General features: G+C 37.0%; 16 protein-coding genes, 1 long non-coding RNA gene and 1 pseudogene across 31 annotated transcripts in view; 7 read left to right on the forward strand and 11 right to left on the reverse strand.

Moving 5' to 3' along the window:
- On the forward strand, nucleotides 2668-7946 carry LOC18768536 (probable inactive tRNA-specific adenosine deaminase-like protein 3). 3 transcript variants are annotated; one of them, XM_020569844.1, is made up of 8 exons: nucleotides 2668-3039; nucleotides 3240-3313; nucleotides 3625-3746; nucleotides 4313-4395; nucleotides 4955-5054; nucleotides 5836-6294; nucleotides 6591-6700; nucleotides 7389-7946. In XM_020569844.1, exons 1-8 carry the CDS (start codon nucleotides 2996-2998, stop codon nucleotides 7561-7563), a joined length of 1167 nt encoding a protein of 388 aa, XP_020425433.1. In that variant the 5' UTR covers nucleotides 2668-2995; the 3' UTR covers nucleotides 7564-7946. The 3 variants fall into 3 exon arrangements, with proteins under 3 accessions (XP_020425433.1, XP_020425434.1, XP_007201050.1); XM_007200988.2 differs by having other exon boundaries at nucleotides 2669-3044; XM_020569845.1 differs by lacking the exon at nucleotides 5836-6294 and having other exon boundaries at nucleotides 2668-3044.
- Nucleotides 8891-11322, reverse strand: LOC18767538 (phytolongin Phyl1.1). 2 transcript variants are annotated; one of them, XM_007200500.2, is made up of 2 exons: nucleotides 10956-11322; nucleotides 8891-10404 (listed from the first exon to the last, which is right to left on the reverse strand). In XM_007200500.2, the coding sequence occupies exon 2, from the start codon at nucleotides 10198-10200 to the stop codon at nucleotides 9364-9366; it is 837 nt and encodes a 278-aa protein (XP_007200562.1). In that variant the 5' UTR covers nucleotides 10201-10404; nucleotides 10956-11322; the 3' UTR covers nucleotides 8891-9363. The 2 variants fall into 2 exon arrangements, with proteins under 2 accessions (XP_007200562.1, XP_020425435.1); XM_020569846.1 differs by lacking the exon at nucleotides 10956-11322 and adding an exon at nucleotides 10534-10949.
- LOC18768571 (RING-H2 finger protein ATL7) lies at nucleotides 13856-17646 on the reverse strand. The gene is made up of 4 exons (XM_007201171.2): nucleotides 16814-17646; nucleotides 16628-16710; nucleotides 15014-15435; nucleotides 13856-14469 (listed from the first exon to the last, which is right to left on the reverse strand). The coding sequence occupies exons 1-4, from the start codon at nucleotides 17051-17053 to the stop codon at nucleotides 14465-14467; spliced, it is 750 nt and encodes a 249-aa protein (XP_007201233.1). The 5' UTR covers nucleotides 17054-17646; the 3' UTR covers nucleotides 13856-14464.
- Nucleotides 25436-32784, reverse strand: LOC18767744 (annotated as a pseudogene). The gene is made up of 2 exons (XR_002273067.1): nucleotides 32490-32784; nucleotides 25436-25949 (listed from the first exon to the last, which is right to left on the reverse strand). The product of XR_002273067.1 is annotated as an alkaline ceramidase 3 (transcript).
- Nucleotides 39766-48668, forward strand: LOC18768202 (DNA topoisomerase 1 beta). Of its 2 annotated transcripts, XM_020570102.1 has the most exons (17): nucleotides 39766-39783; nucleotides 39936-40014; nucleotides 42562-43456; nucleotides 43540-43734; nucleotides 44432-44512; nucleotides 44687-44746; nucleotides 44910-45004; nucleotides 45152-45308; nucleotides 45425-45550; nucleotides 45839-45919; nucleotides 46020-46110; nucleotides 46203-46336; nucleotides 47120-47188; nucleotides 47283-47372; nucleotides 47715-47818; nucleotides 47893-48061; nucleotides 48267-48668. In XM_020570102.1, exons 3-17 carry the CDS (start codon nucleotides 42605-42607, stop codon nucleotides 48333-48335), a joined length of 2373 nt encoding a protein of 790 aa, XP_020425691.1. In that variant the 5' UTR covers nucleotides 39766-39783; nucleotides 39936-40014; nucleotides 42562-42604; the 3' UTR covers nucleotides 48336-48668. The 2 variants fall into 2 exon arrangements, with proteins under 2 accessions (XP_020425691.1, XP_007201211.1); XM_007201149.2 differs by lacking the exon at nucleotides 39766-39783 and having other exon boundaries at nucleotides 39856-40014.
- On the reverse strand, nucleotides 49474-50544 carry LOC18767723 (F-box/kelch-repeat protein At3g23880). Its single transcript, XM_020570147.1, has one exon. It carries the CDS (start codon nucleotides 50542-50544, stop codon nucleotides 49474-49476), a length of 1071 nt encoding a protein of 356 aa, XP_020425736.1.
- Nucleotides 51582-54328, reverse strand: LOC18767595. Of its 4 annotated transcripts, none has more exons than XM_020570868.1 (6): nucleotides 53832-54326; nucleotides 53488-53558; nucleotides 53060-53165; nucleotides 52671-52803; nucleotides 52425-52571; nucleotides 51582-51813 (listed from the first exon to the last, which is right to left on the reverse strand). In XM_020570868.1, the coding sequence occupies exons 1-6, from the start codon at nucleotides 53900-53902 to the stop codon at nucleotides 51790-51792; spliced, it is 552 nt and encodes a 183-aa protein (XP_020426457.1). In that variant the 5' UTR covers nucleotides 53903-54326; the 3' UTR covers nucleotides 51582-51789. The 4 variants fall into 4 exon arrangements, with proteins under 4 accessions (XP_020426457.1, XP_020426458.1, XP_020426459.1 ...); XM_020570869.1 differs by lacking the exon at nucleotides 51582-51813 and adding an exon at nucleotides 51863-52227 and having other exon boundaries at nucleotides 53832-54327; XM_020570870.1 differs by lacking the exon at nucleotides 51582-51813 and adding an exon at nucleotides 51863-52158 and having other exon boundaries at nucleotides 53832-54319.
- On the reverse strand, nucleotides 54953-59914 carry LOC18767399 (glycerophosphodiester phosphodiesterase GDPD4). The gene is made up of 9 exons (XM_007201210.2): nucleotides 59700-59914; nucleotides 59008-59094; nucleotides 58534-58631; nucleotides 57911-57971; nucleotides 57671-57751; nucleotides 57445-57537; nucleotides 57106-57195; nucleotides 55558-55685; nucleotides 54953-55465 (listed from the first exon to the last, which is right to left on the reverse strand). Exons 1-9 carry the CDS (start codon nucleotides 59892-59894, stop codon nucleotides 55297-55299), a joined length of 1002 nt encoding a protein of 333 aa, XP_007201272.2. The 5' UTR covers nucleotides 59895-59914; the 3' UTR covers nucleotides 54953-55296.
- Nucleotides 60898-65958, forward strand: LOC18767274. 2 transcript variants are annotated; one of them, XM_007201821.2, is made up of 12 exons: nucleotides 60898-61013; nucleotides 61095-61181; nucleotides 62514-62647; nucleotides 62757-62815; nucleotides 62899-62953; nucleotides 63040-63090; nucleotides 63444-63471; nucleotides 64052-64092; nucleotides 64174-64278; nucleotides 64929-64976; nucleotides 65174-65293; nucleotides 65594-65958. In XM_007201821.2, the coding sequence occupies exons 1-12, from the start codon at nucleotides 60965-60967 to the stop codon at nucleotides 65660-65662; spliced, it is 846 nt and encodes a 281-aa protein (XP_007201883.2). In that variant the 5' UTR covers nucleotides 60898-60964; the 3' UTR covers nucleotides 65663-65958. The 2 variants fall into 2 exon arrangements, with proteins under 2 accessions (XP_007201883.2, XP_020425237.1); XM_020569648.1 differs by lacking the exons at nucleotides 60898-61013; nucleotides 61095-61181 and adding an exon at nucleotides 61196-61824.
- LOC18768098 (probable sucrose-phosphate synthase 4) lies at nucleotides 66242-72150 on the reverse strand. Its single transcript, XM_020570456.1, is given in 15 exon segments — nucleotides 66242-66687; nucleotides 66775-66902; nucleotides 67018-67860; nucleotides 68165-68227; nucleotides 68385-68438; nucleotides 68590-68766; nucleotides 68897-68932; nucleotides 68934-69029; nucleotides 69267-69395; nucleotides 69539-70019; nucleotides 70135-70334; nucleotides 70444-70507; nucleotides 70603-70832; nucleotides 71073-71162; nucleotides 71594-72150. Coding segments are annotated over 15 exon segments (3072 nt in total). The 5' UTR covers nucleotides 71801-72150; the 3' UTR covers nucleotides 66242-66413.
- Nucleotides 77353-78251, forward strand: LOC109950675. The gene is made up of 3 exons (XR_002272958.1): nucleotides 77353-77459; nucleotides 77720-77869; nucleotides 78061-78251. It is a non-coding gene; the product is annotated as an uncharacterized LOC109950675 (long non-coding RNA).
- LOC18768140 (plant intracellular Ras-group-related LRR protein 1) lies at nucleotides 78489-80925 on the reverse strand. Its single transcript, XM_007201100.2, has 3 exons — nucleotides 79843-80925; nucleotides 79592-79758; nucleotides 78489-79448 (listed from the first exon to the last, which is right to left on the reverse strand). Exons 1-3 carry the CDS (start codon nucleotides 80635-80637, stop codon nucleotides 78815-78817), a joined length of 1596 nt encoding a protein of 531 aa, XP_007201162.1. The 5' UTR covers nucleotides 80638-80925; the 3' UTR covers nucleotides 78489-78814.
- LOC18768203 (probable carboxylesterase 18) lies at nucleotides 82504-84112 on the forward strand. The gene is made up of 2 exons (XM_007200703.2): nucleotides 82504-83829; nucleotides 84001-84112. Exons 1-2 carry the CDS (start codon nucleotides 82842-82844, stop codon nucleotides 84012-84014), a joined length of 1002 nt encoding a protein of 333 aa, XP_007200765.2. The 5' UTR covers nucleotides 82504-82841; the 3' UTR covers nucleotides 84015-84112.
- On the reverse strand, nucleotides 85034-91997 carry LOC18767889 (eukaryotic translation initiation factor 2D). Of its 2 annotated transcripts, none has more exons than XM_020570529.1 (9): nucleotides 91748-91997; nucleotides 90866-90977; nucleotides 89290-89480; nucleotides 89072-89166; nucleotides 88556-88984; nucleotides 88308-88416; nucleotides 86690-87335; nucleotides 86083-86217; nucleotides 85034-85346 (listed from the first exon to the last, which is right to left on the reverse strand). In XM_020570529.1, the coding sequence occupies exons 1-8, from the start codon at nucleotides 91880-91882 to the stop codon at nucleotides 86096-86098; spliced, it is 1839 nt and encodes a 612-aa protein (XP_020426118.1). In that variant the 5' UTR covers nucleotides 91883-91997; the 3' UTR covers nucleotides 85034-85346; nucleotides 86083-86095. The 2 variants fall into 2 exon arrangements, with proteins under 2 accessions (XP_020426118.1, XP_007200620.1); XM_007200558.2 differs by having other exon boundaries at nucleotides 85034-85357; nucleotides 91748-91978.
- On the forward strand, nucleotides 103238-116264 carry LOC18768624 (nucleolar protein 10). Of its 2 annotated transcripts, none has more exons than XM_020570816.1 (17): nucleotides 103238-103469; nucleotides 103569-103748; nucleotides 104666-104764; nucleotides 104915-105006; nucleotides 105683-105783; nucleotides 107036-107126; nucleotides 107208-107266; nucleotides 107434-107554; nucleotides 108552-108620; nucleotides 110159-110211; nucleotides 110344-110452; nucleotides 110564-110734; nucleotides 110835-110993; nucleotides 111501-111596; nucleotides 112494-112676; nucleotides 114204-114418; nucleotides 115197-116264. In XM_020570816.1, the coding sequence occupies exons 2-17, from the start codon at nucleotides 103616-103618 to the stop codon at nucleotides 115591-115593; spliced, it is 2148 nt and encodes a 715-aa protein (XP_020426405.1). In that variant the 5' UTR covers nucleotides 103238-103469; nucleotides 103569-103615; the 3' UTR covers nucleotides 115594-116264. The 2 variants fall into 2 exon arrangements, with proteins under 2 accessions (XP_020426405.1, XP_007199102.1); XM_007199040.2 differs by having other exon boundaries at nucleotides 103238-103457.
- Nucleotides 119220-131155, forward strand: LOC18768866 (dynamin-2A). The gene is given in 22 exon segments (XM_020569877.1): nucleotides 119220-119695; nucleotides 120476-120526; nucleotides 120611-120731; nucleotides 121029-121118; nucleotides 121220-121281; nucleotides 121429-121546; nucleotides 121758-122094; nucleotides 122854-123001; nucleotides 123742-123843; nucleotides 123933-124052; nucleotides 125023-125106; nucleotides 125238-125365; nucleotides 125676-125760; nucleotides 125923-126067; nucleotides 126966-127042; nucleotides 128165-128221; nucleotides 128886-129030; nucleotides 129129-129289; nucleotides 129535-129648; nucleotides 129738-129805; nucleotides 129929-130107; nucleotides 130446-131155. Coding segments are annotated over 22 exon segments (2781 nt in total). The 5' UTR covers nucleotides 119220-119551; the 3' UTR covers nucleotides 130691-131155.
- Nucleotides 131527-133738, reverse strand: LOC18766218 (probable glycosyltransferase At5g03795). The gene is made up of 4 exons (XM_007200311.2): nucleotides 133286-133738; nucleotides 132924-133165; nucleotides 132472-132823; nucleotides 131527-132303 (listed from the first exon to the last, which is right to left on the reverse strand). Exons 1-4 carry the CDS (start codon nucleotides 133595-133597, stop codon nucleotides 131632-131634), a joined length of 1578 nt encoding a protein of 525 aa, XP_007200373.2. The 5' UTR covers nucleotides 133598-133738; the 3' UTR covers nucleotides 131527-131631.
- Nucleotides 135532-139853, reverse strand: part of LOC18766604 (uncharacterized protein slp1) — a 6208-nt gene continuing 1886 nt past the window's right edge. For 3 of the 4 annotated variants that reach the window (XM_020569996.1, XM_007199706.2, XM_007199705.2), the window contains exons 2-5: nucleotides 139844-139853; nucleotides 136497-137800; nucleotides 136272-136357; nucleotides 135532-135802 (exon numbers count right to left, since the gene is read on the reverse strand). The exon at nucleotides 139844-139853 is cut by the window's right edge and continues 197 nt beyond it. In XM_020569996.1, the coding sequence (XP_020425585.1) occupies nucleotides 135556-135802; nucleotides 136272-136357; nucleotides 136497-137800; nucleotides 139844-139853 (1647 nt within the window). In that variant the 3' untranslated portion in view covers nucleotides 135532-135555. Of the gene's footprint in view, nucleotides 135803-136271; nucleotides 136358-136496; nucleotides 137818-139843 lie in introns of all 4 variants that reach the window. The other variant, XM_020569997.1, reaches the window with a different exon arrangement.

Consider the following 139853-nt stretch of genomic DNA (forward strand, 5'->3'; position numbering starts at 1 on the left):
CAAGTGCTCGATCAAGTCAACTTGACGTCTTTCGTGAACATATGAAGATTGCATTTCTTGATAACGATCAATCATGGGGTTGTTGAATCGACCATCCTGAAGTAATGGTTCGGGCTCCATTGGTAGTCCATTTGGTCCCATCGGCCTTTCATATATTCTTGTCAACGCCGTGTTCATAGGATCGGGTTCAAACACCTCTGGAGCATCGTAGTCATACTCATCCTCCACAATCATGTTGTGGAGGATGATGCAAGTCATCATAATACTCCTCAGCACCTCCTCGTCTAGCATCCGAGCAGCACCCCTGATAATTGCCCAACGAGCTTGCAAGATACCGAAACACCTTTCCACGTGTTTCCTGTAACCTTCTTGAAATGAAGCAAAGCTTCTTTCCTTCTCGGATTGGGGATTCGGAATTGTTTTCACGAATGTCGTCCACCTAGGATAAATTCCATCGGCAAGGTAGTACGCACCAGAGTATACGGTATTGTTGATTTGGTATGTGACCTGAGGGCAATGACCTCGCAATACCTCGTCGAACACCGGGGATTGACCAAGGACATTGAGGTCATTCTGAGATCCGGCAACCCCGAAAAAGGCATGCCAAACCCAAGTGTCGAATGAAGCTACGGCCTCCAAAATGATACTTTTTTGGCCCTTCCGATTCCCATAGTCTCCTTGCCACGCAGTAGGACAATTCTTCCACTGCCAATGCATGCAATCGATGCTTCCGATCATTCCTGGGAAACCTCGAGCCTCGCCTTTTTGTAGAAGCCTTTGCAGGTCCCTCGGAGTGGGTTTGCGAAGGTACTCCCTCGTGTACAAATTTTCCACTGCATCACAGAATCTCACCAAGCACTCTAGGATAGTAGATTTTCCCATCCTTGCAATTTCATCCACCTGCTCTGCAGATGCCCCATAAGCAAGCATCCGCAAAGCAGCTGTAAGTTTTTGCTCCGGGATAAGACCCAAAACTCCAACAGCATCATGCTTTTGAATGAAGTATGTGTCGTAATTACAAATATCATGCATGATTTTTTGGAACAAATGTGGCTGCATTCTATATCTCTCTCGAAACTTATGAGCAGGATATAACGAATTTGGGATAAAGTAATCCTCCAAGAGATTCTTACCCCGAGACTCTCTGCGTCTGTCCACATTCGGGGCACGACGACGATGGTGTTGGCTTGATTGATTCATCATACACACCGCGGCTACTTCAAGCATTTCCTCCTCTTCTTCATCGGCGTCCCGATCTTCTTCCTCACGTCTACGCTGGATTTCTTTCCATTCTTTCTGTTGCCTCTCCAACACCCTCCTGAAGTTTGACATTGAGAGTATAATGGGAAATTGTAAAATCTGAGAAATGAAGGAATATATCAGAGATGGTGTGAGAGGAGTGGTGTTGATGGTGTAGTTATATAGAGGGATTCAGAAGATAGAGATGACACGTGGCACAATTTTAGAGGGTGAAAATCTTATCTGAAATCTGAGATCACTATTTGTAAAAAAATATCTGAAAATCTTATCAGACATGGGACACGTGGCACAATTTTATAGGGTAAAAATCTTATCTGAAATATGAGATTATAATTTTTTAAAAATATCTGAAAATCTTATCTGACATGGGACACGTGGCACAATTTTAGAGGGTGAAAATTTTATCGAAAATCTGAGATTATAATTTTTATTAATGAATATCCGAAAATTTTATCTGGAATAAGACACGTGGCAACCGAGATTCACATCCGAAAATCTTATCCGAAAATTTAATTACAAAAGATTATCAAAATTAATGATTTAAAGTATAAAAAAATAGGAAATAAAGTACAATGAATAGTAATTGCCCTAGACTTGCCCTAGACTTTGCCCTTGTGGGTGGAACCACAAATGGCAAGGCTGACACTATTCACGTGAATAGTGTCAGCCCTTGCTTGCCCTAGCTTGCCCTTGCCTTAGACTTTGCCCTAAGGGGTGGAGTTGCTCTTAGTGTCTAATTATATGATGTTACTGCTTATAATTTGGGCGAAGATTACTTATTTTGGGCCAAAATTCGTATACCTACCTGATTAGACTGTCACTTTGGGGATTTTCCTTTTGATAGTTTATGGGTTGTAGTAGCACCAAGCCAATTCTTGTTATACAAACAAATGTAGGTGTTTGGTGCGTGCAGTCTTAAAAAGTGAATCATTAACGTCTTTCTTTTTATGAATTTTATGATTGAAAAATATGATCAAAATGAGTACCAAGTCTATAGAGTTGTAATTCCACATTTTCACCTCCGTCGGGCGGATTTTGCTCATGTGGAAAAGATATTTGGGATGCATCTTAATTTACCATCTCTATTCTATTGGCAAGCCAGCAGCCCGAGTAATTATAAAATACTAGAAGTGGATATTTATTTATACTATTCTTTAAACGGGAAAAAAAATAAATTATGTCATTAACCCATATTAGCATATCCAGCAGCTGATAAAGAAAAATGGCCAAAAACTTGCATGTAAATAAGATAACTTTTTAAACAAATAATGTGTTTATGAAAAATATACAAGTGAAATCTTTTAAATGAATTTACATCTTCCACGGATTTTTATTATTTTTTTTTTTTTGGGAATAAAAGAGCGATAGTATTTTATATATTCAGCCTTATGACGTGGGCAGTTGAATTTGTATTGACATGTCATTTCAATGATAAAAATGAAGTCTTCCTAATAAATAAATAAAAAAGGAAAATAAAAGAAAGCCTCGAGTGAGTATTTGCTGCTTTGTTCCCTCTCCCGCCTTGGACTTGAACGTTGCTAAAAACCCTGGGAATATCATCGCCGACAGACAGACAGGCAGACAGCATCCGAAACTGAAAACCCCTTCTTACTTCTTATTTGTAGCCCTTAGCCCACCCACAAGAACACGATAACCAGCTAGAATATGGACACGTGGCAGATCCTCCACATCCCAGACAACCCCCCAATCGCTCCCGACCAACAACCCACAGTGGATGCAATTGCGTCACTCATCGACCCAAAATTTGCTAACACTCTTGTAAGGTGCTGCTTGCCTTCTTCTTCTTCTACTTTTGCTACCATTACTCTGTTTTTGTTTTTGTTTTTCTTTATATTTTCTATTAACATGATGATATTGGTTTGTTTTGTTTTACTGGGTATGTCGTAATTGTGTTTCTGCCTTGCAATTCTTTCTCTTTTTGACGAAATTGATCCGAAAAAGTAATTAAATTTGTGTAGGCGTTTGAATCAAATATCACCATTGGAAAATCTCCGCCACGTGAAGCGGGTGAAGAAGAAATTTGTTGAAGGAGGTCTGTTTCTGTCTGCCCTACCTAACTTTATTTGGTGTTGTTAAACCCTAAACCCTACCTAACTTTAATTTGTTGAAGATTGTATATTACCAACTAGCTCTTGGTCTGGTGGTACTTCTTCCAAATGTTGGAAGAGGTCCGAGTTCGAATTCTCTCATCCCCAATTGATCAAAAAAACAAAAAAAGGAAGAAGATTGGTGATTACAAATAAATGATACTTTTATGCCAAGACGATATTTACCTGACACGGTTGGACCACGTTGCTCTTACTATCTTATCTTTACGGTGTTGACTATCAGTTTACCTTACAGGAAAAACTCAACTATCTGTGATCCTATGTCTAGCTTCTGAAAATGGTAATCAGTTGGAGAGCATGCAGAATGATGTACAGGAGCTAATGAATTCCTACAAGTTGAGTCCTTTTATCACAAAAGTGGGTCTTTCTTTTTCCATTTTAATCGTGTTTAATTAGTGCTTCTTATATATATATAAGATACATTTGAAAGACTACTGTCGTGCTATTGTAATATTTGATGTCTTAGTTGCATAAGGGGATTATTTTAATTATGTCAGTATGTAAAAAAAATCCTAATGTTTCTCTTGTTATAAGGTATTAAAATATTGCACTATCAATAATCTTGCATTACACTGATTATTCTCTATAATCTTACTATTGAGTGGAATCATTTTAATTGCATTCTATTGAATTTCGAGATTGTTCTTGGCCTTTGTTTTACTTAATACTTCACTTTCACGCAATTGCACTTAGACCTTGCCTTGTAAATACAATGATGCCCTTTATTAAAAAGTTTTATGATCCCCTCCACATGAACTTACTATCCCATTTTGAATATTGCAATTTGATTTGCATGAGTTTTGTTATTATTTTCTGGAAACCTACTCTTCTTCTGGTAGTCTCCAAACATGCTCTTGTGTTTGTTTACTTTGGCTTTAGACAAGACTGTCATGTTTTATACATGTCAATCAACTCAATTTTAGGTCTGCAAGTATGCTGCATTATCAAAAGAAGAGTGGGAAGAACAATGCAAGCTATGGCCAACATCTTATCATCCACCAACCTAGTAAGCTCTTGTTTTGTTTATCCAAGTGTTTTTCCTTTTTAACAATAATTTACTTCTTAGTAATGTATTTCTTTGTGGACTAGTGAGCTCTATCATTGATGTTCAGGAGTATTTAGTTTTTCCTTTCTAAGTTTAGGGAGATGAGGAGGTGAAAAATATCTCAGTAAGGATGAACAATAGTCCTAGAATTTGTTCCTGAACATATATGATGGAACAAGGTGATGTGATAGCTTGCCAAAGTGCTATTTACAGTAATATAATTCATGTTGCCTAACATTAATTATATTAATAATATATGACGAAAATGGAACCTGACAATGAGTTATGCTAATGCTGGCAGGAAAAATAAGAAAAAGTATTTGCATTTACAAGTGTAAGGTGTCATATTGGATGGTTGTAAATATTCTTTTCTATTTGCACCTTTGCAGTGTGGGTTTTGTTTCTTCTTCTTTTTTTCCCTGTAGCTGCTGGTTCTGCAATGCTCCAACACATGTCAAATAATTATTTGTTTCATATTATCTTAACTTCTGTTTGTTTGTCCTTCACCTTTTAAATGCAGTAATATTGATGGCATTACTGGATTCAGTGAAGAGGACTCACAATCAGTGTTCAGATTCATGAAGTACGCTATTCAGTTGGCAAAGTCTAGCGATAATTTGGTAACTATTTTATTTTCTTTGTGTTGCCTCTCTCTCTCTCTCTCTCTCTCTCTCTCTCTCTCTCTCTCTCTCTATGAATATCTATCTCATATCAGCATTGTGACTTTCAGAAGTACTTGTCAACCTTTGCTCATAGGCTTTCAAATATTCAAAATGATGCTAATATTTTGAAAGTATTATTAAGAATCCTAAATGAATTGGGAGGGTCAGGGTGGTGCTATGTATGTTTATCTCTTCCAGCCTTATTATTTATTTATTTTTCAGCCAGCACCCTGTTGTATCCTTGTTAGTGCTGCTCAACACACGTGGATCAGCATCAGTTTGAGTATAAAAATTGTCAACAAATGAGGAAATATTGACTTTTCCTCTAAGAAAGATGATAAATGATTGTAAAGGAGTTGGTCATAATCTTCATTCTTGAAATTTGTTCAGAGGCACGGGGCTAAGTTTTTTTATGGAAACTTCTTTCTGGTAGAGATTGGGTTGCAGACAGCAACTTCTTAAAGTTGATGCAAGGCTTAGAATTCTCGATGTAGGATTTATGTTTTCAACACGTCTCCTCACGTGTGGTTCTCCTGAGCCAAACACATGGGTCAATTATGTTGGGTGATTTAGTGCACGTGTGGCAAAACTGGGTCTAACACATGGATGGATTGCCTGCTACGCTATCATGTTAAAGTTATGGCATCCAACCCAGCCAAAGAGTTTATTCTGTGTAATGCAAGGCTTAAATTCTCAATGTAGGATTGACCCTTAATTGAAACCTTTACTCTATCTGCAGGTAGTCAATGCTGCAGTTATAGTGGATCCTTCAGTTAAACAGGTAATCACTACTGCATGTGATCAAACTTGCTCTTCGTATAGTCCCACAAACAAGATCACCCTTGAAACCAGTTGCTGTGAAAAGCTAGAAGCTTTTATTTCCCATAGTGATTCGGATGGAGTATTGAACCATCAAACTGTGCATTCAAATAGTTTTCCAGACAAATCAAAACAATTATGTACCGGCGTATCTTGTTTATATCCTTGGCAATGGGCTGATCAACAATCAGACATGAGTTCGTGTTATTGGCACCCTTTACGTCATGCTGCCATTGTTGCTATTGAATCTTCTGCTGCCAGAGACAGATATCTTTTCCCCAGTTTGGGAAAAATCCAAGATAAGTCTTTTGAAATGGACAACATGCAGTCTTCTTCTGCAGGCTCTCCAGCAAAAAGACAAAAGACTAATTCTACAAATGTGAGTTGTTTCTTTGTGCTTCAAATTGAGCCATTTTGGGGAGAGCACTAAATGAGGATAAGGGAGGGATTGTCTAGTGTCCACTCATTTCCCGTCATTTAGGAGTTCTTTTTTTCTCAGTAGGGGACCTATTGCTTTGAATATGAAACTTGTGAAATGTGAAGTACATCATTGTCACACAATCATTAAAATTGTATAACTGTAATTTCACAATAACATTGTCTTTGAACAATCGAAGTTCTTGGGTTGGGTGACTTGTATCAAATTAATATTTAAGAATCTTATTATCTATTCAGGTTCACAGTGACGACAATCTGACTAATGGTGAAGGTTCCAGTTCTTTATCAGCCAGGCCTTATCTGTGTACAGGTTTTGACATGTACCTTGTTTGGGAGCCGTGCATAATGTAAGTTCATGAATAGTGTACTCACTAGATTTCTACTGTGTCCCTGAATTTGTTAGTTTTCCTGATAGTAACATTTCTTTGAATTTTTTATGCTTGTGTGGTGTATGGTCCAAATGATAATTATGGTTCCCTACTGAAATCCTTGTCTGTAACTTCTTATTATTATTTGTTTCTTTAACTCTTACACTGCCTTTACATGCTTGCTGATAGGAACTTGAACCTAGTTGACATCTTAAATTTTGTTAATCATACTTCTTTCATAATCTCGTAGGTATTCCAATTCAAAGGTCTGGAAATGTAGGCATGATTTGACATCGTATCCTTAGGTTATTTCATCTTTTCCATATCTAGGCTTGATCATTTCGGTTCTGTCATCCTGAGCTCCATTGGTAAAATCTATCTTTTGTTGTCTGTCAAATAAATGCACATTTATATACAATTCGCATTATAAATCTGTGTTGCATCCTCTGTACACACTAGATAATGTGTGGAAAGGATTGTTTTAGAGAAATCTTGCATTGGCTGATACACACTGTATGCAATTGAAATGTCCACTATGAAACTCTCTCTCTCTCTCTCTCTCTCTCTCTCTCTCTCTCTCTGTGGAAACTGGAAACCTGAGTTTGTGTTTTTTGTTTTAAACTAGTTTTATTATGTTCAATATTCTGATATTATATTCTTATTAAAGGTGTGCAATGGCACTTGTCCATCAGAGAATTAGGCGTATATTCTTTGCTTTCCCAAACCCGGATGCAGGGGCATTGGGTAGTGTTCACAGACTACAAGGGGAAACAAGCTTAAATCATCACTATGCTGTATTCAGAGTGTTAGTGCCTCAACAAATCCTTAGTAGGGAGGGATGAAACTTCAATTACCAAATGAGTACAAATGAAATGAGAATATTGGTTTGATTGTGTTCTGCATCAGCTCATTTGTGGACTAGACTAAGACATTGTTTTACCAGGAAGCCAACTCAACTCAACTCAACTAGATTACTGACTGACTGACTGGTTAGCCATTACCCATTTAGCCAAGAACGCAAGCAATCCAAGGCTTCAATGCTTCAAGCTCAAGAAGATTTCATTTGCCTATCCACCTCTACCTTTGTGACTCTATTTATCATGCAATGTTTTATCAATTAAGAGGATCATAAGTGCTGCAAACTACATGGGCACATTTATAATTTTGTTCACCATTCAATCTCCAAAGTAGCTATGGTTTGAAAGTAATATCCAAGTTGTTGAAAGAGTTGAAGTGAAAAACAGTGTGATGCCCAACTGTTATTTTGAAAAAGCATGTAGGATCCACAAAGTCCTTTTCAAGAACTGGTTGATTGCAATCTAAGAGCATCTTGCAAAATGTTAAATTCAAATTTGATGGCCTATGTGGCATTTTGACACTTTGGAAAAAATTTAACTCCACTCGAAATGTTGAATATCATATTATTTTATTATGTTTTTAGAAGTAAAAGAGGCCTATATAATGCATAAAATTTGAAAAGTGACTCAATGATAGTGGGTCTATAACTAAAATAATAAAAAATATATATTTGATATCAAGCTTTTTGATATGTTATTTTTGACATCTCTTCTAGTTTTTAAATTCATGTAGGATTTAACTACTCGATTAGAGCAATTTTAACTTTCAATTTTTGTCATTTCATGCCTCTCTAAGCAATTTACCTGTTTGAAACAATTGTGTAACACCAACACCTTATTGAGCTTTTTTTTTTTTTTTTTTCTTTTAAGGTGAATTGGCTTTCGTTAACAGTACTTTTATTAAAGTCGGAGTATATAAACCTTTTCTGTTATCAATTTTTGGGGATTCAAATGTCTCCCAAAATTGAAAAAGCAAATATAATTAGACCAAGAGTTACTTGGGACATTATCACACCTTTATAATAGCAATTGAACTACAATTGCAACTAATCCCTTCAGAATGTTTTAATTACCTCGCAACACAATATCATGCATGTTACACGATATCTTTTTTTGTGAGAAGAAAATAATTTGGGAAAAATACAAAAACAACCAGTGACAAACCCCTCCATTTGAAAAATAAAAAACATCCTAGCAATTCCCTAAATTGTAAAAAGAATTTTATATAGCTGGCTGGTTCCACCCCCAACCAGCCAGCCACCAAAGATGCTGAGAATGATGAACAAATATAAACAAAGCAAGAGAGAGGTTACGCATACAACAATACCTAATAGGATGCTTCAATGCATGATACATTATCCCAAAAAACCAAGAATAATACTGAAATGATTGAAGAAGACATCCAAAAATCCCAGCAACTACAAATATTATGTAATTGCAAAAGGTCATCGAAACACTCGAACTGAGAAGTTGATAATTTTATAAATCTGAATATACAAAGCATTGGAACTGTAAAACTATACACCAAATTCCTCAACCATCTGTATTTTGAGCACATACCTTCAAACAGATGTAAAAACAGCATTGAGAAGGTTAATACTTTGCTTCCATATACTTCTTTCAATCTCTCCCTCTTCCCTCTCCCTCTCCACCACCTTTTCTTCTCTATCTCTCTCCGGAGACCTGTTTCTTGATGACTTATGATTTTCTGCATCTCTAGTCATGATTTCAAGCTCCACTTTAGAAACTGATCAAGTTTGGAATCATATTTATATTACAAGATATTCAACGGATGCACGCAATACCATTACATATCAATAACCATATCACAAACAGTATTACACAAACAGCCGCATCAATGGCAAGGACGATTCGCACTTGGCGACACCACTTCTTTCGAATGCCTTGAGAGCCTGACCTAATCCTCATTGAGCCCAAATCTTTTTGTAATGCAATTGAAGAACCTGCTCCAGCATGGCTATTAGAATCTGAATTTGCTGAGTCAATATTGACACCTCTATCCGTAGATTTCCTATGTTCCTCCAACTCAATGTCTCTCATAGCAATAACATGATCTTTCGCCTTCTTCTTATCTTGCTTGTTAGGCTTCCCCAATAGAGGGGCTTTTGTAGAAGTGGCAACTTCAGTTTGTCCGTTTGCACCATTTGGTGATGGAGAAAGACCAGCATGAAGTGACAGGGAAGTTTCAGCTGTCCAATTACTACCACTCTGAGAAACATTCTCCAAGGAGGTGATCAAGCGGTGGATAACGGGGACTAACTGTTCTTGTATGCCAACAGAGCTCATACTCGACAAACTTCCCCTGGAACCCTTCCTGTCTACCTTCTTGAATTCGTCTCTCAAATGCTCCAGAAATTGAAGAACACCAGGGCTTCCCAGACTCTCATCAACAATTGTGAAATAAATATACCCATCTTCAATTAGGAACCCATAAGTCCTTTTGCCCACTGTCTCAAAATACCACCTATGAAAAGGAGGAGTCTTTTCCAAGCACAAAGTAGCCAAGTTCTCAATTTCACCATCTCCACCACTGTATACATAAAGGATCCGATTACCCCTTGATACACAACAGTAGTAAACGGTATTTTGAATGGAACCCATATTATATTCAATTGTAGTCTACAACCAATTCTACTGGTGAACCTCAGTGCCAAGCATCGTCAGTACCAAACGAAATGTAATTATGTAAACAACTCAGATACAAAATCAAAAGCGTCCAAGAAATACAAGAGCAGTTCTTCAGCTAAGTACTCAAAGTCAAGAATGTAAGTCCACCATGCATTGGTTTTGGCTTTTCAGGACCACCTACAAGAGCAAGAAAAGAAACTACTCTCAGGACCCTAATCTGTAATCAGAACAAAGAGAAATAGACAATCAATGAAAATACAACAAGATTCCTAACAAACCCACCCACAAAAATTCATCAGTCATTACCTTCAGGCTTCAGCACAAGTTAGAAGTCAGGAAATTGAAAGTTTCTAATTAAATAACGACATCGCAAAACCCAAAAAATACATGCTATGAGACCCACGAAATCAAACGTTCAGTGTAATCAATGAAAGAAAGGGACCACAAGTTATACCAAATACTAGAGAGAAAATCAAAATTTTAGATTGACCTAACTACACAGCTTCAGAAAAACACAAAGATCTAGGGGCAATATATTGAAAATTGAAGGTCAACGACTGGTCTAGTTCTGTTTGGTATCGATAAATAGTAAGAAGGGAAGAAAAATTCAAGTCCCCTCCAACAACTGGTCTGACTTTGGAAGGACTTGTAAGAGAAAAATGCTCTCTCTTTGAACAATTTTCTCATCAACCAAACAGATCGAAAAAAGGTTTATGCCACAGATTTACCTGAAGAAACTCTCCAATAGAAGCCTTGGGCAGGAGCCAAATTATACATGTGAGGACTGGCTCACTGAGGAGAGAGAGGAGGTGTTAAAATGGCAAAGCCTCCAAACAAAGCGATTGTTTGCTTCACATGCGATGCGAGTAGTACATCTCTATGCTACGTATTCTAGTTGACATTTTGACTTTTCTTTGTTCTAGTTTGGGTCTTCTATTTCAACATACGGACAAAATGGAGGAGCTACTAAACACAAACAAAAGATGAAGATGCGGAGCGATCGATCGGCAAATATTAGTAGGGCCGGCCATGGGTTGGTTGGGTTGGGTCGGTTTTGGTATAATTCGTAATTCAACTTGATATATAGTTGTTTATAATTTTTTGAATTCAAGATCGGCTTATTATTAGGCTAACTCAATTCAAACTTTTTGTGATTAGATTGGACAGTTCGGTCTAATAAACTCAACATAAACTCATTTTTAAGTTTTGGCTCCAAACAATAACTCAACATGTACAAAGCGGTTTATGAATTTTTGAACCCAAGACTCACTCATTATTAGACCAACTCAACCCTCTAATGATCTGATTAGACAGTTCGATTTGGTTTACCCGTCATTGTGTCGTCCCTTAAATATTTGTGTTACTTAAGGCCATCTCCAACCCAATGTGCTAAAACTCAACCATTGTTGCATTATAACTAAACATTTCCTTGAATAAAGTATTGGATTAATTGGATGTTTGTTGTTCCAAAACAAAAATAATAATGTGGGCCCTTGTATTGTTAAAGATTTGAAGTGGTTCTCACGTTGGAAATTCTACGGTTTGGTTTCATTTTTTGTCTGAATTTGGGTTTTTTTTTTTTTTTTCAATGGTCTGAATTAGGTAGATAATAAGAATTCCCAGAGATTAGTAGAAAACCCTAACCGCCATTAACTTATCATTGTGAACCTTCTAATTTTCTCACGCTTTCTTGAACCTCTTCGAGCAGCCATGACGACGTCATTTACAAACAAGCCAGGAGCACGAAGATCTCTAACATTGGATTGCCCCCAAATTCAACCCCACGGGCCGATCTCCCCCTACATTGCGCTACACCAGATCATTCTCCAATCGTGTAGATTTCACGTTCGAAATTCTAGAGTTTGGTTTAATTTTTGGTCTGAAAATTAGGGATTGTTGTTGTTGAAAAGAATGAATTAGGGGTTTGGTTTAGAGAAAATGATAAAAAGCTCCCATGAGATAGGAATGGAGGATGTCCATTTCCATGTTTAAGAACGCCGAGAAATGAAGATTAGGAAATTCAATTTCTTTCATTCCCCGTGTTTGGGAAACAAGAAGCTCCTACTAGCTAATAAATAGTTAATGAAATGAACAATTTTACTTTTTCAATAGTTAATAAATAGAAGAATTGTCATCGATGGTTATAATACATGTGTTTATTCACAGAGTATGATGGTCAAAGCAAATTATCACCAAAATTCCTATTTAAAAATTTGTCAATTAATGTGTTAGCTGACGAAGTAACAGTGTAACTTCAAACTAAACCTAAATACTATTTCACTACATATCTCCATTTATACAATTCACACTTTATTACACTATACTAAAGATATGTTACTAGTCACATTTCTTTTTAAAAAGCTGATTTTTAAGCTAAAGACAAAAAAAGGTTTATTCAAAGAAAAAAGTAGTAAAATGGTGTTTGTTGTAAAAGTGTGGATGTTGTTCAATTGGACCTAGAAGAAGACTCTTGTTAGGCCATCCCCAAGGGGGAGCCTTAATTGGCAAAAAAAACTTTTTTATCCCGAGTTAATAACACAATGATAGGTGAAAAGGTTATTCCAAATATCATTGTGTTATAGGTTAAAAATAGCAAAAAGTGCTACACCCATTGCATTAGAGTGTTCATAGGGCTCCACCTCCTTGGAGCTTTAGAGCCCAAGCAGGCCCCACTGTTTTCTAGCATCCCTAATTGTAAGGTTAATCGTTTTATTAGTCCCTGAATTTAGACCTGATTTGCATTTGAGTACCTAAATTTCTAAAATAGTTCTTGTGGTCCTTTAACTTCACTTTCGTTAAGACAAAAATGGTCCTATCGTCAATTTTCTTAACTTTTTCTATTAAATGCAAGGGCAAAATGTTATTTTTATATTAAAACCAAATAAATAAATAAATAATCATATCTTTAAAATAACAATAAAAGAAAATCAAATAAAAAACAACAAAAATAAATAAATAAGTTTTTGGGGAGTAGAAATCGGGATAGAGGGGGAGAGAGAGAGTATAATTTTGATTTTTTAATTTTTTAATTTTTTATTCATATTTTAATCAATTTTGATACAAAAATACCATTTTGCCTTTGCATTTAACAGAAAATTTAACAATATTAATGGCAGGACGATTTGTCCTAACTAAAGTGAAGTTGAATGACCATGTGAACCATTTTGAAAATTGAGGTACTCAAATGCAAAACGGGTCTAAGTTTAAGGACTAATAAAACGATTAACCCCTAATTGTATTTTATGTTCCAACGGCCCCTTTTTTTTTCCCTTATGTTCGCTGTTTCCTTCATCTTTTTTTCCCCTTTTTTTTTTTTCAAAATTTGTTTTTCGAATCTTGTCCAAATTTCAATTTTTTTTTAATAGAGAAATGTTTATTAAAATTATTTAATATTTTATTTTATTTTATGATTTATTCCCTTATTTATTTTTCTAATTTTCTTAATTAAAATATACTTCATTGATTTAATTGATGTGACATTTGATATGGACATGTCACATTATGTGGTATATAAATATGGAGTAAAAATGTGATAAGTGTGCATTACTCTTCAAAAAAATAACATAACATAAACATATATTAAAATAAAATAATTTAACAACCATAAAATTATTGCTAACAACAACTGTAATGCACCAGAAAGATGATTATCATAAGAAAAGGCCTTGCAAGATAGTAGTTGCATGACTCATACAACACTCTCATGGCTCATGCCAAGTAAATAGTAACCCTTCATTACAATCAAATCTTAATTCTCAAACTCCACTAATCACTAATCACCACATAAAAGTGGATATTGTTCAAATATTCATTGGGAAAATGAGAATTGGATGCCTATCAGATTCAGGCAAGTGATAAACTCACCTACAAGCAACCAAACGTTCTCATCAAGGCAAGACCGACACCAGATCAATAGGAAAACCCTTCATCAAAGCTTTTCTTTTCCCATCTGAAAACACCAATGTACTTGTTTGTAAATTATACAGGAACTCCATCGATTGTTCTTAGCAACTCCTTGCTGATGAGCAAGCCTTCATCTTCTTGGATGTTAAAATCAAAATTTCTCGAATGTTTCAGTTTAGCTGCTTCTTGCCTTTCTATAGAAGAATTCGACCAAATACTCTCTCGAAATATGGCAGTTTAGAAGCTTTTACACTAACCGCTGTGTCTCACTTGGATACTATACTTGTATGCAGAATTCTTGATGGTACTGTCAGCTTTGATGCCTCAATTCAACTCAAGCTGTGTGGATAGACAGACAGAGAACCAAAGAGATGTCATTAGCTGAAAATTTATCATATTTAATCAAATTAGTATACAGACATTTAGAGATCTGTGAGGTCAGCTGTTCAAGGAGACTATTTGGATGATCCTGAAAAGTCGTTTAGGAGTTTAATGGCTAAACCCAGATTCTTTTTATCTGGTGCTCTTCCTAAAGCTGGTGGTGGAAGCGACCTCATTGAATAAAGTCAAATTTGGAGATACAACAGATTAATTACTCTAGTACTTTCTGTACTACTTGAAAGTGCAAATGATAGGCATTTGTTAAACAAATTCACAAATGAGAATTAAGACAAGAAGTTGTGTCTCATAAATAAAACATAGGAAAAGGCACAATCCATCACAATAATGATATCCAGTGGAAATGTGATAATCAAATTCTGATAATTGCATTTATATAATAGCAAAAGAAAAACTTCTTTAACCAATTCTTTTGAAAACGGGGGCAAAAATGTGAGGGAAAAAAAGAATCAGCTAAGCTAATGATAAAAAAATAACAAATTACCAGAAGATCCACGAGTATGCTCATGCAACTCAGTTGCATTTCCTACATCCCTCAATTCTCGCTTACAATCAACCCATTGAGAACTTCTTGGATCTTCTTCGGAACTGTGTAGGGCAGTTCTAGGTTCCTTATTCCTCAACCCGGACTCTGTAGCTTCTGTTTCTTCACACGCTTGAGGCATCTGTGGAAGGGGTGTTACAAAATTATTCTCTGCAACAGAATATTCATGACTCGACTCCACCGGTACATCAGGCGATTCATTTTGAGATTTATGAGACGAAAGGAGGGATAGGCGGCAGAGTGGACAGGTGCTGTGGGTGGAAAGCCAGCTATCAATGCAATCAATATGAAATGTATGGGCACAGGCTGGTATTTGTTGAAGCCTATCCTCTGCTTGATAGTCGCCCAGGCATACTGAGCATCTGCAGAAAAACAAAACATGCCTCTTTGGTTGAGAGAATGCTAAAAGTTCTAAGGATTTATTTTCATCTAAAAAGAACAGACCATCATGGAAATAATTTTGAAATTATATAGTAAACTAATAGCTGTACTTTGTGCTAAATAAAAATTTATGGACATTAAGACGTGTTAGTTTTAATTTAATATGATTTTGAGAAATTCAACCATATTTGTTTGAAACAGTAAGGCCATGTCTGAAACAATTACTGATTTCGATATTCACCAAAACAATCACTCAGATTTTATGGCATGAATTGATTCTTTTGACAATTTTTTTAGTAATAGCTCCAATAATTTATTTATCCAACTTTTTGTATCTCATCCTGTCATCAATAGTCATGTTTGTTTGAATATTCTTTCCTAGCATTTGCAGAAAGTAACCAATTTCTTTGAAAACAATTTTTATACTTTAATGCTAAGCAATTATGAAATCCCTAGGCACTCATTGTACCACAAGTCTAATTTATGAACAAGGAAGGAAACAGACAAATATTCATGATATTTATCTGTTGATATAAGTTGACTTGCTGATAACCTAAAGCCTCAGGTGTGCCAATGAAGTTTTACCACCAACCCGGGTGACATCTTTGTTACTTGATTACTAGATTCGAACCATTTGTCCCAACAGAACTCAAATGGTTTGAGGTCTCTCTGTTATTTTAAAATAAAATAATAAAAAAAATGATAACAACAAATGTGATTTTAGAGGTGTTAAATTACATTGGGCATGACTTTACAGCTCTTTCTGCAAACTATTAAAACTTAAATTTAGTTCAAAAGTATCAAACTTGTATTAGGTTGGATGGTCATCTTGTCTTACTCCTGGTCTCTCTGTGTGGAACAAAACGAGATTATCTAGAAGAAAAGTGATATACATCTTCTGGCCACAACATACAAAGGATTGGTGATCCCACTAAATAGAAAGAAACCCAATCCTTAGTATACATGGAAGTATTTTTTTTTTTTTCTTTTTGTGGCCAATAAATAGAAAGAAACCCAGATTGATCACTGACATAGAACGTTTGAAACAAAAACAAAGCTAATACACTTAAGCAGTCATTGCATTCCAATTACACAAAACAAAAGCATCATGATTAACTTAAAAATATCAAACACAGAGCAAAATTGATAGAAAAGAAGGAAAGCCCCACTCACTGTGTATCTCTGACGGAGAAGCTCTCCTTATATACAATAATGGGTAGCATCTCTCTCAGTTCTTTTTTCAAGCCCAATTCAACCTGCAGGTAAACCATTTTAACATAAAAAATTGATATGAGCCCAAAATGCAAACAGATAAACAAACAGTGAAACAGATGCACAGGGAAAATAAATAATTCTCACAGTGGCAATGTCATTGTTAATCTGTGGAGAGGTTGTCATTCTAAGAGATGACCAATTGACCCGTCGAGGGCGAAGATAGAACAAGTAGAAGACGAAGAGGAGGATGAAAGTGAAGAAGATTGGTACACAGAACACGAAGAACTGGTAAAGCTTGAATTGACCTGAAGGACTTTCTTTTGACTTACTAGAAGAGTCTGAAGAGTTTAAGCAACATCTCGGATATACATGATTATAAGACATCACCTCAAATCCCCTACTACAGGCTACAAAAATGAAATTAATTAGATAAATTTGAGAGTCTTGTCTTGAAAGTAAGATCTCAATGAACGGAATCCAGTGAGAAATGAAATGAGAGAGGGGAAGTGTGGTTTGAAGATGCACTTCTTCAACGGCTCAAATCTAAAGGAGATTCCATATTATTGACAAATGATTGAGAAAAATGTAAAAGTTTTGAAGAAGACCCAGATGAGAGAATTTGAGACAGATTTGTTTGATGAAAAGCAGTAGCATATACCACTAAGATGAAAAGATTCCATGTGTATTTAGGACTAGAAGCAAGCACAGAGAGAGAGAGAGAGAGAGAAACAAAGAAGATTATAGTGGGAAGAAGTGGTATATAAATTATAATTATAATAAAGTGAAATAAAAAAGAAGAGTTGGGTGCGGGAATGAGGATCATGAAATGAGACGATGAGATTCTGAGTAGATCACAGATGCCATGCCAACTTGCCCCAGAACTGCACGTGTGTTATCACCATACCCCAAGCCAAGGCCAGTGCTCCTGCCCTGTCAAACAACTTCACTCACACTTACAAATGCTCATCTCATCAATTTTAGCCGTTGGATTCTGTTGTAAAGAAGAAATATGTGGAACCCACATTTATGGGGCCCACAAAGAAAATTAAGCAAAGTATTTGGAGGTTTATCAGCTGCACACTCACGGATGTGTATTGTAGAATCACGGGTGCCATTTAACATGTCTATAAATAGAGAAAGAAGAAGAGAGAAAGAAAATAGGAAAAGAAGAAGAGAGAAAGAGATAGGAAACGGAAAGAAGAAAAGGAAAAGAGGAAAGAGAGAGAAGAGGAAAGAAGAGGGTAAGTAAGCAGAGAAAATTCAGTGAGTCACACATATTGTAAACACTATTGTAGTCATATTATTATATAGTGAAAAGTTACTGTTGCTGCTCTCCGAGGACGTAGGCGTAGCCGAACCTCGTTAAATACTGTGTCTCATCTACTTTACGTGCAGCTCAAAATTCGCACATATCCCAGGTTATTTTATAACACGTTATCAGCACGATAGTCTCTCCTTTTATTTCTGAAAATTTTCCAACTCAACACTATATAATATACTATATTTATCTGCTTCTCTATTACTAACCATTAACAAAAATGGACCCTTGGTAATACTAAACATATTATCAGTGGGAGACCGTTACTAATACTAACTTTTTTTTTTTATTCGGTGGTGGTTTTAACCTCACATTTAATTTTATTTATGGTATGGTGTAGGCTTATTACCCATACGGCAATATTTATTTAAAGGGTGGTGCGGGTTTATCGTCCACGCCTTTACTTTTATTTAAATGCATGGAGCAGAATTAGTGCACATACAAGCACATTTACTTTACCGCACATTTAAGGTATGGTGCGGGTTTATCGTCCATACCAGCAAATTCATAACACTTTACTTTTATCATCAATTAATATACCTGAATAATGAGGACCTGAAATTCCTATTAATAAGTGGCTTAATATTCCAGATCTCGAGCCTAAAGTTTTGGATGGCAAATTTGGCAAAACTAGAGTTTGCTGCCTTGGACCTTTCCGGGGACAACTATTTATCATGGGTCCTGGATGCCAAAATTCATCTACGAGCCAATGGCCTCGGACAAACAATTGTAGATGAGAATGATGCTTCGCCTGAAGAGAATGCGAAGGCCATGATCTTTCTTCGCCGCCACATTCATGAAGCGCTGAAGAGCGAATATGTGGTGGTTGATGAACCGTTGGTTCTGTGGAAAGCTCTAGGTGAAATATACGATCACCAGAAGACGGTGACTCTCCCAAGAGCTAGATACGAATGGACCCACTTGAGATTTCAAGATTTCAAGTCAGTGTCCGAGTATAACTCTGCTATGCACAGAATTACCTCATTAATGAGGCTATGTGGGGAAAATATATCTGATGAGGATATGCTCGAAAAAACTCTGAGCACTTTTCATGCTTCAAATGTCCTCCTTCAGCAGCAATACAGACATAGCGGTTTCAAGAAGTACTCGGAACTTGTATCTTGCCTCTTGTTAGCTGAGCAGAATAATGAGCTCTTATTAAAGAATCACCAATCTCGCCCAACGGGCTCAGCACCACTTCCTGAAATAAATGCTGCATCTCAGGAAGTGAATGCCACTTCATCTCGTGGCAGTATCTACAAACGTGAGCGAGGGGGCAAGCGTGGCCACTGGCAAGGAAGTAGAAAAAAATCGTGGTACTCGTTCAGAGGGTTTAGGTCCAAGGAGCGGTCCATCCACGAATGGCAAAAATGCATCCCGTAATAAGGGAAAGGCACAGATGAGCCATGTGCCTAGAAATGTTGAAAGCCCTTGTCACAGATGTGGTGCAAAGGGACATTGGGTGCGCGCATGTCGTACGCCCAGGCATTTGGCGGATCTCTATCAAGCTTCACTTAAGAACAGGAAAGTGGAGATAAATTACATTGATCATGCTCCGCCAGCCACAGATGGCTCATCAGAAATATCACGTCAGCTAAACAAGACGCATCTAGATGTTTCTGATTTTGTTACTGAAAGAGGGAATGAAGGTTATGTGTCCGAATTAGATTCAATTCCTTAATATACTATTTGTATTAGCTGAAGTGTTGTTTAAATTTCAATCCAATAAAAGTGGTAATGTTTTCTTCTTTATTAATCCAGCTTATTTTACTTATTTGGTGGCATGGATGTAAATTATGGATGCCCTCAAAACAAAGGCTATGGCAGAGATATTTGTCTCGCAGACAGCGCAACTACTCATACGATCCTTCAAGATCGGAAGTATTTCTCAAAATTAATGCTTACAAAAGCAAAGGTAACAACCATATCAGGTCCTGCAGATCTGATTGAAGGTTCAGGAATAGCCCAAATTATGTTACCGAATGGAACAATACTGTCCATTCCAGATGCTTTGTATTCATCTAACTCCAGAAGGAATCTGTTGAGTTTCAAAGATATACGTTTGAATGGCTACCATGTTGAAACAAAGAAAGAGGAAAACATGGAATATCTTTGTATTACCTCCAGTGATACTCAAAAGCGTATACTGGAAAAGCTTTGTGAGCTCTCATCAGGGTTGTATTACACAACCATATGGACAATTGAGGCACATATGTCATGGACCAAGAGTCCACTGACTCAAATGCTTTTAAGCTTTGGCATGACAGGTTGGGTCATCCTGGATCCACCATGATGCGCAGGATCATCACCAACTCTAAATGACATCCCTTGTTGACTAAACACATTATGTTATCAAGCGACATCTTTTGCCAAGCTTGTTCACAAGGGAAGTTGGTGATCAGACCATCACAACCAAAGGTTGATGTTGAGTCTCCATCATTTTTGCAGAGAATTCAAGGGGACATTTGTGGACCCATTCATCCCCCATGTGGACCATTTCGGTACTTTATGGTCTTGGTAGACGCATCTACCCGATGGTCACATGTTTGTCTTTTATCTACTCGGAATATGGCATTTGCTAGGCTTTTGGCTCATATAATTAAATTACGAGCCCAATTCCCAGATTATCCCATTAAGTCAATCAGACTCGATAATGCTGGTGAATTTACATCTCAGACTTTTGATGACTATTGCATGTCACTAGGCATTGATATTGAACATCCTGTTCCCCATGTGCATACTCAAAATGGCTTGGCAGAAGCTTTAATTAAACGCCTTCAATTGATAGCACGCACTTTGCTAATGAAAACAAAGTTGCCAGTTTCTGCTTGGGGATATGCCATTTTACATGCAGCATCGCTTGTGCGATTGAGGCCCGTCACCAACAATCAATGTTCTCCAATACAACTCGTATTGGGAAATCAACCAAACATTTCACATTTAAGAATTTTTGGGTGTGCGGTATATGTGCCCATTGCACCACCGCAACGTACTAAGATGGGCCCTCAACGCAGATTGGGAATTTATGTTGGTTTTGATTCACCATCTATCATCAGATACTTGGCACCCCTGACGGGTGATATTTTTACCGCACGATTTGCGGATTGTGATTTTGATGAAACAATCTTCCCACCATTAGGGGGAGAAAAATATGTGTCTAAAGAACAAGGCAAACTCATTCCTGAAAAATGACATGAATTATCCTGGAATGTATCCACATTGTCTCATCTCGATCCTCATACTGCTCAATGCGAAAACGAAGTGAGAAGGATCGTTCACCTCCAAAGTATTGCCAATCAGATGCCAGATGCATTTAATGATGCAGCAAAGGTGACGAAATCTCATATCCCAGCTGCAAATACACCCGCACGGATTGATGTCCATAATGGACAAAGCAATGTCCCAGCAAATGGTTCATCTGCTGCACGCCTAAAACGTGGCAGACCACTAGGCTCAAAGGATTCAATTCCTCGAAAGAGGAAGTTGATAGACAAAATGAATCCAAATGAAATAAATAGAGAGCCCACAATTCATAATTCAAATGCCCCCAAAGAGGGACAGGTACTTCTTGACAAGGAAAACGTCATTGGTGAGACAAGTGCCCCTGGAGTGGCAACCGTACCTGAAAGTCAAGAAATCTCCATAAATTATACGTCCACTGATGAATTGTGGAGTAGAAATGAGATGATCATCGATGATATATTTGCATTCTCAGTGGCTGCTGAGATCATAAAATATGATGATATTGAGCCGTGCTCTATTAATGAATGTACACAGAGGCAAGATTGGCCCAAGTGGAAAGATGCAATCCAGGCAGAATTAAATTCTTTGGAAAAAAGGAGTGTTTTTGGACATATTAGTCCAACTCCACCCAATGTGAACCCTGTAGGTTACAAGTGGGTATTTACAAGAAAGCGCAATGAGAAAAATGAGATCTCAAGGTATAAAGCGCGACTCGTTGCGCAAGGTTTTTCACAAAGGCCTGGAATTGATTATGTGGAAACGTACTCTCCAGTAATGGACACAATTACATTCCGTTACCTAATAAGTTTGGCGGTTTCAGAAAAACTTGAAATGAGACTCATGGATGTCATTACCGCATATTTGTATGGAGAATTGGATACAGATATATACATGAAAGTTCCAGAAGGATTCAGGTTGCCTGAAGCAGCCAGAAACAAACCACGGGACATGTTCTCAGTTAAATTGAGAAAATCATTATATGGGCTAAAACAATCTGGACGAATGTGGTACAATCGTCTCAGTAAGTATTTACTGAAGGAAGGATACACAAATGATCCTATTTGCCCATGTGTGTTTATTAAGAAATCAGAGTCTGGATTTGCGATAGTGGCAGTATATGTCGATGACATGAATCTAATTGGAACTTCTGAAGAGCTTTAAAAGACTGTTGATTATCTCAAACGTGAGTTTGAGATGAAGGACCTTGGAAAGACAAAATATTGTCTTGGCTTGCAGATTGAGCACAGTGCTAATGGAATTTTGGTGCATCAATCAACTTATACTGAGAAAGTATTGGAACGGTTTGGCATAGATAAAGCCCATCCACTTAGCACTCCAATGGTCGTTCGATCGCTTGACACTAAGAAAGACCCATATCGTCCAAAAGAGAATGATGAAATGGTCCTTGGTCCAGAAGTACCATATCTTAGTGCAATAGGTGCCTTATTGTACCTAGCACAATGTACCAGACCAGACATATCATTCTCAATAAATCTGTTAGCAAGGTACAGTTCTGCTCCAACAAGGCGACACTGGACCGGCATCAAACATGTTCTACGATACCTTCGTGGGACAACAGACATGGGGTTATTCTATTCCAGTGAATCGACCAATGCCCAGAGTATTATTGGTTATGCTGATGCAAGATATCTCTCTGATCCACATCAAGGACGATCACAGACTGGGTATGTATTTACATGTGGAGGAACTGCGATCTCATGGCGCTCAACAAAACAAACATTAGTGGCCACATCTTCTAATCACTCAGAAATACTTGCCCTCCATGAAGCCAGTCGTGAATGCGTTTGGTTAAGGTCGGTAATCCATCACATTCGAAGCACATGTGCCCTACCCTCAACAACAGACACTCCAACAATTCTGAATGAGGACAATGCAGCTTGTATTGCTCAGATCACAGGAGGATATATTAAGGGTGACAGGACCAAGCACATATCACCAAAGTTTTTCTATACACATGAGCTCCAGAAGAGTCAAGAAATCAAAGTCAGACAAATCCGTTCAAGTGATAACCTGGCAGATCTCTTCACTAAATCATTGCCGAAATGTACATTCCAAAAGTTAGTGCATGGCATCGGATTACGACAACTCTGCAAGCAATCAAGTTGGAGCATGCAAAATCAGGGGGAGCATTCAAAAGTCCTCTAACATAGGACATATGCACGTTGTACTCTTTTTCCTTCGCTTAGGTTTTTTCCCACTGGGTTTTTCCAAGCAAGGTTTTAATGAGGCAACCAATCTAGGGACATGTGGTCTCCAAGGGGGAGTGTTGTAAAGAAGAAACATGTGGAGCCCACATTTATGGGGCCCACAAAGAAAATGAAGCAAAGTATTTGGAGGTTTATCAGCTGCACACTCACTGATGTGTATTGTAGAATCACGGGTGCCATTTAACATGTCTATAAATAGAGAAAGAAGAAGAGAGAAAGAAAATAGGAAAAGAAGAAGAGAGAAAGAGATAGGAAACGGAAAGAAGAAAAGGAAAAGAGGAAAGAGAGAGAAGAGGAAAGAAGAGGGTAAGTAAGCAGAGAGAAAATTCAGTGAGTCACATATATTGTAAACACTATTGTAGTCATATTATTATATAGTGAAAAGTTACTGTTGCTGCTCTCCGAGGACGTAGGCGTAGCCGAACCTCGTTAAATACTGTGTCTCATCTACTTTACGTGCAGCTCAAAATTCGCACATATCCCAGGTTATTTTATAACAGATTCATTAATTAAATAGCCTTTTTTTTGTTTAATGCGGACAATAGTGATTAAATAAAGGAGAATGGTAGAAACCTTTTTTTTTTTGGATTTTTTCCCTTCTCCTTATGACATGTGTCAATTTCCTTACACTTAAAACAATGTCAAAAAAAAATTACTATTGCTTTTAATTTTAAAAAAAAAAACAATGTCAAAAAAAAAAAAATACTATAGCTTTTAATTTTTTTTAAAAAAACAATGTCATTAATATATCATACAAACTACTTTTTATTTTCCAAATTTACCTTTATTAAATATATTGATTTTTTTTTGTTTTAATTTACAACAAGCTAATCTTTTTATAATTTTTTTTACCACCTTGTTAAAAAATTAAATAAATAATAAAAAGTCAGCATTATTATTATTATTATTATTATTTGTGGTTTTCTCTAGAGAAATGAAACTCCTATTTTCTCTTTGTTTCTATTGGTCATTGACAATGGTTATGTAAACATCACATGTGCAGCTTCTGCCTTAGACAAGTTGGACTATTTTAGTGCAAAAAAACCATCCTTTGAGCATGGCTAGAGTAGTATCAAACATCTAGATTTGAATATAAAGTTTTCTATTGCCAACAAAGTCTAGTCCAATGAAAAAGTGCCTTTTTTTGCAGATCGATAATTTCATGTTTAAACATCATGATATCTTAATAATGTATGTGTAGAAATCCCTCCCGCCTTATGGATTGTGTTTTTAAAAAAAATTATGTTTAATTCTTTTTTCAAAAAAAATGAAAGAAGACACATTGACAGACATAGTTAAATAATTTTGAGCACATAATGGAAAACCTCAATCAATCTTTTTCCTATCCTTTTCTGGAATAGCCTAGAAAACCCAATGAAAATATATCATTATATATCATGATAACATCCTAAGGTTTTTGAAGTTTCGATAATATAGGTAGAGCATTTGCCAGAAGTTCAAGTCAATTACACTGTAGAAATAATAAACTCAAGCAACTTTTTTCCCTCTGATTAAACAACCAATAAAAAAACATAGACAAAAGACAAAAGGAAGAATGAGAACCAGACACTACGTGATCGTGATTTCATCTCCTAACATCTCCATTACATTTCATCATGAACCAAAAAACCAGGAATAAAATCAATCGTCATTATTGTAATCAATCACAACCCAAGCCCTAACTTATAAAAAAAGTTAGGGGTGAATAAACATCCACCTTTCAGAACTTATACCTACCTGCAAACAGAATCCACAGTGGAAAATACTATATTATACATTGTGTTGTGACCAAAGCACATGTTCTTTCACATTCTCATGCTTGACAAAAACACTGGTTTAGACATATCCAACATGCCAATATAAAATCATTTACATCTAGTAACCATAAAGTGGACGAAAGAATTGTGACTACTATTGCTTACATGCCAAAACCATACACCTCAACACAACATGAGTGCGAGGCACCAGCTTCTTCATTCACTGAGTCTTTGGTTTTTAAATCTTCACATAAGGGAAGAACCCCATAAAGTTGACTACTGCTGGATTCCATCCCAATTGCTCAGCACAACAGAACATTAAAAATGTGTTTGCAAAATAAGAATTAAACCCCATAAAGACGTACCACAAAGCATGACCTTGTGGGTTAAAGTACCATCCACAGACTTCCCTGCACAAGACGTGATCCAAAAGCTAACAAAGAATCCCTAGGGATATGGTGCCCAGATACAACTTTGCAAGCCACTTGACATTTACATATTTTGTGTGGATGTAGTACTTGTACATTCGAGGAATGCAGAGAAGACAGAGTATCACATAGTGTACCTTAAAGCCAATTCTAAATCGTACATGAGAATGGAATACAGCAAATACAGCACCATATAGAAACAAGAAGGTGGGCATTGTGCTACGATAATGCCAATCCGGTGAGTAAAGGATGTAGATATATAAAAGCATTTCCCATACCATTGGTGTTTCATCACCTTGCTACTGCCTGGAAACATATAGAAATATCTCAATTATTTCAGATCGAGTAGTAGATAAACTAATCAAAACAATTCAAGTCATATACACAAACACAACCTAATTTTGACCGACCAGTGCAACATGGCTGATGGGGCCTACAGCTCACTAATATTAGGTGTTTAATTGTAGGGGTTTATCAACAAACAGATAGAACTATGAGCTAACATAATTATATTCATATTGACATAGACAACCACAGATTAATAAGAATTAACATAAGTTTTTCAGACCTTATGAAATCTTTTGGTAGTGTGGAATCAAACATCATCGTTTGCTTCAAATATCTTTTTCATACTCTAACATTACATTATGAAAGTGGTTTATGCATATATTTGCCCCTCCCATATAACAATTCCTCTTAATAAAATAGAAAAGGAGAAAAGGAAAAAAAAAGCTAGTAAGGAAGAAAGAAAGAAGTGGTTGTGCTAGTAAGAGAAAACAATGTCTATAGGCAAAAAGACAAAAAATTTGCAGAACAATATCAAATATTATTATCAAGAACTTTATCGCAATTCACCAGTGTCTCATCAAAGGTTTGCTGATTTTCTATACAAGGCCAAATTATCAGTTCGAAGCTTCTGAATTTTTTATTTTTTTTTCACAACAATCACAAATAGAATTTTACGGGGTAGTTTTTCATTGTATTACTTCCTTGAAATATATACACATATAATCCTTACTCTACAAGGAAACACTAATCAATAAAGGACACAACAATAAATCCTTCCTAATAAAGGACTCCTAATATTCACAATATATTTACATACTTATTTAAATAACTCACGTTTATACTCCCCCTCAAGTTGGTGCATATATATCACACATGCCCAACTTGTCAAGTGAGTTACCAAACTTTCGACTACATACTGCATGAGTAAGAACATCTGCAAGTTGTCCCTCTGACTCCACAAACGGTATTGATACAATCTTCTTCTCAAGCTTCTCTTTGATAAAATGACGATCAACCTCTACATGCTTCGTTCTATCATGCTGTACCGGGTTATCAGCTATGTCTCTTGCTGACTTGTTATCACAAAACAACCGCATGGTATCCTTTGGTTTAAACCCAAGTCCCCAAAGAAGTTTTCGGAGCCAAAGGATTTCACAGATTCCTTGAGCCATACCTCTATATTCGGCCTCAGCTGAAGACCGTGACACCACCTTCTGTTTTTTACTTTGCCATGTCACCAAATTCCCTCCAACGAAGGTAAAATATCCAGAAGTAGACCGTCTATCAGTTACATCACCTGCCCAATCCGCATCAGTAAACCCTTCAATCCTCAAATGCCCATTTTTTCTATACAAGACTCCTTTTCCAGGTGCCGACTTCAAGTATGCCAAGATACGCAGAACAGCAGCCATATGATCCACACTCGGTGAATGCATGAACTGACTCACAACACTCACAGCATATGCAATATCAGGACGAGTATGAGCCAAATAAATCAGTCTCCCTACAAGTCTCTGATATCTGCCCTTATCAACTAGTTTCTGCTCCGGATCCAAACACAAATGATGCTTCTCAACAATAGGCGTCTCTACCGGCTTACATCCCAACATACCAGTTTCTTTTAATAAATCCAGTACATACTTACGTTGAGACAAGAAGATACCTTTTGACGAGCGAGCAACTTCAACTCCCAAGAAATACTTCAAATCCCCTAAGTCCTTCATCTCGAATTCGACCGCGAGATTTCCTTGCAACTTGGACATCTCATCAACATCGTTTCCTGTTATAATCATGTCATCTACATAGATAATCAAGGCTGTTACTTTATTCTGTCTACGCTTCACAAACAAAGTGTGATCAGAATGACTCTGACAATATCCATTCTTTCTCATGACTTGAGTAAATCTACCAAACCATGCACGGGGCGATTGCTTAAGTCCATAGAGTGACTTACGCAACCGACATACTCCGGTGTTCCCACCATTGCTATATCCAGGAGGAAAATCCATATACACTTCTTCCTCCAAATTCCCATGGAGAAATGCATTCTTCACATCAAACTGTTTTAATGGCCAATCCATGTTTGCAGCTAAAGAGATAAGAACACGTACTGTATTCATCTTGGCAACCGGGGAGAAAGTCTCCTGGTAATCTACCCCATATGTTTGGGTATATCCTTTAGCCACCAACCTTGCTTTGTATCTGTCTATGTTCCATCAACTTTATATTTAACTGTAAACACCCACCGACATCCCACTGTCTTCTTCCCTATGGGTAGCTTCATCACCTCCCAAGTATTATTTTTCTGCAATGCCAACATTTCCTCATCCATTGCTTTTGCCCACTTTGGATCTTTTAGAGCTTCCTCCACTCGAGTTGGTACATGGATAGACTCCATATTACTTACCATAGTCTGACGCTCTGGTGCAAGCTTATTGCATGATACATAGTTGGCTATCAGATACTTCACCTTTCCTTCAGGAGAAAACCTATCAGGAGGCACACCTCGATTTTGTCTTGGCGGCAATTTATAAGTACCTACACTTGGATTAGTTACACAATCATTTACGATACTTACCTCAGGCATATTCAGAGAAGATGTATTGGGCGGCACTTCGGAACTAGAGAGAGAAGGTGTACTAGGCTCCTCAATAAGGGGTATACTGGGCTCCGCACAAGGTTATTCAACAGCAAGGTTCTTCTCGATAGTAGCTTGCCGTGACTCTCCTAGTAGGGGCTCAGTACCAGGTTCTACACGCTGTTCAATAGTCACATCTCCCCCTAGATCCAACCAACTCAGATTACCATCAGTGTTCTCCCCCTGGTGATCTGAAGTGGAAGGTACAAAAGTGTAGAAATATTCTGTTTCAGAGAAAGTCACATCCATGGTTACATACATATGTCGGGTCTCAGGATGGTAACACTTATACCCTTTTTGGTGAGACGAGAAACCCACAAAGACACACCGTAGTGCACACGGATCCAATTTACTACGATGTATTTTCTGAATATGAACATAAGCCACACAACCAAACACTCGAGGAGTGAGAGTATTACTGGACACCACTGGAGTATGTTGAGTGAGGACCTGAATAGGTGTTTGAAATCCAACCACCCGAGAGGGCATACGATTAATGACATACACGGCATAAGTAACAGCTTCAGGCCAAAAACGTGGAAGAACCGAGGCCCCAAGGAGTAAGGCACGAGCTGTCTCCAAAATGTGACGATTTTTACGCTTTGCAACCCCATTTTGCTGTGGGGTATGCGGACATGTGGTTTCATGGAGAATCCCTTGACCACGGAGAAACTCCGACAACTCAAAATTAATGTATTCTCCTCCATTATCAGAATGTAGAACTTTAATAACGGAAGAATATTGCGTTTGAACCATCTGAGCAAATGACCGAAATATGGCACCAACATCACTTTTATTTTTCAACACATAAAGCCATGTCATACGAGTGCAATCATCAACAAATGTAACAAACCACCGAAGTCCAGAAGAAGTAACAACTGGAGAAGGCCCCCAAACATCGGAATGCACAAGATCAAATGGAAAATGTCTTTTATTCATACTAGGAGGAAACGAAGCACGATGGCTTTTAGCAAGAATACATACTTCACACTGTAAGTCTGATTCATTTATTCCACTAAATAAATGAGGCAACATACGCCTTAAATAGGTAAAGGATGCATGGCCTAATCGACGATGCAATAACCATACTACTTGTAAATTACTACCACGGAGCACTCGGACTGCATGAGCTCTGCCAGGAACGACATCATCCACGTAGTACAACCCCTCTCTCTTAGTGCCACGCCCAATTATCTCCTTGGTCTGAATATCCTGAAGTAGACAAAAGGACGGATACATTAGAACAACACAATCCAATTGTTCAGTAATCTGTGGTATGGAAAGTAAATGATGTGATAAAGATGGAACAAGCAAACATCGGTGTAAAGGGAGAGAGGCTGTGAGATACACGGTACCAGCACCAACAACAGGTGCACGGGTACCATTAGCAGTTGCAATATATTCCCTGTGAGATGTTGTCATATATTGGAACACATTCTTATCGTATGTCATATGATCTGTTGCACCAGAGTCCAGAATCCAACCTGCATGATGCTTAGTGTCGGAGGCCAAAAAAACATGCCCTACAGTACCTATAGTGGAGGATGAATCACCATGGGTAGAACGAGTCAACAAAGTTTGACTCGGGTTATTGGAGATAGTCTCATCCTCCTTAGCTTTTGGTGGGGCAGTAGCCAGGGATGCACGGCCTCCATTATTTTCCCCACTCCCACGCTCCTTTGCACGTAGCTTCTTCTTCAATTCTGGGAACCACTCAGGTACCCCATGCTTGGCAAAACACGTATCCTCAATATGACGGGTTTGTCCACAGAAAGTACACTTCAAATCATCTTTATTTTCTCGGGTAAATGGACGAGAATTTAAAGACTGACTAGAAGGATTACTAGGACGAAAGGCAGCGGCGGGCCGAGAGACCATGGCCATGGATGGCAGCCCTCCTTGGTTGTTGCCCCCACTCATCATGGTGGCATGTCTTTGTGCTTCACGCCGAACAACAGAAAACATTTCCTCAACAGATGGTAAGGGTTGAGTACGTAGAATATCACTACGTACTTTATCAAAGATATCATCCAAACCCGCCAAAAAAGTATACACACGATCAATTTGAATCTCATCTCGAAGGGTCTTGAGATCCACTGCACACGTCATCTTGATTGGTCTCCTTTGATCTAACTCCTGCCAAACGGACTTGAGATCAGCGTAATACACACCAACAAGTCGGCCCTCTTGACGGAGTCTGAAGGATTTAACCTTTAATTCATAAATTTGAGAAATATCCGAACCATCATAATAGGTCCGAGCCACCTCTTCCCAAACTTCTTTAGCAGTACGTAGGTGAATAAAAAATCCCATGATAGCAGGTTCCATGGAATTGATCAACCACCCTTTTACGATTGCATTCCCTGTCTCCCATGTCTCATACCCAGCACTATTCTCAGCAGGTTCCTTGGTACTCCCTGTCACAAAGCCTTTCCTACCGCGTCCAGCGATGTGCATCTCCAAAACTTTGGACCAAAGAGGATAATTTGATCCATTCAACTTCACTGTGTTTGGTACAGCAGACGCATCATTCTGAATAACAACAGGATTCAATACTGGAGTATTGGTTGGTGTACGAGAGCTGCCCTCCAATTTCAAAACAGCACTATCTTCCAAAGAGGCACTATCTTCCAAAGAGGCCATCCTATCTTACAGTGCACAGCTCTTGATGTAGCAATCCACACGGTTCTGGAGGTAGTAATCCACACAGCACAGCCAAATCACACACGGCAATATCACACACACCCACACAGCCTAACATTCTGCAAGGGAATATTGCAGAAAAGAAAGAGTTGGCCGTCAACAGCAGCGGAAAAATATTCTAGGGTTACGGCAACCTAAGCTCTGATGCCAAATAGAATTTTACGGGGTAATTTTTCATTGTATTACTTCCTTGAAATATATACACATATAATCCTTACTCTACAAGGAAACACTAATCAATAAAGGACACAACAATAAATCCTTCCTAATAAAGGACTCCTAATATTCACAATATATTTACATACTTATTTAAATAACTCACGTTTACATCACATACACAACTACCATGCCCCTCTGATCCTCTCAAGCCTTTATTCTAGACCATCTCATATTGTCATTCACTCAAATACACCCGACACATCTTAAGAACTCAAAATTACATCATATTTCATTTACTACTACAGCTGCTTAATTGCAACTGGAAAAGATAGCACATAAGCACTGTGTTGACTGGCACATAAGTGGACCGCTCATAAGTGACCCCTGCCATCAGTGATCCACAATATACCTACACCTATGCAAGCTTTAAAGGAACTAGTGTAGACATCTTCATACCATATCAAAACAATGCCAGAAATGCATCACTGCAAACAACAAGCAGCCCAAATTAATATCAAGGCACAACCTTTGCAACCTCAACCACCACATTACCACCCTTTCCTAACCACATTGTTGCCATACCTCAGCTATACCTACACTGCCTTGGCCCATCAAGAGATCAAACCACGATCCAATTACTAATCAAGCTCAGATAGTATATCCCACTAGATAAATGACAACACTACTTGGCAAGCCAAACTGGAATATCCCCTTTTTCATATTACTTTACTTCTTTTCAATTCAGACAGTAAAAGAACTGTAAGTGTTCCTTTTGTAAAGGAATTTGAGGTCGAGGAATAACACAAGGACCCAATCATTTTTTTTATGAAGAGAACTAAAATAACTATCATAAGCATGTCACATGTGCACACGCATTACAATACAAAACAAGATAAAAGGTTGTGATTCATCTATTTCCCAGTGAATCCATCAATAAAAGGTCTGCCAGCATTGAGATCAGAGAGAGGACGTTGAGTAAGAACACTGAAGCAGCTGTTGTTTATGGAAAAATAGAAATAAAAAGAATAAAAAAGAAGCAGTAGAAAAGGAATACTTACAGACGTTGCAAAGTGGCATGGTAAAGCATGCTCCTAATAGCAAGTATCATATTGGAGATGTGAAGAACGCTAAATCTCTTCTCAAAACGTTGCCTCAAAGCATTGATAAGGCTAATGAGTGCCAACAAGATGCCTGAGATATTCGATATAGTGTTGAAGAACTCGGCAATGAAAGAAGAGTAGACATAATTTTGCTCACACCAATCTTTGGATGTGACAGGACCCCAAAAGCTGGATAAGTCATCTGCCATAATTCGATAAGTATTGACTCAACGTTCACCAGGATGATCTTGTGGAGTTCATAAAACCTGTGATCATGCTATTTTTAAAAGGTAATTGAACAGAAAAAACAAAAAACTTGGAAAAAGTCAACGAACAAGTGTATGCTTTACTAGTTTTAAAATAACTGTTGAGGCCCAAAAAAATCACAGGAAGCCCAAAGACATCCAAAGCCCAATATAACATATAATGTTGGTCATGCGTTAGTTCAAGCTGTATTTTGAAAATTAATTTATTAAATAAATATATAAATAGTGTACATGCCATGCCAAATCAATAATACATTTTTCCTATGCCAATCACCTAACAAGCTCACATGAACCCAAGTCATGTGGTTTACGGGGCTTGCACGAGGGATTGTGGTGTGGACGGTTACGGAGGTCCACAAGGCCCACGGAAACTCTTGGATAATGGAGACTTTGGGCTAGCTACTTGGGAGCACCAAAGTCCAAGCCCATTACTTGGAGTTCTCCAATATGGGTGAGCAAATGAGATAATTTTCAAGCACTTTCTTTTACCCATAGGAAATAGTCATTTTCCAAATGCCTATTTTTACCCGTTGGAAACAAGCCTTTTTCAACACTCTCTATTACCCGTTGGAAACAAGCAGTTTCCAGCGCTTCCTTTTACCCATAGGAAATAATTAGTTTATGGTAACTAGCTTTACCTACTGAAAAATAGCATGCCCCAATGCTGCATTTTAAGCATTGGAAATAAGCTGGTTCCAGCACCTCCATTTACCTATTGGAAATAAAGGAAAACTCTTACCGTTTATAAATTAGGAGGCCTTGCTCAGCCAAAACCAACCCCTCTTGGTTGCTGCAAGCTTCTCAACAATCATGAGAACTCATATTTCCTTAGCTACTGCAAGCATTCCAGCAGCCTTCACAGTCATTCCTCAGCCATCACAAACATGTCTTCTGCTTCTACTTTCTCACCCTTGAAATCCATCATCTTCTCCATAAAGCCTCATCAAGCATAACTCCAAGCTTATCCTTCCTTCCAAGCTATAAACACCATAGCCTTCAAACCTCAATCTTTTTCTCCCATCCTCATCCTCTTAAAACTCTTAAATCCTCATAGCTATAGCCACAAACAACCGATTATCAACACCCAAACTCAAGCATATCCAAGTCAAGCACATGCATTCTCATTTGCTAAACTTGTGGGTCTTTAGCTCTTACACTCCAAGCTCTCATGCCAAGCCTAGTAGTATCTTGATTCACCAAGCAAACTCTCATGCCAAGCATGTGCAACATCAATGTACCATATTCAATTCTTCGTCAAGTTGCTGGAAACATCCGCACAAAGCACGCAGTCGCTAGAAGAAGAACAAAGTACTCCCCTGGGACTTGCTTCTCCCTCGGGATACTTTGGGCCTAGTTTTCGCTAACTCAGAAAAGGGGCAACGAAGCCCGAATGAGCATTCGGACGAAAAATACCCCAACAATAACCAACAGTAAACTCAGGAAAAAAGCATAATTATCTACATTTAATTTTAGTAAGAGTTACATCTTCTCTCGTCAAATATTCTGAGAAAAAAAAATTGCAACTGGAAGTTGAAATTAGGCAATGGTGTCTCTAATATTACAATACGATGGCGTTTTATCAAGGGGAGAAGAAGAGAAAGAAGGAATGAAGGAATGGATGGATACTTGGGAGGAATTAGGTAGTGAGAGTGAGAGTAACTTGTATATGCCGCCACACATTCAACATCCACGTAATAAGAAGAATAATAATAAAATCAATACTTCCTCTTCTTTATGCTGCTCCTCACTATAGTGGTGCCGCCAGAGAGAGAGGCAACTACAACTGCAACTGCAACACTCGGATGTAAAATTAGGGATTGGAATTGGTTGAGGAATTTTGAAAGCGGCTTGACTTGGCTTGGCTTGGTTTGGCTTGGTTGTGACGTTGTATTTGTATTGTAAATTGGAGGGATGGGAATGGGATGGGATCTGCTTTGCTTTTAGAACGCGTTGAGTTCGCGTGGATCGTAGGCTCACATGGCAAATGCTAACCGCCAAAAGGAAAAAGGAGCACACGGAAATCCTTTTTCCTGTTTCACACAATAACAACTCAACTCAATTGATTTGTGGATGGATAGCATAACTCGTTTTAATGTTGTAGTCTTGCTAACATGAGTTTAGTTAAGTTGGCTATAACAGATGTGTTCTCCACTCTACACTTGAGTTTGAATACCTCTCTCTTTAATAAACTATACACGTAGGGGGTGTATTCAATTTAGATTTTAAAGATTTTAAAAAAGTTTAAAAGTTTAGGTGTATTCAATCATGATTTTATAGAAGTCTATTCAATCACAATTTTATAGAAGTCTATTCAGTTCTAAGTGTATTCAATTCAGACTTTTTAAACTCCATTAGTTACATTTTCATCCATTAACTCCAAAAATAGTTGCAGAGAACCCCTAATTATATATCGTGCGGCAGCGGCTCCAAGATTTTAGAGGCCTTGTGCCAAAACAACAAGAGGGCCTCCTAAAATAAAGTTTTCAACGAAAAATTATAAAAAAGAATCAAACTATATAATCAAAGTCTTGTGATCATCAAATTACTAATTATCAATAACCAATAGAAAAAATGATAATATACAAAATATAGGAAAAACAAATTTTGAGAATTTGAGAGAGAGAGAGAGTTGAGTGGTTAAAGGCTAAAGCTTGAAAAAAAAAAAAAAAAAAGATGTAGGCAACTGGAAAAAAAAATTGCATACAAAGTTGTATGTTAGAGATCTCTTATATGGATCCAAATCCTCTGCTATGATTTTCTTTGTAATGATTTGCTTAACTTTTGTTCTCTATACGTCACCTCGTTAAAATTTAATTTAAGGGATTTAAAAGTTGACACCCAACTAATGGGATAGTTAACGTCCAAAGTCTTCTTTTTTTCCTCTCCTTCTTACTTCACGTTATGGTCTCTTTTCTTTTTTGCCTTCTTCCTTATGTTATGGCTTTTTTTTGCTTCATGTCTCTGCCCTACTGTAGGGGTCTTTTTGTTCTAGCAGCCTAACGAATGGGCTTGGGCTACTGTAAGAGGAAGACAAACAAAATTCCCCCGGTGCCTGAGTTCAATAACCAGGCTCCCAAAAGAGTTTTGAAAAGTTTGCTAAAATTTTAGAAAACACTTTTAGGTTCTTTTCACCAATAATCAAATGAACGTAACAAATTGATAAGTGACTTGGCTTGAGGAGCTTGTGGCATGGGAGCTAAGCTTTCATAAGTTTAGCAATTCGAAAGAGAGAAAAGCATGAACTTCTTATAGAGAGAAAATGTTCAAAAAAAAAATGGAGGAAAGGCAAATTAGAAAGGTTTCTATCTTAGGAGGGGAGAGAACAATGGAAGCAAAAGATGGGGTGTCTTGAGTAAATTTCCAGTTTATTGAAAAAACTTGGTCACTCTCTGGATCATGATTTTTGCTGGGTAGAGGAAACTCCCTTTTATAGGCACTTAGAACCATAATTATATCGATCATCCATTCCCACTTTTCCTTTGCTTCTTTCCATTCACCATTTTTGGTGAAATTTCTTTAACCAGAGCGCATGGGTCACAGGCTCTTTGGGGTTCCAAGGTTTTTGTATGGTTGGACCTCCCCGTGGGGGTGAGGCGCCACCTGTTTTCTTCCTTGGTTTTCAAAACAAAGCTCACAGAGGAAAAGAGAATGGGTAGAGTCGTTTGTCCAATGGGTACTCCTCTTACACATATGGATTCCCTTTGGTTCCTGCCATGGCTTCTCGTTGACTATTTTGGAGTTTTGACAAGGGTGACATACAATGCTAGATTTTTACAAGGCGCTAGGCTGGGCTTTGTTTACAGTATTGAGTTATTGGTATTCTATTTCCAGCGTCCAATGGGTTTTCGTCAAGCTACTGGAAATAGTCTATTTGTTTTATTTTGGGCATTTTACTGATGTGGGTTTGTCTAAGTGTTGCAGCAGACTACTAGATGTTCTCCTAAGGCATTGGATCACTTTCTTCCCTCTCTCATGCTAACCCATGTGTTTGGGCCCGAGGAATGGTCTTAAGTTTTAATGCTCCCAAGTGGCCTAAAACTTTCATTCCTTAAACCCTCAATGGGCCCTGTGAGTGCGTGTTCCCGTCCATGCCACAACCTTCTCAGCAAGCCCGGGGTAATTACGTGGCTTGGGCTCACTTAAGCCGGTAGCACGACTTGGCATTAGAATAGCAGTTATTCACATGGCATTGCGTGTTTTTCTAGCATGCTTGTGCTTGAGTTTTATCGTGTCGCAATAAACTATGATCGGGCCAAGTAGCATGGGATAGGTTGGTAAGTGTGAATTTATAGATTCGGTGCATTTTGGTCTTTTTTGCGTGGCGGGCGTGCATGTTTGCTAGGCGTGACGTGTGGTCCATGACTTGCACGGGTGCGTCCTACAAATTCTCTTATGCCTCAATTGGGCTCCTTTTGGGATCAATTATTTGTGCTGGGCCAAGAATAAATCGGGCCCAACCCTTGGATTTTCCCCAAACTTGTATAATCATAATCCCTTCTCTTTTCCCTATCAAAAGAAAAAACAACAACTTATCTTCCCATATCCACTATCTGATAAGTGTGATTCCAGAGAAAATATTCCTCTGAATTTCAACCTTTGTTAAAGAATAATATCCTTTCCAAGGCTAGATGGTATGGAAGTACCTCTTGGTGGTCTATGTTTGTGTTTACTTGTTGGTATTGGTGGGAACGATTTCTTCCCACGAGAATATTTGATTGATTGATTTCTCTTTCTTCTTCATCGCCTCTTTCTCCCTGCAAAATAGATCGAATAAGAGGACCACACTCATGGGGTGTTGGGCAAAAGCCCTCTGATGCCTAAGTTAGTTCAATTGATTCGTAGAGAAAACAATAGCTAATTAAGGCACGGAAATATGTGTAAGGTGTAAACCGAGTGGGCGGAGCCGTGTGTGAGAGATAGAGAATTATGGTGGCTAGGGTTTGTGAGAGGGAATTTATGCAAAGTTTCAGATAGGATTTTAGACCCCTCAATCTTTGTGCGTAGCCATCTATTTATAAGAGCCTCGGAGGCTAGAATTTCAAAGGAATAATCCCCAAATGAAAGGAAATATTTGACCTAGGATTTTGCTATAATTTGGCTCCCACAATATTTATGAAAATGGAGAAATCAATCTATTTTTAATGTTGAGGAGGTTGCAACCTTTTTAATCCAAGGCAAATTATCTTATTTGCTTTGTCTAAATGGAGTAGGGCTTCTTGTGGTGGTAATATAGCTGGAGAGAAAGTGCAAATTCTCTTGGCGTGGGATTTTCCTGGTACTAGAGGATTTAAACTGAATGTGGATGGATCTTGTAAATCTGCATCTGGGAATATTGGTGCTAGGTGTTCTTTGTGACTGCTTTGGGGATTGGATTAAGGAACTTGCTGTGAATTTGGGGAAGGGCCAAATTCTTGAAGTTGGTTATGGGTCTATTTTTTGGTCTTAAAATGGCTTTCAATAAAGGTGTTAATAGGCTCATCGTTAAAATGGACTTAGCTCTTGGTATTCAACTTATCCAGCAAACTATCGCCTATTATTTCCATTCTCTTGCTGGTTTGCTGCAATACTGCTGTACTCTTTTAAGACAGTTTGAGAACTATCATATTCAACATATCCCCAAGGAGAAGAATTACCTTGCTGTCTATTTTGCAAGATGGAGTTTCAATTCGAATTTGGGCATTTGATTTTTTGAAAATGCCCCATTGCGGCTAGTAATGTGTTGGTTGATGACTTGCTAGGGCCTCTCGTGGCTCGTCAGATCCCCTTGGATAAAGATTAGTTGTTCTATGGGGTTTATCCCCCATATCATCGACACCAAAAAAACAAGATTATAAGGAATAAGGCAAAAAAGCAAAGAGGACATAACGTGAAGTAGGAAGGAGAAAAAAAAAAAAAAAAATTCGAAGGTTAACCATCCCGTTTGGGTGTTAAGGTTTTTTTTTAATTTAAATTTTTTTAAATTATTATTTTTTAAAATTTATAATATTTTTTATTTATTTAATAAATTAGGAGTAAATTGGGCTTTTGTTTTTAGGATGATGTCAACTTTTAAATCTCTTAGATTAAATTTAAATGAAGTGGCGTATGGATAACAAAAGTTAAGCAAATCATGACAGAGAAAATGAAAGCAGAGGATCCAGATCCAAAGTGTAATTCTATATCTATATATATATATATATATATATATATAAAGCAAAAGGAGAAGAATTGTAAAACATTCAAAATACCAAAAAATGTCATTGGTTACTGCAAACATTAAGAATTGAAATTATTAATTAAATGAGAATAATATGGTAAATTCACACTTTTTCATATTAAAAAAATTAATATTAAAAGAAAAATCGGATAATGAATTTTATTTTTATGGAACATAACTGCCTATTATCTTTTTTAATTCTAAAATAAATTTAAATTTTTTTATTAAAAAGCCCATCGCAGGTGCAGAAGTGCGTGTCGAGAGACTATTTATATTTAAGGGAGATTCACTATTATACTTAATATAGGGGCCCAAATTATAAAAATATCACATGGACTTTAGAAACACACCCAAAGTCCATTTACAATATAACAAAGAGGCTTTTAACTTCTTTTCAATTACAAAACTGTCATCGATTTTTTTAAAACAAACTCAACCCCAAAAGCTTATAAAAAACCTAAAATTCTCAATAGGGTATCAAAGTAATTTAATTATCAAAATTAAATAAAATAAAGCCAGCTATTATTTTTTGGATTTTTTTGGGAGTTTGTTTATAGAAATTAAATTGTGTAGGGTTTATTATATTTTTTATACTAAGAATGGGTATATGACTAAATATCCCTATATTTAATGCATGTGACAGTTTTTAATTCGATGTTTGTAGAGATTACAATAGGTCGGGAAGCACAAGATTACACCCAAATAAGCCCTATGGGCGAGTTAGGTTTGGTTTTTTTTTTTTTTTTTTTTTTCCTTCCTTTCTTTTTCCTGGTCTGAATGCGCGAGTTAGGTTAGGTTTTCATTCCTCTCTCTCTTACTCTCAGGTTCTCTCTTCTCCGGCGAAACCCAACCACCCACCCCCCCCCTCCTCTCTCTCTCTCTCTCTCTCTCTCTCTCTCTCTTTGCTCTCTCTTCTTATCTCGAATTTTCTATGTTTCTCAGTCTCAGTTAATGATCGCCGACAAAATCTATTCCTCTCCTGCGATTTCTTCTGTGGGTTTCTCTCTCATATCAGTTAAAGGTGAGAGCATCATCTTCCTTTGAATTTAGGGTTTATTCTAAATTAAACTTATGTTTTTTTTCTTTTAAATTAGGCTTGTCGATTTGGTGGTTGAGGTTGATGTGATGATATATTTTTTCTGTTAAGGGTTTAGGGTTGTCGAATTAGGGCTGCTACCAATTAGGTTATGTTGTGCTGTGATGATTATTTGAAATTGACAAAGAAATTATGAAATGTTGGTTTCATTAAACTAATTAGGGCTGCTACCAATTAGGTTCTTCTGTTAAATTATACTGTTGTGATTATTTGGTTGTCCTTGGTGGTTCTGTTTTGCTAAATTAATTTTTATTTTATGAAATTAGGTTATGTGAAACTACTAGGTTCTGTTTCTGCTGCTGCTATTCTGTTGTTATGCTGCTGTATTAATTATGTTTATGTTTCTTTTTGTGAAATAGGTTATGTTGCATGCTAGGTCTGTTTTTATTGGTTAGTTTCTGTTTTTATTAAAGGAGAGATGGACCAATTTGAACACTTGCCTAGTAGTAATGAAGGATGTTCTTCTTCCGCATCCACATCATCACCATCACCTATTATACCAATTCCCCAACCTCAAGTCCAAACACCAACTTAGTCCCAACCTCAAGCCCAAACACCGCCTCAACTGGGTGGTCTTCCACAATTACTTCCTTCTGGGACTAGATAATCATCCATAGAAAATTGGAATCAACAAACGGAAAGAAATTGAAAAATTCTATTTGTCAAATATTGTCCGTTGTTTTTCAAGAATAGACATTTTCAAATTTCAATACTAAGATGAAATCTTTTAATTCAGGCTTCAAAATCCCCAAAACTAGAGGCCCCAACATAGATTACTGGAAATTAGTGGAAAAAAACAGCAAACAAGATAAACAGCCCTAATATTTGGATTAGGGTTTCAGAAACGCTTCAAAAAGGATAGAAAGCACAAAATTACTGACATAAAAAAGTAATTAATTTTTCAAAACCCTAATTTTTGGATCAGGGATTTTGGATCTAACTTCTAAATTAGATGTAAGCCCACAGATGATTGGCTCCACCGCTCCATAGACTGAGAGAATAAAATTCGAGAGAGAATAACGACGTTGGTACAATAGCCAAGTGGCGGAGAGAAGGAGGTCGAGTGTTAGAGATAGAGAGAGTGAGTGAGAGACTAACAGTCGATATAGAGTGATGGCGGTGGTGTGAGGCGTAGAACTAAGAGAGTGATGGCGGTGGTGCGAGACTGTCAGTCTCTCATTCACTCTCTCTGTCTCTGATGCTCAATCTCTTTCTCTTTGCTGCTCGGCTGTTGTACCAACGTCGTCATTCGCTCTCGACTTTTATTCTCTTAGTATCTGGTGCAGTGGAGCCAATCATCGGTCAAAATTTGATAAATACAATTCCTTTTCGTTTGTTGATTCCAATTTTGTTCCAAACGCTGGAATGGAAATTTAAAATCGCGGATTATGGAGGTTGGAATCTTCTGGAGTGTTCTTGGTCAAATCATTTTCTGCCCACTTGATTGCTAATCCTTCCTCACCTATCTTCCCTCCTTCTTGTGTAATTGGGAAGGCTAAAGTACCCCACAAGGTAAAACTGTTATTTGATTCAAAGAAAAAATCCTCGTTTATATTTCTCTCCTAGCTGGTGTATTTTGTGTAAATGTGCTAATGAAACATTGGATCGCTTATTTATGTCTTGCCCAATTGTCTCCTTTTTGTGGGCAAGACGTCAGGAGACTGGGATGATCTAGGGCAATTATAATTCTTGCTATGACTTTCTGGGGTCAGGGATGAATTTCTTTGGAGGAAGGAGGGGTGTAATTCTGGGCTATTGTTCCTGTGATGGCGCTGTTCTGTGTGGTGTGGGGAGAGAGGAATAGAAGAATTTTTGAGAATTTGGAGGGGGATGAGATCGAATCAGGTTTTGGACATCGCTATGGGCATCTACATCCTCTGAATTAAGGACACAAGCTTGAGTTTCATTCTATTAGATTGGAATGCTGCAATTGTGTAGCTTGTGGTTAGCTTAGCCTTTTGTTGTTTAGCTTCCTGCAGCCTCCTATAGGTTAGCTTTCTGTAGTTTTTTTTTGTGTTGTAGGCCTTTAGGCCCTGTGGCACCCTTAGCCACAATTCTTTTGCGTTCTTGTCTTTGGCAATAAATTATCATTTCTTTTCAAAAGATGGAAATTTAAAATCGTTCCATTCCAGGATAGTTAGGAAAGGGGATACAATTCCTATTCCTACTCTAGCATTCCGTCCAAACAAATGGGGCCAAGATGTTTAAGATTTTAAAAATGTAAGAGGAAGTGTGAAACAAATTAAAGAAGCACAGAATCGAAAATTAGCGTCATGCCTCAGATTTTTGATTATATGTGCAAGAGTTTATTTCCTAGTGTTATCATATAGTTGGATATTTTAATTATCCCAACAAGAATATTCCTTTTCTTGTCTCTAGATAATGATTTAGCCTCAGATTTTCGGGTTTGAATGTAATTGTTGCGGTATTGTATCCATCTTGAAAATAAGTTTATGTTTTGCATAAATTTAGGTGGTATACGGACAAGCTCAAGCAGAATACAGATTGTCGGATAATGGCTGTTCGGATTTCTACTAAACCGAATCTATGTGATGATGAGGACGAGAAACCTTTAGTTTTTAAACGATCCAACGCAAAATCTAAACAAAATCAGTTAGATGGCCAGTTAAAACAGTTACCAGTACAGAATAAGTCTACCACAATTAAGGAGGAAAGTAATTCTATTGAACATCCTGCCGAAGAAAATAGTGATTCTGAAGATGCAAAACCGATAAAAGCCCGACTGGGGAAACCTTGTGAAGATTCGGATGATGATAAACCTTTATCATCAAGGATTACACCAAAGAAGGTGGGAACTTCAGGCAGTCAGCCTTGTGATTCTAAAGAAAGGAAGCCTGTGGCTTCCAAAGTTCAGAAGAATTGTTCCAGCACAACAGATAAAGGCAAAACTTCTTATGTGATCTCTACTAAGAGGCCTCTTGATAAGGCCAATATTTCTGAGAAGTCCTCAGCTAAAAGGCCAAAAGTTTCAGATTCTTCTACATCTATAAAGAATATGCAGGTATCAGCCAAAAAAGAACCAAAGGGAGAAGATGATGACGACTTCATTCCAATTTCCCAGAGGATTAAGAAAGCTACATCAGATAATAAATCACCTGTGACAAAGCAAAAGTTAACAAAAGTTCGCCCATCCTCGATCAAGAAAAAGATCAAGAAGGGCCAAAAAGCTTCTCAATTTTCAAAGTATTCTAAGTCTACAACAGTTCCACCAAGCTCTAATGATGGGCAGAAAAAATGGACTAGTTTAGTGCACAATGGTGTCATTTTCCCACCTCCATACAAGCCTCATGGGGTTAAGATGCTTTATAGTGGGAAGCCAGTCACCTTGAGTCCTGAACAAGAGGAGGTCTCTCTCTCACTGATTTATATTTCCTGCTTTGTATATTCCACTATCTTAATGAATTAGTTTCTGAAAGTTTTGAAGTGCAGGTTGCAACAATGTATGCAGTGATGAAAGATACAGATTATGTGCAGAAACAAACATTCAGAAACAATTTCTGGAATGATTGGCATAAGTTGCTTGGGAAGAACCACATAATTCAGAAATTGGATGCTTGTGATTTTACCCCAATATATGACTGGTATCAGAATGAAAAGGAAAAAAAGAAACAGATGAGTACGGAAGTAAGTCGGTGGCTCTAATGTATACCCATTATCTAATGAATAAAGCTAACATTTTGAGTTAAATTACAAACCAAAATATTGTTTTGTATTCGTTAAGTTGTTTTACTTCTTTGATTCATTTTTCTGCATTTCTTCCCCTTTTTTTTTTGGTAATAAGAAACAATGACAGACTTCACAACTCTATTCAGCTCAGTTTTATTATTCAAAAATATATTTCTGTCGTGATAGGGACTATAAATGAGAACTATGTTCGAGACTCTGCATTTAGAATGGAGTTACAACTTTCAGTCTCTTCCTGAAGAGTTCCCAATAAGGATGCTGTAATGGCATTTTAAGAGGTCTTTCGGAGTAGGGATTGTCAGTTCTACGTAATGACTTATCAAAATATTGTCTCTTTATTGTGATATAGATTACCAAAGCATCTTTCAATAAACATTTAACCAGTTAAATATACGTAGAACTGACAATCCCTACTCCAAAAGAGACAATATTTTGATAAGTCATGATGAGATATGTTCTAAGTATCACCTGACCGTCCTGTGTAATACATCAATTGTCGTCCACAGTTTCCTATGTAATGGAAGTGGTTCATATATTTAGGTCAAAATTGATACATCATTTCATGTTACCTGCTCTGCAGAAGATTTTCCTTATGCCTCCTTGTTGCAAAATTTATAAGGCGTTTCTGTTTATGCAGGAGAAGAAGGCCTTGAAGGAAGATAAACTCAAAGAAGAGGAGAAGTATATGTGGGCCGTCGTCGATGGTGTAAAAGAGAAGGTTATCTCTAGCTTTGATTGATTTTACTCTGTAACCTAGGTTGCAATCTGGTTAATCCACTCTGCAATACATTTACAAAATATATGGTGCTTTTGTGGTGGGTGTGAATCTGGTAGTGCTATATCATCACATGAAAAGTTTGCTGAGTGATTTGTGACTGCAATGTTAATACAGGTTGGAAACTTCAGAGTTGAACCACCTGGATTATTCAGAGGTCGTGGAGAGCATCCAAAGGTTTTTATTTTATTTTATTTCATGTTATTTTTTATGATGCAGATTTCTGTGTTGTCCATGATGAGATAGGTTGATATGTGGTGGCTGAGTGTTGAATTGTTTACAATGATTTTGAATTCTCTTTGCATATGTTGCTGTTCTTTCTTGCTATATATGGTATCAGTCGGGGAAGCTGAAAAGGCGGATTCGTCCAAGTGATGTTACAATTAACATAGGAAAAGATGCCCCAATTCCAGAATGTCCCATCCCTGGTGAAAGGTTTTATTCTTCATGATCTAAGTGAAAGAAAAAGAACTCATTTACTGTCAAAGATTCAAAGGATGATGCTTTTCCTATTAGATTTTATCTGTGTGTTATTTTCATTCACCAATTTTGAGTTTAAATTGATACATGTGTCCCATACAGCTGGAAAGAAGTAAGGCATGACAATACGGTTACATGGTTAGCTTTCTGGAACGATCCAATTAATCAAAGGGAGTTCAAATATGTGTTTCTGGCACCTAGTAGTTCCTTGAAGGGGCAAAGCGACAAGGAAAAATATGAGAAAGCAAGGATGCTGAAGGTGTTTAGATGGAGATATGCCCATAAGCTTTTTATGATAGTAGTTTATTATACTTTTGGATAACATAGAAGATGCTTGTCAACATATTGATGAAACCCTGTTATTTTTGAGTGCAGGACTACATAGGAAACATCAGGGCTGCATACACTAGGGATTTTACTAGTAAAGATGGTACTAAGCGGCAGATAGCAGTTGCTACATATCTCATTGATAAACTTGCTCTCAGGGCTGGAAATGAGAAGGTGTAGTGTGTGGACTTACTTCAGCTGTGCATAGAAGCAATTGGCCTTTTTTTTTAGTTTTGGTTTTTTTGTATGTCTTTGGTTTTTAACAAGGTTATGTAGGCTAACAAGTGATGTAAACATTAGCCAGACCATGGAAATATACTCTCCAGGTTCAACAGAGTGGTTTAATACAGCAATAGGATCTCTGTAGCTAGAGCAAGCATGACAATCAAAGTTAAACTATTTGTCGACAAAGAAGTGGACAAAATTGTTTGTGCTTGAATTTTAATGGTCATTCTACTGCAGGACGATGATGAAGCTGATACTGTTGGTTGCTGCACTTTAAAAGTAGAGAATGTAAAAGCAATTGCCCCTAACTCGTTGGAGGTAATCCTTGCTTTTGTAGAAATTTAAAATCATTGCTGGTAGTTTGCCAGTATATTATTACCAGGAAATGACCAGTCAACTCTGTTTTTTATAATTTCAGTTTAACTTCCTTGGTAAAGATTCAATCAGATATGAAAATACTGTTGAAGTTGAGATTCCTGTTTACAAGGCAATTATACAGTTCCAGACTGGTGAGTAGGTGGCTTTCTAAATTTCATATTTCCTTTTTTTGGTAATAGAAGCTCATAAAATATGTTTGACTTTCTTTTCCTATTTGCTTCAGGGAAACGTGGCTGTGATGATCTCTTTGACAGGTTGGATACCAGTAAATTGAATGCTCATCTAAAGGAACTGATGCCTGGCCTTACAGCAAAAGTGTTCCGTACCTACAATGCTTCCATTACATTGGATAACATAGTAAGTTAATGTGGGCCTTCACTGACTTTGAACCTTGTATTGCTCTTATATGTTTTATATGAGAGTTATGATTTTTGTGTTTCAGAAGAAAATTCTAATCGCAAGGAGCTTTCGTAAAGATTAGAGAACTACTATGTTTTACATATACAAACCTGTACTGCAGTGGTGCAGTTATACATTGCTGACTTACAGTTGATGGAAACTTTAAAAAAATTTACTTCATGTGTATTTTATAAGTTGTCAAAGTAAATTGAGGTTGATCTACATGTTTGCACTATTTTATACACCAAATTTTCATGAATAGGAGAATACACCAATGAGTAGAAGTTGAGGCAACCTCCCTAGATCATTTAGTTGTGTGATTTATATAGATTTTTTTAAAAAGTTTGAGGTGGCTTTGTCAATGGTACATTATCAAAAAATGTAATTTTTTTTTTTTACATATTTCCATAAGGCATATAAAAAACAAGGTATTGCATGATTGTTGACTAGAAACTGTTTATCCATCTGATGACTGTTGTGATTGTAAAATATTCAGTACAGTCAAGATACGATGTACATTCATCATATTCCCCAATCCTAGTTACTTAGATATTGGGTCTCATCTGTATGTTTCACAGCATTAACAATGATAATAGTCTTATCTTGTTCTTGACTTTTAACACCTTTTCATGTTTTATTACTTGTGTGGGTCGCTTTCTCGTTATCCTGCCCATCTCCCTGTTTCAGTTTCCTGTTATGATAATTCTTCGCTTTTTCCTTTTTTCCATGGCCTGATGACAGTTGAACAAGGAAACGAAAGAGGGAGATCTTTCAGAGAAAGTTGTTGTTTATCAGCATGCAAACAAAGAGGTATATCAGTCAATCCCTTGAGAATTTGTACTGAGCTAATAGTACTGTTCCTTTTGACTCAGTGGCATCTACAATTTTTGGCATTTCATTGCAGGTTGCCATAATTTGTAATCATCAGCGTACTATCTCAAAGACTCATAGTGCACAAATGTCTAGGTTACTTGAGAAGATTGGTAACCTTCAGGTAACGACTTTATCTGGGGCTTCACCGAAATGTTATGGTCATGCTTGAAAACTGAATGGTGTAACTTTCTGCCTCGGGAAAAATTTTGGGTGTTAGACCAACTGCTCTTTCTTTCTCACTTTTCTAAGAAGGAAAGAGGAAAATTTAAAAACAGAAACCTCTTTGTCTGACTGGGTTTATAAACTCATGAATCTTAACATGCATGTCTATTTCTTGCTTGGGAACTAAAAGAGGAAAATTTAAAAACAGAAACCTCTTTGTCTGACTGGGTTTATAAACTTACGATTCTTAAAATGCATGTCTCTGTCTTGCTCGGGAACTAAGTCTCTTATTGGATTGTAGAGCATCCTGAAAGAGCTGAAAACAGATTTGGACAGGGCTAAAAAAGGAAGGCCTCCACTGAAAGATGCTGATGGGAAACAAAAAAGAAATTTGACCCCAGAAGCGTAAGTTTACTTGTTTGTTTATTTGAACCAATGTCTGGATATGGCCTTTTATATTAATTTTTGGATTGACACAGATTAGAGAGGAAGATAGCTCAAACGACTGTAAAGATTGAAAAAATGGAACTAGATATGAGAACCAAAGAGGATCTGAAAACAGTGGCATTGGGAACGTCCAAAATTAACTATCTTGACCCTAGGATCACTGTTGCATGGTGCAAGCGACATGAAGTTCCAATTGAGAAGGTAGGCTCTTTTGATTTTGTTTTCGAAATAAATAATATTAGCAATACTTAGGCTTCCATTTCTGATCCTTTGAACAAAGTGGAGGTGGATTTGTGGGTGGGGTGCATATATCTCCAATCATGGTGATATGTACTTTTCATATGGTTTAGATTGGCTAATTGTTTGTATGCCCTGCTACATGCTTGACCATTTGCTATTGACACAGATATTCAACAAGTCTCTCCTGGCAAAGTTTGCTTGGTCAATGGATGTGGATCCTGACTTCAGATTCTGATATTTGGAGATGTGTTGCTCACATGGACACCATCCCCTCCATTTCAAATTGAAAGAAAGAAAAACAAGCCAACCTCACTTTTGATCCTTTATAGAACATCACATTTTTCCCGTGTTTTTTTCTTTCGGCGGAAAATTCTTCTTGTATGTTGATTAATTTAGTAATTGGCTGAGTTGCCTTCCCCCTTGACATTTCATTTGTCGTCTCCTCTTTCCGGGATCGCAGGAATAGTTTATTTTACACTTTGAGAACCTCCATATTGATTCTGAAGATGTTTCATTTGTCGTCCCCTCTTTCCGGGATCGCAGGAATAGTTTATTTTACACTTCTCCATACTGATTCTGAAGATGTTTGAGATGCATAGATATTGGGGATCGCAGGAATAGTTTATTTTACACGTGCGTTTTATTAAGTAACCTCAGTTTTTTAAAATGCTGAACGTGAAAACTCTTCTTCCACGTGGAGCCGCTTGGAGACTACACAACGGCGCCTCGCCACGCCTTGCAACTCCTCGTCCACGTTGGCTTGAAGCCAATACAGAGCAACATTGACAATAGCAGGCGAATGACTAGCAACTTTTTATAAACTGACTTCCAAAACAGTTCCAAGATTTTTAAATTCACAAAATTCTGAAATAATGGGCTCAAAACCAATCGTGAAGGGGACCAAATCACAAGGAAAATACCCATTAAGTGGGTACAAATCAAATTCACCCATGATCGGTTTCCAAACTTGACGGACTTGTGCCATTTCAAAATTCATAAATTTGATGGACTTGTGCCATCACAAAAGTCCAAATTCACGTATTCACCAAAGCCAAATTAATTACCAAATCAAAAACCAAGTTGTACACAACCACCCAAAGCATTTCTTTGATTGAACTACATTGGTTTCGATACCGTCAAGGTTACATAGGCAATCTAAAAGTATTTTTAGATGCAACTACAGACCCAAAAAAAATCTCTAATTTATCTTAACCAAATTCGCCCCTAAAAACTTTTTCATATCCAAATTATCCCCAAAGACACCAACTCCAGTCAAATTTTCATTACTGACAATCATGCATGACTCCAATGAACTATGATTTGACTTATTCCCTCAAAAGAATACATAGGAAATTTGCCAAATTATGGTTTCTTCATAACAAGACAACGCGCTCTGTTAAAGCATCCATGACCTCATAAATCCAGTGTCCTTCAATTCGAAGTCTCTTAACTTGCTTGGTCTTAGGGTTCACAGACCGATATTCACCGTTGTCATTCATCACTCTGAGAACAACTTCACCACTTTTTCTACAACCAATCAGTCTAGAAACTCCTAGATCCAGATCCAGGTATATTGCAAATAGTTTAGCCCATGATTTGGGCACACCATACTCTTCCATCACCCACATGTGAATGTGAAGAAGGCAACCCCAACCAACACTTCCTTTCTGCTCCCGAGAGGTTTCATAATATGCAAGGGACTCTCTGTACCTTGAAACCATGAAATGTCCTTGAGCAAGATGGTCAATTGTTTGTGCTGAAGCTTCTGGTGGTATTGCTATCCTGCCGAATACTTCATTGGACATATCAAATGACAGAAGTGAAATGTTCCCGGTGTGCGCTCTGGCTTGAGTCCAATGCAGAGCCCCATTGACAAAAGCAGGCGGATTACTAACAAAAAAGTGCCGGGGCCGGAGCATAATGTCACTTTCCTCAGGATCAGCAGCAGTATTGAGAGTCTTCCAAGAGCCCTTGGCTAACGACCAGATCTCATATTGACATGAGATAAATTTGTTTCCTCGAAAAGAAGACGCTCTTCGTAAGACCTTATAGTCATTGGCACTCCTGTCGTAGCCAAAGCCACAGCTTGCTTCTAGATAATCATATTCATCACAAAAGGTAACACCAGACTTAGGCAAAACCACAAACTTTCTGATGCTAGGGTTCCAAACTAATGCGGTAGAGTCAATGTCTTCCACAGCAAGGCACACGAGACCCTTACAAGTTCCGACAAACTGGGATGCCAACCCTCGGTTGTAAAAGTCGTACGGATTGTCAAGATTGGTATACTCTCTAAGCGTAGATGATGAACGGCCATCGTCGTTGTCATCATCCTTGTACAATAAGTACATCCCATATTGAGGGTTGTAAAGGAGGAGTTGAACGTCTTCGTTTTGAATGAGATGATGGGTGATGAAGTAGAGCTTTTGATCATACAATTCCATGACTTACACACTGCCGTGAACCGAAGTAGAGATCTGACAGGTAACTTTAGCAAGATTTCGTATATGATATCTTCAGGAACCTTGTCCCCTACCATTGCTTCCATCAATCCAGTTCTCTTCTCTAAGTCAAACAAAGTAGAGCAAATATTCAGTTAAGCTCATATATTTATTATTCTCCAATTTGGAACTATCAATCTTAAATACAATAGAAAATATCTTTAAATTACAATAGGAAATATATTTCAATTACAATAGGAATAAATAAATTTGGTAAGTAACTAAAAATCCTAACCAACTAAAGACTCGCTAAGAAATTATTTCAATAAAGGTTACCTAAAACTTTTGCTCCAAAAAGGCCATTGAAGAATTATGCAAAAGACACGAGGGCTGTGAGTTTGGTTGGTATTTGGCTGAGCAATATTTTGATGCAAGCAAAGATGATGTTTTCGACAAAAAAAAAAAAAAAACAAAGATGATGTTGCCCCAAAACGTAAAATCAAATCCAAACAGAAATAAATAAATAATTATGGGTTAGACCGATTTTCTATGGAAAGTCATTTGTTGCCTCTGATCATGGACAATTTAGTTTCTCCTATATACATGATTGTTGGTGCAGAAAGCCAGGTCTTACATTCAATATGATTAAAGTTATTATAGTCATATGTAATTTACACCCATGGCCTTATTTTAACCGGCTCAATCCGTTGCTTGGGGTGTATTTACTGAGTTCTGTTGCCAACTAAATTTTGTAGATGACTTCTTTCGACTTGAAAAACTTTTCCATTTTTTAAACTATCACTAATTGCAAAGAAACATTATTTGAGCCCATTTTTCCCAGGATTTCGTTTTCTTGACAAGTTTATCTGAACTTTCTTTATCTGATGTTCATCAGGCAAAGGTGGCTTTAAATGGGTGAAAGAAAATGAGAAAAGAGCACTTCATGATGTTCTGAAAGAACCTAACTTTGTTATTCGAGGGATCCCAGGTCTGTCTTTTGTGCGAGCAAATATTTTCGTCTCCAATTATAACACGTCAAGTGAAAAAAGAAGATTATCTCTTAAATTAATTAATTGAACCAATTTTACCACAGAACATCGTAAGCGAGTCGACAAAATGGCTTGCTTTTAAGTTCATTAGTAAGAACTACGATATGTTCATCTCCTAAGAGCAAGCCTATTCTACAAAATCTAAGCTGTTTTCTTCCCAACACAAAAAAGATGCTCTTCCAACTAATCCATTGTCATTTCAGCCTCCTCCTTGCAAGCAACACTGTAAGATAGCCAAAAATTCTGGTATTTACTTAAATGATCCCAACAAATAACTTGTCAAAGGCACCCAAAAAAAATTAAAAAAAAAGATGTGAGTAGAAAACAGGCAGTATCCTAATCCTTTGGAAGTAACAGTTCCTTGATCATCTAAACTTTTATTTGAAAAAAAAACAGACGATTTATTTATATTGCAAATCGCTCAATCCTGAAACAAATTGAAATTGTTGCTTGTGTTCACACCGAAAATACACATATTTCAATAACCCATTCGATGAATGAGGTGTCTTGCACAGCAATACATCCGATGATGCAGTTCAATAGAGAGACATGACATGCATCAGTTTTCCTGTCATATATATATAATATATATTAATCGATCATCATCAGACTTTCACGGACTTCTTCTGTCCAGAAGCTACCTTGGTTAAAATATGAATACAACATCATAAAGCATCATACTTATACACACAGAGGGCACAGTGAGAAAAGTGTCAGTGATATTCTATGTACAGGTGTTATTATTAATGTCAGAAACATGTGAAACAAAGTACCCTGTTTATGGCACAAGAAGTTACTGCACGGTTATTACAATGTTAATCAGGCATCTCTTACCTTAAGCCTGACTTCTGTGGGTGAAAGTGCTTTCTTTGGGCTTGAAGGAACAGTGCTGAACTTGGGAACCAACACCTTAAAACATGGTAGAAAGAGTATGTACAGTGCGGCAAAAATTAAAGGAGCAGCAACGAGCCATCCTAACAACTGCAAAAATTGATACAAGTTAGACATGAAGGGTTCATAAACATAAATAGCAAGACAGAGAGAGAGTTATGATTACAAGATGTTAAGTTGGCAACCTACCGCATGCGCAATACTTAACAAGACCTCACGTGAAGCTTGGCCAGTTAAAACTTTCTTGAAAGCATCAGAAGTTAAAGGAAAATGAGCTCCACCAGAAATAATTTCACCAAAGCGCAAGAAAGGTACAATTAAACTTGACAGCAAACAAAAAAGCAATCAGAAATACAATCATCTATGTAGCATTAAATGTAAAATGAATGATACAAGAGAAACTGAAAGCTGTAAGAGAAGTTCTTTTATGCACAATAACATGTTGTTTCTATTCTCTATGGCCTATATCAACAGACTACAGAAGAAACAATGTACCAAGTACGAGATCAATGGGCGCATGTACTGGCAGAACATCAATGTATTCATACTACAAGACCCTTAGATAAACGCAAAAGTACCTCAGTTCTATTGGTGTAGCAAGGACATTAGTCAGCATCACAGTTGGAGCATGGCAATGCGACCCCAGCGATGCAATAGCCATCCCACACAGAATCACAGTTGTCCCTTAATGAAACATTAGCTAATATGAGGTCGTGTATTTATTAACATTTCGAGAATCCAACAGAAACTCAACTACTGATAAATCTCCACAACTAACAAATCCATTATAACTACGAAGGGGGAATATTAACAACATCCTCCACATTATTATATCCAGCCTACATTTTCCTTAATGAACCTTCCGCATGTTTAAATCTCAGATTTTAATTCCTTTCTGTTCTTTGTGCTGCATGATAAAACTATGAAAATACTCTGAACAATGACTAGACTGTATTGAAACTAAATTCAGACGCAAGAGCCATAGATCGCTGAAGATACAACATACCACATATTGGGAATACCCCCAAGGTAATGCCAAGAGCTGCAGAGAAGGCCAACAGCTTAGGTTCTGCACCCCTTCATATCATAATGAAATAAAATTTTAGTGTTTTGTAATAAGATTAACGAATAATGACAAAGAAGAAAAATACGCAATTTCGTTTTGAACGTTCTCGGCAAAATAATAAGAAACTTCCTTATTGCATTAAATTTTTTCCAATCAAATCATTAACATAAGAATCAAAATGCACAATTTCCATTGGAAGATTGGTAGGCAATAATTATTTAGAGAAATAAAAGAAATACTTGAGCAAAAAAAAGAGAGCAAAAACTGAATCTGAAAGAGAGTACCTGCGGAGGATTTCGAGGAGAGGATCAACGATCTTCTTTTTGAACCAAATGGACAACCCGTTACAAGCCATCGGAGAAATTTCGACTGATTCTTATTGTACTCTTTCCGTGAAATTAGAATGCTGGGAATTGATTTGGGGGTTTTGTCAAGAAAGGAAAGCCTTGGATATGAACTTGGAATGCAGAGAAATGGAAAAACAAAAAGAAATGAATGGCGATGTCTGAGTCTGACTGTCCTCTTTTGCTTTCCCACGTTTTGATTTATTTAATTAAAATTGAAAATTTGGATCTGAATTTCTGAAACCAGAGAGATTTTTTGTGGTTGGGTTTTCGTTGTGTTGGGAATTCAGATAGACGGAAGCTCCTCTCTCACCAAATAACAGAAAGAAAAAGTGAAGTTTGTGTTTTTGAGGAGATCTCGCAGGGGAAGTAACAAGTTTCTATCCGGTGCGGTATACGCGTAAGGTGCTTACGACTCTGCAGCGTATGGCGTTGAGCAACGTCACGAAATGATGAGCTTGTCTGCGTGGACTCTTGACAAATCGGTGTTTTTGTGAGTGGAGGTGTACGAAATGCAGAGGATATTTTCCCTCAGCTGATGACAAGTACCTCCTTGTCAACCGCAAAGCAACGTGGAGGTTGGATGTAGGATTCTATAATTCATTATTTAAAAACACACAGACGTTGTATAGTTTAGTTATATAATGTCATTTCAATGGCAATTTTAAACTTATACTAATTTACTCATTTGTTTGATTTTATTTTTATATAAACGGTAAGATATTTCTAACAATACATAGATTGCAACAGAGTTATACGACCAGAATGGGGATAGCAACAATATACAGATAGCTCGAATGAAGGGTACATGGGTTTGAGGAGGGTGGTGCGGTGTTATTTTTGGGGTGGACAACAGCATTCTATTGTGAGAAGAAGAACTTGCATGTCACGAGAATAACATTGTTTTGCTATCCTATCCAAGCACATTCCATCATATAGAATCCTTATCATTCGTAGCGGAATGTTATTCTTGGATATTCAAATTTTTCTCTATGGTGAGACGTGTTGTTGAGGGTGTTGTGTCGGCAGAGCATTGTGGGTGTTCACTTCAACTAGTGCAATAGTCAATTAAAGGATCATAACTCAAAGTCAAAAGTAACAAAATCCTAGTTTCAGTCAAAATGGGCAACCACAATTTAAATCAATGCCTTATCCTTATCGGCCATACTAATCTTTTACCAAAACGATCGTAAAGTACTCATTCTATCATATGCTTCTTTTTCAGCATCAAATCTATCTCAGGACCTTTGAGAGCAGGAACCAACTACTTAAAAATCGCTGTGTACATTGATATCTTCAGATTTCTTTCCTTATTTTTTGTTAGTGACCTGATATCTTCAGATTTTCAAAAATGTGGAATACCGATTTCCAGAAAAGTACAAGTCTACTTGGAAATAAATGGATATCATTCTGATAACGAGAAACCGTGCTCCAGACACTGTGTTCTGATATCTTGCATTAGACCTTGAAGCATAGTTGGGTTGCTTGTAACAATGGCATCAACACGCTCATACAACATTTCTTGCATGGAATCCATATCATCAACAGTCCACGCATATACTCTCTTCTTTCTCCTGTTAAAACCCAGACATAATAAAGCATGAAATCTCATAACATGCATACACTCTAGGTACCACAATGCTTATTCCTCAAGTCAAAGTCATACCCATGTAGAATTCTCACAAGCGTCTCATCAATCAATGGGTGGTATACACCAACAACGCCAGCACCTTTCATCCTCAGTAAGTTGGTTCTGGCCCTGGTAGACGGATCAATCATAACAATGTACCCGACCTGCATCATCATAAGGCAAACGCTAACTCAAATTTTGTTCACTGACAGTTTATATCATAGTGCGAGACTACAAACAATTTCATTGATTCAGCCCTGCAGGTGCAGGGACATGCAACAACAAACTGAAACAAAAGATCCTGCAAACTCAAAACTAGTAATGTGTTTAAAGGCTAAAGTATTTGCACTGGACCAAGCGGTTTTGGGCCGACGATAGTGCTGTACATCAGGTTTGTCTTTGAAGATCAAAAAACAGGAGGCAAGTTGTTCTGCCACTCATACAGAAAAGGTGTAGCTTGTTTGAATTTTGGTCTTTTATACCAAGAATTTCATATACAATAACAAAAACAGGTCAATAAGAAAGACGGGGGTTAAAAATGACAACCTACAAGCTAACTAATACAGTGATTAAATCAATTTACATAAGAAAAAGGTCATCATACTGCTTAAAAAATAAAAATTGAACTGACCTGGTTTGTTAAAAAAAGGGGGTTATGCAAATGGTTCATGGTAATGATAGGTCCAGATGTTTAGAGACCCAATAGACAGTCATTAAATTCAATCTACTATATGAGACAAAGGTCATTGTATTCCTTAAAAAACAAAAATAGAACTGACTGGTTAGTAAGAAAAGGGCTTATGCAGATGGTTCCAGAGAAATTGCTAGGTCCAGAAGTTTAGAGACCCAATCAAACATAATGACCCAGAAGGAAGAAGAAAACTTCAGAAAAAAGAAAAATAATATTAATAATCACTTCCTCCTGTCAGCTTCATCTTCTCAAAATCTTGCCACAAGTGTTTACATTTGTCAACAGAAGTCGTGACTAGTGGAGGGTATCTTCATAATTGCTAGATATGTAAATATATCTGATTCACAAAATAAACATGATATGTATTATGGTTACTTCAGTTTGGATTATTCAACTAAAAAATAAACCTATATATACACACACACACACAAACATATTTACTTTCTTTGTTGAAGGTGCTCCAATCAGGGGTATGTCTACGACTCTACACTCACAAGGCCACATGGACCAAATGGCGAACCTGTGGCTCACAAGTTTGGAAGTAATGCACAAAAATAAAAATAAAACAGAAATAAACCTTCAGGCACTTTAAAAAGAAAAAGAAAAGAACAATTAAAGAATTCTATATCTTTTAAGGAAAATAAACATTTTTAAAAGAAAACTAATTTTACATGTAGACTCCTGCTACTCAAGAGATACGATGCTTGCAGGTAAAAGGAACCTACAGCTTGATCAAAATTATGCATGTACGGAAACCACCCTCTTGAGATAAAAGTCCCTCAACTAATCAAATTCAGCAATGAACACAAACCAAATCATACCTTAAATTCAAACATGTCTCTGAGAAATCATGCAAGAGACCAGAAAAAGGGAAATTGTATGTTGCTAGTTACCGTGACATCTGATGATAGTTTGATTACATCCCTTGCTAAATTGTCGCTTTTAGCCCATACTAGGCAATTCTTACACTGCATCCTCTTAACCTGGAAAAAAGTTTCATTGAGAAGCTTGAGGCAACTTGGAATGCCATGTCAATTGAAATTACATGTGTGTGTATAACAATAACAATAAGGTAGCAATAATAAATAATAAAGATAAAATTTCCTATGACTTCCGTGAACATGTAGATGTTGACTATGTTTTGGACCTTTTTAAGAGTAAATTGTGATTTTAATGATTTAAAGATATAGAATAAACAAGGGTGGGAAAACGAAGCAAAAAAGAAAACTTACAACAGAAAGAACATCGCTTGCAAGCCCTTTTTCATATGATGGAGGCCCAACCTTTATATCTAGAATCACCCGCCGGACTGAACTTAAAATTACCTGCAACAATATTCAGAATCATAGTCAAAGAGCAATTGGGGACGGAGGCAGCTGCTAGGGCACACCAAAAGGATCATTTGCAAAGATTCAAAACTATCATTGAGAGAGCATTAAAGGAGTTCATGAAAGATACCTCCAAAGCCTCTTCAATTGTAAGAACATTTTCATCTGGGAACTTCCTTGCAGATTGATGCACAGAACCAAGATACTTTATCTACAACCACAAACTAAATATATATTCTCAATCAACATTATCACAAATACCTAACAATATAATTTAAAAATACAGACAATATAATGTTCTAAAGAAAGGCAGGATAGAAAGATTGTATATCATATTTTACAAGAAAGCCAGATAGCAAAGAAAATTCACCTCTTTCATACTTAAGTACCCAACCTTAGAAGCATTGTTTCCAGTTAACCGCTGCAAATCCCTGCCTGTGTAATTTGAGAATCAAATCTACAAATACAATTCTAACGAATGATACTCCAACAGAACCTAAAATAATGTGATCAAACTTTTAGTTGACAAAGTATTTTGATGTCATGTCAGAGATCCAAAATACCTAAATCCTCAGAATTCGAGTTGGCTGTGAACATTCAAACACAAACTTCATTTCTTTGGTTTGCTTAGTTACAACTACACTTTAAACATCTGGATGATCAATGACGAGCATTTGATTACTAAGGTGCAAAAACTGTGTGCATTTTAACCTTGAAACTTCATGACTAAGGTGCATAAACTTCTCAATTTCATTTTTTCTTATGTTCATGAAATCACATGGATTAATAATCTGTGTGGTTTGGACTCTAGGACGGTCATCTAGTGTGTTATTACATAATAAAATGATAACAGAAAGTTCATCGTAGATTTCTTGTTGTTCATAAAAGAAAAGTTATTTGAAAGTAATTGTTAATAATAAGGTAGTCGAATAGTGTAAGATGACAATCACTAGATAAGGGGTAAAATTATGAACATTATGTGAACCAACGTACCTGTCATGGAGCGCAAGCAGAACTCCATCCAGAGAACGAGAAACGTCAATCTCAATGCAGTCTACTTGAGAATGAAGAGCAAAATGATATGCAGCCATCTGTTTAGTTGTGAACAAATAATAACACCATGTGAGAGAGAGATGGTGAGAAGGGGCAGGGAACTCAACAGTCAGAACTTTAAGAGAATAAATTTCTCGCAGTACAAAAAGTTTGATCTATTTTACTCAAAGTTCAATTTTATAAAGAACAACAGAAAATTTGGTTGCTGCTTATTCATGGGCCTCACCTATGCAACGGTTCGAGGAGGTAAACATGTAATCAGTTGTTGATCCTTTACAGGGTAACTTGGGGAGGGTGAACCCAAGCTATGCCCCAAGTCAGGCCAAAACTTTTAGTCACTAAATTTTTGTTGGACAATACTGAATACTAAATTACCCAACCAATTAAATTAATTAAATAAGATTGCGAGCCTACCGTGTTAGGGAAGGCCTTACTTGAGTCACCCCCATGCGCACACACAAGAGGAGGCTCATTTAGCCAGCCACACTTTCTTAACTGCGTCTGTAGAAAAATTGAAACTTACAAAGTAAATATTTGAGTCTACAATGACAAATATTATAAGTTCTACACATTATCTAAGTAAAATGCCGCATTTTTCTCAATGAATATAAGAGAATTTTTGTTTCCATTTATGAGCATGCACCATTACTACATTACACAACTTGATATGCCCAGCCATGAAAGAATGCATCAATCAGTTTGTTCCCGTCACAATCTACTTAACCAGAATCGAACACCCAAAAATTAATCCAAGAAATGCAAAAAAAGAGAAGATTTATTAAATCAAAAGACAAATATAAATTTAAGAACTCCTTGTCTTTTCTAAGACGTTGAGTAACCCAAATGAAACATACTGTCACTTTGCCCAAATCAATTAAACCAAAGCCATTATTTCAACAAATTGCGACCCACATAAATTGTTTTCAGCCAATTAGCCCCTATCAAATCCAACATTCTCATCTTTAAGAAAACAATAAACTCATAGATACATACAGTATACATATGCGCTTGAGCATAAACACAAACATCTATGAATGAAAATGTCAAAATTAGCTTATGGGTCTTTTTCATATTAGTACAAGAAAACGTATAGAAGAAGAGCTTACCTGGTGAAAGCGTTTGAGCTTGAAGAAGAAGAAAATGGGAGGGACAAAAGCGATGAAGACGAGACTTATGAGAATCGCACGAAATACTCTCTTTGACGAAAATCTGAAGAGAAAGGCTCCGAACCCAAACCGCTGCTGCCTCTGATGGAGGGACAGTCGCCTTCCCAATCTCGTTGAGATCGCCATTTGGATCATACAAAATGACCACTCAAGTGAAAGAGAGAGAGAAGTCACATATAGTTTATTTTAATGACCGATATGTACTTATTTTTTTAACCATTTGTAACATGTGTTGAAATTATTTTCTATTGCCTAAATTAAAAATAAGGATAAAATAGTTATTTTGTTTTAGGAAGGTGGAAAACTAATTTGGCATATGCGAGTTAAACTAGTTGATTAAGATGGTAAATTTAATTTGGGAGAGACGAGTTAGGCAGTTAGGCAAATTGATTAAGAAAATAAATCCGCTTCTCCCTCGCATAAAGGTTCGAGAAAGGGAGAGATTATAGAGTAGTACGGTACTACCACATCAGCATATGATACTCCCATTCCAAATTTGTCATGTGTCCCATAAAAGAAAATTAAAAATACTTGTACAGCTGGACTTTGACCTCCAATTTTACCCTTTAAAATAACATTAGAAATAAAATAAAATAAAAGAATACTCCTCCACCGTCTCTTTCCCTTGCCTCTGCCAATTGAAGTCTTCTTCTATCCATCTTCCTTTTAAGCAGGAGGAGAGGTTTGAGATGTGAGTTTGTTTCCTTCATTGTAGAAAAGCAGAGGAAGCTTCAAAGGAAAAGGGAGGAATAAACGGAGATTTGGGGTGGAGGAGGACTCCCGAAGGATTTTTTATTTTTTATTTTCTTCTTTTCTAATTTTATTCCAAAGGGTAAAATTGGAAGTCAAACACCAGTTGTATAAATAGTTGTAATTTTCTTTTAAATATGACACATGGCAAATTTTGAATAAAAGTATCATATGCTGACATGGTAGTACCGTATTATCTTATAATTTCTCCGAGAGAGGGGAGCTCTGAAACAAAAAGTAATTTTTCTAAGCTCTAAATTTTCTGTCTTTCGGCCCAATAAAAATCAGCCCACATCAACTCAGGGACTAGCACTATTTGTTTGGGCTGGGTTAGTAAGGGGCTATATCACGCGATCAGAGCCCCCATCTTCCACTTGTTAACTTTCCCTCCAAAAATCCCCAATCGTCACATACTCTCGCTCGCTCTCTGTAAGAAAGTAAAGAAGAAGAAGAAAATGGACGAATACTTACAGTACATGAAGACATTGCGTTCTCAGATGAACGGTGCGTTTCGATCTCTGTTAAGATTACCTTACACAAATATGATTTGATTGCTTTTTTTTCTTTTTGATATGAAAATTATAGATGTGGAGGATCAAGCTGCGAAGGTATCAGTGGAAGAGCAAATGCAACTGACCACCATTCAGACCTTGGAGAGCGATCTCAATTCTGGTTCTTCTTCTTCTTCCTGTTCGCATTTATAATTTCTGCTTATTTTTACTCAATTTTTCCGAATGAAAAATTTAATTCGGATTATTTCACTTGTAATTTCGTTTTTTTAATTATTTCTTAAAATTTATGAATAATCTGTGAAGAGTAATTCAGCAAAACTTTATTTGTTAATATCTCTTCTAGTTTCTATTTGTTTTAAACTTCCACCCTCAACTTCTTACACATACATCTATACAGTTTTTTTTTATAAAAAAAATAAATAAATAATTCGTGAGTATTTTTGTTTAGTTGATCATCGATGAATTTTTAAGAATCTATTTTATAAGGCATTTTCTATTTTTTTTTTTTTTGGGGTGTGTCTGTGCTCTGTACACTTGCCATGTATATAAATCTTTTAATTCTTTTTAAAACTAAATGGGTAAAAATTAAGATTCCTTTTCCCTTTAAATTTGGTTAATATCCGTATTTTTCTTTGCCCTACCTAATTAATTTCTAAAAGTCCAAAATAGATTTAGCAAATGTTCTAAATTGCTTGTATTTCGGAAAGGGAAAAACTACACATACTTCAGTAGAGCGGTGCATATATAATAGTTTGGTTTCACATCGAAGATCAATTCAAGTTGGAAGATATTTCCTGCTTCTGGTACCAATATGAAGGCCACTATTCAACTTTGTCTGCTAGCATGACTTGCTATATCATCTAACCTTTTTATTTGTGTATTATTATTTCTCAAATGCTGGAACATGGACTTTGCATCCCAGCTTCCTACTACAATAGCCTCATCTAATATGTGAACAAAATGCCTGTAATTTTTAAAGGACATCCTTGATACTGTTGAATCGGGTCTATCTTGATTCCATGCTAAAACTGGCTACACTTGATTCTTAGTCACATGAGTAGTGAGAAGTTGTTGGTTGGACAGTGAGATTTAAGCATGAGATGCATTCAATTGAATTGGATCTATGTTCAACTTTTTGAGTATCGTAATTATGCAAGGGTTTCTGTTTTTTATAAGTCCTGTATCGCACAGGATTTTGGAATCAATTATGGATCATATGTGGTTCCATAACAGGCTGTATCTAAGCTGTATTCCTTTCTGGGTTTATCATTCAATTTTATTTTTCCTTACAGTAATGCGGATGTTACAGTCATTTAAGTTTTCTTTTTATTTCAGTTAGTTGTGTATTTTGTAATCCAGCATTCGTCATTTATTGCATTTCGAATAATTTAAATGTATTGAGTTTGAGAAGTGAAATCAGAATATAATTTTACATTTATTTTCCAGTTAGTTGTTTTAACACTTTTGAACTGTTTACTCATTATTGTTGCAGCAATATCTGAAACAAAACGATTCATGGAAGACATTGAGCATATGAAGAACGCGAAGGGTCAAATATGCTCACTGATTTTGGAAAAACAGAGAAAGATAGCTTCTTTGGAGTCTGATTCATCCACCCTTATAAAGGTAGCCTCTTTGTGCGTGTGTGGCTTGCCATATTCATATTGAAAATTAATGTAATAATCAATCAAATTGAAAGTTGTAATGCTCAAGAAATATTTTGATACCTATGTAGACTTTGGAGCTTATCGAACAAGAGAGAACCAACTTATCTTCCAATCTTATAGAAAAAAGGTAATTCAACATGCAAGTTAAATTGATTGAATGCAGCTGATATCATATATCAACTTATCAACTTTCCATGTTCGTCATAACAGCACTTACTACATGAAGGTTAGAGAGGATATCAATGCCAAATTGCAGCAACACCAGGTTTGGTTTTGGAGTCACATTTATGTGTATTTGTGTTGTGTTCTATTCTCATTGCATTTAGAGTTCCCCTTTTCAATTTTGATCAGGATTGGGTCTATTCTCATCACACTCATATGGAACTGGGAGAGCATGGAATGGTACACCCTCATGTTTTCCTTCGTCTTTCTTTATTTACATATGTAATATTAGCTCCTTTGGTGTGGTTGGATGTCTTTCTAGTTTTCTCTAGTAGTTAGGTGTACAATTGCCTCACTTCTTTGACTTGATGTCTTGATTGAAGAAAGGGTAATGTTCCTATTATGGAAGTTGTTTTTCATCCTATCTTTGAGTGTAATTTATGAATATATTTTCCCATACTTTGACATATTATGAAGCTCTTGTAACTGCTGCTGAGTCGTTTTTATCTTTCTTGCTGTTGCTTTTGTTTTAAAGTTTAAAATTGTGCAGCTAGAAGTTAATTGTGTTGCAGGACTGATTAGAATTTATGCAGGTTAAGGAGAGATCTGATGAGCAAAGAGGTGAGTTTCAAGTTATGGCTTTTATACTCTTACATTACCCCCTTCTTCTATCATCAAGAATCTGTAGTGTATAATATAATTGAATGGTGACGCAAGCAAATGAAATGTGATCTGTTAAAGTTATTTATGCTGTCTAAGGTTAAGTCCTTCTGAATGAAAGCTAGTAATCCATAACCTGTTGCACTTTAACTGTTGATTCTTCTGAAGTCGCTGTTTACTTGCCTTTGCACCCTACCTTTTAAATGAAAATATGTAATAATCATTCAGTTTAAGAAAGAAGCATGGCCTTCCTGGCAAAGACGCTTTGGTATTTATAATTTTATCCTTTTTTTTTTTCTTTTCAAGGTAGCATATAAATTGAGGTATTTATCATGGGTTGTGAACCAGCTGAACCAAATTAGGTATTGTAAGAGGCTATGAGCAACTTGCCTCAATTATACATTAGTGATAGGGAAATATCTTTTGCTCCATGTTATGCTAGCACCGTGCCTTGTAATTAAAGATGAAGTCTCTTGAGGATAGTAGTTTTACTCAGGAATATAATTTTTTCAACTTCTTCATAAACTGTACTTCTTTGCAGGGAAGGCTTGCTTTGATAACCACCTCAGCATGGGCAATCAGGTATGAAACTACTTTCATTGATCCTTGAGATGCATGGAGCTATATGCAGTGGGAATCTCATGACTTATTTTTAAATAACAGGGCAATGATGCAAGGAAGAACCTAATGGCCACGTTGGACTCTGCTAAAGCCAAGCTTGATGAGATTTTAAAGATGAAATCTGAACTTGCTATAGAAAACCGCAAGGTTGCCTCTAAACTGGGATGCTGTTCCACTAAAATTAAGATGTATTGATTCATTCTTTTAGATGGGGTTCGCATAAAGGATATCCTGCCAGAGAGTCTGACATGCTACGTTCTTAGATTGTCAATTAGGGCAATATTTAGACATGATTCCCCCTAATCAACAGTCTTGATTTGCAGTTTGGCCACATACATGTTGGATTGTCCAACAAGAGAATTTCTTTCTTTTTCTCTGTGTGTCTGTTTGTCTGTCTTCCTTCTATATATGTATGTATTTATAATGTAAATAAATGGACACCTACTGTTATGAGATTCAATTTGAGTTGAAGTGAATCATATGAAGTTTACTCTACTTCTCACATCATTAAATTAAAGTTGCAACTATTTGACATCTCTCAGAGATTTCTGCTTTACAACTCAAGGTGTGATTGTTTATTCATTGTGAAGTTTTATTTATTTATTTTTTCTCTCGACTTTATTCTCCTGAAGGAGTATTTTACCAAGCTTTGTTGTTCTTGTTCTCTACTTTTCCTTGTGAAAAATAAAAAATGATGTCTGTCTAGCAAAGAAGAAAAATAATAGACAAGAAACGTAAGGAAGCTAATATTTTCTAAAGCACCCTCATTCTTATGCTGCTTTCTTGTGCCAATTCAGATGAAACAGGCTGTTGAGCAAGCAAATTGCAGGGAAAATGATTTTAAGGTCAGTTGTTTTCTCAATACAAATAGGTGCAGTCTTTGTGCATGAATGCATGCCTGTGAGCATAATGTAATCAGATGTGGAACACATTTCAGATATTTATAGGATGTTGAAATTTGTTGCTAAGATATACTCTGTGAGGTTGGCACAATGGCATCACACTAATTGTTGATTTCTTTTCTCACAATGGGTGATTCCAGCCAGAGCTAAGGGCAATGGATGTAAACACCCTTGAAGAGGAATACGATGCCCTTCTATCAGATAAAGCTGGAGTAACTGAATACCTGAAGTCTCTGCAGGACCAAATTGAGAAACTGAAGGTGACTGTTTATCAGGTTTCTCCTTGGTGTTTAAAGATTACAGAAAGTAATAACCATGTGATCATTTGATGATATGGCCAATCAAAGTGGCCAAAGCTGGGTCTGTGGAAGGAAGGTTTATTACTGAAATAGACATGAAAGGGAATTATCTGGCATATGGTGCATAGTTTCCGTGGAAATTTCATGGTTTGGATATTTATGATTATTGAAGTCTAGGGTCAGTGCATATGTTTTGGAAAAGAAGACGATTTTTTATAATAAATTGTATTCTTTTGTTCGTTGAACCTGTGCTGTTAACAGGAAATATCTCATGTGGTTAAATGTGCTTGTGGAGAGGAATACAAAGTGGTAGTGGACTTTTGTGTATAAAAACTTGAAACTAGGGCATGAATTTGGGCAAGATGGAAGGCTGAGAAATGGAATCATCAGTTGGCTGGACTACTTGGTTTGCTGTTCAGGTAAGTGTCCAAACAAAAGTCAAAAACAATTTCTGATACCTTTGTTGCAACAAGGACGTAATGATATTACTTTAGTTGTTGGTACAGTGCAAGTTGAAAGTAGTTTGTCTTTAGTGAATAGACGTTATTTCCGTTGCAAACATTATATTGTACATGAAAATATGTTTGTATCTCAAGTGAGTGGTGAATTTCATTAGTTGTGCTAAATCAATCATTCAAATTTTTGATAAATTGGTTTTCTTAGAGAAAATGATGAAACATGGCTTTGACATTCACCTCTCTAACATGGCTTTTGATAGAAATATATCTGCCATTATTCACCACATGTATATAGGTGAGTTTTGTGTTTCATAATTATTAAAATGAAATACGATTGGCCTAACAAATGCTTAAACAAAGCACTTTAGGGTGTGTTTGAATGTCTAGTAGACAGGATTTCATAGATGGGAGCCCTTTTTGTAGTAGTTAGTGATGAAATTAAAAGATGCACGGAAAAATGAAAATTTCAGTTATTTTATACGTATATACTTGCAGAAACTGAAATTACTTACAAGAAGTTGAGATGTATATTCTCTTATGTGTGGTACTCAGACTTGTGCTTGAGTTGTCGAAATATGTTCCCTATATAGAGAAGTAAAGGAGAAATTATGGAAAAACTAAAATCACTTGATACCCATTGCTTCAATTGCTGCTGAGATATCATGGGCTTGATAGCTCTCCACAAGGACGATGTTAGGGCTATCTTGTGGGACTACATCTTCTCTTTTGAAACTATCTTCACCATGAAAAAGCTTCTCACTGCCATACTCAACCGAGCTTCTTAGAACTAGGGTCTTATGGAGGCCAGCCAGCAGGTCTTCATAATCTGTATCTCCTTTTTCCCCAACAAACACAACCACTTTGGATAGATCAATTCCCCACCGGACGGAAAGATATCTACATAGCACAACAGAACAGTAATTTAATCATAACTAAGCATTTTGTTGATGTCTTGCATAATATAGTAAGTAAATGAAACCCAACCTTAGTGCTTGTATTCTTGATGCAACTAGTGGTACAACATTTAATCTTGATGCTACACGAGTGTAGACAAGGTTGCACCGGAAGCCCCTCATCCGCAGCCTTTGGCGCACGTCATCGACCCTTCGAGTCTGAAATTGATACACCAGATCATTATAAAAAATTTATGAAACTACAAATGTATGTCTTAAGGCACCACTTTCCATTGAGGTTAGTAATTTTTCTACAGCATAGTAAGTTTCTCACCTTGGCTCCTGGTTTCACATTATAAGAGTAGCACCTAGAGCTACTTGATCCTGCATACTCCATGATGTCATCGTCAGCCCCAACTTCTAACGTGGCTAGCCTTGGCACCATGGACCTCACATTCTCTCCAGGCCATCTATACTCAATATGGATTTCATAATCTGCATCAGCTGCCAAATCCCTCCATGGGTAATACATTTCACTCCCACTTTTGCAGACCAACGCATCAAAATCTTCTATGTTTACTTGGCAGCCTTTAAATGATTTGATGGTCTCTTGTAAACTTGAACCAGTTAACAACACCAAACCTACTTGACCCTGGCCATGGCCTACGCTTGCTGCTTTCTTTACACACATCAGAGTTTCCTGAAATATCTGGGCATCATCTCCATTCTGGTCATAACAATCAATGGCTATTACAAATAGCCTCTGCCTTCTACCAGGACCATAATTAACACCAGTATTGCTGTTGGATGAAGCCATTCTAGTTATGGCTTCAATGAGTTCCCTCTGTCTCGTTGCTGCATCAAGCTCTCCATTATGCTTGAAGTCTCCCTCTACAGAGAATCTCAAAGAAAGATCTTCCACATCTTTTAGAGAGTCACTCAATGGTTCTTCAGGAATTGGCATGATCTGAAGGCGGGTGGTGGGGTGGCGGTGTCGGGAATGTTCAACATGGGAGAGGTAGTTTCGGCAGTGTTCTGTCCACGAAAAGCGGTGGATGTTCTTTAGGCCATTCTTTCTGCATTCGAGCCAGAGGTTTTTGTCTCCAACAAGCTTTAGAAGTGCATCTTCTATTGCTTTCTGGTCGTGTGGGTCAACTAGGAGGCCGTTGTTTAGTGCCTGATAGTACAGAGTCAGCTACCCATTAGTTCTTTAGACATAAAGTGATACTAATTGTACCACATTGTCATAGAGATTGGACTCATCACATCTCTAATAGAAGTGAGACCCACACATACAATTGTGCTCCACCTCTATTATGGAAATAATGTGGTAGAAATAGTATTCTTAGACATACATCCGCACCTGCACGTTTTAGTCACATGGAATCTTGAAGGTTTTTCTTAAACTTCCAAATACATTATTAGTAGGTTATATTATAGCAGACTCCTGTGGGTTTGGATATAGGACATGTACTAGTTACCTTTAGAATATCCACAGGTCCTCCATTTTTCGTGGCGACCACTGGTAAGCCATAAGCAGCTGCCTGAAAACATAATCACATGAATATAAACATGTAAATCGTTTTGAGAGAAAAATGTGGGGGAGGGGGGGGTGTTTGGGTTAGTAATTACAGGTTCACAAGATTATCCCTACTAGAGCCTAGAGGCTAGAGGTGAAGCATAATAGCAGCATAGGCTAACCTCTATAATTGTAAGACCGAAGGGTTCCACGAGAGCTGGGTTGATGAAAACACCCTTCAATAGAATTCCCCATAAAGTGTTACTGTTAGTAATTTAGGTGTTGAAAAGAAAAGACTAGCAGGTAACGTGTGCATATTAGAAAAACAAACAATCCCAGGTCCATCTATTAAGAAATAGTTGTGGCCCTGTATCACATAGTATGCACCTTTGTTTTGGCAGCTAGACGATATATGTCAGGCACATCCGATTGCTTGTGATGCTTGGGATAGGCCACTTGCCCATACAAATCATACTTGTCAATGAGCTTGAGCACGGTTGTTAGAACAACTGAACTGCTATTTGACATTTCTTCAATGTCATCTCTGTTACCAAGTATTAGTGTCTGCATAAACAATAGGTGTTACCAAGTATTAGTTTCTGCTTTAAACAATAGGTGATGCTCGGTACTCAGCAATATTATTTACTGTATTGAAGCCGATTTTAGTTATGGGAAATTAAAGTGTGAACTTTACCAAGTTGGCTAGCTCCCGTAGAGCTTGGCATTGCCCCAAATGCCTTGAGCAATGTAGTGACATTTTTCTTGGGGTCAGGACGAGACAGTGCAAGTATGGTGGGCTTGTGAGGGTTGGTGAAAAATCGCATGACCTGCATTGCAACAAACAAAATAAATGGCAGACATTTCTAATTAGGTATGTGAAGTGAAACTAAATCCTTTTTGTTACCAATAGGTAATAACGTGCATATTATAAGTCTAAGCCTAGTTTGTTTATAGGAAAAGCTATGTAGGAGATTGTAGACTGTTTCGTTTGTTTTCTTTTGTATAACTAAATGAATGGGGTGGGAACATATGAAAGGAAAAAAATAGGTGGAAGAATATGCAACCTCGGACCATATTAGAGGCAGATGCCTTTTGTTTTGACCTCTGTCAGAGCCAATCAATGATTTCAGATCTCCATCTCCTTCCGTATCTTGGGCTATAACATAGCTGAAGTCCATGCCTGGAGGTATAACCTAATGCCACCATCACGTAGTGATTAGTATGTACAAGAATTTGGAAAGAAAAGAATGAAGTTTGAGACATGGCAGTGTTTAGTCATGAAAAAGCCAAGCCACAATCAGTGATAATGAGGAGAGCGACTGTGCAGTATGCATACCACCATTCTTGGCATGTATCGTCCAAGGCAGCTAACTCCACGACGCCTCCTAACCCTGAGCTTCCTCTCCAACTTGAGATCGAAGCCGTCATAGAGTCCCCATTGCTCCTCAATCTCTTGCCTTGTGCTGGTGACCACCATTTCAGCAGAATCCAATCCCAGCTCCTCAGCCTCGATCCTCTTCATGATTTTGTAGGTTGCATTGATGTCTCCCTTTGATAACCTCCCTTGTTTGAGCAATTGTTCAAACTTGTTTCGGCCTAATGAATGCCCAGTTAGCACCATTGGCACGTTCAAGGCCCCAGACAAGTGGGCAGCCACCTCCCCACCATCAGCATAGTGGCCATGGATCACATAAGGCCATTTCGGTCTCCCTCCGTTGACTTCTTCACCAAGAGCTCTTGCCATGTTCACAATGTGGCCGAGAGCCCCGTCAACGAATTCAGGTATGTGAGGCCAAAGTGACTCTTTAGGTATGTACCTGCAGGCAGTATGCCTCAATCAAATTCAAGTGTGTATTCTTCATGTTCACCATAATCAGTAGACACTAGGGTCATAGCATTAGGGTTGAAGACAAGAGAAGAGTGAGTTATTACTTGTCACGGGGCCCACAGGGGATTCGGACGATATAAGCTCCACAGCTGCCGCTGCCATCAGGTGGACAAATGAGCATCTCATTGGGTTCACCGTAGCTAGAGTCTACCTCCGGTGAAGTAATTTGTCTAGTTAGCAGATCAACTCGGTAGACTCCTTTTGTATTGGCCAGAGCACGAGCAAGTTCCACCACATATTTCACCTAAATTAATAGCTACCATATGTAAGTCCATAAACCAACATACTTTTTTTTTATGATCTTAATTATCATTTAGTCTAACTCTTAATCAGTATATTATTGTTATTATCACCTGACCACCTGTATCAGAATCTCTTCCGAGTTCCATGTTTTCTCCACGAATCAACCCATGAATGCTACAGCAAGGTAAGAACAAGAAACATGAAACAGTATGAAAAATTATGCAATGCTTTTACTTAAACTTGCTGTATTTAATGAATGAATGAAATACCTGATTAGGACAATGTAAAGATGCCTAGACTTATCAATATCATCGGACCATATGCGGATGTCGGATATAGTTCTTAAAATATCCTTGACAAGTGGTTCCCCTTTTTCCTTTTCCCCTTCTTTTTCCTTCTCCCCTTCGGACAGCTCCGAAAGGTCATCCTCTGCGTCGTGACGCCCTTGTTCTCGCTCCAGACGTCGTTTTGCAAGTCTTCGTGCATCATCCCATGCAATCTGCAGCAGTCACGCACACAAACACACCCACCAAATTAAACAACTTTCACTTCTATGTGTCTCCAATTAATTTCAACTTATATTTCCTAATTAATTTTATGCACATTATATATATAGTTTAAATGGAATGAGATTCCTTTTCTTTCTTTCTACTTTCATGTTGAATGGAAATTGTTTCATATATCCCTATTAATATTACATATGCACTTTGTCTTTGTGAGAGATGAGATTTCTCATCACCTGTTTCTTTTTACGAGCGAGATGCCAAATGCGCCAGCACGTATTCTCAAGCCTATTGCTGCGTTCACGGGTATTCCTTGTAGCTATTACCTGCACCAACACCACCACCACCACATATATATGAATTCATATTTTTTTAAAGCATTTGTTATCACGAGTTCTGCACTAGGAGAAAATCAGTATTGTGTTTGTGTAAGTAAACATAGACCTCTCAAACCTCAAAACATATTCTCATCACTCATCCTATTCCTATGTTGTGAATCAGATTCTGTTTCATTGAGTTCCACAAGTGCTTTATATTATCTCATTCCAATTAACTAATTAAATATATTTATATAACATCCATCAAGTGCTTTATGGAAATGCATTATCATTGTTTTTCAAAACAGATTTGTTTTCGAAAATATTGGTTAGATATTAATTCAATGTCTTGCTAGCACGGGAGAGGTATGATATGAGGTTAGGAAAAGCTGCAAAAACTTGAGAGAGAGAGAGAGAGAGAGAGAGAGAGAGAGAGAGACCTTAACCCATGTCCTGTGGAGGTCAGACTCATCAAAGCTATTGATAACTTCTTCCACAAAGTACTTAGTGGGGCTAAACATCTTTTCCTCCTTTACTTGCTCTTCAAACTTCGCAATTTTCACCCTCCCGTCATTCATCTTCCTTGTGTTACTTCCTGCATCCAAAATTGCTTCCAAATAACCGTTTAACCAGTCGTTTCCCGCCATCTCTCTCTCTCTACTCTGCTTTCCTGCCCTGTTTCACCCTCCTTGTTGTTTCAAAGACACAGGCAAGGCTGAACGCTACTGCTTCAAGCTTTGGAATGTGAAATAAGAGATGTTTCAATGGCTTATATATACAAATATCAGTTCATGTAACTAAAAGCATTGAGAAATAATGAGAATATAGTTCAAAAGTTCAATTCCTGGAATCTTGTAATTAGGGAATAAAATAAAATAGAATACTGCAAGTATTAGATTGCAAAGTATATCTCATGTATATATATGGTTTGATGCTGACTAAAAAAAATTTATGCTCTACAGTCTAGAGAGAGAGAGAGAGAGAGAGAGAGAGAGAGAGAGAGAGATGGTTTCAAAGAAACTTGAACTTTGAAACCATCATGGGTGAAGAAGCAAAGCTCCTTATAAAGGCTTCGCCTTTTAAATTGGCACTAATTTTAATATTCATATATCTACAAATTTGTCAATATGGATTGGGTGGTTTTGGTTCTCTCATTTTCGTGTAGAGGTTGATCACACAAATGATATATTTATTCTCTCCTCAACACTGGAAAATGTTATTTTGAATTTACAATGAGAATCCATTTCCAATTATACAATCATATATAGACTCCAACCGATCTGAATTTAAGATGGGGCATATGAAATTGAAAGAGGAAAACCGAAAGAAAAAAGGAGAAACAAATGCGAACATCAATATCCCACAATGAAAATTGATAGTCCATGTATGCATGTGTTATAACTAGTATCTACCTTGACACTTGTCAAAAATGTCCACACGTTAGTACAAAATAACATTGGGAATAAACTATTCTCATATTCAAAATGTCTGGATGTTAAGTCGATCGACTAGGTTAAATTTTGTGATATTTTGTCTTTGGATGTATATATCGACAGCCCAATTTTGTGTGTGTGTCCTTATTTTATTTTTTAAAATTTATGACTGATTTCGATAGAATTACTTCATTGTTTATCTTTAACTCTAAATCTTAAGCAATAAACATAACGATAGATAGATTCTCTAACGAAGAATTATATAAAATAGTAATAAAATTGTAGCTCAAGTTATTAAGAGTATTTATCATTGCACCTGAGGTCTTAGATTCAATTCCCCACTTCCCAATATCATTTATATAAAATAAAAAAATATTAAATAAAATGTACACAAGACGATCGACGGGGCGATGGCACTCGAGTATGGATACCTATATATGCATTAACATGACAAGTAGAATACCTACCAATATACCCTTCCACTCCCTTACCGTTCCTTTTCTTTCCTTTTCCTTTCTTTTCTTTTTCCTCTTTTCAAAGTTTCAATTGGGGCTAGGATTGTGAAAGATTGATAATAGTGTAGCACCAATGGGCAAAAAGGCATTTGATATCATGTAAAAGAGAAGAGAATCATTTTTTGTTATAATGGTGGCGTGAAAGGGGACCTTTTGGGACTTTTACAGTACATTTTTTGTTTTGCATATATAATTTTGCATATTGTCTGTCAACTATTTTGGCATGAGAGCAAAGAGACACTCTCGTTAAGTATTTTTGTCTTCATTGGCACAACAGACAAGTCTTTCCATTCTCTAGTTATTGGTCCGCTTCTCCTCCAATCCCTTCTTCTATAAAATTATTTTTCCACAAATCAAATGTATTTTGCACTGCACTCCATTTCTTATGGGAGTTAATTTTCACACTCCTCTTTTTTTTGTTTATACTTTATTTTATTTTTTAGAACACTTCCATCCATTTATCATGGTAAAGGGCAAGGGGAGGCAAGGACTATTACTATTCACTTAAATAGTGGCAGCCGTTGGAAAAGGCTTGTGGTGTTTCCGCCCATTACCATGGCAATCACTATTCACATAAGATATGATGAGAGGAATTTGTATAAAGTTTTGGTATGGGAAGTGAAAAATATGACTACGTTTTTATTTTTTTTAAATTCTGAAATTTTTTTTTTTTTTTTGGTTGCTGACCTCAGCAAACCCAAGGTAGAGCAAGGGCTAGTTTTGCCTAAGGGCCAGCCTAGGCTTGTGGAGCCCACACCCAACTCGGGCAAAAAAAGCCTGCTGGAACGCCTTTTTCTTCTTGGGGCCCCCTTGCCCGAGCCCTGGCTAATCGATGGAACTGCTTTTAATACTTTTTAATCAATTTTGTTTTTTTTTTTGTTCTTTCTCTTTTCTATTCTACTCTTATCCTACATTAATAAAATTAAAAAAAATTTAACATAAAATAAAATAAAATAAACAAAAACGAAAAAAGAAGTTAGAGAATCTTCTACTCCTTCATCTTGTCTTTCCCACTCCTCCACCACAAAAACGAAACTCAGCCACTATCTCCGACGAACTTGAGTTGTTTCCAGGGAATACCAAATTTTGGCATATGAATCTACAATAAATTATTTTTTCAGTCTTTTATGAATCATGCTTTCCCCGTTTCTATAAGAACCCACAAGAAAATATACATATTCAATTTTTGATGTGTTTGTTTTAAAAAATTAAAGTAAATTTAGGTTTTGACCACACAAAAACTTTTACTTTTGGAAAAAGCCAAAATTTGTAAAGGATTCCTTAGGAAATCCAAAAATAAATAAGGGCAATTTTGTCAATTTAAACTTTTTTTTAAAAAAAAAATTTCTCCTTTAGTCTTTTCCAAAGTCTTAACATGAACTAATACGGTAACCATTAATCATGCCTCCTAATTGGAAAAAAGCAAAGTCTTTGCATACTATTCTTTGCAGCAAAACATGCAATCCATAAAACCACTTTTGACAGAATGAAGGAAACCTTTAGGAATTAATCCTTAAGCTCAAGCGAGACAATCAAATGTCGTCCACATACAAATTTATATTTTTCTCGAAAATATTTAGGCAAAAAAAAAAAGGGGCTCTTATGATACGTGTTCACTATTCATTGAAGGCGTAGAAGACGCTCTCACTTCTTTCTTCTTCTCTTTTTTTGTTTAATGTTTTATTTTATGTTAAATTTTCTTAATTTTAGTTATCAAAACATCAATGTAGGGTAAGAGTAGAATAGGAAAGAGAAAGAACAAAATTGATTAAAAAGTATTAAAAAGCAAAATGGAGTGTAAGTGGAGAAAAGGAGAGTGGGAAAATGAACTCCCTTTTTAAATCTTCATATTATATACAGCTAAAATGTACGTTTTTTAAAATTAAATTTGAGTGTTAGGTTAGGCTTTAATCTTACTTAAAACTAACTACCCCTTAATAAATTTCAGGTTTTCTATAAAAGCAAAATTCCATTAATTTTCGAGTTTACATAGTTTAGATATAAACATATAGTTAGAATCCTATGAATTGATTGAATTAAGAATCATATATTAAGAATAATTTTTAATGAAGTTGCTTTACTTTTATCATGGTTTCGGATATATTCCAGTTGGTAGTCGTATATCTATCATTTCTTTTCTATGAAAAAGTTTAAGTTTAAAATTTTTCACTCCTCAAATGTTGTAAATCAAAAATAATATTACAGTTGAATGAGCTTAGAAAATAGGGGGGGTTTCTCACACACATACAACCAAGATACCATGGGAATTCGAAATTGAGACTTCTAGTTTACAAATCAAAGTCATTTTTCACTGAACTAGACCCCGTTAGCATCAAAGTTAAACTAAACATTAACCTCGACATAAGAGAATAATCACTCACATAAGTGCTTTTTTCACAACTTTTTAACCTTTCCAAAATATTCCACTAATTAAGTTGGCATGCATGGTATATTTGAGTGAACTATCTATGTATCTTGTTGGGCATCAGATTCCTTAAAGCAAAGACAGTTGGCAGCAGAGGCTCATATTGTGATCACCTTACCTAAAGATTGAACTAATTGTAGACAAAACAAGTAACAAACAATCCATATATATGACCATGAAAGCAGAGAAAAAGAGAAAATAAAAGGAAATATATATATATGAACATAAAATAGGGCGAAGTAAAGGAAAAAAACAAAAGAAAACCAGAGGCTAGGAAAGAGATGGTAGTGTATGAACATGGGAGTTGGGAAAGTTACATCAAAATGATAAAGAGATGATGAAGTGGGCATCGATGAGGAAGTGAGCATAATATGGGGCTCAAAACCGAAAGGGCAAAATACCATAGGATATTTCAAGGAATATCCTATGTGTTTAGGACTCTGTCACGTTTCTGGCCATTCAATTCTTTTCCTCCTTTTTATCTTCCTCTCTCACCCTCTAACCCTCCCATCCCATGACATCTACGCCACTTGCACTTATTGACATTACAGCCACTTGATAACAAATAATAGGGCTTCGATGCGATTGGTGTACAGTACTGATTCTTTCTTCTTAAAATTGTCGGCTTCTTTGCAAGAAACTTATAACTCAAGTGATTAAGATTATTTATCTTTATACATCCGACTCCCAAGCAATGATAGAATGCACATCTAGGCCATTCATTCTAAATATTTTTCAATTCTTATATAAATCATCGTCCATCCATATATACAATTTATTTATTTATAGTGGCTATGGTATAAAGCATCAGACTTTTCTCAAGAACAATCACAGGATTATTGTTGTTTCCCAGCACTGGAAAGTTCCAATATTCATGACCTTATCACTGGGAATTTAAAGTTTACCATTAAAGAAACAAGAATACAGTGACTAATTTTTTTAATAAAGAAAAAAAATCAAAGAAAATAATGACTAATTTAATCACAAGAATATCACTAATACCAAAAAGTTGTTATTTGGGCGAAGGATGTAGCCCTTTATAAAGTCCTAATTTAACGCGTCCCCTCTACAAACACGTATACATGTCGCAATTCCCCAAGTACATATTATGTAGAATGAAATGGATGGGACATATCGCACAATCTCAGCTTTGAGGAAGATTTACAACAAAGTTCATTTAATTAGGTTCTAATTTCTTAAAAAGAAGTTAATAATAGTGTCCTGCCCATTTGCCGACGGAGTTTAACTCAAAAGACTATTGTATTAACTTATAGATCAGTGGTATTATGTTTGAATTCCAATAACATATTGTCATTGTAAATAAGTAAGAAATTAAAGAGGAGTAGTAGAAAATACATGAAGTCCGCATATACAAACAGAAATTCTCCTATGCGAACGTATAGACGTTTTTATCGTGCAAAAGTAGCATTCACATGATAATAACGTCCGCATAGAAGAAGAACGAAGGAAAACAGATTGGACAGTTTTAGTCCAACCCTATGTTTGACAATACGGCATATTTATTTAGTTAAAAATAAGAATATTGTATTTACTACCTTGTAGCATCCATAGTTTGTGTTGGTTATTATTTTGTTGTTGCTGTCGACAACAATGGATGTTGTGTTGCATATGCATGCTCTCTTTTGTTGTTTGGCTACAAGTACAACTACATCAACTTGATTGAAGAAGCCATTAGCACCAGAATTACTGCTACACGTGGAACTTGAAAATAACAGTTGAACATGTTTGTATAACGATGTAGATTGTTTTTGGTGAGCCGGCTTCATTCCATGGTAGATTGTTTACTAACATCGGTCTGCAAGTGCAAGATATCATCCAAATCATATAACAAGCTATTTAATTTAATTTCTTGTTTTCTTGTTAATGGTTGCCGGGTCGGGGCTAATGGAAGAGGAGAAGACTTTCTTCACTTGTATGCATAACATCACATTTGACGACTTTCTTCACTCCTATGCATAACATTCCTTACAAACTCTCATACATAGAAAATATAGAATAGAAGCCAACATAACATCTTCATATGATTAAGCTCAAGAACATATCAGATTTAATGAGTCTGCTTGCTACCACATCTAAAACATTCATTCATTTCATTTTCAGTGTTGTACGTAAACTGTCAGAGGCTCAAGAAGAACTATAAATTGTGATTGTAATTTCATTTTATTTTTACAGGTAGTGGAATAGCATGGATCACAGGGGGAACCAAAGCTGGAACCTGTACAGGAATTTTCCTCTTCAGGTCATGTAAAGTCAGTGATATATAAGAAGAACTTCTGCCGGCAACCCAAACAGTTTCTCAAATGTTGGATGAATCCCTATGAGGTAACCATTGATTCAATTGAAGTTTTTAAACATTCAGTAGGCACCACTAAGGCAGTACGACTAAATGGCATCGTAGTTTTAAAATTCAAGCAAATAAAAGAAAGAAGAGATTGTGATACAGTTTCCTCACCTTGTTTCCATCATCATCAACTAGCCCATGATTGTTTCAACTCCTTTGTTTTTGTCAAAAGAAAAATTCTCGACTGCAACTTTGGCCGACAAGGAAGGAACAAGCTTGCTCTCTCAGGGGACACCCGCCTCTTGGAGTTCAGAAAATTGATCTCGGGTGGCGTAGTGGCATAGCTTGGTGAAAGGGGCCATCCAAATCAAAAAGTTCCACATCTAGCAATGGAGGTTCTTCCGTGGCATCAAACGCAGGTATCTCTGCCCCATTTTTACAAGGGCTGTAAGTGAAGTTATTGGTAAACAGAAACTGATAAAACAAGAAAAAGTCCTCTCCATTTCATTCAGGTTCACTAGTTTGAAGCTTGACAGAGTTTGTTGTTGTTTCAACATTGCTCGTGAATCCCACGTAGGGTTATTAGATGCAATAAAATTAGCAACCTAGGAAGTCAAGAAACTTAAAATATGACTTGGTTATTAGATGACATCACAAGTATCTTGCATAACAAGCATTCAACATTGTTGTATTTCGGGAAAATGCATTACAACTGGTGGCAACATTTGATGCTTCAAATTTAATGAATTTGCTCACTACAGAAAGTTCAACTAAAACTACATAATTATAAAGGACACAAGCTTTTCTACATATTACCATAAAGCAAACCTTAAATCTCACAACTATTGGACTGAAAGAACAAAACTTTATAAGGCTTCCACCTCTTCCAAGCTTGAATGGATACAGGAAATAGAAGTAAAAAGAAAGTGAACAAAAGAAACAGAAAGGAATAGCAAGACAAATTTTTTGCAGCAAATTGCACGAAATCATAGCTGCTGGTCAAGAATAGGGTCTCTAGCAGTTCTTGGAGATCCAATATATTCAGACACACCAGAAACATAATCCTTCAACCAGGAAGTGCTGCGTGTCAACCATCCTGTTTCTTCTCGTTCTTGTACTTGAAGCATGCTCTTCCTTTCTTCTTCCACCAGTATCTCTAACCATCTCTTGGCCATGAAAACCTTGACAGCTTCCACACCTTGTTGAACTACGTCCGGGGGTGGAAGCACAAGAGGGTTCCCATCCACATTAAGTTTGGTCAAATTGTCCAGGCGGCCAAAAGTATCTGGAAGAGCATGAATCTGATTGTTGCTGAGGTCAAGTTCCTTGAGGTTGGTTAAATCACCGAAAGTGTCGGGCAGCTCTGTGAGATCGGTAAAATTACTGCAGAGATTGAGGATTTGAAGATTGGTCAACCGGCCAAAGGCTAGAGGAAGGCCGCGGAGCTCATTGAAGTGAGCATCCAAGTAGCGCAAGGACCTCAACTCACAGACAGAGGTGGGAAGGGAACGTATTTTGTTTAATTGGATAGAAAGCTTCTGTAGATTGACCAACTCAAAACCAATGTTGGTTGGCAAGTATGTGAGGCCGTTGAAGCTCACATCCAACTCCACCAATGACCTAACCACATTTCGCAAAACCAAACTACTAATCATTCCATTTCTCACTCACTCATACACACACACAACTCAGTCTTACTTATTGTTATATTGTAATAATTAAAGAAAAACAAGATACAAGCTTTACAATTTTTTAGAATTTACCTGCATTGACAGATAGAGTCAGGAAGGGCACTTAGCTTGTTCCCATAGGCACTCAGGACCTTCAAATTCTGCAACATCCCGATTGAGTCTGGCAGTGCCTCCAGAAGATTCGAAGACAAATTTAGCTCTTCAAGCTTCTCTAATCCAGCTATTGAATCAGGAATTACCTGTTCAAAATTGATTTTTTTTTCCTTAATTCAATATTAACAAGTTAATTAAATCAAATCAAACCAAATGAAATGAAATCTAACCTGGAGTTCATTATTGGAAAGATCGAGCATAAGCAAACCGCGAATCCGGCCAAAGGCCTCGGGCAAGAACCGCAACCGCCGACCGGAGAGGTTGACCCTGTCCAGCTCGGTTCCGGAGGCCTCCTGTAGAATCCCAACCACCTCCTCATGGACTTGGTCGCTGGTGAAACCCTCCTCCTCCACCTTGTCATCTTCGACGATGACGCCGGCCTCGGCCGACTCGTAAATCTTGACGAGCCTCTGCTCGGCGTCCTTGAGAAGCTTCTCGTAGGCGGAGTGCAACTCATCCAGCTGCACAATCGCCTTGTAACCTTGTTTCTCCTTCTCCGCCGACTCGCGGCACTCCTGCTCTCTCTCCGCAAGGTGGGCCCGCCACTGGAGTCGGTCGACGTCAGCAGGGCGGGGCGAGAGAACGAGCTCCTCTAGCTTCTTTGCCAAATCGGAATCGACGGCGGCGAGCCTGGCCTTGGAAACGTCGACGGCCTCGTGGTCGGGGCGGTCGCCGAGGGTTTTGAGAACGGAGCGGGTCTGGGAGACGTCGGAGATGGCCCGGGTCATGGAGGCGAGGACCTTGGGGTCGGACAAGTGAGGCATGTGGTCAACGATCGTGGTTTGAGAGGAGGAGGAGGATGGATCGGTGGAGGATTTGGATGGTGGTTGTGGGTGGGCGTCGATGTGGATGGAATGGAGGTCAGAGGCGATGGGGGTGGTGGGTGCGGTGTGCTTGGTCCCCAAGGAGGGGAGGCGGTTCATGACGTAGGAGAGGATGGGGAAGTTGGACGGGTTGGGATCCATTTGGGTCGTGTCGGAGGAGGAGAAAGTTGAGTGGATTGATTGATTGAGTTTGAGAAACACAGAGAGAGAGAGAGATAGAGTGGTGAGGAGAGGAGAGTTGAGAGTTGTGAAGAATGAAAATGGGATGAGTAATTAACGTCGTTTCGTTTGTGAAGAAGGTATGCCCGATTTTGGATATGGGTTTTTGAGGGCGTAGATAACGGAATTAATGACGGACTTGACGAGGTCAGGTTTGAATTTGAGAAGCTCATCGTGGGGTGGGGAGGAGAGAGAGACTGTACTGGAGTATGAATATAAAATTAGATTACAAGTGTCCAAAATGAAAATCTCATCGTGGCTTTTGCTCATACAGACTCATGTCCAAGGGCTGATCCACGTTAAGGCTACACTGGACTCCAGCCCAGTGATGAGTATTGTGAAAATGAAATTAGGCTTAATTGTATAACTCAATCCAGGCAAATCAAAATAGTAGCCCACCCCAATGTAAAGAAATCACCACAGACAGATACCATCTAGACAGCCCAACGTGAGCATCCTTATTAAAAATTCATACAGCCTCAACCACTACTTTAGACCTGTTTATGCCCGAAACAACCATCAATGAGAGCCTGACACATGGACAGATTGGGCATCGGTAGGGAAGCCCTCGGCACCCACACTTGCCGATCTCACGGTCAAAACCCCAATCACCCACCGGACACGTGGCGCACTCAAAGTAAATATCTACAGTCCCACATCGAAATTCTACACAACTTGCACACCTTCCAAGGTCTATAAAAGGAGCACAATTCCCCAAAATGGAGGTAATCTGAACTCTTGGCATACTGCCTATAGGCCTGTTCAGTTCGCTTACTAAATCCGTACTTACTTAAGCATCGAAGAGCTTTCGGTCAGTACCACACTAGTGCCCTAGGTCTTACCGAGTGAATACTCTTCTGGCAGGATTCACCTCTGCGAGGTCCAGCAAAATCAGAAGGCCTAGACATCACTAAGTTGAGCCCAAAAGTGCTCAAGATAGACCTATTCCAATGAATTCTTCGTCTAGATAGACCTATCCCCTTCAGATCATTAAAAAAAATAGACCAATCCCGACGAATTTTTCTTACATGATTTGACATTCTTATTATTTTATTTTGAGGAGGATAATGCTTCCCTCCTTGCCTATAAGAAGGAATTTCTCCTTACCTATTAACGAGGCTCAACCACAATCTGACACGTGTCTCTCTTTCTATAATTAATTAAAATGAAAAATAAATACACCTTTAAAAATAATAATAATAAAAAAGAACTGTGAGTTTGTGATTGAGTCACATTATTAGTAGGTAAGGAGGAGTCCCTCTTATTAACAAATGAGGGAAGCATTATCATTTTGAAGCTATCTGAAGCTTGGCACAGTAAAAGGCATAGAGAAAAAAGATAATCTGACATGTATGTAAAAATGATTCATCAAAAACATAAAAAAGAGAATCCCATGCGTTGTAGTCTTCAAATTTTGAAGCCAAGCATGGCCATGAGACTGAGAACCGTTGCACAAGCAACGGCAAGGAGGCCTCTCTCTTTCATGATCACCTGGAACAAGTAGATTGCGACATCAGCGGTGATGAGCTTCCCGCGTCGAACCAAAACCCGACGACGATTCCCGGCAAATGTTAGCAGCACAAGCACTGTGATCCACGCCATCATGGTCGTCCGTGCCGCGATCACAACCAATGCTAGTACCATCAACGCTCCCAGAACTGGGAGTAAGAGGACTGTGATGTGGTCGTTGTAGAACAGGAGGACCCACAGAGATGCCAAGAAAGACAGCAAGAACGTCGTGGTTGCAGCTGCTTGTGTTCTGGACAAAATCATGGCTGAGGCTGAGGCTGAGGCTGGGGGATGGGTGAAAACGAAGGAAGGATCGATCACCAGGATGGCTGAGGCTGCTTGTGTTGGGGTTGGTTTTTAGTTGTGTTGATTATTTTAGTTGAATTGGAAATAATGAAGGATGTGCGCGCACATGGGTGGGTTGGCAATGGGCCAATGGCATGGCAGATGAACCTACCAACCAAACCAACCAAGCTCAATCACATTATAGCGTCCGTTGAGCCAACTTAATGATGGTGGACCTTAATTTGCCAGCGGCCCCTGTATATGTATATATATACACAATTCATTCATTGCCTTGCTTCAGTCAGAGCTGGAGATAGACGCATACAGAAGAAATGGACCAAAACCAAAAGCAGCTAGCCTCCCCACATCTTTCATGGAGCCTCCGCCTCTTCATGTCCTCCTTTTCCTTCGCCGTAGACGCCTCTCGCCGCTCAAACGGCACTCTCAACCGTTGTTTCATCAACCTCCTGGACTTCAAATCCCCTCCTCTAACGAAACCTCACAAAAACCTCAAAAGCTCTGACGTCATCGTCGACTCGTCCCGCAACCTCTGGTTCCGCCTCTACACTCCCACCGCCTCCCAATCCGCCACCACCCTTCCCGTCATCGTCTTCTTCCACGGCGGAGGGTTTGCGTTCATGGCCGCCAACTCAAAACCTTACGACGACTTCTGCCAGAAGCTCGCTCGCGAACTCCCAGCCGTCGTGGTCTCTGTCAACTACCGCCCCACTCCTGAGCATCGGTATCCGTGCCAATACGACGACGCACTCGACGTCTTGAAATTCATGGAGAACGACGGCCACTACTTTGAGGGCGCGAATCTCAAACAATGCTTCCTCGCGGGAGACAGCGCGGGTGGAAACATAGCGCACCACGTGGCGCTCAGATATAGCGGACACGTGTTCCAGAATCTGAAGGTTGTTGGGATCTTGTCGATCCAGCCGTTTTTCGGAGGAGAGGAACGGACGGAACCCGAAAGGAGGCTGGTGGGAGTGCCGATAGTGAATTTGGAGCGGACGGACTGGATGTGGAGGGCGTTTTTGCCGGAAGGGTCGGATCGGGATCACCCGGCGGCGAACGTGTTCGGACCCAAATCGGAGGATATATCGGGGTCGGATTATCCGGCGACGATTGTGTTCGTGGGAGGATTTGATCCGCTGCAAGAGTGGCAGAAGAGATACTACGAGGGGTTGAAGAAAAGCGGGAAAGAAGCTGAGCTGGTGTATTATCCGAACGCCATTCATACTTTCTATGGTCATCCGGAGTTAGAAGAGCGTGCTGCTTTTTTTAACAAAGTCAAAGATTTCGTGCAATTGCAAATTGTAAGCAGACAGAACATAAAATAGGATATCATTCAGGAGGATGATATCATATATGAATGGTAGGGGCCATCCATAGTGGTTTTGTTTAAGTGGCTAGTTAATGATTTTCTTGCAATTTTAGTCAAAATTAATTTAAGGAAAGGATTCCGATTACCATTCCAGTTCCAGGTAGCTCTCTCATAGAAAACCTTTCATCTCATTGGCGGTCTGTAAAAGCCTTTCACTCATTCACGTCACGTAATAAAAAAGATAGACACATAACTACAGTTAAGGAAAGTCTCACAGACGAAGTTTTTCTCCACAAGTAATGGCACAACACCTGACACGCATGCTCGATGTCCACACACAAGAGATATATGAGATTAGCAAATATTATAGCTTTCTTAGGCCAAGTTTGGGATTGCTGTCGCTTTTAAAAAAAGTTGCTTCTACTGTGCTTTGAAAATAATTAACTGTAAAATAAAGCAGCTCCACATTTGGTAAACAATATTTTTAAAGTGCTGTTAGTACAAAAAACAGTGTCAAAACCGTTTGGTAAATTTTAATATAAAATTATTGTAACTGTGAATAATGACTAAAATAGATATGATGTTAAAAGTATTATGTACTAATCATGTGGTGGTAGTGGTAGTGATGGAGTGGAGGTAGTGGTTGTGATGAAGGTGGAGTTGGTGGTTGTGGTAGTGGTGGTGGTGGTGGTGGTGGTGGTAGTGGCAACATGGTGGTGGTTGTGGTGTTGGTTGTGGAGGTGGTAGTGGATGTGGAGGTTTTGGAGGAGGTGGTTGTGGTGGTTGTGGAGGTTGTAGTGGATGGGGAGGTTTAGGAGGAGGAGGAGGTAGTGGTGGTGGTGGTGGTGAAGATGGTGGTTGTGGTGGTGGTGATGGTGGCGACGGAAGATGAGGAGGAGAAGGATGTGGTGGTGGTGGTGGAGGAAGTGAATGTGATGGTGCAAGTGGTGGAGTTGGATGTGAAAGTGGAGATGGTGTCATTTTTTCAAATGAATTATGATATTTTGGGAATTAAAAAAATTCATTAAAAATTCATCTCTGCTTCTTTTGAAAACAACTTTGAAAAACAACCCAGACCTGCTTTTAAAAGCTTCTGTCAAAAGGCTATTGCTTTTAAAATAATCGTGATATTTTATTTTTACCGAACACCCTAAATTGCTTAACTTTAAAGTGAATCAGATTTTTAGCCAAAAGAAAAAAAAAACAATCCCAAACGGGACCTTAGTAGAACATTATATACAACTACATAGGTCTGTTGAAACGCTATAATTATTAAGCTAAAAATACAAATATTGCATAATTTCCCCCAAAAGAAAAAAAAAACTCAGATATTGCATTGAAAATTCAGCTCCGTACTCTCCAAATCCAAGTTCAATAAATAAAGCCCTCTGGTTCTCATCTATGGGTTCGTTGTATCAAGCACTACTATTGTGCACTTCGCTTCCACCACAACAATCAACAACGCCATCACTTCCAATCTGAAATCACCTCCTTTTCACAATATGACCTGTCAGAAAACTGTAATATTTCACATCCAACAATACTCGAGTACATGTATCTTTACGATTCTTGGGTTCTTTTCAGGGGGGGAAAAACTACAATTTTCATAAAGGAATTAACTATTTACAAATCAATGAAAATTGGATAATAAATCACATCCATAAATCACAAAAATGCAGTGGCCGGCCGGTCAACTGTATTATTTGTTGGAAGTTAAATATCAACTGTAACGGGATCTATCAATAGACATATCGACAAAATATCAATCTCAAGAAAACCTTAGACGGAAATTTTGAATCAAATGTATTAACACTGCTGGAAAAAAAGCATCGAGGATATTATAGGTCTTTAATACTGTTCGGACACAAGTCATTACATGATTGTTGATATAAATGCTGAAACACAAGTCATTACATGATTTCCCTTTTATGTCAATCTAACAACAGGACTAATATTGTTCATCATGAACGTAGTAGTGCTGGGAAGTTTTTTTTTTCCCACCTAAAGTAATAGTAGTTATCTCTGTATTAGCTATTCCTAAAAGAAAGTTACCGTAAGAATAATATAAATGAGAGACAAGGCACCTATCAGTTTATTGAAAAACTAAAATAATAGATAGCTGGCCAACACCAATATGTCTGTCATAAGACAGTATGATATGGCTACTTGTCCTAGTCAAATTAATAAGAATAATTTACCCTATGCTGCTCCTACTACCATCAAGAAGAATCAAGTATACCAACCTTTCTCAACCACTCATCTCCTGGTTTTATCAAGAACCTCAATGAATCTCTTTGGGATCCCATATTGTTCAATCATATGCTTTGCCAGATCATCAATCACACCACCTTGAACCACAACCTCATGCCCTTTCTTACCTGAAAAGAGAAATATAAATGTATGTTCATAAGAAAACCTAGGAAGGGATCCTCAAGAAGCCACAATAAGTACTATTCCCAGACAACCAAACTTGCAAGATGCATTTCGTACTATCGGAGAAATTGTATCATCATACAATAAACAAGAAGAAACAACATTTACATGACTAATAGGAGCACTAATATTCGAACCCCCCACCACCCAAAAAAAAAAAAAGAGAACCACACACTCTTACTTGGTATGGGGAACACAGGACCATCATGTTTTCAAATATAGAAAAACAAAAAATAATCACCTCTGCTTATCATCAACAAAAGACAAATAGAAAGGCAGAAATGTAATATTACCTACTGAAAACTTTCCACAGAGACATTAATTTTTCTAATAAATGGCTACATAAACATTCCAAGTCATGAAGAGAAAAAGTTACGACCCAACAGACATTCATTCAGGGACAATGGAGCACTGCACCTGGTAGTTCAACCACTGTTGTGCTGCAAGCAAACTTCTTCTGTAGCTCTGATGCCAAAGCTTCAGGGTCCACCAAAAAAGTTTCCAGTCCTGACAATTTGGTTACTTTCTTATTACCTTGCCGCCTTTCTGTCATTATTTGTATTGTTTTCAAACCACCTTTACGAACAACCGACTCACTTCCCCTCGTCACAACATGATGGGCTTGCATCCGGTTTACAAATGCTGCTCCTAAATCCCTCTTATGAATTTCCGTTGGGTACATTGTACCTTTTTTTATGGCTCCTTTGAACAGTGCATCACATAATATTGGATCCAAAACCACAATGGATTTATCTGTCTGCTTAACCAAGTTTTCTTTTTCAACATATGTAAAGACAATATCAGTGGCCTCTGAAGCACTGTAAAGTTTTCCTGTGTCAGCCCCTACAGAAGCTAATATGGGATTTACGTGTACACTTGGTTTATAGACCTCGACCACTTCAAGCATTTTGAGTGACCGACTTTCACTGACGGTAGGAACACCAGTTTGAACAGTTTTCTCCACTTGCCGTTTCTCTGGCTTGAAAGATGAGTAATCTGGATGCTTGCGGTTAACGGATAATAATATGGACTCCTTTTTATATTTATCTTCTTTCACCGTAATCTGCGCATGTTTTGAAGCCAACATAGCATGAGCAACGAGAATAAAGATTCATCTAAAAAACTTAACTGTAAAAAGGCATAACAGTTACAAGAACATCAAAATTCAATCACCTGTCTCTGTTAAACTTCTCTACTTAATCAAGGTTATCACCCCCTTTCAGAACATACCAGAGATTTATTAACAAGCTAAGCATAAATATCAACAAGACTCAAAAGTCACAACTCAGTACTGCTTCCAAAATACAACTTGCCATCTACGCATAAATTCACAGAAAAGGTGCCCATGAACCACTATTCTCCAGTTATAGATAGCTAAACTAAAATGAAGAAAATCATGCCTTCTTTTTTTATCAGCAGAATGGAAAACTAAAGACAACAAAATTGAAAGACAAGTCATCAAACGAAGAAATGCACTGCTGAAACCAATAAAGGAAGACCATATGACTGATCTTGGAATTAAAGTTTTTTTTTTTTTTTGCTCACTGTATACTTCTTTTTCATAATGCTCGTAGAAACTTAGGATAAAATCTTTTTAGTCTCTCTTCCAAGTTCCAAAGCAATCCTATTAACATAGCTGAGACCAATAATGCCACTCATAACTCTCAAAAATCAATTTAACTTGACACATAAGAATACCTCTGAAAACATTTAAACTTAATTCTTCATGTATGCCTGACTATAATAAAGCACAACCTTAAATTTACTAGAATACAGATTTATAACTATAAATAAGTACTGTTACAACTTTGTCCGTGCTTGCTAAAGAGTAAGACTCACAACTTAATTCAGCATCCTATTCATTACTATCACTTGGTGCTCTTACTACAAGACCACTTAGAAGTTTAGAACTCATTGGCTTGCAAAATCAAGAAAACTAGAGGATATCCAATAAGATACGAGCTCCCAAAATGACAAGGTTAAAGCACTAAAAGGGTTCTCTTTCAAGGAGAAGAAAATGAAAAGCTGTACGCACCAATCCCGTAGAAGATTTAGCTTGTAACCACTTCGATAATTTTTTGTATGATGATTTCTTGATGTCTAGTGTGATCCCGGAAGGCCTACAAGGCAAAACATGGTTTGACCTGTAGAAAACAAAAAACAAAAAACAAGTGAAGGAAATTTTATAAATCAAATGTTTACACCAGAGAGAGAGAGAGAGAGAGAGAGAGAGAGAGAGAGAGAGAGAGATCATGTGGAACAAATATAATATATTTATCATACCAAAGTGTGCTTCCAGGCATGGGAAGGTCTTTATCCTTAACAGTTGTATGCAATGCTTGCAAAAGGCATTTTTCTAAAAGCGTGTCTACATCCTCAGTGGAAAGAGGATGTTGATCCTCCCCAATTGACTGATCAGCAGAGCCATCATCTGTTACCTTCAGATCGTCTACATGTGCAGCTATTTCTTCAGCAATCTCATTCCCAGAATTGGTCTGTGCCACCGAAGCAGAACTAGGTTCAGAGAGCACATCAGCAACATCAACAGATTTCCCATTTTCCTTATCACTGATGCCATTCTGTTGATCATTTGAACTATAATTTGCACCAGAGTATGAATCAGAAACTTGCAATGATGACAAGGTAGGATCCTCAAACACAACATCTTCAAAAAACCCGGCATTTGGCACATAAGGACACTCTACTGATTCCCTGGAAAAAGATCCCACAAAAAATGTTATTATACAAAATGTCCAATTATTGATCAATCTCTATGTCCGTTTCTCCACAGATACCTACCAAAGTAAGTCATGGTAATAGTGCATAATCTTTAAGGCCTTTCCTCGTAAGCCAGCTTTTGCTGCTTCAGTACTGCTCATAGTGGTAGTCCCCACCTGTAGTGAAATTGACAAATAAGAAGAATATGCCCTAATTTTAATTTAAATAAATAAATGAACTGAAGGTTTGTCCTGGTAATCCTAAATGCATTAGCATATACTTATTAAAAAGAGCCTTACAGCAATTGGAGCTGGATTTCCTGGAACTTTTACTGCCCATGCTTCCCCTGCTATAAATGAAGGTAGACCTTCAGCAGGTATGCTGATACCAGGGAACATCAAATCCGCCCCTCCAATGATATATCGAGAAACCTCACCCCCTTTCAGGACGAAAGAAGGCAAGAGATCAGGGACCTTCCAGAGCGCATAAACTGAAATGGAAAACCATCAAGCAAACAAAAATTGTGATTATGTTGCACATATGCTCTGACTAGCATATTTTGCATGATTGACCACATTCGACCAGAGAGACTTCTTCAACTTTTTATTGACCCAAATTAGGAAGTAAACAACCAAGTCCTATGTTTCTTCAGCTTTGTACATTCTTTTATAGAAATTATTAATAATTTAAATTGCTTTACTTATAGTTTGGCGTCACTCTTATTCCAAACCAAATTAGGGGCCAAACTTCTCGGCAATTTTCATTTATTTCCTTTCTGAATTACCCGTAGTAGTGTGCATGTGCAGTGTGTTCTAAAGATTTTTAAGATACAAATCCACTTAACATTAATTTGGGATCATGCCTCAACACTATTGTGAGAAAAGATTGCACTATAGAAAGATTGTACACTCACATGGTAACCTTTCAAACATAACTTCTACAACTTATAACACAATGTAACCCAATCAAAAAAACACTTAAACAAGCCAAACCAGTTCCAAAGAGAAATAAATACAGTTATTTAAAAAATAAGAAGAATTAATTACACTTTGGAACTTCAATAGATTAGTTAATTTAACGTGTTCAGTTCGTAACTAAATCTTTCACTAACAGGAAACAGGAACTCAAGTAGTCATGTGACAGCATGAAAAGTAGTTCACATTATAATTTGTTTCAAAAAAGTTTCTCCATATAACAACCAAATTGCGCATCATGAAATGCAGGAAATTTAGATTTATATATATATATATATATACAGAGAGCTTCCATTGAGGGACGCCCTTGTAGGGCTCACTTCGCATTGTATTTCGCTAATCCAAACCGTCTATTTTTTAGATAATCATTCAAAGATCATCTCTACAAAAAATCACTTGAATTTGATATCATTTGAACATTCAATTGAGTTATTGAAATTTTAGTACTTTCTTGAAGCACCGTGTTCATTGATTTTGTAGGACACGATTGGATGTCGAAACGGTTTCCAATTTGTCTAATTTTTTGCAAGAATGATCTATGAATGTAGACTTAAAAAATAGATGGTTTGGATCTTTGAAAAAAATTTCGTAGGGGACCCTAAAGGGTGTCCCTCAATAGAAGGGGGCTGTGTGTATGTATATGTATATATATTAGTAGACATTATTTGTTTGATTAGGCTCTCTTTCGAGAATTATCATAGCAATCAAAGTAGTGTCTTTGATACACATACTCAAACAGAAAGTTAAAATTATCGTCTTCATACTTCTTGGTGTCATGCTAGCATCAACCTCATTCAAAAGAACTACCTAGTCAAGTGTCGCACATACTAGAAAAATATAGTAAGGCTAAAAACCAAACTAAACATTAAGGAAAGAATATTTGAAAAAGATGGTGTGATACCTGTGGGAAAAATGTCTGTGCCACGCCCATCAATATCAAAGAAGATAGGAAAGCCTCCCTCTACACCATATACATGGACTCGATTTTGAAATTTTGCAACTGCTATCTCCACCTAGAAGATTACTTTCATAAAAAGGTGCAGTTGTCAGTAATGAAGCTATTTTATCCAAAATAAATCTAATATCAAAACTTCCCCACACTTATTTCTTTTGTAATTCGTACTGGATGTTTCATTATCAACTCACTAACTTAAGAATAATTGCATTCTGGTTATTAGTACAATCACTCACTGCAATTGGCAAAAACTAGGTGCAAAATTTTAGTCAGAATGCAGTAATTTGAACTCAGGGCACCAGTACAAATGACAACCAAAACAATGGAAAAAGAAGTCTACTAAACCCTCAACTAGAATAGGATTAGGCTAATTTTGAAAATCGAAATGCATACCAAAGTGCATTTCGTGAAAATTTTAAAATTCAAAACTAGAATAGGATTAGGCCAATACTAACATTCTGGTAAACAAGGGAAATGGCTCCTATCTAAAATGCTACACTACTACATGGGATAAATAAATAAATCCTACTAATCCGAACAGGAATAATAGATTATCCAAACTCATCATAAGTGTTTAAGATTAAACAAAAACCTTAACCCCGCTTTCAACTACGCTTAAAAAACAAACCCAGAATTCATTTACCAATCATTGGAAGTATTCAAATTTTTCGAAAGTAACAAGATATATACATCAAGGCAGCACTAAAACTCGAGGAAGCAGAAAAACCCAGAAACCTACTGAACCCATTTCGAAATGAGAAATGCCAAGCAATCCCATTACCCAATTAATGGAGAAACAACATACAAAATCTTGAATTGAAAGACGACCTTGGGAGGGAGTAAAGAATCGATATCGGACTCAGAAGCTCCGGGAAATTTGTTTTTGAGGCTTCTCTTAAGCTTCTTCCTATCAGCCCCTGACAGTCTCTGGTGCGACCTTGCTTCCACTGCCTTCTTGAACATCTTTGTTTCTCAGTTCTTCTTTCTTTTCTGAGAGTGAGTTTTCACATTTCAGGCATGTGCTTGTGTTTGCGCTGTTTAGACAGAGTAGAAGGTTCTGGGCAAAAACTGCTAGGGCGGTGCTGTTAGCCCTTGGGCTTAAAAACATATAGTAAGGGGCTGTTAAATGCACCCAATAATTCGATCACTGCACCGGCCCGAAAATATACCCGAACTCTATTTGGGCAAACACCTAATACGAGTTAAACCCAAAACCAAATGTGGGTTTGTGTATAAAACGTGGACATGCCTTATCTAATAAGTACGAGTCATTTTATTACGAGGACTTTATCTAAGGTCATTAGATGGGGTCATATCTTTTTTATTTGATTAAACTAACTAATTTAATTCAATGGCTAACTAATTTGATTTAATAATTAAGAGATAAGATCTCATCTGAGGTTGTGCTAGCCGCACAATTGTGGTTGGGCTAACTCAGTGTCAAACTTGCTTATCAAAATTTGTGTCATTTGCGCAAGCAGTCTAATGTGATACTGTGATTCTTGGGTTTGTGATTTTATTTGAAACTAATCCCTAAAATTGTTTATTTCGTTAGGTAGGTTGAGAGGAAATGCAAACCTTGAGCTTTCTTAACCTAATCCCTAAATTAGCATTTCTTTTTAAGCCAAAAACAAAACCAACCTTTGTAAAGGGCAATGGGGGAATTAAATTATTGTTGTAAATGTGAGATAAATAGACTTGTATGATCACAAACAATCTCACTTTCATCCAATTATTGTATTATGTCCTCTCTTGTCTTTTTGTTGGTCATAGTTGTATCTTCTCGGTTTTCTTAATGTAACTCCTACCATCACAACTCTTTTTTTTTTAATGTAAGCGATAGTCTACACCGAGATGAGAGTTTGTCACACATACTACCAAAAATGTCATGATTGTTCAAACTTGAGATCACTGTTGTGTAAGTCAATGCATTTTTCCACTAGACTAGACCCCATTGCCCACAACTTTTCTTTTAAGTCAAACTCCTCCCATCACATTATACAATTGAGAATTGGGTTAAGCTTTGACCAAAAAAGAAAAGAATTGAATGAGCTTTGACCAAAAAAGAAAACAGATGGGTAAGCATGAGTTAGAATGAACATGATGGTGTGTGTTTACTGTTGCATAATTACATTACTACAAGTCAAGATCAGGTGAGGGCAAGTGCAACAAAGAAGATAAAGAATCCAAGATTCCTCGACAACACAATCTAAAGATATAGAGATTGGCCAAATCATATTGGTTGAATAGTATTGGTTTCAATGTGAGGTAAAAAACAAACCGGACCGAATCACACCCACCCTTATTAGCAATCATGGCTGACAGGAAGTGTTGGTGCTAAAACTAAACAGATATAGATAAGAGTAACTTACAGGTGATGTGGACGATTGGAGAGGGGGGTGGCGATTGTGCCTTCAGTCAGCACGTTTTTCCTTGGTTGGCGATGCTTGATCTAGGCCAATAAGAGAACAACAAATGAGGACTAAAGCATCGGTGTGGTACCGGCCGAAGACCCTTCGATGTTAAAATTAGTTTAAAGAGCAAGCTATTGACAATGCAAGAGCATATGAGTAAAGTCGAAAGTCTTACCCTATATCTAGGGCAAGAGGCCATATTTATAGAGAGTGTTGGGCATTCCCTTAGTACTTAGTTTCAACGTGGAACCCATGTGAGTGTCTTTTAAGGTTGACACGAGTCCCAGCAAATATCCCAGCAGGGGATTCGAGAACGTCTCACAAGATGTCTTTTAGGGCATAGAATCGGCAAGGCGTGCCGGACGCATAGTTGATGAATAATCAGAGGATAGGGCCGGAAGCGCTTGCCATTTGTAGGACTGGGCTCGCCAACATGGGTTACAAGGCTACGTTGGGTGTGGAATCTGTCGTAGGCACTCAAGGTACCTATCGATCCATACTACTTGGTTTGTCAGTGTGGTCCATAAGGTATTCCGTAGCATCGTACTCTTTCCACTGGTCATGACGTGAGTGGCATGTCAAATATGGTACAAACATGAAGGGTGCTTGTCGGGAAAGGAGATAGGGAGTGTGTGTATGTGCGTGCTAGGTTTATTTTTTATTTTTGAGATTTGATTATGTTATATTTTATTTTATTGTTTTTACTAAAACCAAATTGGGGTGGACATTAGAACCGAAAAATGAGAAAACCAAGTCGAACCAAGTCTGAAAAAAAATTATATATATACTAAAGCTCAATCCAACTAAACACTATTCTTAAGCACAGTGCACTGACGAAAATGCCCATCTAGCATAGTGAATTGCCGAAAATGCCCTTCACTAAACCTTTTCTGCTCTTCCCTTTTTGCCCCTTTTCCTTCAGTCTTTCTTCCCCTACGAACGTTTTGTTTGCTCAGACAATGAGTTCATCTCCAGTTGATTTCGAACTAGCTGGTTGGCCTGGTTGGGGGGCAGCGACGGAAGATTTCTGTTCACTGTTGGAGATGCTTTTGCGGCCGTCAATTTTTGTTTGGGGAGGCGTGATGCGAATCCAACCACCTTTTTGGTCTTCATTTCATGGATTTGTCTGTTCGTTGAGATATTTTTCATCGTTTCTTCAGCCTTCGTCTCAGACATCTTCTGCCTTTCTTGGCTGCGAGTTCTTGCATCCTTTGTTTTTGGGTATGCATCCCCTCACCATTTTAGCGCATTTTTTAGTCTTTATTTCATCAATAGGTAACTTTTGATTGTTTAGAGCATCTTTTGGGTATGAATTCATTGAATTTTAGCTAGAATCCGCTTTGGTTTCTTTTATAGGTTTTAGGTTTTGTAATGCCCCATTTTTTGCATTTGAATGTCTTCGATTTAATTGTTAGTGTGTTATAAACTTATATGTTAGCAACTAAGGCACAATTTTCTAGGATTCTCAGTTTTCACCTGTATACTTTGATCAGCTAACCAAAAAAATTGTGTTATTGTCAAGAGCTTTTGTTAAACACCCTTATCCCTTCCAAAAACTTAAATTATTTTTAATTTTCTTCCATTCCAAATTGGTTGTCATAGTTTAATTCTATGTTTGCTGTTTGTTCTCATGGTTTTCATATAATGAATGCTTCACATCCTTATCTTATGCTCTGTTGCTCTATGTTACTGAAAATAACAACATATGATTTACTTGTAATTATGCAAATAGTTATATATGTTTCCTTCTTTTTTTTGTTGGGTAGGGATTTTGGCATCGCTGGTTAACTAGAAGTAATATTTAGTGCCCCAAAGAATAGAAGTAGAATATGCTTTGATGATGAGTTTTTTTTTCCCTTTTGAATGTTTATCCCCTGAGGTTCTCAGTAAACATTTCACTTGATTTCTAGACTTGGTGGGCTTGATTGATTATGAGTTTTGAGTCGAATGTGCTAACTGTGCTTATCGGTTTAACTAGGCTTGACATTAGTATATGCATATTATTTGATTGTTATGGAATCAAGTTAATTCCTTGACAGAATAATAGATATTTGTGATTGTGAAGTTGTTTACACAAAACTAAATTTATGTTGGTGTTAAAAATATGAGCAGCATTTCAGATAGTAATGAAGAGTTTGTTATCTCTTTAGTCTTCTCATCCTGTGATAACCTATCTGTTTAGTCATCTTGGTGCATGTATAAAAGCGTTATATTGAAATATTGAAGTCATGTGCATATAGACGATTATATGATTTATGCATATTAGTAGCGCTTTTTTTTTTTTCATTTCCTTTTGAAAATCATTATTTATCGTAAATCATGTGCTTATCACAAACAGAATATGTTGGAGGAATGTAGTTTGAGATTAAAAATTTTGGGGTCCAAACAAGGAATTGATTTTTCATGAGCAACAAGTAAATATTTTGGCCTTGAATGTTTTTGGATGGCTATACTTTAGGGGTTCACGGCTCTTTGGATTTGTTTTCCAGGATTTTTCTTTTGTGTTAGTAGTGGAGTAACAAAGTTCAAGCATCTCATATAAAAACACTGGACAGAAAAACATATTTGGACAGTTTTGGGACTAGAAAATGAGAAACTGCAATTTTTTTGATTTTTTTCTTGCTTTTCCTCCTCTTCTCTCTTAATCATATCTGCTTTTAATGTTTTGTAGGTGGTGTTTAGCTGCTTTAGATAGAGTTGTTTGGTGGTTATTTTTGGTTCTGTTAAGCAAGAAGTGTGTTTCTATGTTGAAATTCCAATTTATTGTTTCGGTTATGTGAATAGAGCATGGTAATTAGCTAATGTGAAATTAGAGATTTTGTTAAGAAGAATAATTCTCAGTTGTTATTGATAGAGCCAAAAGGCTAAGTATTTATAGAGATATTACAAGCTTAACTAGGAAAACTAGGTTACTTGGAGACTACTCCAAATCAATTACAATCAACTAATAAAAGGAAACTAAATAACAATTTAATAACATTCCTAATTTCCAACACTCCCCCTCAAGTTGGAGAGTGGATATCAAGAACGTCCAACTTGCACAAGAGATTGTGAAAGGTGTTACTCCCAAAGGTTGCTGATAAAGAGGCAGTGGTGTCACTGCTGTAGAGGGGGCAGCTGTGTCGCAGCTGTGTCACTGTTGTAATGAAGGCAAATTTGGAGGCAAATGGAGCAGCGGTGTGCTGCTGTAAAGGGGGTTGTTGCTCCTCTCAAATCCGACGATGTATGAGAGTCGTGAGTTGAAGGAAGCAGCACCCAAATAAAGTTGCATATATCTCCCCATCAAATTTGACACTGATAAATGGTCAAGATTTGAAAGAAGAGAAATTGAAATAATAGTAAAGAGATTCAAACATGCCAGTCTCATGGCAGAAACAAATGCAAGAGGGGAATGTGGTAGCATACGGCTGTCTCATGAAGAAAAAACTTCAAAAAAGGAGAATAGTAAGGGAGGAAACCCAGCAAATCATGAACAGAGACAAAGACAAAGATAAGGTGCTCAAACTGAGAAGCGAAAAGACAACTCAAGAGAGTAGCTGAAGAAGACAGAGACCGGCAGAACAGTCAAATGAAAGGCTCGACGAGCGTTGACGAGGCTCGTGGAGGAAAATAACCAGAGACCGGCAGAACAGTCAAATGAAAGGCTCGACGAGCGTTGACGAGGCTCGTAGAGGAAAATAACGGCTCGGTGAGCGGTGACAAGGCTCACGGAGGAAATAAACGGCTTAGTGAGCAGTGACGAGGCTCACGAAGGAATCGCAATGAAGACGGATAAGGTGCTTGCCGCAAGCGTAGACGACTTAAAAAAATGATGGGTAGGCTCGATGAAGGCCGAAGATGCCGTGGTTGTGGCAAGCGTAGTAGACATCAAAACATGGGCTCAATATCTGATTGCAACAGAGAGCATGACTAGAGATGGCTCAATATGATTTGTATAGAGAGCAATACTTGTATGAAAAACATAAGGAAATTGCAGCGCCAAAGAAGGGTGCGACTGTTGGTTTAGTTAGATGTAGGAACTGTGGGATGGTATGGCTTTGGTAGCGGGAATAAAATATTGATCATTGAGGAGAGGGTGAATAAGACGACTATACAAGATGAATACCCATCATGGGTGAGGGATGAAAAGCGCCAACGACTCTCAATTTGGCAAAAGATTTCAAAGATTAGCAACTAGGGTTGTGAAACATCGGATTGTGAAGAAAATAAGGTTTGTAAAAAAGTTTCAAGAGACGCCCTAGAATCAGTGCTCTGATACCATGTGAAATTAGAGATTTTGTTAAGAAGAATAATTCTCAGTTGTTATTGATAGAGCCAAAAGGCTAAGTATTTATAGAGATATTACAAGCTTAACTAGGAAAACTAGGTTACTTGGAGACTACTCCAAATCAATTACAATCAACTAATAAAAGGAAACTAAATAACAATTTAATAACATTCCTAATTTCCAACAGCTAATGATATCAATTGACAATTGGTTGGGATAAATTTGAACTAATTGCTACGATTGTATAGTTGTAAATAAAGCCAAGTAATTCTTATGTGGTTTGAACCAATGACAAGTTGTTTCATATATGATCTATGCTTAGATACATATTAATATTTTTGACTCTTTCCTTTTAGTTTATAGAAGATATGATGTATTTGGAGGGGTTGTTGATAAGAGTGATAACAACATGATGTTGCTTTTGATTATATATTAATGCCCTTTCGTGTGTTGAAGCTTTTTAAATTTTTTTATTTTTTAAGATGAAAAAACACATGGAATGGTTATAAACTGCCTTTGGTTTCATTTGATTGATCTTTTGGATTCATTTTCAGACATATATGTTTAGTACAAAATTAGAGCTTGATCTTTAGATTGTTAGATGAGACTTTGAGAAAACTCAATTATTGAATTAGAGTATGAAATTTTGATCTCTGTTTAAAGGGAAAAAAAGGGAAAACCAGAAAAATGGAATTGAAAAATATTAAAAAATCTTGATTGTTTAGGGTGACTTTCGCATAGGTAACTTTTGATCGTATACTCTTGTTTCAAATGCATCTAGGATCATTTAAACAACCCTCTTCATGTGCTTTTGCAGTGTTTTTCTTCGAACTAGAGGTGTCATACTAGATGGGCCAGCCTAGGACGGCACAAGCACGAATATTAGTGGGCCGTGTTAGGTTTTTGAGAAATAGTAATAGGAAACTCCAATTTCAGGGAAACTCGAATGACTCCCAACAACAGTTATAAACCATTTTCTTTATGATGTGTCCTGCTCTTAGTCTGAGTGGATTCACTTCTCATCAGCTTAGGTTGATTCAGTTGATAATTTTTTTTTGCATTTTAGTCTTCTGCCATTAGATTGTTATTCGTGACAAATTAATCTTGGATATGTGGTCCAGAACATCATTCTTAGGCATTCTGGGTAATTTCCTCAAATGAGTCAAACTTACTCAAAGGAAGTTTTATTCATTTAAGGAAACCTGATTTCCAATTTTGTTGTTCCAATATTTTCTTGACATTGATGGTGGGAGAAGGAAATTCTAAATGCAATACGTGCGAGTCTCGAGACTTTTTATTTGTCTTCTTCTTTTAACACACTACTTATCTTTACATTCCATCTTTTCCTTTCTTTCTTTTTTCCTTAATTTCCTTATTTTTAACCACTGATTGAGCAATGGGATTCTCAGCTTTTTCAAAACCGAAAATGAATAATATAGGAAATGGAAAGGTGAGAATGATTTTTTCTTCTTTTTTCTATTTTCATCTTTAAGCAAAAGAAATGATTAGAGTGTTGTGTTTTATGAGATTTTTTCCATAACTATAGGACATGATCATTTTTATCAGAATTTAGATTCGTTTCTGTCATCCTGTTTATTAGTGCTAGATATTTTATGCTTCTTTTGTGATCGAATTTGTGAACTTTTTTGTATGTTTGGCTTTTGTTTTCTTTTATTTTCTAAATTTTGTCGGCGTTTCAAAGGCGTTGTTTAGTTGTGATCTATGATGAATGATAGGAATGAATGCCTAATAATATTCGTGTGCTTTGTGGAAAAACAGAGGAAAGGGAAGAAAAAGTAAAAATGGGAATCTAGCATTCAAAAACTTTTATATTCTTATTCCTGTTTTAGAAACACTTGCTTTCGTCGGACAAAAATAATCAATTGATCAACTATTGTTGGGGTTATTCTGAATTGTGTGATGATCTATTGTTGTTAATGTTTGTTTTTTTAATTTTCTGTTTTTGTACGTTCATATGTTTTTATGTTAATTTTGTGTAATATATATTGATTTGATAATTTCATGTTAGAGATATTAGGGTTGTTTGTTTGTTTATAATCTTCTTAGCTGACACCGTGTTTACAAAAAGCGTTTTAAGATGAAAAATTTACATGTAACGAAGGGGCTTTTGCCTTCAATGGAGCAAATTTCGAATTGAAAAAACAATTTTTATCAACAAAAATCAATCAAGCATAGAAACATATAATATAAACATCATAATTGTCTTACAGTACATTATTTTGTAAAGATTATGATGAGATAATATAGCTTTGATTGAGAATGTTTTGGAATCCTTAGAACTCTGTGTATGTGTGCGTGTGTGTGTCTGTGTAAGACAAAGTTGCCTTGCACACCATCTTCGACATAACTCATCATAGCTTTGATTAGGAAATCATTGAACCTCTCCTCTGCCGTCAACCAAGCTTGAGTGCTTATTTGAGAAGAACACTCATGTCAAGAAAATCCTTCTTGACGGCATAACTTATCAATATGGAGTACAAGAATGATTTGAGTGTAACTGAGCATTTGTTTTCAGTCAATTAAAAATATGAAAACTACTTTTGTGCCTAATACCTTTTTTCCAAATTTGCCTTGCGATGGTCACGCATTTAAACTGATGTTTTGGCTTTAGATGCATCTGATGTTTTCACTTTAGATAGATATATGAAGAAGTGCTTCTTCTTTTTTCAGTTTTCTCATCGTTTTTCTCTTTTTTCTTTATTAACCATGTCTTCTTTTGATGTTTTGTAGGTGGTATTTTGCTGGTTCAGATCAAACTGTTAGGTTCTTGCTTTTGGTTTTGTTAAGCAAGGGGTGAGTTTCTTGGTTGTAATAAATTAGTAGAAATTAATTGTTTTCCGTTATCCAATGAATCATAAACATTGTTTTGAAGCATCAGACAAATTACTTTTTGATGTTTTATCGCATTTGAACAATTCAAATGGAAATGCTCTATTTGGTGACAAGCTTTTTTTTGTTAGGCGGTGATTTTAGACAAATATTACCAGTTATTCCAAGAGGAACAAGAGAATAAATAATAAATGCCTTTCTTAACAGTTCCTATTTATGGTTTTTTTTAAAAATATTTCATTTAAAAGAAAATATGAGGTTGTCAAAAAAATGGATTAAGCACCGAAGAAAAACAGAAAATAAGTGATTTTGCATATTGGATTTTGCGCATCGGTGATGGCCAAATTGTTGATATAGATGATCCAACATCCTATTCATTCAATTTTTGCGCATCCTAAAGATTTACTCATTCATTTATGCACATATCCTATTCATTCAATTTTTGCAGCAACATACCCAGATTTTGACAAAATCTTTCTAAGTGATGTTGAAGCTGAAAACAAATATGAGAAAACAGTTACTGTGCAAACCAGAGAAGAAAACGTCTCAGATTCTGACAATTTACCAATTATCAGTTTGAAGAAGAAAATATAGTCCAAGGCAGTTTCGAAATCGCCTCTCCTACTCCGACATCAAAGTTTGTGCTCTTTCCTTTTCAATTCATTCATCTCGCTGACACACACATTACACACAAAATATTTCATTGTTATTTCTCATGTTTACCTATTAAACTTAATTCTATCATAATAATTAATACTTGCTATTTTTTGACTTTATGCCAACAGAGCTAAAACCTCTGAAAAAGAGAAAAAAGGGCATCAGCCAACCAAACAACAAATGCAGCAACAACAAAAGCCCTTTACCAAAAACATCAAAGAAGAAAAATCCATGTCCACCACCCATTAAAATATAGATAAAAGCATGTACAAGTTTTTTTTTTAACAATACGCAACTTAAGGCTGCTCATATTTTGATGTTTTAATAGCTGCTTGATATATTAAAATATGCACAATATTTTAATATAACAAGCAGTATATAAAACATGATGTTAGTTTATGTTTTGCAACATAAGCTTGCCAAACTCATGATGACACTGTTTACATCTCAATGTATATATAAATAGGCCAAACTCATAATAGCACTGTTTACATCCCCTCAACTTTTTAATAGATTAATGACTTGCTGATGGATTTCTGAATATGCTGTTGAATCCTTTCATTCCTTGCTCAAATTGATTCTGTAATGATTTTGCTGCTGTAATGGGTTGTTAATTTGTTGTTGTAATGATAGGTTTAAATGATTACAATATATGAGCATGTTGGTGAATCCTTTAAGTGTTTTGGTAATTAGATACTTGAGAACTCCCAACATGGGGAGAGAGTGACAATGCGTAACTGATTGAAGGGAAAAAGATGATGACTTTCTCTTTGTGTGTACTACCATTGTTTCATATTGCATGACAGCTATGTGATGAATGAGTATATATATATATATATATATATATATATATATATCTGTAGGTCATCTAATAGAGTTTGATCTATATTGTCTGCACATATACTAATTAGATAAATGGAGATGAAGAAACTGGAGGTTCGGTTCTTTTAAGAGTGCAAAAGAGTGAGCTAATTTTGCATCAAAATGATTTTTGCATCTATAAAGTTTGTACACCATGTTGTGTTACCATTTCTTAAAGATTCTATCTAATTTTTCAAAGTTTTTTGTCCCAATTCTACACTTCGCTAGAAGTGCAACATGTGACCAAGAAAACCATTGTAACAATTGATAAATTATTAAATTCCCCTTTTGATTTTTATGATATTATGAAACTGCTTCCATCCTTTTTGAATGCAAAATGATTTTGTTATGATATTTGCTTATGCTTTTGGAAGAGAGACTTTTGTCAACTGAAATCTCCTAATTCCCAGATTTTGCCAAACCTTTAGTGAAAATGATTGCAGTTAATTATATCCCTTATTTAATTTGTTGTTGTGAGTTTTCAGTTTTTCCAAAATATGATCAATATTTTAAGATGACAAGCAACATATAAAACATGTTATTAGTCTTTATTCTGTAACTTATATCCGCAGCATCGTGCTCGCACCTTTGCTAGTAAAATAAAAACTTCATCCACTAAAAAAGTCAAAATGGGGCCGAAAACTGAACCGGGATTATATATGTTTATTTTTGTGAATGATATTATTCTGAACCAAAGCCTAAGAGCATGTCCAGCGCTGCTGGCTTGCCCGGGTAAGAAGGGGCCTAGGCCCAGCTTTTGTCTCTAGCGCACAAAGGCAAGACCAGGCAATTGATGGGAGCCACAAGCCTGGGCAGGCCCAAAGGCAAATCTTGCCTGGGTTTGTTGACGTCATTGATGACATCAGCAACTAAATTTTTTTCTAAAAAAAACATAGTCCTATTTTTAAAAAATTTCAGAAATTTTTTATATATAAATACATAATCTTATTTTTCACTTCTCATACCAAAATTAATTATATAAAATATAAATAAATTAAAATAAATAGTAATTTCCCTTACCCTTGTCATTTGGGGTGGAACTAAAAAAGGCAAGGCTGACACTATTCACAGCCCTTGCCTTACCTTTGCCTTGCCTAAAACTTTTGGGGTGGACTTGCTCTAAGTATCATTTGTAACGTGAAAAGTGGTAGTCCTTGTCTTGTATTTGTCTTGCCTTTGCCTTGCCTTGGCCTTTTGGGGTGGACTTGCTCTAAGTACCATTTGTAATAAAAGTTACACGCGTCACCATACCAGTAGTTTCTGGATGAAATAGCATGTACCTTCCAACATCTAATCACTGGACGAGGTTTAAGTTAAACCCATTTCCCCATCGCACAGGCCCCCTCCTCCCTCTGCATTCCTCTCTCCCTTCCCCTCCGCCACCACCACGAAGCCAGAGAACAAGTCGTCGCCGGAATCACTAACCTCCTCTCTGAGCTCTCAAAACTTTCTATTCCGACGCCACTGCCAAACAACTTCTCTCTTCTTTGTTAGTCCCGGTGTATATATTAGAAGCAAATTTGTTTAAATGGTTTTTATTTGCATCTAATTTTTATTATTATTTATGTTTATGCCTAAGCTTTCCAACTCTGACAAACAGGCGCAGCTCTCTCTCTCTCTCTCTCTAACCTTTGAGTTAGTGGCTCCATGGCATACGATGGAGGCAAACTCAAGTCGACCTCCATCAATGGTGTCAAGATGTACAGCGTTGCTTCCCAGCAACGTTCTCTCGCCACCTGGCTTGACCCTAAGAAGCGGCGAGCACTTCGCAAAGACCAAAGTATACCCCTCTTCTTCTTCTTCTGATTTGATTTTTTTCCAGTCAGTTAATTTTGTTTTAATGGAGATACCTTTTGTTATTCTGTTTATGATTTTGTCGACTTTAGAGTTTAGATAACTTCATGTAAATTTATTGCTGATTTTGAGGACTTTCACTGAAAACATAGACGAATATCAATACGTTGATTTTTCTCATTCTAGGGTGCTAATCATTATGTTGGAATCTGTTAGGATAAATTGCATGCTATAGAGCAGTATAATGCTTGTTTTAATTTTTTCTTTGTAATATTATACGTTCTTTATAGGTTGAAGTTGAACAATTAAAAATCATCAGCTTTAATCATTTACATTCTAATTTTATATTGAGAATTGACTCTCCGCTAAATATTCTTATAGAAAGATCATGTGTTAAATAAACTATTATTTTTGGTTATGCACGACTGGGATTATGTTTGCATACTTCACGTCAATTTCTCAATAAGGTTTAATTTGCAACCACTTTAAAACCCTGGACGGTGTTCGTGTAAAATTCTGGAAGTGTAGGTTTAAAGTGAAAATCTGCTGAAGCAAACCATGTTCACCTGTAGTAGAGGGAGGAATACAATCCTTCGTTGGGCATTTATTTCTCTTATTTCATTCACTCAATGATATCAGAGTTTTGGACTCCACAAAAAAATAAATAATAAAAATAAAAATATAAGTTTAACACAAATGTGCTTGAGTTCTGAAGTCTACTTTCCCAATCAAATTTATTTAAAGGGAAGGCATCATAACATATGATTAATTTCTATGGACTATGATCATTTGAGAATTAGTCTGAGATGGAAATATGTTTTCAAAATCATCTCAAGCTGACACAAAACTTTTTGGCATTAATTTCATCTAATGGGAGATCTTTCTTCATTGTGTGTTTGTCAGATTATATGCAAAGGGTAGACTTGATCCAGGACTTGAGATTTGAAACTGCAACTACTAAAATCAAGGCAACTCCTGATGGGGAGTTCCTTATTGCTGCAGGTGCCTTTAAGCTTTACTCTATGTTGTGTTTTATTTTCACAATAAAAAGGGAATTCTACATAAAATGTCTATTTGTGTGTTGCGTGTGTACGCGTTTGGAGTAAAACATTTGAACTTGTACCAATTGTGATTTTTACTATTGAAATTCAGGTATTTACCCACCACAAGTCAAAGTATATGAGCTGAGGGAACTTTCACTCAAGTTTGAAAGGCACTTGGATTCAGAGATAATTGATTTTGAGGTAGTTTAGTTTCACTCATTTCTGATGTAACATGATATTTGAAATATTTATTCATGGTCCATGGCTGATTTGTGTTCAGCATCTGCCGGTTTTTTCAGTTATTTTATCGGTGCAGTGGCTCCTCTCTAAATATTTTTCATGTTTTTGGATTTTCAGTAACAATTATTTATGTACACTCTTGCTTGCAATTGCTTCTTTTGTCTTTTTCACTTACCTTAGCTCTTGCAATTTCAGTTAGTTATTCTTGTAGAGTATGGATGAGAGCATTTCTAAGGAATATAATGAAATCGAAAAAATGTTTAATAGTTAAAAACTTACAAGAGTTTTATTTTTGTTAAATAGCAAAGAAAATGCAATTGGATTTTTTTATTTATCAAGCAACTGAAGAGCACCACTTGGGCTGAGACCCAACAATTTGATCTTACAAGTGCACCATTTTTTCTCCCTTGGTCAAGTATAGTTTCCTTCTGAATGGTACTGTTTTCTCCTTCCGAAATCCAAAACTTGAATACTCATTCAAGTTTTGTAGGTTGTTTATAAGTTAAATGCCCATATTATGATTTGGATATCATCGTTTCATGTTCGCTACTTAATGGTACGAATGTCATGCTGTATTCTCAATATGTTCTCATGGAACTTTAAATATTACTGACTCAACTTTTCATTACTCATTCAGGTTTTGGCTGATGATTATTCAAAGCTTGCATTTTTATGTGCTGATCGCTCTGTTTATCTACATGCAAAATATGGAAAACATTACAGTGTGCGAATTCCAAGGTTACTCTTTATACTTTGTTTATGTCAATGGCTCATGAATGGAAATAGTGTTTAAACCATGTGTTTGCTTTATAAACTTTGAACTCTATGTTTCATTGTGCATTGTGGTTATTCTTTTCTATTTCTGTTTCTTTTGGCTGTTATGTATTATTGGGCTGTTTGGATAGGATATTTGAGGATGTGAGGGGCGATGAGGGGTTTATTTGTTGGAGAGGATTTGTTTTTGGCCATCTCTTTGGGTTTTCGTGTCATCAGGGTTTTGGGAGAGCTTATTTTCTGTTTGTTTTTCCCAGGTTGGACTGCTTTGTTTCTTAATTCCTTCTGTTGTCTTGGATTCATAATCCTATAAAAACAAAGACAAAACAAGAGGGAAAAACAGATACAGAATGAGTAGCTTTATGCATGTGTGTGTGGATGTATATTAAAGGGGAGTTTGTGTGTGTTTGCCTGTGTGTGTAATTGTATTTTTGAATCCTTCTACATATACACCACAAAATGACAGTGGCCTTTATTGGATCAGTAAAAATATGAAATGATGTTGTTTTCACACGTTTATTATTTAAAAATGGGCCGGCAATAATTCAGAATCTTCTCCCTTTTTGGGTGTCATGTTAGCACCATCTCTATCATTGAATGAGTTGATAGAATCACCAACCCATTAAAGAACTACCAACTTCTTAGAAATGGGGAAAGGTACGTACATAAATACATAAAATGGAGGGCTCTATGTCTCTTTTCTGAATTTTTTTTCTTTTTTTTTTCTTGAGGAGTTGGTGACTCTCTCTCTCTAATCAAATCGTACTTATTTTTTCCCTTTAATGTTACCCATGTTGAGTTTCATTAAATTGTTTTCAAAAACTACGTGGCATGTTACCCATGTTGAGTTTCATTAAATTGTTTTCAAAAACTATGTGGCACCAATACATTAATGAATACTTGAGCAACTACATTACTTTAGAACTAAAGTTTAGCACATCTAGCATTTACCAGAGTTACTTGCTTTTGTTTGAGCCCTCTTTTTCGATGTACGTGAATTAAACTTTTTATCCCTACATTTTGGAAATTTATTTCTATTACTTTATAATGTAACTTCATAATTTATTCACAATTAAAATTATGTTTATCATTTTAAAAATAATCAAAGATAGTATAATATATGTAATTTAGTTTAATACTTGTATACTGCATGGGTTGTAGCTTGAATAAGTTTGATATGCTTTCTGCAATGAGTTTATTGAACTTGTGTATGCAGAATGGGAAGGGACATTGTGTATGATTGCTGGTCTTGTGACTTGCTTTGTGCTGCCTCTTCCCCAGAATTGTATAGGATTAATCTGGAACAGGTTTTATTGCTTAACTGGACTTTTCTTTTTATTCTGCTTTAATTCGTAGGTATGTTGATAATAATTTTGACTTGTTTGCAGGGGCGGTTTCTCTCTTCCCTGAGCACACAATCAACGGCACTAAATGTCGTTTCTCGGAGGTTGCTTGCTGATCTTTTTTTATTTATTTATTTAAAATTTGTTTATTTTTTTAAACTATTTTAGGTTCTTTGGCTTATTTAGTTATCAGATATATGTAGGACTTTCTTATGTATGGTTATTTTGGTTAATTATCTTAGCGTATCAAGCTTTTCCTTTAAAATTTCAGCAAGCTTCATGGTCTAGTTGCTTGTGGTGGTGAGGATGGTGCTGTGGAGTGTTTTGACTTGAGGGTAAAATCTTCGGTTGGTAGGATTAATGCTGTCGCACCTGCTGGTGACATTGACCAGGTAACAGTCCTTTGATCTATTTGTTTTGAGTAAATATTCGTTAATGAAGACCAGGTGAAGTCTAATTGGTTGCCACAATGTAGTTAATTTGCAAATCGATCACCCTTTGAAGTTCAAATTATTTTCAAATACTACGTTGGTCACCTGTAGGATATGTATGTGTCTATTGTGGTTGCAGGTGAAGTCTAATTGGTTGCCACAATGTAGTTAATTTGCAAATCGATCACCCTTTGAAGTTGAAATTATTTTCAAATATTATGTTGATCATCTGTAGGATATGCATGTGTCTATTGTGGTTGTCTGGATAATTTGGTCACGACACAAATGCCAATTTTTTTCCTACGCTTTTGGAAGAGGTAGCTATGGGTATGTTAGGTAGTATGGTTTGACAAGTTCGGGCAGAAATTCACCCCGACCAACCAACCTTGTTGATTTTGACTTACTTGAAACTGTAGAGTTATACTGAAAAAAAAAGAAACTCACCAATCCCAACCAATGACCATCAGTTTGAACTGGTTTTGTATCTCTTTCAGTTTTGTTCTATTTCACCCAGGAAACAGCAGACTTTTTTTTATTCATCACAATTTCAAAAAGACAGTGTCATCAACTTCATTGCTCCATTTTAAATTTAATTCAAAATTAGTTCAAATCCAAGAGAAATTACGGCAGATGCTTTAGACTACATAATTAATGTTTCACCACAAAGCGTTGTTGTGGTAGTTTGACAAAAGCACAGTGAAATGAGGGCCTTATGACCTTCTTAGCATCAGTTTTCGTGTTTCTTTTTTGATATTGTCTTAATTGTTCCTTATCTTTTTTGACAATGGAAATAAAAGAAGGAAGTGGATTGAATGATCCGGCTGGTTCATCAGTTCAGCCACAGATGAATGGCAGGGGAATAAATTTGTATGCGGGATTCCTGTGAATGATGATCTTTTCTCTTCAACTATTAATCAGACACAATTTTGCTTAATCGGGCTGCCTCCTGGATTTGCAGGAGGTCACTGCATTGGAGTTTGATGAAAGAACGGGTTTTTTAATGGCTGTTGGAAGCAGTGCAGGGAAGGTATGACGTCATTTTTCTTTTCGCTAGTAAAGGTATCCTATAATTTGTGTGTGTGTATATATATATACACTTATATAGTTGTGATCTCATTTTAGTTATGTGTGTTATCAGAACTAGGCACCATATTTGTCGTTGTCAACCATGCAATATCTGTTGTAGTTTTCGTCAATTTTGATTTTCGATTTTAGAGAATTCTTTTAGATTATACACTTGATAGGTACCGTGTATCTGTATATGCATACTGCATGCATAGATTATACACTTAACAAGCATAAAAATGTTTGAGACAGCCACTTGTTTTCCATGACGAATACAGAGAGGGTTATAATCTGATATACTTGACAGGCTCAATTAATCTAGTGGCTCCTGGAAGAGTAACAAGTACTCTTTGAAGTGAAAAACCGAAGTGCCAGCCAACTTGGGAGCTAATCAAAACTGTTTGTCAAATTATCAATAATTTTGCATAGACTTTTCTCTTATTAAGAAGTCATGTGAATTGTCTTCTTTATGTCTACGAGGGGGGAATTTTAATTGTCATATTTAGGCCCCACGGTTACTTGCACCTTAGTGCATTATAGGAAATTGTTCTATTTTTCAGAAAGTGCAGTCTCTTATCCAAATAGAGATGGTCTTAACGTGGTGCGGGATGATTTTCCCTTGGCTACAATGTTATTAATGAAGGTGTGTTGTTTTGTGGTTTTTCTGTTTTGTTCCTCCCTGTTAGTTTGGGAGGTGTTGGTGCTGTTTGTTTGTTTCTGTTTTTTTTTTCTCTTCAGTTGTGGATGCATTATCCACCTCCGTGTTTCTTTTGCTTAATAAATTTCTTTTCTTCTATAAAAAAAACAATGTTATTAATGAAGGTGGAAAAAAGGTTTTGCAAGATATCTGATATTAAAATAAGGTAATCAAGATAAGAGATAACTGGGATCAAACATCAGGTAGGTGGTGATTTACATGGTAAATTTGGTTATGCAGTGGATTACAGGTTTATGGTCTTTTTGTGGAGATTACTGAATGCCTTGTTGGAGGATGTGGTGATAAAAAAAACCATTTGGGGGTATAGTGTCACTAACTTATAACTGAAGAAAAGGTAGAGGGATGAACACTAGGATATATGGATCTCTTTGGTCAATAATATTATGTTGTGAGTGGAGGCTAAACAGAGCAGATTCAAGGGCTTGGAGATTGAACCGACAGGGAATTTCTCTTGCAAATCTTTTTGTAGATATCTTTGTTGGGAGTGAGTCTCGTTTTGTGTTCCTGAGTTATAATGGTCATTTACTGTTATTTAACATGTTACATGTATAATTGTAATTGTATCCGTATTCTAGTTCTTCAAGAGCTGCCGTATCACCGTATCATATTGAATTGTGAATCCTGTACTCATATCCGTGCAATATAGGCTGGCAGGCACCATCTCTTCTTTCACCTTCAGTTGTAGTCATAGAGAGCCTCTATCAAGAATATGTCAGAGCAGTGCCCAATATTTCTCAAAGGATGTAGCTCTGTCAATTTACATCGTGTCACTGACCTTGCAGGTACTCGTCTATGACTTGCGTTCATCGCATCCTATACAGGTTAAGGATCACATGTGAGTTTACTTCCTTATAACTTACATGTGAGTTTACTTATTATGTGGATTTTTCTGGTTCAGCACAATGAGGGAGTCTGTTTTTCCTTTTATAACTTACTGGTTGTTGTGAATACTGTCATTGGTTTATAGGTATGGCAGCCCGATATTAGACATTAAGTGGCATCAAACTCTTAATTCTGAGGCGCCAAAGTTAATGACCACTGATAATCACATTGTTAGAATATGGGACCCTGACACAGTAAGACATTATATTTGAGAAGACTTTTTTTTTCCCTTTTTTTTGGGATCTTTGATGATTGGATATTAGAATTCCGTATTTATAAGTAAATAATTTTTCCATTTTTTGCAGGGTGAAGGCATGACCAGCATTGAGCCAACTGCTGGAACAATTAATGATATATGTGCATTTCCTAGGAGTGGATTGATGTTGCTGGCTCTAGACTGCAGTCAGATTCCATCTTATTTTATTCCTGAACTTGGACCTGCACCCAGTTGGTGTTCTTACCTGCAAAACCTTACTGTGGGTTTTCAGATATTATTTACTTCTTTCGTATATGGATTTAGTTTCATCTCGTGTGGGGTCTTCAGTTATAGTGCTAATATTTGAGTTCGTTCTACAGGAAGAGCTAGAGGAGGGTGGACAGACGACCATCTATGATGATTTCAAATTTTTGACAAAAGAAGACCTTGAGAGGTTGAAGTTGACTGGTCTCATCGGAACCAATCTCCTCAGAGCTTACATGCATGGGTTTTTTATTGATTATCGGTTGTATAAAAAGGTTAGGCTGCCTTCCTATGTATGTATGATTATTTTTATGAAGGGTGCATGGGAAGCAAAATAATCTGTATCATCCACTTTGTATGTTGCCCCCCCCCCTTTTGTCTTTAATTAGAGTGAAGCAAATCTTGGGACGTATATGGAAAACATGAGGCAGATCAGAATAGTTGGATTTGTTTCAGGGAACTGAGAATAATAATCTGTATTAGGCTTTTACCTTTATTTTATAATTACTTTTCTCTTACCCCTTCATGACTCTTATCTGTTTGTATTCTTTTGTGGAATTTTTTGTTGGTAATAATTATTCTTTTGAAATGCTTGTTTTTGGCTGTTTTAGGATTTAGTGAGTTCTTGGATGTGTTTTTTAAGTTGTCTGTCTTGAAAGATGCATATTGTCATTGTCAAAGCTAATGTTTTCCATGCTCGAGTAGGGTATTTGTTTTATTGCTTCTGGTCATTATACAAAGTAAGTTTACTGCTTTATTTCATAGTATATACATTCTGGCAGGCAAAAGCTTTGGCAGAGCCTTTTGATTATGCTGAATACAGAGAACAACAGAAACGAGAGATGGTAGAGAAAGAACTTGGAGGAGAGCGAATTACGGTTAGTTATTTTCATCTACAATTATTCAGTATTTATGTAGAGTTTTTATTTATTTGTTCAATTACTCTGCATTGATCACTATGTACAGCTCATAAGAAATTTTTTTCTTATGACTCGGGCAATTGCAATAAAGTGCATGAGGATTGTGAGCCTGCATGTTCAAGTTTCCTCAATTCTCCATATTATTTGCATATGCGTATATGTATATATTTCTTTATTTTGAGGTGAGGTGGTTTTCAAATAATTGTTGGAAAACTAGTATTCTCTTCAAAGTCGTTTGACTAGGTGTGAGTTGAGTTCTGCCACTTTCATCCTATACATTATAAATATATCTTCTCTCTTTTTTACTCGATCTTAACATCCACAACTCTATAACACACTTAATGAAAAATACTCGATGCACCATATATATTGAGATATATATATATATATATATGTAGTTATTATCTCTTTACTGTTCAACCAGAGCAACCTTTGACCCTTATCCTCTCTCGTTTTCAGTTTTATTTTTGGTTCAGTTTCCAGAAAATTTGAAATTACAACTCTTTTAATTGTTAACTCTAGTTATCCCCGTCGCATCTAAGATGTCTCTGAATACTTTTTAATCCAAATTAATCCCTAAGTTTTTTCATGTACAAAATTTTAAAGATACACATAGGGCATACTCCTTTGCTCTGAGGTGCTCTAAGTTTTTCAGAGAACTGACCCTTTTGTATTTCAATGCAATATAAGTAGGATTCAACTGTTAAATTTTGGGGTTTTCAAATCTCCTTTAGTAGATTGTAGGGTTGTAGAGTGAATTATATCGCTATGGACTTTAGTTTGTGGTATATGTCAGATTATCTACTTAACAATGATACCTGTATCCCTTGTATGTTTTACTTTTGTTTGCTGCAGATTAAGAGGAAATTGCCCAAGGTCAATCGAACTCTTGCAAAGAGTATTCTTGATAATGAAGATGCAGAGAATGAAATTAAAGGTGCTGATAGCAATGAGACTAAGAAGCCATCAAAGAAAAAGAAGGCACTTGGTAGTGAAATTCTCAAAGATGAGCGATTCGGAAATATGTTTGAAAATAAGGTATGAAAATCTGAACCTTTGGCTCATGTAAGAGAAGGGTGACAATTTAACCCAAAAATATGTTCACGTAGTTCACCATACTTTTCTATAAATTTTTAATCCAAAAAAATAAAAATAAACATAATAATTCTTCATCCCTCTCCTCCCCTCCCCCTTCCACCTCCTTTGCCTCCCTTTCCTACCCTCTGTCTCCTCCCGGTTATGGCCAGTCATCTCCATCCCACACCTATCCTTGTTCCCAGGACTTTCATGTTCTTGTGTTTTTTCAGAAGATTCTAAGGGTCTCGAAACTCTTAAGAATTGATGGAACCTGTCATCCTTTCTGGTTGTTGAATGGGTCACCCATCAGTGGACTGATTCATTTCTGTTCCTACCTCGCCATGTGTTCTTCCCATCCCTTCCAATGTTTTCAATGGCAATGGTGGATGTGTGCCATTTTGTTACCTCACAAGCCGAGTAAACCTCAAGTCATTAATGCGTAACCCGTTTGACACTTGAATTATTGTGGAATATATTTAACAAATATAATATAAGCGTACAACTGCTCAAGTGCGGACTGTGCAAAAATGCATTGGCTGACTTGCTGGTCAATTGGCAACCAACTACATTTTTTGTGAGGATATTTGAGTCGGAGATTCCTCATTATGCCATTTCCCCCAATTTTGGTCGGACTTTTTTGTCTCATAATGCATTTTGTCTAGTTCCCTTCGTAGCTGATATGGATGGCTAAAGTGCTTTGCTAGGTAAAATTTCTTGCTTGGATTGTTGTCCATGGGAGAGTTAAAATACTTGTGAGCCCGACAATGGTAAAAGGGCTTGCATCTGTCTCTTATTCGCTATTGGTGCAACATGTGCAAAGGCGCAAGCAAAGTATTGATCACAATTTTTCCTTCCAAGTTCTATGCGTTGAGACTGTTATATAAGCTCTTTAGGTAGTTAGATTAATCTGGGTAGTTCCTCTTCTTGTGACCATTCATGGAGAGGTTTTTGCACTTTTGGTGGAGGGAAGAACACAAAGGTTTTGTAGTGTTTAAAACAAATTGTGTTGGGTTTTTTGGTTGGGAAGGAACAGTTAAATTTTCAATAGTAAAGAAGAGGATGCAGTGGACTACTTCTATGGGACTATGGCCTGATTGTGGGACTGACTTTATGCTTCCGCGTCTTTTGAAGTGAGAGACTATATTTCTTCCTTCTGAATTTGGATTAGGAAGCAGCTCTCTTACGACTTTGTGTTTGGTTGTCTTGCATTATGGCTTGCTTTGCTGGCTGGTTGTTTTGCTGGTTAGCTCATTGTTTTTCAGGCTTCCGCTGCTTGCACTGTTTTAGTTTAGTGGACTGCGGGATCATTTTCTGTATTAGTTCCATTTCTGTTTATAACATCTTATCAATTTCCTACAAAATGAAAATAAATATACAAATAATGAGAAGTCAGGGCCAAATCGTGTACTACATATTCTTTCTTCTTCTTTTTTGTTAAACAATTTTTTTATATTTTATAATGTGTTCGTTTTTGTAATTTGTGTTCAGGATTATCAAATTGATGAGCTCTCGCAAGAGTATGTGGCTTTACACCCTATGCCTTCTAAGAAGCAACCATCATTGGTGGAGGAACATTTCAAACCTGCCATGGAGGATGAAGATCAGAACTTAAGTGATTCTGATGCCTCCGCATCATCTTTGTCATCAGAGGATGAACCTGGCAATGAAAAGAGTAAAATGAGAAAGAAAGGACGAACTCCAAGGTGAAGATTTCTGTTTCCTTCATAGACCCTTGTTCTCCTGTTTATTTATTTGTTACATTGCATCCATGTCCCTGAGTTTCGTGGAAGTCTAGGGATCTCCCGCTTATGTTTAGAAGTTATACTATCCTGTCCCGTCTAAGGATATTTCACAATACATGATAGCATTGGGGGAGATTTCATTTCAAGAGTGGGTTTCAATCATGCTTTTGGGGTAGAAATATCAGTTGATCTGTAGAAGTTTTCCAAGTGTCTATGACAACAAGATTGAAATTATTGGTTTGCCTGATAAACATTTTGAGTTCAGTTACGAATGGAGGAGTCTAAAAGACAAAACATGTGAACATAGGACGATGCAGAACTGTATCAAAGAAAATTGTATTCTCTATGAGAGGTCAGTATAATTCCTGAAAATAGAATATTGAAAACATAAGTGATGTCTGGGCATTTTGAATAAAATCTTAGAAGGTTAGCATAATTTTTTTCTTTTTTTTAACAAGAGCGAACCATCATTGGTCCAGTTTAATGGATTTGGGTCCCTCGAGGAAGGTGCATAATTCACTCTGATCAATAATTGGATCTGTCAGACATGAGCAACTTTTGCTAGATTTGGTGATTTTAACCCAAACCTGATTTGTCTATTTTCTTTCCCCTGAACTGTTGCTATGTAATTCTGTGTATTTATTATGTATGGAGTTTTGATTCGAATCTTGAAATGTCTGTTGGAGGTTAAAACTCTAAATCTGAGTTACTAAATATCTGTTTCCTGAAATTCTGTTAGATTGTATGAAGTGAAGGATGAGCGGCATGCAGAAGCATTCTTAAATCATGAGTCATTTGCAAAGGAGGAATTACTTCCATTGGGTGAGAGGGTAGCAGCTCTCAGAGATGATCGGCGGGTTTCTGCTATCCCAAGTGATGTTAAGCTGGGACCCGGAGGTTCACGTGAGATTTCCTTTAGAGCTAGAAGCTCAGCCAAGTACAAAGAGGACGAGGAGGATGGAGAAGCACAGCGTGGAAAGAGGAGGGGAGTTCAATCATTGGGACTAAAACCAAATAGTAACGGATTTGGAAGTCGTGGGAGAGGAGGCAGGGGAGGTAGAGGAGGCAGAGGAGGAGGGAGAGGCAGCCGAGGGAGAGGAGGGCATCGCGGGAGAGGTAGAAGTGGTGGGTGGTAAATTATTTCCAATTTATTTATCAATTTGTGTATGCATGCGCCATGTTGTCGTTCTTTAACCAGCCTTTATACAGAGTGACGGTATCATTTTGCTGCTGATATAGTAAATCAAGGGTAGGGAAATCTCCAATGAGGTACAACAGAGGAAATGAAGCTGTATATTGGAATTATTGTACTTATATTATCAACTTAAACGTATTCAAAATAGTATAACTGGTAGAAGTTAGCCAAAACTTGGAATTGGGTTGTAGTTCTATTCTATATATCATTTCTACATACTTGGGAGTTATGCAACTATGACTATCAGACTCGATGCGCCAAGGCGCGGCTATACTTGTTTGTTTAGCAAGCGGCCGCATTCTCCAGGTGGAGGAAGTGATCAGGAGGATGAGCTTAAAGCAACGTCTCTATATTTTCAAATTCCAAACCCTCCCCACCCGAAAGCGCATGTGAATTTGTGGATCTTTATTTATTAGGTCTGTCGTAGCATGTGTGCAATATGTACTGTACATGTTATTTATTATTTTGTTGTATTGTGTGTGTCGGTGTGCTATTAAGGCTAGTTTAGGATTTTCCTATCCATAAGCTACGAGTATGAGCTAGGATTGTTTTAACTAAGCATGAACCAGATTGAAAAAAAAGAAGGGGAATAGAAAATACTCATATTTTATATATGTAAAATCCAATATGCCCTTTTATCTGGAAAATGTCACAAGACCTTCGGAAATTGCATAGGCTGCCATTTAGAAATGTTGACAACACGTATAGATGTATTAGCAACTGCTATTGAATATTGATCCAAAATAGACTTCCAGAGTTTACAATTCCTTTTCAGCTTTTAAAAATCCTATTGAGCCGCTAACGCAATTAGAATTAGCAACTAGAAGCTTCGATTGGTCCTTTTTTGACCCCTGGGTTTGACCAGTGAATACTTTTTGTATTAATTTCCCAATAGATTGTATTTATTATTATTCAATTACACCGTTGAATTTGTCCAAATATTTTCATGGTTGAATTGAATTAAGGAGTTTGGAGGAGTCTTAGGCCAAGGCATTTGATCAAAGGAGGCTGTGGTTGGTTTGAGAGGTTGGGTGCTACATAACCATCTAAACTTGTTGCAACTCAGCCTCATTCCCATTGTGTTGATTGAACGAGTCACTTTCTAATTGGTTGCCTGTAGTGCTGTAAAGTTCATGTAAAACACTAACCGACCTTATTGAAAATCACAGGGAACCATCACATTCTCCTTTTTTGAACTGCAATGCCAATACTTTCCTTCGTAGTAATTTTTTGTTGAAAGATATTGATAATCTCCGTCCATTTACCAATTGGTCTTTTATTAAATATCTTCATTCTAATACGTATAAAGATAATGAGTGCTATTGGACTCTAGACTATGCTTTACTAATGAGGAGGGCCTCGAGTCTCACTTTGCCTTTAGATGTGCCGAGGGGTTTGGTTTGGTACTTGTTAGCTCCATTTATTTGAATTGCAACAATTCGTGGTTTGCGTATACTTGTCCTGACTTATTGAATAATATTAGATGACAATTACAAAGTTCGAAGGTTTATCTCAAGCAAAGGACACATACCTCAAGACAACCAAAATTCTAAAATAAATCACAAGCCTAAATAATGAAAACTACCACTACCACTCAAAGCAATGCCACCAATTATTGTGAAACATTGGACGGATATGAGGAAATTATGATATCCAATGATTTAGTTTCACATGATAGTGAATAGATCCCCTTATTTGACGAAAATGACCAAAATCACTTGAGTAGATAACAGCAAAATCCACTAAAAAACATGTAGTACTAAATTGAGAGAAAGTTAGAATTTTGGAGGGAGAGTTTTGAGAGAGAGATTGGATTGAAAGAGAAGAAAGATGGTTGTGGTGTAGAAAAAGATGTTAAAAGGAGCGGGGAGTGCGGCTAGAGTTTGTTTTTGCTCTCTCTTGGATGTGTTTATTTATTTATTTTTTTTGGTCGAATTGGATGTGTTATTTTTGAATATTTTAGTACATGTGTATAAATAAACAAAAAATAGAATATTTTAGCATCCATACAAGTCTCAATTATGTTTTTAATCTATATATATATTCCAACAAAAAAAAAAAATCAATATATGTTTTCTTTTTAAATTTATTGCAGGGAGTAAACTTCTGGTAAAACATGAAGACATTTTAAACTTACATAACGCTCCTTCTTTAAAATTTTAAAATGTCCTATAGCATGAAGATAAAATTTTAAGGATAAAGAAAATAAAAGAAGAATAATAACTAAAGCACATTTTTCGTATTCACCAACTGTTGAAATTTGAGATATGAATTCATCACCAACTAGCATTTAGTTTAATAGTAATTCCCTTCGTGATGCTGAAAGAAATTCAAAATATGAATTTTATCTCCCTCGTTGATAAAAAAAATATAAAATTATGAAATAACTTGTTACTTATTAGGAATGGGTATAAGAAAAAAAAAATTTCCCTGAGTTCCCTCATGTTTATTGATTAAAAAAAATGAGGGTTACATAGTTTAATATATAATCCAATAGCACCCTCAAAACCATGAATTGAATATATTAGAGCATCTCCACCCATAAGGGCTAAGGCAAGGGCAAGCAAGGGCTGCCACTATTCACGTGAATAGTGGCAGTCTTGCCTTTTTTGGTTCCATCCCAAAAGACTAGGGCAAGGGCAAGAAAAAAAAAGAATATGCAACAAAATATAAACTTGTTATGTATTTATAGGGAAAGTGAATAAAATTGTTATGTATTTATAGGAAAAACATCAATAATTTTTTATATAAAAAATTAAATTTTTTTCAATTTTTTTGAATTTATTTTTGCTCGCTGATGTCAGCGTGACATCACCGCTGACATCAGCGCCTTCGGGCTGAAGCCCAGGCAAGATTTGCCCTTGGGCTTGCCCAGGCTGGTGGGACCCAGGCCTTGCCCGGGCTGTTGGTTGCGCGCTGGAGGTTGTTTGGGCTCGCGAAGGCAGCCTTTTGCCTGATTTTGGGTGCGCGCTGGACTTGCTCTTAGGGGAGTTGTTAATCCAATTCCAATTTTTTTATTCCCCTATTTCCAATTTTCCCACCCAGTTCAAAGTAAGTACCAAGTGAAACTAATGACACTAGACTGGATTATTAGTGGCATAGCACACGTTGAAAGACATTCAAAATTCGAATTATCCTTTTTCTCGTCGATACTAGACTGATGATACTAAACTGAATTATTATTGGAAGATCACACCCTTTTATTTATTGAACATATGTACATAATTCGAACTCTCTCTTATAAAAAAGTGAAGACCCACACGGTGATTAGTAATTGAGCATTTTTTTTAATCTGATCAAACACATTATTCATGATGTGCTACAACATAAATACAAATCACCTTATAATCTGATCACAAAATATTATACAGCTACTAGTCCTACTATCAAAAGAGAAGGCTTAAAAAATGAGGTAAAAAACTTGACCCAAAAAGTTTTTGAGGGAAAAAAAAACAACATAGAGAAAATAGTGGAGCAAAATCATTAGAGAGAGAGAGAGAGAGGGTTTAAAATTGAAATTGAAAGGGAACCGGAACGGAACCCAGCTAAAAACTTAAAACATTTAAGATTCAAAATAAAAGAAAGAGAGAGAGAGAATGGCGAGAAGAGTATGAGATTTCAAAACGCAAGAGAGAGAAAGTGGGAAGAAATAGATAGAGACTCTAGAGAGAGAGAGAGACAGACAGAGCTTCTCCCACATTTCCTCTTTCCTTAAATTTCTTCTGTTTCGCTCTGAATCTCTGAATCTCTGAATCTCGAATTCTAATTCCTTCTAGCTAGAAGACAGCCAGAGAGAGAGAAAGAAACAAAGGGAGATCGTTTTCATTTCCAATTTCTAGGGTTTCAATCAGATCCATCGCTCTCTCCCTCAGATCTTTGATCCTCAATCCTCTGCTGCGATGGAGGCGATCGAGGAGTTGTTGCAACTATCAGACTCGATGCGCCAAGGCGCGGCTGTACTTGCCGACGAAGATGTTGACGAAAACTCAAGCTCCTCCCGCAGGGCTTCCAGTTTCCTTAACGTCGTCGCTCTCGGCAATGTTGTAAGTCAACCAATCTCCTTTTGGATTCGATTCGTTGGAATTTGATCTCTTCGATTCCACTTGCTCTGTTTCCAATCAGCGATCTTTAAATCTACGCTTTGGGTTTGGACCTTAATCGATGTTTCTTATTTGATTTGGGTTTTTGTGAACACCCTGTTTGTTTGTGTCGAGAACTGAGGGCTAAGGCAAACATAGCTCACAAAAGACAAGATATTGAATCTGAAATCCAAACTCTTAATGAGTTTGATTTGATTTGGGCTATAAATGAGGAAAATGATCACCAGACACAATAATGGTTTAAACGCCTTGGGCAGTTCTTGGCGATCTGCAATGGTCCACCTTACTGTGCCACCCTGAATTAACTGAAAAAAGTTACATTCAACAGTTTTCACTGCTGCTATAGCTGTACTTTCCTTGTAAATAGGAAATAAAGGATCTATTTCTTGACTTGTTCTCTTGCTGTGCATATAGTGTGCTTTTTTGTGCGTGTCTGGATATGTGCATTTGTTGGTGCATTCTGCGTGTCTGTCTGTCTATATATGTTTTTATCCATGGAATCACTCTTACCTTGTAGCTTCAGGAATTCTAGAGTTCAGTGGCTATCTATTCTCATAATCTATGATGAACAGCTTGAAGATGAATTTATATTTGCAAAACATGAAATATATATGGCATCATTTCTTATGTTTGGGATTACTCTTGTACTTATCCATACTGGCCTCACTGTCCGGAGATCCTGATATATGCCTTCTTTTTTTTCCTGATGGTTGTTATTGTCAGGGTGCTGGTAAATCAGCTGTTTTGAACAGTTTAATTGGACACCCCGTTTTGGTAAGTAGTACAAGGTTTGTGTTGTTTGTGACCAAATTAAAGCTCTATTTTTATTCTAAGGTTAATTTCCTCTTCTCCTTCCAGCCAACTGGTGAAAATGGTGCTACTCGGGCTCCCATTAGCATTGATCTGCAGAGAGATGCTTCTTTGAGCAGCAAATCTATTATATTGCAGATCGACAATAAATCTCAGCAAGTTTCTGCAAGTTAGTAATTGCATTTTTGCATTCTCTCATTAGTTCAAGTTATTGGTTCACTGTTGCTTTTGTTCAGATGTCTTTGGTCAACATTAGGAATCCCCTTTGAGAGCTTTATGGTTTTTGAATGACCTTTAACATATGCTGGGTGTATACCCAGTTGAAGCCAATGTGACTTACAACCCCTTACAAGATAGTGTAGAGAAATACTATGATGTTTTGAATACTTGATGTATGGTGACCTTGCTAAGCTTATTCTTATTCTGCCAGTTTTGAAACTCTAATATATTTGATGTTGTTCTGCAGGTGCTTTACGGCATTCTCTGCAAGGTAGGCTGAGTAATGCCACAGGCAAAAGTCGAGATGAAATTAATTTGAAACTACGGACAAGTACAGGTTAGTTCATATTGTTACCTAGCTTCCAGTCTCTTCACTCATTAATTAATGTTAAGTGGTTGATTGAAATTTTCTTTCTACTAACATGATTTTTATTGCAGCCCCACCTCTAAAGTTGATTGATTTACCTGGGCTTGATCAACGAATCATGGATGAGTCAATGGTAAGTGACTGTTTGCAGTTCTAGACTGTTAGTCTTTCAAGGGATATGTGGTAGGATTTATTTGATGCCTCAGTGGCACTGCTACTCCCTTTACTAAAGTTTAACCTGGTAATCTTTAGCAAGAAAGTTTCATTTTTCCTTTTGTAGATTAGCGAATATGCTGAGCACAATGATTCAATTTTGCTCGTTATTATACCTGCATCTCAAGCACCTGAAGTTGCTTCATCTCGAGCCCTCAGAGTTGTCAAAGAATACGATGGAGATGGTAAAAACATTGTTATTTAGTTTGTAAGACCTTTTTTCCCTACTCGAGGGAGTGGGTTGCTGAAATGTTCACTTTATTCTTTGTTCTCTAATTATGTTCACCTTAATGCACCCCCTCTAATATCCTTCCTTTTTTTTTCCCCATATTTTACTACATTGTTATTGTTTTAGTTGTTAGAGCAACTGAAAAGACAATCAAATATTGATTACAGGTACCAGAACTGTCGGTGTAATTAGTAAAATAGACCAAGCTTCTTCAGATCAGAAAGCACTTGCTGCAGTCCAGGCTCTTCTGTTAAATCAGGGGCCATCTAGAGCATCTGATATTCCATGGGTTGCTTTAATTGGTCAATCAGTTTCAATAGCTTCTGCACAGTCTGGAGGTTCTGAGAGTTCACTAGAAACTGCGTGGAGGGCTGAAAGTGAAAGTCTGAAGTCCATTTTGACTGGAGCCCCTCAAAGTAAGCTTGGTAGAGTAGCATTAGTGGATGCTCTGGCGCAGCAGATTCGAAGTCGTATGAAAGTCCGGCTTCCAAACCTCCTTACTGGGTAATGTTTCCTGGATTCTATATATCTTTTTTATTATATTGTCTGCGTTTTCTAAGTCATTCATGTTATTGGAAGCGCACGTCTTTAGGCTATGCTTAGTGCTGTGTTACAAAATGGTTATTTGGTTTCCAAACCAGACAATGAGTAAAATGTAATTGGTTGCCTTGGTATTAGAGCTTGGATCCTAGCCTCCACAAAGAAAAAACCCTAGCCTCCATCAAAAAGAAGAAAAACCTAGCCCCACCCACTCCCCTCAGTCTGCCTCCTATGGAGGTGGGCCTAGTCATGGCCACGTCTTGGATGTTTTTGGCTGCTGTTTGGTCAGGGTTATTTTCTTGTTGGTAGCTTGTATATTCTTTTGGCTTTATTCTGGAGTTTTGGGTCCACTTTTTCTGCTGATCTAGTCCATCCTAGATGCGTTTTTGGTTTCTGGTTTTGGGGGGACTATTTCCTGGTACCTTTACTAATTGTGACACAAAATCGTCAAAAAATTTAGTTTATATTGTTAATCCTAGGATTTTTCATTTCTATGTGCTGTTCACAGCCCACTTGGCCATTGCAGTTGCATTTGCCTAATAAAATTAGCTTAATCAATACTTAAGATATTTGTAATTGTAAGTATGAGCTTAGGACTTGGAAAGTTTCTGATTGAACAGCAATGTAGTTTAATTTACACCCCATGCTTCAACTATGGTATTAATTTTTTTTTCCAAGTTAATTGGTTAGTTTCAATTCAACATGTACTTTTGTATTTTCCAGGTTACAAGGCAAGTCTCAAATAGTTCAGGATGAGTTGGTAAAGCTTGGTGCGTCAATGGTGCAGAGTGCCGAGGGTACCAGATCTCTAGCTTTGGAACTTTGCCGTGAATTCGAGGATAAGTTTCTCCAACACATTACATCTGGTGAGGTGAGTTCTTTTTGTTAAATGGCCATTTTTGTGTTCTAAGTATATTTTGTTGTATATTACTTTTTATTTCCTTCAAATTATTGGTAAATTCAAATACAATATTTTGAATAGTTCATATAAGAAAGGTAGAAAAGTGGCAAACAGATACAATCCCTCCCAAAACCACATCCCTCTTAAAAGTGGACGTATGTTTATTTTAAAATGCTGTAAAGTACTAAGCCCTCTTTTTTAATTTTATTTTTTTAATCAAGAAGTTTGTCCAATCATTGTTTGACAATGAGGCGACCTTTAAGGTAGGTCTAAAATCTCATTATTTTACTCCTTGTCTTGGGTTTTTAGATGCAGTCCATATTGTAGTAATAGAAGAGTCGTTCTGAAATATCTAATGTATTAAACTTAGCAATCATTCAATTTATAGAATGTCTTACTAGAAGCCTTACTAAGGTTAATATATTGTTCCGCTGCCATGTTTCTATCAGCTGCTCATCCTATTTTTTTGTGCATTATTATGGATCATAATTTCCATTAGCTTCAATTTTATCTTATAGTTAAAATGGCCCCCTTGTTGTTACTTTATGTGGTTTCTCAGATTTCTTCACTATATTGAGAATAATTGGATCTATTTTGGGTTTTTGGTACCATTTCGCTTCCTACAATGAGATGGAATGTTTCAGGTTTAGGTAATTTTCATGGAGTTCCTTGAATTTTTTGCTCATATGGTTTTATAAATTACTTTGCAGGGTTCTGGATGGAAAATTGTTGCCAGTTTTGAAGGAAACTTTCCAAATAGAATAAAACAACTCCCATTAGACCGACATTTTGATATCAATAATGTGAAGAGGGTATGTTTTGTCTTTGCTTTGTTTCTCTTACACTCTGGTTTAAAAATTCTTTTAACTTCTCATGACTTCTTGCTATCATTTTCTATCAGATTGTGTTGGAAGCGGATGGCTATCAGCCATATCTCATATCCCCTGAAAAGGGTTTGAGATCTCTAATAAAAGGTGTTTTAGAGCTTGCAAAAGAGCCATCACGTCTTTGCGTGGATGAGGTAAACCTAGCCATGTCTTGTTCTGCTTTTGCACAAGTCTGAATTTCTTGTCTTGCTGTTTTCAAGTGTGCAGAAAGCTATCGTGTAGTCTTCACCTTCGTTTTTTCCTCCTCTTTATTATGTTTGAGTTTAGTGCAGAATAATAATTATAAATAGGATTTTCTCTGGCTGGAAAAATTGAAATCTCTGACTTTGATCTATTTATGAGTCTTAGACTGCATTTTCAGTTGTGTTGTAGGTCTACATTGCCTTGGGTTTCTTCTGATATCAAAATAATAATAGTTGAATAATATAAGTCCCACATCGGAAACTAGACTAAATAAAATATAATATATAACGAATGGTTCCACTACTAATATCATTGAGGCCTTTTGTGGTAAAACTCCACACTAACTAGGCCTTGTAGGTGGTTAAGTTGGGGACAATTTCGGTGTTTCTAGTAGTGGGTCATTGACATGTCTCTCTGAAATTTAACATGGTATTAGAGCCAGGTTAATTGACTGGGCCTGAATTGGGCCTTTACCCTTCCCAATATGTGGTGTTCACTTGTTGGACTTGAATGTTTACCCCTACCCCTTATCCTATGTGATGGTCTCATGTGAGGGGGTGTATTGAAGAATATAAGTCCCACATCGGAAACTAGACTAAATAAAATAAAATATATATTGAATGGTTCCACTACTAATATCATTGAGGCCTTTTGTGATAAAACCCCACACCTACTAGGTTTTGTAGGTGGTTAAGTTGGGGACAATTTCAGTGTTGCTAGTAGTGGGCCATTGACCCGTCTCTCTGAAATTTAACAATAATGTGGACTCATCTCTTTTGAATTTTGTTATTTGATATGAATGAGTGGTCTTGGAGGGCATTACCTACAATTAAATTCATCCCTTCACTGCTGTGCAATCGTAGCATGGACAATTGTATGAGTAAATATTGACAAGGAAATCTTGGCTGATTGATTAAATAGGTACACCGTGTCCTGGTAGATATAGTTTCTGCTGCTGCAAATGCTACACCAGGTCTTGGAAGATACCCTCCTTTCAAGAGGGAGGTATGATAACTGAAATATTGTCCGGTTCTTGTTCGTTTTTAGCTCTTTGCTTCCTATAATTTTTCACAATGCTTAATCCAATGAATAGATTCTGTATGGGTTAACTTTTTTTTTCTTCAATTTATTTCAAGGTTGTGGCCATTGCAAGTGCTGCGTTGGATGCATTTAAAAATGAAGCTAAGAAAATGGTGGTTGCACTGGTAGATATGGAGCGTGCTTTTGTGCCTCCCCAACACTTCATTCGCTTGGTGCAAAGGAGGTAGTTTCTATTTTTTTGTTTGATTGGTGACGCATAATGCCCATTAGGGTTCCAGGTGCAAACTGTTTAAGTTGCTGTACATATTGGACATTATGCAGTATTGCTGAAATCAATTCCTTTTGCATGTTGAGATGGAAGGAGCTTAATTAGCTACACTATTGTCATATAACTTAAGTGTGCGTGCACACACATGTTCTTGCACACATCGTGTCCACGTGGACTTTTTTATCAAATGTTTTGTTTTTGAGTCGGTATTCTGATGTATATATGCAGCTTGTTATACGATCTATTGATTCTTGGTCTATTACAGGATGGAGAGGCAGAGAAGAGAGGAGGAAGTGAAAAATCGATCCTCAAAGAAAGGACAAGAGGCAGAGCAGGCAATAATGAACCGGGTAAGGGACCGACTCTTTGTAGTTATGTAAACTGCGATTAATGAAATTGAATATACTATTAAGTGGGCAAATGAATTTATTTTACATATAAAGTGCTGATTTTATCGTCTCTTAATTATTTAAGGTGCTTGTTCATGATTGTTCTTTATCTTCTTTTTTTAGGCCACTAGTCCTCAAACAGGGGGTGAGCAAGCTGGTGGAAGCTTGAAATCATTGAAGGATAAGGATAAATCTGGTAAGGACAGCAAAGAAGTACAGGAGGCATCTGGTTTGAAGACTGCAGGTCCGGAAGGAGAAATAACAGCAGGTTTGTATGCAACTTTTTGCACATTATGACCGCTAGGAACAGGGATAGATCGTACATCTGATATACTGAACTTCTTGTTTTGTGAAACTGATGTTTGTTGTATTAATATGTTTGAGAAACAGTAGGCCCTGCTGGTGACTGTTTTTCTGAAGAAAAAAATTGAGTTTTCCTGACTGAAAACACTTTTAGTGGTATTTTATAAAGATATATCTCGTTTTTATTTTGCTAAGTACATACTTATTATAGGAGGTTGCGTGAAACATTTTTTTAAAGCTTAGAATTACCTGCGGCAAGGTTCTCTGGAGTCAATTGTCTTTTATTATGCACGTCGGAAGTGCATTGTTCTCAAATTAGCATCCTTGAACATTATTTGGCAGTGAGCAGATCATTCCTTCACATTTTTTAAAACGCCTGTGTAAATTTTTGCAACAATATCAAACCATACATAACAGTCACAGAAACTGATCACCTTGGTCAGGAAATGTGGAAACAAACATGCCAGGTCTTGTATGCTCTAGTTCAATCCCTCCCTTCCCCAATTCGTAACTAATAAAAATGATGATAGTAACTGTGGGAACTTTGAGCGATTGAAAGCACCTGTACTTTAAAAAAACTGTGTCATTAATCAGGGAAAAGTGGAAATGTATTATCTTGGGGATATATTGGTCTAATTTTTCTTCATTATATGTTATGATGTGAATTCTTGGAAGCACCTGTACTAAGCTAGAGTCTTATTGTAGCTGACTGCACTTTTCTATTAAAGTAGTAAATGGCCAACTTTAAATTCAAAATCCATCTTGTGTTGGTTTTCTATGGGCAAGGGGATTTACTTCACCATTTAGATCTCTAAAGTTTTATAAATTGCACGTATTAATTTTAAATTTTCAAATATTTGCAGGTTTCTTGTATAAAAAAAGTGCCAAGACTAGTGGGTGGAGCAAGCGATGGTTTGTTTTGAATGAAAAGACTGGAAAGGTTTGTAAAATTACACCCCAAGCCTATGATAAATCCAAGCTTATATAATTGCAATGGATTATGGTGTCTAGATATCAGATGAGTGTGTTTATATGATGCATCAAATACTCAACATATGTTGGATAAATTTGTATTGTGTTTGATATGAATGATATTTAAAGACATGGATCATTTGAGTTTATTTAAAGTAGTATTTTTTTTGTGTGGATTTGTATGAGTTCGGTACATTATCAAGTAAATGGAGTTCGTAATAGAAGGCCAAGGAGGAATCAGCTCTGTTTGTCAATCACCAAACCAGTCTGCATCCATTTCAAATAAATGTAGAACATAATCCATATAAGTACTAAGGAGATAGAAGGGCCTTTCTTTGTCCATACAAAAAGCAACCTTACGAGTTATGCCTCATCTCAGTCCAGAAAAGAAAAAGAGTTGTCCTTTGTTGGAGAGTCTTGATCTCAATCAGAAGTTGTTCTATGCCTGCAAAATTTCTGGCGTCTCTTTCAAGCCATCAGTACCAAAATATCTCTTTATCACTAACTTTCTATGGCATCCAGTATATTACCAATTGAAGTGGTGGCACCCAACCAACCATCAGGCAGAGACACATATAACCTTAAAACTCCAAAAATGCATAAGAAATTGAGCCATACATTTCCTATTATCTTTCACATTCTACAACCATTAACAAGAAACCTGCCTCCTTTTGGGGAACAAAGAAAGAAAACACATCAAGGCTTGGTGGCTAAAATAACCACTTTCTTTATCTGGCTAATCTTTTGCTTACGTTTTTCTACTTAAAATTCCACTATTTGTTTTTTGATTATTATCTGAGAGGAAAGCCTTCATGTATAGTTTTATGTATGTTCCAATCCCTTTTGTTTGAGTCCTTATAAGATAGTGTCTTACTGCCAAACTAGAAGTCTTATAAAGGATGGAGTAGCACGTGCTAGCTCGCAGATTATATACATGTCCCAAGATGTTGGAATCGAGTCATTTGTTTGCTTTCTCTTTTTTTTTACTTCAGAATATTGGATTGTAAATGTGTTACTATTGTTGTTGCTACTCCTTTCGCTCTTGCAAATTGATATTTGGATTTAATTTGACCCTTTCTTTATTTCACAGCTTGGCTACACCAAAAAGCAAGAGGAGAGACACTTTCGTGGTGTCATCACTTTGGAGGTATGAGAACCCCTCCAATGTCTCACCTCTTCAAATTTAAGATTATTAGTTATCTTAATCAACCAATTTTAATCCCTTTGTAGCATTTTACATTGCATTGCCATCAGTTGTGGTTGCCTAGGAGTTATCTGGAAGTAATATTTAGTTTCCCAATGAATAGAAGTAGGATATGCTTCGATGCTGAGTTCTTTTCTTTTGAATGTTTTTTCCCTGAGGTTTTCAGAAACATTTCACTTGATTTCTTGACTTGATTGATTATGAATTTTGGGTCGAAGGTGCTAACTGTGCCTACTGGTTTTACTAGGCTTGACATTAGTATATGCATACTGTTTGATCTTTATGGAATCAAGTTAATCCCTTGATAGCATAATAGATATTTGTAATTGTGAAGTTGTTTACACACAACTAAATTCATGTTGGTGTTAAAAATATGACCAGCATTTCAGATAGTAATGAAAATTTTGTTCTCTCTTTAGTCTTCTCATCCTGTGATCGAGAAGGGTGTGACGACCTATCTGTTTAGTCATCTTGGTGCATGCACAAAGCATTATATTGAATGTGTGAACTCAACATGTATATTGTTAAGAGCGGTCAGGGCTTACACCATTCATTATGAAGCTGAATGCCAGTGGCAACAGTGACCAAACTCTTTATTATTCTGCAGGAATGTAATATTGAAGAGGCTACTGATGAGGAAGAACCACCTCCATCAAAGAGTTCGAAGGACAAGAAGGGAAATGCGTCAGAAAAAGCACCCAGTCTTGTGTTTAAAATTACTAGCAAAGTTCCATATAAGACAGTTCTGAAAGGTATATCCTTTTCTCTGGTGGTTGAAGTTGTCTGGCAGCAGATTCAGCCAGTCTGAAATGCAAGTTCATTATCAACTTGATTTCCATTTTTCTTGCAGCACACAGCGCTGTTGTGTTGAAGGCGGAGACCGTGGCAGACAAGATTGAGTGGATAAATAAGATTGGAAAGGTTATTCAACCTTCTAAAGGACCACTGAGGGGTGCATCAACTGAAGGTGGTCCTACCATGCGACAAAGTCTTTCTGACGGTCTCTTGTGAGTTACTGACTCTGTCACTCTTACAATTATAATAAAATGAATGGATGACTGTATGTGAATGTCATTGTGGAATTCTGTTTTTCTGTGATTCATTATTTTGTTACATTCACTATTGCTATCTATGTCTTTGTAGTTGTAATTCCCTGTGTCAATGGTCTACTATAATATTGTGAACCTGTAGCCTTAATTTTATTTGTTTATTTTTTATATTCAAAGTTCTGACTTCTCATGTCGATCTCTTTTTAGGATACCATGACTCGAAGACCTGCTGACCCTGAAGAAGAACTTCGGTGGATGTCTCAAGAAGTTCGTGGATATGTTGAAGCTGTTTTGAATAGTTTGGCTGCAAATGTCCCTAAGGTAAGCTTGGAACATCAGCTTTGTAATTTTTTTTTCCTTGTGATTGGACATTTGGAGGGTACTTAATACATTTGTGATTGGTTGAGCAGGCAGTTGTTCTTTGCCAAGTTGAAAAAGCCAAGGAAGACATGCTAAATCAACTATATAGTTCTGTCAGGTTAATTTGATATTTTCTTTCCTGCTTTTTATCTACCTTTTAGCTTGGACTTGCTAAATCGGCTGCCTTTCATATGTTATATGTGTTGATGATGGTTGTGATAAATTAGTAATATATGTGCAGTGCACAAAACACAGTGAAGATTGAAGAGCTGCTTCAAGAGGATCAGAATGTAAAGCGTCGGAGGGAGCGCTACCAGAAACAGTCCTCACTACTTTCCAAACTAACACGCCAACTTAGTATTCATGACAACCGAGCGGCTGCTGCCTCCAGCTGGTCCAATGGTGGTGGTGGTGCACCAGGTATGTAGCTAAGAGCTGTTCTCAAATTATTTTGCTTTGCTTATAAATTTATATGATATTCTGGAGTGAATGAATAAATAAATAATAGAAAGTGCTTATCATTTATAACATTTCTTTCCTATCTTTCTTTCGGAATTTGTAGATTCATTTTCTTTTACTTGTCAACTGGACAGACCTCAAATGTTTTTAGTCCACTGAATTTCTATGTAAATGCTTCTTTCTTTTTCTAACAGACTCTTAGATTCTTTGAAACCCTTAATTCTGATCAAGACTCTACCTTTTCGCTTTTGAATTTTATTTGCTTAGTAATTGATGGACATTGTATGTTAAATTTGCAGAAAGCAGCCCAAGATCAAGTGGTGCAACAGGTGATGACTGGAGATCTGCCTTTGATGCTGCCGCCAATGGTCCAGTTGACCGTAATTCATCTATATCTAGGTCTTCATCCAATGGCCATAGTCGACATTATAGTGATCCAGCACAAAATGGTGATGTGAACTCGGGTTCAAACTCTGGTAGCCGTCGCACTCCTAATCGGTTGCCACCTGCACCACCAGGTTCTTCAGGCAGCAGATACTTTTAGATGGGCGTCTAGATTGATTAATTGATGATTTATATTTTCCTTGCATTCTTGGTGGGTGAGGCTGCTCCGCCCTACTACATGATTTTTCTAGTAGAATCCTTAGACGAGGAGAGAGGGTGTGTGTACATAGAAGATTACAGTCCTATCAGGTTCTTACGGCTTGCCCCCGTGTCACAAGGATGGATTCAAGGCATACTTGAAACACTCATATATTCCTCTATTCAATTTTTCTTTCCGCGCGTAGAATTTTACCTTTCTTTTCATTACCTTTCCTTTTTTATTTTCCTCCACCCATTTTTGGATACTATAGCTGTATTTGCCTGTCATGATTTTGATTTGATATGTACGTTCAAGCTTTGATGGCTTTGTAACATCTGGATTCTCCTCTGTAGAGGGATGGATATATTATATCTCTCTCAATGTCATATATTTTGTTTTCCAGTATTGAACCAACCCTCTTCATTTTTTAGTTGCGGCAGATGGTTACTTGTGCAACAATCTGCAATATTCAAATTTATGATATTTCTTGTAATGAATTTTTCATTTCTCAAAGATTAGAAGAGGCTGATAGAACTCTTAAGTCTTTGATTTCGGTTTTCGTGTTGCAATCCTAAGTAAATTGTGGACGGCACAAAAAAGCCAATATGATATTAGAAGCTTAATTTTTATCCACATTATATAGGCGAATGCAACAATAATTTACCAAAGCGTTAGGTTGTTGGTGTCATTTATCAGATTTGAATTGATTGATTATTATTTGGTTTTTAGGTCCTGGTCGGAATGGGTATTCTTTAAGAATGATGATTATTAAAAACGAAAAATTGAAAGAAAATAAGGATAACAAACTAAGGTAGCTCTGTAATTATTTCTTCTTAGAAATGTCTCTTAAGGTAGCTTTTCCCCCATTGGGAGAAATAAAAGAAGTCCCATCTGAAAAGCTTCTATTCAACTTGATCCTCAATGCGGATGTTCAACCTCCTGAGCCAAATAGAGTGAACAATCATATTGAAAACATCAAATCTCTTGGAGGGTCCGTTTACCACAAAATGCCTTTGAACCTGTTTCACTCTCCTGTGCATTCTCAAATACTGACTCTGAGATATTCCCATTAGTATTGTTTTGATGTTTGGTATGTCCTCCACTTGTATTTGGACAGAAAATGACTTCCAATCAAGAACATCACTGAATGGTGGAACATAGCTATCAGATATCAACACAGGAATGCATTCAGCATATATGGCTTCCACAACCCTGGGGCTTGCCACTTCATAACCGCTAGGGCATAAGCAAAACCTGCTCTTCTTCAACATCAATTCATAGGACACTCCGTGGGGAAGTTGGTCGTAAACTTGCACGTCTTGGTCTTTCTCTTTCCATTCATTTAGAAGCAAGTACCTTATGTGGCCATGTAGCCGGCCTGCGAAGAAGGCAAGAATCGACCTGCGAGATGGGGAGAGCCCACCAACAAGTCCTTTGATTTCCCCGGTTCGGAGATGGATTTCTGGAAATGAGGCATCTTTAGAAGGATTGAATCCTTCAGAAGTGTTGGCGTTGCATAACACTCTTATGGACTTGTGGTACAAATGAGGAACATAAGAAGATGTGCGCGGCCCCTGTAGACAGACAAATTCAGTTCACAACATAAATTTGGAACCACTATTGTAAGCCTCATGCAACCAAGTTAACATATAAATATAATGGACTATTTTGTATAAACAGAGAAAACAAAAAATGAAAAGGAGAGGCAAAGTTTAGGGTAAAAAGGTGATACGATTTCTTACCCAATCATGGCAAGAAAGCATAAAGTGGTCAGCGCCAAGGCTTCTATTCCAGAAGGGATGCTTATCGGAAATGACATTGACATAGTCGATGACAGCCCGTCCAATGGAGTCTGTGTTATGGGAGTCGGCCGCATAGAGGTACTGAACCAACATTACCACACTAAATGGGAGAAAATAAACCAGGGCCTCATCAGGGTCTGTGGTTTTGTAAATGTTATTGTCCATTTCCATTTCATGAATAAACCTCCCTTCTGTAGAATATATGCTTTTGCAAGGACCATTGTGAAATATTGGTGGGTCTCCTTCTTCATATACATATATCTTGAAAAGCCTCTCCATCTCCAAATAACTCCTGCAGTTCAATCAATTTAATTTGTCTCTGATTTATAAAGAATCAATATCCAAGTCGTAAAAACTATTTGTACTAATAATTAAGATTGTAAATAAAATACCTGTGAAAAGCATTTGCATTCCTGTATATTGGTCCTTTAGGAACATAGTCGGGATCTTCATGGGTAGAGGTTAGATTTCGAACTCGAGCAGCTTCTCTTATTGAAGCCCGAACTCCAGCCAAATTTGCTTCAAGTTTCTCTAACCTGCTATATCTCTTTATAGTTACTGCTGATGCAGAAGTCACATTAACTTCATCAGCTCCTAGGCCTTGATCATTCCATACCATCTCTTGTTTTTCTCCCTGTGGTTATGCAACACCAATAGAACAATAAGCTACTTCGTGAACTTGAAGAAACACATTAATGATTCATAAAGTTACAATGGTCATGCATGAAAAAAAAAAAATCAAAATCTTAATTACAATTTGATGAGGGAGAAGATGTGTTGTTGTTTCATTTGGTTTTGACGATGATGAAGAATTGATATGATGAGCTTCTGAAGCTTCAAGCACTTGAGAAGGTCTTGATCTTGTAGAGACAGCTCGGGATGAAGAATAGTCAGTCTCCAATATTTTGTTGCCAAATCTCCATGTCCATGAAGACGAACCCGAAGTGCAAACAAGCACTGATATCACAAAAAAGGGTACTACAAACACTAAAATTAAGACTGAATAATATGAAGAAGATGACCACAATGATGAAAACAAAGAATATGGTTTATTCAGAGGCTTCATCTCTCTCTCTCTCTCTCTCTCTCTCTCTCTCTCTCTCTCTCTCTCTCTATGGTCATCCACAAATCACAATTACACTATATGTGCATGCAGTACTAGAGTACTGAATGAGCTTATTGTGCTATTGATGGATTCATTACTTAAACTGCTGGTTATTCCTTGCTGCTCATAAAAGTCATTCTTTGAGAGAGGGTTGTGTGGCAAAGCTTTTTGGTGTCTATATATATAAGTGTCTGTGTGTGTGTTTCTGGCCATAAGATGCTTCCTTGCTACTTGATCCAAGTTTGGCTCTCTTTCCAAAAGTTACACAACTTTCATATTTGCATTATTTTTTCTTTCCAATTACTACCACTCGCAATCACTGATGCAGGGATCCTAACCTAACCAACAAATTAGAAATTAGAAAGAACAGAATTTAAGGGTTTAATAAATTTGAATAAAATGTTCTTCCCAAAAAAAGAAAAAAATAGTATGGGGGATTATAATATTATGATACAGAACGTGTTTATTATGCTTGCAGATAACAAGGCTCTCTAACTTCAAGTTTCAATTCCCAGTAATCAATCTGGCAAACTAATTAAACTAATGCAGTGCACAACTAATAAAATATCTCAATCCTGACTCAGGTATCAGACAGTGCTAGTTTAACCCATTGAGATAGCTGTTAGTTATAATCGTGGCAGGGTGTAGGAAACATAGGAGGGATAAAAGAACAGTTTCAAGTACAATAGAAACTTAAGAGCCCTTTCTTTGATACGAAATAATATTTGATTATATGCACCTAAATTCAAAAATGGAACCTACTTCATTACCAAGTCATCTTGGGATGCCCTCAAAGTCCGACTTTCTGTCCGTCACCGTCACCGTCACCGTCACTGTCACGTACACTAACTTTGATTTTGCAAACATTTTAGAGAATCCAAAAAATGTATTGTCCTACCAGGCTTTCCTACGAAAGTTGATTTTTTCCCTTTCACTTCATCTTAATAATTATTTATATTTTCTACAAGGGCACAGCCGTTAGTTTGGCAAGGAGGAAAATTTCTACTACACACACTGGTCGGGAAGAGGTTTTAAGGTGATGATTTGAATTTAGAGTGTCTGATTTTACTTCTCGCCTCATGCTCATTCTTTTACCACATTAGACCATATCGCAAGATTTGCACCACTCGGAGTTTTGAGGTGCTCTATAGTTCAATTTTGAGGTTTACAAATGTACAATTCCAATGGTTTTATTCTTGCCACCTATGAATTGTCCCCATATTTGCTAGCCTAGACGGAAAAACAAAGAAAGGGCTAGCTACCACTCCAAAGTCTCCCCTGTTTCTTTATCAATCATAACAGTCTCGTTTCTGAATGAGGTAGTACTATTATTATTAGTAGTAATTATAACACGCACCTTAAAAGATTTTAAATCATGAATTAATGTTGACCATTTTGTTATCATCTTCTGTAAAACTAATTGTGCAAGTGTTTTCCGTTTGGAGGGTACCATCTCCATATAGAGACATAATTTACTCAAAAGTCAAAAACCCCTTCTTTTGAATTTTAGTACAAACCCAAAAAGCGCAGGCCAAGAAAAAACGTTTCTACCTCTCTACTTGTTGTTCGTAGTTTAAACGGAAAGGGTCGGTTGTTGATTTTAGACAACAATTCTTACAATATGTAAGTTGTGCTTCAATGCCCAGTATTGGATCCAAATGAAATTGCTTTTTTGGTTGCAAAGTTAGGAAAGGAGAGGGTGGTTTTCTCACGCACATTGTCAAAGTGCAATGGAGTCGAACCTAAGATTACAGGTCTACAAGTCAAGACCCTTTTTCAATGGACTAGACCTCGTTGGATGTAGTAAAAAAGAAGTAAAATCATTCCCCACAAGAAAGCTAGAAAGCTCCAAGATATGTTTACCATTTGTAATTATAATTAAGGGAACGGAGAAAAAAAATAAAGAGTTGCTGCAAAGATTATAATGATGATATAAATAGGACAAGGATACAGCTCACAAGTAAAAAGAGCCAGGAAGGGCTCAACCGACAAAATTTCCTGGACTGGTCTGTTCTATGAACACTAAATGCCATATAAACACTAACCGCCATATCTATGAAAAGCTTCACAAGAGCTAACAATGAAAAAATTAAACATACAAGAAATATTATGATACCCTTATTATCTACAGATTGCTGCTTCTCCCTCACCTTTTCAACCTCAGATCTGCAAAGCAATAACAATTGTATTAGAATACACGCATCTATATGAACTGTTCACCTAGCAGAAACAAGTAGATGAATTCAGGCTAGAAACATGGAGGTGAGCATTAAACCATTGTTTACTTTTTCTGGTTGCTTCAGCTTACATATATTTGATGAAAGCGAAGACGGAAAACATGCATAAGGTTGCCTTATCTTTAAATTAACTTGCTTAAAAATTAATCCCTGTATATATAACTACCCTTTACGAGCTCATATAAAATATTTATTATACAGAATTTGAAACACTTCAGTTTTCTTAAGTTTCTTTTCTTTCTTTATTTGCTGTAAAGAGGAGCTCATAAGATTGCGTGCACTAAATAGTTACTCCCCAGAAAAAAGTAACTTGTCAACTCAACATCGCATCAATGTAGAAAAGAAAATTTCAATACATAAAAAATGGAGAAGTCTTAAACAAAAGATCAAACCCTGACCTGAGGATAGCATTGTCCCTGACTAAATTACCCAATTGCATGGAGACTAGGGACTGCCAAGATATAAGGTTGCGAACATCTTTAGCCTACAAGGACAAGAAAACCATTTTAAAAAAAGTATTAACGCATAATACCGCCAATAAAGAAAAGGCAATACCAATATTTCCAAGAATAATGACAAAGCTAATAATAGTCAAAATTCTATGAGATAAGAGTTTTACATACAATGATTTCCTGGCTTTCAAGGAGATTCCTTATGTCTTCTCTGATCTTCTGTACATCTAAATCTTTTTCTCCCAAATCTTTGTCGAATTCTCTGAAAATACTGCCATATCTTGAATTAGATTCCTCCAGGTATCGCTCCAGAACTGATAAACTAAAATCCAAGGAACGAACTTTCTGCATTAGTATTTTAAGAACGGTGTCCCCAGGCATCCTGTTAACTTGTAGATGGCGAACCTCTTTGATAGGATCAGGCACTTCACTTTTCATTATTTCATTGTTCAGGTCAGAGTGTCCAACTGCATATTCAGGTTCCAATTCTTTAACAATATTATGATAAAATTCATCAACCTCAGGGGAGTCTGGGTTGGAGGACGTAGGTTTCTGGTCAACAGTTGCTCCCTCAGACACAAACGGACTGTTTTCAACAGAAATCAAATCCTCAAGCATTCGCTCAACAGCATCCACTCCATAAATTTCAACAACACTGAGTGTGCAATAGAATTCTGAACCATGATGGCTCAAAAGATTCAACTTTATATATCTCACCCACTTCGGTTCCTGAAGATCAAACCTTTGTGCAAGCTTATTATTTGCAGCAGTGAAATTCCCAAGTAGAACCCATTCATCTGTTGGATAGACCAAACTGCCAAGCAGCTCAAAAGCCTTTAAATTAGAAGAATAGTGCTCATGATTAGCTATTTGAATTGTATCTACTAACGTTTCTTCTGAAAGCTCTATATCGACAAATTTTCCTTCTGCAGAACATGGATTGCGAAGGTACTTGTCCTTATCCCTGCCTAAGATATTAGAGGCACCTTTAGCTTCCTTGTTAAAAGCCAAGACCTTGGCTCCCTTTGCAGCTGAAGCATAATTGTATTCAGCACCACCAGGCTCCACTCTGTGTTTTATGCCTCCAGCCTCACCATTTCCAGATTTAGTTTTGGAATTAAATGTTTTGCTCTTGAACTCATCAAGACCAAGTGGCACAGCACGAGGTAGGCGGCCATTCTTTGGAGCATCATTTTCAAGTTTCACACCTGAACCAGAGCTCACCACCTCAGGTTGCTCACTAACAGCTGAGTCAAAAAATATATTTCCTTCAGCTGAGGCACAATGTCTACTTCCTTCACTAGCAAAGAATTCACCATTTAAACCACTGGTTTCAACACCATTTGCGCACGCACCACCAGAATAGTAGACCAAATCAGTTTCTTTTTGTATATCTACAGAATCAGAGTGTTCATCCCGGTCCAGCTTAGCTTTGTCCCAAGTTGATATACCAACTGGAGATACAGTGGATCCATCTAACACAAAGAAGAGACTAAATAGCTCATAACAAGCAGCATGCAGGAGTAAATCATAAAAATCACACTAAAAGTGAAAAAAGATAAAAGAAAAAGAAGAAATAAGATGAATGTAAAAAGCGAAATTAATAACAGTGTTTCATCAAAGAATTCACTTGTTTGCAAGGGGAGATACACAGTGTCAACTTATCGATAGATTTTCAGCTGCAATTTCGCTCAGGATATCTCAAAGCATGCTAACACTGCAAACCATCTTTATCTCAGGGAAGTTTCATGAAATTGCAGAAACCTTCCAGACGATTTCCTTGCTTGGGCACAAATTTTGGTCTTGCACTGAAAATACTTCAGGTGCTTCTCTACTAAGCACTCCTATTGTGCCCTTACACAAGAGTTGACTGCCTCTTGGATTTCCTAATTTTTAAAACCTTAAGCTCTTTCCCTTACTTTTTTTTTTTTTTCAACCAATGTCAGATGGTAAATAAAAGGTTGAAATGTCCAGTTTCCAAGCCTCCCCGACCAACTAAACAGCCCTCAATAATATAACCTGCAATGATTTCGGTCTTCAACACTTAGGAACCCAATCAATTTTCCCAGTCTTTAAAATTTCCCAAAGCCCAACCCTCAGCACCAGCAGCCCTATCATCAGCAGCGTTAGTCGTCCATCATCAATTTTCCTGTTTGTGATTCTACCCAAGTACCATGCCAATGCACCATCTCTTCGTGATTCTTTTTCTGTTGAGTAAAAGTGTATCAATGTTGAGATGTACACATGTACAAAGAGCTTCCCTACAACTAATGTCCGAATGTACAAAAGGGAAGAGCTTTGCTCTAAATGAAGTTGAGGTATCATATCTGCAGCCACATGCAATGGTAGTGAAGTATGAATACCATTTTATCTTTATTTTTGTTTTTATGAGAGTGATATGAATATTTGATTGAGTGTATGAGGCTATAGAAACTAAAAACTATATGGTGAAACTAAATCCTTGGTTTGTTTAGTAGTCAGCAAAGAGTATTATATATTTTGGGCTTAATTATTATGCTTTCTAGAGATTTTATTTATTGAAAATATTGTACATTTTTAATTGTAAACTTTGAGTGCCAAATGGCTTACATGTCAACACCTCGAGGCTTATGCCTTGCCTTGTCAGTAATAAAGTGCCCCCTCCTTATGCCTGTATCATTGAAAACTTTATCCTGAATCATATAAACCTCCTATGCACCTATACTAAACCCCATTGGGCAAGTCGAAATAGTAGATAGTTGACTTAACATCTCCTGAAGTGTCATTCATAGTTTGCTCATTTTCCCCCTAATTTCTGCCATTTCCCCTTTACTGATATCTACATTTCTGTGTTTTCAGGTCGTTGATTTTTCTAAATTGTTTTCAGGTTATGATCTGCAATTTTCATTATTGTTTTTCCTTTCGGCGATTAGCTATGGAGCAGAGAGATTTTAGGTACAGATAACCACAAGGACATACCTCAATAACTCTTCTATAATTATATCTAGTTCAATCTGTGCTGCTGTACAACATACAATAATAATATGTTTTCAGTTGCTTATTAAAAATTTCCCCAACCTGGTTTTGATAACAAGTCTACGCAAATAGAAAAATATTTCATCTTTGGATCCTCCCATATTATACCCATGCATGAATTTCAAATGATTTAGTATATTAAATCGCTCAGCGCACCACATCCAGGATCAGAGTTAACTAACTGAGTCACTGAAGCAGAAATGTAGCAAATAATACCATAACATATAAATCACAACGCTAAATTGGTGAGTCAAACAAAAGAAAAAGGAAAATAGATTAATATATGCAATGTAACGGCCGAGCTGATATTTCAGGTAAACAAGAATAAGTAGAGACCACTGATTCTAAGCTAAACTCAGCATCAGAAGCAGTTTTGCAACCAAACAAAAAATGGTGATCATATTCACTGCAGAAGCTTAGTGCTTTAGATATTATTTCAGAAATTCACAAACAGTTCATAAAGGAAACCAACAGAAGAGAATTGTATTGAGTAGAGAGGTTACCTCTGTATCC

This window comes from Prunus persica, chromosome G8, assembly GCF_000346465.2.
Source record: "Prunus persica cultivar Lovell chromosome G8, Prunus_persica_NCBIv2, whole genome shotgun sequence".
Classification (NCBI taxonomy): Eukaryota; Viridiplantae; Streptophyta; class Magnoliopsida; order Rosales; family Rosaceae; genus Prunus; species Prunus persica.

Bases quoted from the DNA above. Each gene is read 5' to 3' on its own strand.
- LOC18767595 (XM_020570867.1), bottom strand. From the start codon at position 53,902: ATGGCTTGTAACGGGTTGTCCATTTGGTTCAAAAAGAAGATCGTTGAT. The intron at 52,804-53,059 runs GTACTTTTGCGT...TTTGCTGTCAAG, and splicing joins GCTACACCAATAGAACTGAG to TTTAATTGTACCTTTCTTGC. The intron at 52,232-52,424 runs GTAAGAGATGCC...ATTTTAACCAAG, and splicing joins CCACAGAAGTCAGGCTTAAG to GTAGCTTCTGGACAGAAGAA.
- LOC18768571 (XM_007201171.2), bottom strand. From the start codon at position 17,053: ATGTCTTATAATCATGTATATCCGAGATGTTGCTTAAACTCTTCAGAC. The intron at 16,711-16,813 runs GTGAGAATTATT...GTTTACCTGCAG, and splicing joins TTAACAATGACATTGCCACT to GTTGAATTGGGCTTGAAAAA. The intron at 15,436-16,627 runs GTGAGTGGGGCT...GTTTTTCTGCAG, and splicing joins TTCTCCGTCAGAGATACACA to ATGCTCAGTATGCCTGGGCG.
- LOC18768202 (XM_020570102.1), top strand. From the start codon at position 42,605: ATGGCTGTTCGGATTTCTACTAAACCGAATCTATGTGATGATGAGGAC. The intron at 45,551-45,838 runs GTGTAGTGTGTG...ATTCTACTGCAG, and splicing joins TCAGGGCTGGAAATGAGAAG to GACGATGATGAAGCTGATAC. The intron at 46,337-47,119 runs GTAAGTTAATGT...GCCTGATGACAG, and splicing joins CCATTACATTGGATAACATA to TTGAACAAGGAAACGAAAGA.
- LOC18768536 (XM_007200988.2), top strand. From the start codon at position 2,926: ATGGACACGTGGCAGATCCTCCACATCCCAGACAACCCCCCAATCGCT. The intron at 3,314-3,624 runs GTCTGTTTCTGT...TTTACCTTACAG, and splicing joins GAAGAAATTTGTTGAAGGAG to GAAAAACTCAACTATCTGTG. The intron at 6,295-6,590 runs GTGAGTTGTTTC...TTATCTATTCAG, and splicing joins AAAAGACTAATTCTACAAAT to GTTCACAGTGACGACAATCT.
- LOC18768140 (XM_007201100.2), bottom strand. From the start codon at position 80,637: ATGGATCCCAACCCGTCCAACTTCCCCATCCTCTCCTACGTCATGAAC. The intron at 79,759-79,842 runs GTTAGATTTCAT...AATTTTGAACAG, and splicing joins TTTCCAATAATGAACTCCAG to GTAATTCCTGATTCAATAGC. The intron at 79,449-79,591 runs GTAAATTCTAAA...AAATGTGGTTAG, and splicing joins GACTCTATCTGTCAATGCAG to GTCATTGGTGGAGTTGGATG.
- LOC18767274 (XM_007201821.2), top strand. From the start codon at position 60,965: ATGGACGAATACTTACAGTACATGAAGACATTGCGTTCTCAGATGAAC. The intron at 63,091-63,443 runs GTACACCCTCAT...GAATTTATGCAG, and splicing joins AACTGGGAGAGCATGGAATG to GTTAAGGAGAGATCTGATGA. The intron at 64,279-64,928 runs GTTGCCTCTAAA...GTGCCAATTCAG, and splicing joins TTGCTATAGAAAACCGCAAG to ATGAAACAGGCTGTTGAGCA.
- LOC18767399 (XM_007201210.2), bottom strand. From the start codon at position 59,894: ATGATCCAAATGGCGATCTCAACGAGATTGGGAAGGCGACTGTCCCTC. The intron at 57,752-57,910 runs GTGAATTTTCTT...TTGTGGTTGTAG, and splicing joins GGTACTTAAGTATGAAAGAG to ATAAAGTATCTTGGTTCTGT. The intron at 57,538-57,670 runs GTATCTTTCATG...ATATTGTTGCAG, and splicing joins CAATTGAAGAGGCTTTGGAG to GTAATTTTAAGTTCAGTCCG.
- LOC18767723 (XM_020570147.1), bottom strand. From the start codon at position 50,544: ATGGAATTGTATGATCAAAAGCTCTACTTCATCACCCATCATCTCATT.
- LOC18767538 (XM_007200500.2), bottom strand. From the start codon at position 10,200: ATGGGTTCCATTCAAAATACCGTTTACTACTGTTGTGTATCAAGGGGT.
- LOC18768624 (XM_020570816.1), top strand. From the start codon at position 103,616: ATGGCATACGATGGAGGCAAACTCAAGTCGACCTCCATCAATGGTGTC. The intron at 104,765-104,914 runs GTGCCTTTAAGC...ATTGAAATTCAG, and splicing joins GGAGTTCCTTATTGCTGCAG to GTATTTACCCACCACAAGTC. The intron at 108,621-110,158 runs GTATGACGTCAT...CTGACCTTGCAG, and splicing joins TTGGAAGCAGTGCAGGGAAG to GTACTCGTCTATGACTTGCG.
- LOC18767889 (XM_020570529.1), bottom strand. From the start codon at position 91,882: ATGTTCAAGAAGGCAGTGGAAGCAAGGTCGCACCAGAGACTGTCAGGG. The intron at 90,978-91,747 runs GTCGTCTTTCAA...GTAATCTTCTAG, and splicing joins ATTCTTTACTCCCTCCCAAG to GTGGAGATAGCAGTTGCAAA. The intron at 89,481-90,865 runs GTATCACACCAT...TTTCCATTTCAG, and splicing joins CACAGACATTTTTCCCACAG to TTTATGCGCTCTGGAAGGTC.
- LOC18768203 (XM_007200703.2), top strand. From the start codon at position 82,842: ATGGACCAAAACCAAAAGCAGCTAGCCTCCCCACATCTTTCATGGAGC.
- LOC18766218 (XM_007200311.2), bottom strand. From the start codon at position 133,597: ATGAAGCCTCTGAATAAACCATATTCTTTGTTTTCATCATTGTGGTCA. The intron at 133,166-133,285 runs GTAATTAAGATT...GCATAACCACAG, and splicing joins ATCTTCTCCCTCATCAAATT to GGAGAAAAACAAGAGATGGT. The intron at 132,304-132,471 runs GTAAGAAATCGT...GTCTGTCTACAG, and splicing joins TGCTTTCTTGCCATGATTGG to GGGCCGCGCACATCTTCTTA.